The sequence below is a fragment of the Juglans microcarpa x Juglans regia genome, chromosome 6D (genome assembly GCF_004785595.1).
Source record: "Juglans microcarpa x Juglans regia isolate MS1-56 chromosome 6D, Jm3101_v1.0, whole genome shotgun sequence".
Taxonomy (NCBI): Eukaryota; Viridiplantae; Streptophyta; class Magnoliopsida; order Fagales; family Juglandaceae; genus Juglans; species Juglans microcarpa x Juglans regia.
Window position 1 is genome coordinate 12,458,091 of NC_054604.1, and position 144,179 is coordinate 12,602,269.

The following is a 144,179-nucleotide window of genomic DNA, read 5'->3' on the forward strand; positions in this document are numbered from 1 at the left end:
AAAAAATTTCCACTAACACAAAACTACAGAATGAAATTCAGCACATTTTGCTGCATTTAAGCAAACGTCTATTAGAGAAAGAGAGAGAGAAAAAAAAAAAAAAAACCAAGTTTTTTCTATTGATCAAGTTAGACTCTTACCCATGCAGGAGGTGATGTAACAAAATATGCTTCCAAAATCAAACCTATGGCTTGGACAGGAGTCCGAAATTTTTTTTTTGGATTACTTAGAGAATATAAACACTAGAGTAGAGAGTCAAAGACTTACAAAATGAGGGTTTGGAGTGTTTATTTCTCTTCAATAGAAGTTTGGATCTCGAATAGAAATGAACATGAAGAGGAAGAAGAAAAAAGAAGATGAAGCAGCAACTGAAAGTGAAGGGCATTGTCCTGTGTTTGGGAAGGAAGAGAAAAGATATTGTGATTCGTAAATCTAGAGCAAAACTAGAAATTGGGAAAAGTTGAAAGCCTCGTGGTGGGAAGTTGGGAGCTGATGTAAATAGTGTTAAAGTCATGTGATACATATTGGGAAGTGAAGTCTTAGACTAAGCACTAATATTAGGCCTACATAAAGAATGCCTAGTATAAATAATTATTGATCATGATTTTACATAACAAAGTTACTAATTATGTTAAATATGGTCAATAATCAAAACAAAATTTGATAAGAGAGTGTTGTAATCAAATGAGAGTTGCATACTCTTTATATAACATTTGACTCAAGAATTCTTTTGTGAACTTAATGCATTATTATACTGAACACTATTCTTTTGTAACCTAGTTATATATAAAGTAACAAAGTATATAATTTATGCAAAGTATCTAAAATAATACATATAACACGTAAAAATATATACAATTAAAGTATAAATGTAAGTATATATATAGACATATTACGAGTATTACGAGTCCAAAATGAGCTGAGCCGAGTTTATACAAGTTCTGCTCACGAGTTCAAATTGAGTCGAGATTATACGAGTTTGACTCGTTTAATATTTGAACGAATATTAATGGTCACAAACAACTCATTTATTAAATGAACCAAGTTTGAACAGATTATATACGAGCCAAGCACAAATTGTTCACAAGCAGCTCTGTTCATTTGTAGCCCTAGATATGCATAGTAGATGATAAACTTGAGATGTATGCATGATATGCATAAAGCTGTATTTGCCTTTCATCAAGATTCCTTAACATCTTTCAAGAAAATTTGATGCACATTTTCTTGTAGAGAACATTTGTTTTTTCAAAACATATTTCTTATTATTAGAGCCATGATGACATACACAATGTATCATCCTAGTTCCCCATTTGCATTGTGAATACCTGCCAGTGATTGTAACACAACTTAGATTGAGACTACGTCATCAGAGCTGTGCATATATATTTTTCAATGCATTGATATTATACATTTCATCATCATATCATTTTCACCCACAAGCATTAGATGCCATACACAACTTCACTCCAGGATTCTTTATAAAGAATCCATTCGATGCCCATTGACTGCTCATTGTCAACTTAGGGGTTAGCACTCAATTTTTACTCAGTCCAAAGTGGATAGAGAAGCTCAACTAGGATATTCCCCATCCTAGCATTAGGTCGTGATAAAACATTTTCATGCTATACTTCAAGACAAAATAATTCATAACGTGTGTTTATTTTGTAATATGCAATGTCCTTCATGCTTAAAAAGACATATTTGCATGTACCATGCTAAAAAAATATTTTTTCATGCTTTGTGCGAAAGTAACATAACACATGTCATTTATGCAAATAGCTAAATGCTTAATGATGTATCAGATGACATTTCATTTTTAGAATGACATTTATAACATGAATGTGGTGTTTATACAAGAATTATAGATAAATTATCTATCAGTAAGTTAGAAGCTAACTTACAAGCTTCCTGAGTTCTAAAAGTCTTTTGGTTGAAGCAAAACACGTACTAGAGTTAGAAATCATGAATTTAATAAACTAAAATCAATATTTACAAAATTGCTCCTTAGATTTCAAAATTTCTATTTGGGCCCTAAAATTAAACTATTTGCATTATGGTGCCAAATTCCACCAAATTGCACAAGCAATATAATCCATATTCTTATTCCATATAGCTTAATTTACACTATATGCGATTTTAAGTCTATAATCTCCATGAACTCTTTACAACCAATCATTGAATATTAACTTATTAACATGCTAATAACTTATATATAAGCCATATGGAATCATATCAACATCCATGTGATAATCAAAACATCATCAAATCACCAAAACCGAGTACTTAGCATGATGTATCTAACTTCTCTTTTAACATATAAACTCTTATAGCTCTAAAGCATCATGCATTCTAACTCTTAACATTATGATAATAGACTTCTAGATAATTATAACATATGCCTTGGGAAACTTAATTATGATATCACAAAATAACCTCCAAACAAGTCAAAACCAAAACATTCTAGATGATCAACCCAAGATATAGATTTATAAACCTTTCATGACATGTTGTTTTCCTCAAATAGAAACCTTAAATTAATTAAATAAGACATTAGCTAAGTTACAATATTATATCAAGATATGTCATGGCTAAAGTTTCACATCAAAACAATTTATGCATGAAGAACTCTAAATTTGAATTGAAACATGCTTCCCAAATATTAAACTCATATAACTCAATCCAAATCTCATTCTCATACCATAAATCAAATCCTACCATGTGACTCTAACTTCCAATAAAGAGAGATGGTAGAGTTACTCACCAATGCGTGGCTTATGGAGCTTTCAAGACCAAACTCTCTCCAAAGACTTCACTCTCACCTCTCGGTTGCACTTTCCTCACACTATGGATGTTTTTGCTCTCAAGCAAGCTAAGAAATGCTTGAGAATAGAGTGGGAAGGAGTGAGGGAAGGGAATGCTATTTTTAGAGTTTGAGTAAGGAAGCAAGAGGTGTAAGTGGGTGAAGTGTTGCACGGTTTTGTTGAAGTGAATTGAAGGTGATTGGTGTTGGCTTTCGGTGGAGTGCATGCTTGTGTTTCTAGATCTACATAGTAAAATCCATGACACTATTGACTCATGGACAAGGATCAAAGGAAGGTAATAAATACAGGAGGTAAGTGGTTTTAGAAGTTGGGACAAAAAACAAATGATTTCCCGAGAGAAACTAAGTGTAGGCCGACAGTTTTGGTCTCCAAACTTGATTTTGTTCTTGTCCTATCCTCGTGGCAAGTTCTTGGTCCCTACCATATACTGTTTGAGTGGATTTTCCAGAGGAGTATAGAGGCATTAATGTTTGACACTTGGTGTTTGTTGTGCAACAGAAGAAAGTGGGTTGAATGGGGAAGGGTTCAACCGAGAGTTTTGCACATGGTTTTCTTCCAAAGTGTCCATCGGTTTTGATTATTACTACGGTTAGTTCTTAGGGTATCATGAGTGTGATTTGATGAGACATTTCAAGACCTAAATGTGGTGCTATATGCGTGTGAAGAGGGTTAGGTTTTTTAGAAAAACCCGGGTGCAATTCAGCTAAAACAAGTTCCATTTCCAAGGTTAAATAGTTCGGTTTTTGGAGTGATTATGGGAGTTGTTCTTGGCTTCATCTTAGGCTTGAATTTTTGAGATCTATGCAGAATGATAGTGGGTTAATCAATTACAGAAAATTAATTGATGTGATGGTTGAAAGAACAAGGTTTTGTTGGCTTGTTCTTGTAGTGCATCGGTTTGCACCTAGTGCATCAAATTGGTGGGCTTTCTTGGCATTGACATGCCTTCACGATTCATGACATGAGTTGTGATATATCTACTATTCTAGAGTGTGGAAGATTGATCCAATACAAGTGAAGAAGACAAAATTTTCAGAAAAAATTATGGAGAGAAAAGCTAGAAGAAATCGGCATGCATGGTGTCAAAGTTACTATTCTATGGCATGACGAAGGGTTTTGGGAATGTAAGCTTGAAGTCATGATGGAGGGCTGACCATGGTAAAATAAAATAACCCTAGGGGCGTGTGGGAGGTTTGCAAGAGAAGGAAAACTATTTGCTAGGTGGTGGTATTTTACTATTTGCATAGTGATGAGAATCCTAGGCTTATTCTCCAAGTGGTGCAATCCCATTGGGCACTAAATTTCTATTTTTGCTAGACCTTAATGTGGGCCTCAAAATGGGCCTTCCCTTGGGCCTCATGTTCAATTTTTGTTGGGCATTTCCTTGGACCTCAATAGCTTACTAAGTTGGGCCTTAGTCTTGGGCCTCACTTTGGACCTTGTCTTGAACCTTTGTTTGGCCTTAATCTTTTCAAGTTTGGACCCTCACTTTAATCAGCTCTTGGGTCTTCTTCAAATCCATCTGACTTCCATGGCCTGCTATGAACCAAATACCAATCCCGTTAAGGTTGCAAGTCTTCTTCATGCCACCAGTCATCCTATTATTGGCCTCTTGGAAACCTATTTTCATAAATAAATCATTGCTCTAGAAATCTCTAAAAATCCTAATTAAAGCAATGGTGGAAGTCATTTTGCCAAATTATGATCCAAAAGCTCTCTTTTCCCTAAAGGCCATAACTTCCACTTAGCCAAAGTCATGGGTTATTATTGTCAACTTCTCAATATGTGGCAATTTTACTACGTAGTCTTGAGTGTGGTGTTACAATATTTACAAATATCTTTACTTCACATTTTTTGAGATTCGAATGCATTTTTTTCTGTGAAATCTTTGTGTGAGTATCTATATCTCTATGTGAGTAAGTGTATGGTGCACCGATCATCATGGGATGGGACAAAGAATTCTCCAAACCATTCTTGCGAGGTGTAGCCATCAGCTTCATGCAGGTAGAGAGAGTCCCCACGAATGATTGGGGTGGGGCGGTATCGCTTCGGCCACACCTTATAGTCGGGATGAAGAATACTCTGACGTTACATGTGTTGGTGTCTTCGAGTTGGTTGGCCAGGTAGATATTTTCCCGATGCAACATATATATCTCTAGGTGAGAGCCAACCTACATTGAGGTACAGGTGAGTTGACTCGCACCATGTTGGTTGAGTGGGAGAGATTCTCGGATTTCGAATGGTGGAGTGGCTCATCCCCTATTGGCCCATCAAGCAACGTATGTCTATGTGACGAATATCTATATTATGACTGTAAGCTATTGTGTGGCTGGTGTTATGAGTTTTACGTGCTTGAGAAGAGGGTGATTCCTGTCCTCTATGACATGCATAAATATGTATGTAGGTATTTAACGTTGCGACAGAAGATAATTCCTTAAAGGGTGGTTCCTCGGCACGCTTATATAAATATCTTTTACTAGGAGTGTGATTCCTCGCCATGCACTATTACATGCATTTGCCCTTCTTTTTACTACATTAAAATATTCATTGCATATTCATGAGCATTGTTTCCCATTAGCGGTCTTATCATAGCTACATAACTTGTCTACGGTTTCGACATTGGAACCATCGACTTTGATGCATAGGTAGACCCAAGGGTAATACCTAAGGAGGCAGAGCCAACCCAGCTCGAACAATAGGTGAGTAGGCCCGATTCTTGTTATAGGATTGGTCGGTGGTGGAAGCTAAATTTGTAACTGCTAGGTAGGCGACCTTATGTGTTCGGTGAGCCTTGTTTGGGAGATGTGTTAGAAAAGCTGGTTAAGTGTTTAAGTAGTTAATGAATGAAGTGACATTGTGGATATTGTGAGAATGAACTTGTGGTTTCTTTTAGATTTCTTGTACTATATCGTTTAGCCTTCAGTCTAAACCATTATTTTTCCTATGTGAACTGCTTTACTTTTCCTTATACGTGCACATTCTAGCGAATGTTGCATGCCTATCCCAACTTAAACCTTGGTTGTTACCTTGAGGTTGGCACCCTTGGCACCTCGGATCTCGCCAAGTCTTTTACGAGGAATGAAGATTCAAAATGTTGGACTAATTGGGGGATTGGTGCTCGAATGAAGTGAGAATTGTGCATGACATGGGATTGTTGAAAAATATTAGGAATGGTTGGGGGCTTTTTTAGTCATGTTAGATTTGTGGTGGGTGAGGAATCCAAGCTCAAATTTTGTATGACATTTGGAGTGGTGACATGGCCCTCTAGACTGCATTTTGTTCCCTTTTCCGATTGCTTTAAACCAAGAGGTTTTGGTGGTGGATCTTTTTGATATCCCTAGTGGCTCCTCATAGTGGAATGTCTATTTTATTAGACTTCCCCGTGATTTCGAATTGGGTAATATTTCTTCATTTTCTAGCTTGTCGTATGCCACAAGCAATGGTAGTGGTGTGGTGGATGGTATGACTCGGACTCACACTGGGAGCAAGAAGTTCACGATTTGATTGTTGTACAAGGTTATGCCTTGTTATATCCCCAATCCTTTTCCTTGGAAATTGGAGGTGTAAGGTGCTTCCCAAGGGGCTTTCTTTGGTTGGACGTTTTCACATAGGGAGATTTTGATTGTGGACAACTTGAGAAAGTGTGGACTGATGTTATATTGGTGCTATGACATCAAGCCAGAATAGAAGATTATTCTAACGACTAATTAAAACGGAAGTTAGAGATTGAGATTGAGAAAAATCGCAAACAAAAAGAAACTCTAAGATTAGGGTTTTACTATAAAATAAATCAATGATATTCTTCTAAAGCCCACAAGCTGGGCTTAAATAGGTAACAAAAATGGTAAAATTGTAATTAAGGCCACATAATAGACTACGAAATAAGACAACTATGGTTAAAATCTACCATAAAATCGTTACTAAAGATAAACATTGCCATAAAAGAAAATTGACCAAAAATGGAAGAATTAACAAAAAGTGAGGATTTGGAAGGAAAATGGCTGATTTTGGGGTCGACAAGGGGTCCACCGGGCAAAACATGGTGACCACAACATGCGCGCTGAAGAAAGCTTTCCGGATTGGGGTCATATGCACGATTCTGACACCTATAGCCAAAGTTATAGTTACAATATTGATGTTGCCACTTCTCCTTGCCCAACCGAGAAATAAGTCTTCTCGCCCAACCGAGAAATAAATCGTTACTTGCCCTAATCCCACCCAAATCTTCTGCTTCTCTCCCAAATCCTAGTAATACTCATCTCTTCCCGCCAGTTTTGTACTGGTCTACCTTCTCGAAGTAGTCTAGTGCTTTTAACGTCAAATCTATCAACTGAGCCTCATCGAACTCGGATCCCCTGCATCATGGTACTTGTGCAAGTAAAGTGGTGAATCTGTAAATAATTTATATCTCATTGTAAGGTGGTGAGGGTCTTATGGGATGAAGATTTTAATGGGCCAGGGTTAGTATTGCTTGGGTGGTGTCTTGGAGGGAGAGGTCTTTAGGGTAATTCTCAAATTGCTGCCTTTTGGAAAATGACTTCCTCTATGCCTTATATGGTGCATCTCTTTGAAGACCGGAAATGATCTTCAGAAGAACTTAGATGTTTCATTCTTCATCACTTGTTTTTATGGGTCTCCGTATTGTCTTTAATAGGGCTAGATTTTGTGATTTTCTTGTATTCATATCTAGCTTATAATTTATAATTAAGTACTCTCCTTTGTATACTTTTTATATACTTGGGTTTTGTTTATTTATACTGGATTCAAAATAAAAAGAAAACCAGTGGTTTACGTTGGATTAGCTCAGATCAAATAGGGAAGCCAAAAGTGTTAGTGGACTTGGATTAGCTCAGTGTCAGCTAGCTAGACAATGTTGGATATTATTACAGCACCCTGATTCTCTCTCTCTTTAGCTCACTATCTGGCAAAAGCTGGCTTTGAGTCTATCTAGGCTTAGTGTGCATATAAAAGAGTACCCTTTTTATGTATGTTATTCAATCCATTGCGGGAGATTAGATGTACTGTTGTTAATACGAAAGTGAATTTGCATACCCTGAAATTCCAAAACTAAAACTTCCCATCCAAATGCGACAGTTTCCTCATTACCTAAACAAGTAGGTTTTGAAAACTTTGAAATAAAAGCCCAACAACCTATTGAATCCCAAATTAATTATATTAGTAGATACTATATATTTTACTTAAATAAAATAGAGTGGGAAATAGTTTTAGTAGGCTTTAGTTGGTTGGGCTTTTTATTAATTGAGCTAGCAACAGAAGTAAACAAGCTTTGAGCCCGAAAGTAATATGTTATTGAAAAGATGAATGGAACATGTCAAGACTCTTGTATTGGCAAATCAAGGTAAATCCGTTGGTCAGCCCGTGGATGCTAGGAAGTTTTAAGGGTGGTTTTGATAGTGTTTTCTCAAGTTCTTAATTTATCTATTCTCTTGAAGATAAGATATATTTGTTTAACCTTTTGCGCCAATGAATTTCTTATCTAGATTGGATTCAACTAGATCTTCTGCTAGTATACCTATAGAACCAGATTATATTAATCAAGAAAATTATAATTATAATATACCAAATATAGAAAGAAATTTACAAGATTGGAAAATACCTCATGTTCGGTAAGACCAAATTTATAAATAGTCTACTTTTTCTTCTAAATTATCATTTCTTATAAATTATTTAATTAAAACTGTGAAAAAGAGTTTAAATAATGATTATGAATCAATACATTTATTAACCAAAGAAGCTATTAAACAACATATTGAGCAAAAATATTCTTTTATGCATATTGGATTAGTTCAAATGGTTGTTAAGCCACTTACAAGAAATGTATTAAAGGCTTCTATACCACTTTGCCTAAGAGATGGACGACATTATACATTTCATAACTCATTACTTAGTATGGTAGAATTAAGTCTGTACCAAGGTTCAATTTACTTTAATTGTTATCCTAATTATTCTCTTTCCTTATATGATACTAATATTCTACATGCTTTATTATTAAATATTAAAACTAGTGGGTTATCATATGATGAAAGGATCACACCCTTTAACTGTAGTTTATCGAATTCATTATAAACTTATGAAAACTACATTAGAACCACATGCTTTAATTACTAGCCCTAAAGGTTACACATTATTATTACAATCTAGTACACCAAATTCTAGGATACAAATTCCTAAGCAGATTATTTGAAATCAGATTACTCTTTCTAATGAATGGAAATTAGATAATACAACCCATTTATCTAAAATAGAAAATAATGCTATTAATGATTTAGAATATATAGATAAAAAAAAACCGGATAGATCAGTCCAAATATCTTTCCAACCTTTTAGAAGATCATTCTCATTATTCTATACCTACACCTTCTAGTTATCAGACACCTAGATCTGTTTTTCCTCTAGTTTTCCAAAATAAATTCAAAAATCTGGATACCCAAATTAGGAGAGTTATTCCTGAAAATTTTATAGATACACCTGTTTATACTATTAATACTAGCATACCATCAACCTCACATACACTTGAGCATAATAGAGAATCATTTTTCTCAACATATTCACAAATAGTTAGAGATTGTGCACAAATATGCACTTTTAACAAATAAGATTTTAAAATTAATAAAGATTATGTCAAACAAGATTATATGAAAAAAGAAAATAATCATAAAAGGTATTATTCTTCTCCACTTCCTCAAAGATACAAAGAGATTATATCCAAAAAAAAATATTATGAATATCTAGAAGAAGTACAGATTATATCAACTATAAATAAAACTAATAATTAATAGATTGAATAGGATAATGATCAAATAGTTTATGATGAGTAACTCCTTTCGAAACAATTAAATATAGTCAAAGAGGTACCCAGATATTAGCCTCACAATTAAAAGAACATAATTATGTAATAGATACAGAAAAACACTTATAATATTATTCAATAAAACAAGTATACTAGTTTATATTTACAAACCACGAGTAAACAATTAGAAATGACTAAAAATCAAATTTCTCCCATTAACTCTAATATAAAGGAAGCAAGGAAACACCCTTATTCATACCTCATGAAATTCCAACCCATCCAAAAACTAATTTTTCCAAAAAAAAAAAAACCGACTTATTAGAACAAATCTCCAAAAAATTAGAAAAATTGAATATTACTAATACTGCATCTACTTTTGAAAAGCAACCTCATATTAATGTATTAAGTAAAACAGATACTCCCATTGAATTATCTAATTTAGACATAAGTAATATTGAAGATCAATTTAAAAATTTAGATCTCCATATAATTTAAAATTTTAGATCTCCATATTAATAAGATTCGAGGAGATCATGTTAATGAATATTCTGTTAGAAATTCTAAATATCATGTTTTTATTATTTAAAATTGGTATCCTAGGCCAACTCTGCCTGATTTTTAATTTAAAGAAAGAGAACATATAGTATGATCTACTTTCTCACCATATGTACTGTATGAATGGAACATCGATAAATTATCTGAATATGAAATATTAAATCATTTTCAAGAAATGATTATGATAGCTCATTAAAGAAGCTATCACTCATATTGGCTTAATAAAATTCTGGCTAAATTTTAACCAGAGATGGCATATTGATTCTTTTACATAATTTAGTTGCTGCATTAAATTATATAAAAGTTTAATTAAATTATTAAAGTAATATTTTTTTATATTTTTTATTTTACATATCCAACGTTCATAATTTTTTAAACCAACCAATTATATTTGTTATTCCATGCAACGATCATTTTCATCCAACTGGCAGTTTTTATAGTCATTTTCATCATACCGTCAAGAACATGGGTAGAATAGTTTCAAATTCATAAAACATGTCAAGATAAATAAAAATAAACAGGCACACAAAACTTTATATGTTAGGGATAAAGTTGACTGGATGAAGCCCATTGATAAGCTATCATTAATAATAAGGGAAAGAGATAAAATAAGAAAAAGATAAGTTAAAAAATGTTGGCTAGGATATAAAAAGGTAAAAGCAACACAAGGCAAGTAGGACACAGCTACTTCAAAGAATGAAATATACGTCTATCAAAGAAAGAGATATCTACAAATCTACGGACTCTCTACGACTTTTCTAGGCACAACTTCCACTATGCACAATGACTCAAAATGATGTTCCCTCAAGGGAGGCATCATTTTCAACCTCTCGAAACCTAAATTCCTCCAATCTATTGAGAGATACGTGAGCCTATGAGAGATTGTAAAATGGCCTATTATAGTGAATTTCGCCCTTAAATAACCCATGAACATACAGTTTACACCGAACCACATAAATATCTGTCTCTTTCTATTTATCTTTTATTTGCTTATTTTCTATTTAATTTTATGGATGAACGCCAAGAATACCGTATTGATGCCTGAATCACAATCGTGGATTGGGAATGATTCTTCCTACCTTTCCAACCTATTGTACAAATTTATGTATTAACAGTTTGCATCGTCTGTAGGATTGACTTATTCTCTACACCGAAAGTAGAAGAATGATGATTTCCTGACTCATGAAATCGTCTCCGAAGAAGCAGATATGGTCTACTCACCCTTGTTATTTTCTTTTATTTACTTTCTTAATACTGCATGTAGTGGGGAAAAGAAAAGAGAATCTAGGGGGTGGACCACGTGCAGGAAGAATTGTGCACATGCAACATGCATTGTGTAGGTGCAGCTTGCACCTTGTACTGTGCACGTGCAGCATGCATGGCACATCCCATGCACAGGGTATGCAGGGTCACACCGCCGACGCAGTGTGAAGCCGACTACCCAGCAGGGCACTGCGCATGCCGTCCCTTGCCACAACAAGGCACCGCGCACAGTGCAGGCGGAGGGTGCACGCTGCTGTGCATCTAGAGGATCCCCAAGCCTAGTGCTCGTAAGGCGGTATGATTGTCACAAGCCACCACCTAAACCACTAGCGCTTTTGGTCACCAGCCCCCACCTAAACCGCCAACGCTTTCTGTCACCAGCTTGGTGGTCCTAGACCGAAGTCACCTCCCACTCCCAACGGTGTAGAACTAAGGAAGGCACTTCACCCGTGGCAACAAGGAAAAATGCCAGCAAGTGCAAGAGCTGCCGCGAGAGATGACCAATGACGGGCCGGCTCTGCCACCGGTGATGGAGCCATAGAAGACAACAGGTAGAAAACCAGGCACACCCCAATGGCATCGCAAGGTGTCCAACACACTCAGCTTTGGTCTGCAAGCGTTTTCCGTGGCCATCATCATGGCATTCTAGGCCGCACAAAGAGCTCAAAACTATCCCTGCGCATGCACTGTGCAAGTAGCAACACGACACTAGATGTAAACATAAAGACTCCTCCACACCACCAACAACCCGTGAGCATGCCAGCAGTATAGGAGCATAGTTCACCAGCATGGAGCTCAAAAATCGCATGCGGTGTTGTCTGCCACCACCTTAACCTTCGACACTTTATGTCGTTGTCACGGTCATCCTCACTTCCACAAGCCTAGGTTACCGTAGAGTTCCTCGCTCCCGCCACCTTTGCTCGCCCAACGTGTAGCACCTCATGGCAGGCAACAACTCACCAGCGTCTGGCCACCCTTCAATCCCACCGGGTTTGCTCGCCATCCCTCAGCCTTGTTGGGTTTGCTCACCCACAAGATTATTTCCTCCCATGACAAGTTGATCACATGGTAAGTTGTCTGTTGCACACGTTGCATGGCACCCAAGTCACACACACAAACGCAATACGAAGTTGGTGGGCAATAACTCGCTAACCCACCAGAAAACAGTCACAGGCACGATGCCCACTACAAGGCGCAAGCGCCACCAGACTTGACCGATAGCTGTGGGCCCTGTTCCCACTAGTCCTATCTCAGAGTGAATTTTGCTCGGCGATATAGTTCAATAGTTGAAAAAAGAAAGAGGAGAGATTTGAGCTACCTAACTCATAATTGTACAAGCCTATGAGAGAGTGAATGAACAAAAATCATTCGGAAACAAACAATCTACATTGCTACAAAAATGCTCGAGGACGGACAACTCCCTTGTCCAAAAATCATTCGCAAATGAACAATCTCCATCGCTACAAAAATGCTTAAAGACGGAAGACTTCCCCCATGCAAAAATCATTCGATAACAATCTCAGTCAAGGAAGAGTTGAAAGCAATAGCTTATTTAGCCCGAGTTTGCTTTTTTCAAAACCATTATTTGAATTTTATTTTCATTAACGTATTTGGTTTTTGGTGGTTTTCTTCACAAGATTCCTCAAGATTCTGAAAGAATCCCAACGAATGAGTGAGCGGGAACACGCTTTACACATTGGTATCGCCAAGCAAAAAGTTTGGAAGCCATCCACATAGCTTGGAGCTTTAGTTGTAGGGTTGCTCAAACACCCTTTGGGCACTTCATCTTCATCAAAACAGAGGCACATGCTGAGCAACAACACTCTCCCCCAGCTGCAAAAGTATTGCCCTCGACCCTCACTTAGCCGCAATTGGAATCAAAAGCTCACCAGACGTTATGCGACTTGGCTTAGGTTTTCAAGTCTTAAACTTGTGATTTAAATTACACTAACATATTTGGTTTTTGGTGAAAACCTCTCAAGGTGATCGAGTATGTCTCTCGCCACAGCAAAGTGGTCAGGCTCTAACTCCCACCATAACAAAGCGGTCGAGTACCATTCTGGCCAAATCAAAACAGTTGAGCATCTCTCCCAATAGGTTTAAACACACTCGAGCAATCAGTCTAGCCTCCCTTAATGCAGTCAAGCACCTTTGAAAACGTGTCGACAGGCTTGGCAACTGTCTAAGATAGACCCAAGGGGTTGATAGGCTTCTTAACCATTCAGTGCAGGTTACAACAAACAAACTCTAACCTCAACACCAAAATTGAAATGTCAATAGAAAATCACCTCAAAGGACGAAAAATCTACTACTGCCAACAAAAGAAAAAATGGTTAGGGAAATACGCACTCTTTGTTAAAGATGAATAGTCACCTGCAATCATCAGTACACTCATTTATTAGGTAAACGTTCTTACAAATAAACTTTCTAGAGGCCTATCCTCAAAGGCCCTTAATACAAATTTCACGGATTCTCCTCAAGGACCACTCACGGGGATCTCCATTACATCACACAACAATTGAAAACTAGGGACAAGTTCCCAAAATATTTCTACAAATTTTCAGACTATCTTTATCACGGCTTAACTTGAAGATTCTCAATGCCTTCTTATTGAGTAAATCAACTTTAAGAATCGAAGGCATTTGTTAGGAATAAAATTGACTGGATCCAACCCATTAAAACCTATCACTAATTAAAAGAGGAGATAAAACAAAGAAAAAAGGCAAGAATGAGATAAGACGAAAAGGATTGACTAAGATACAAAAAGGTGAAAGCGACATAAGGTATGTAGCACACAACTACTCCAAAGAAGGAAATAGACCTCTATAAAAGGAAGAAATCTCTACAAATCTATGGACTCTCTACGACTTCTCTACGCATGGTCTCCACCATGCACAGTGACTCAATATGGCCTTCTCTAAAGGGAGGCATCATTTTCATTTTCTCGAAACTCTAAATTCATTCATTGTATTGAGAGATAAGTAAGGCTATAAGAGATTATAAAATTTCCTATTGGACGTAAGATTTATGCTGAACCATGTGAATTTGTGTCTCTCTCTATTTAACTTTTATTTACTTATTTACTATTTATTTTATAGATGAATGCCAATAGCATTATATCAACGCCCGAATCACCATCGTGGGCCAGGGATGATTCTTTCTACCTTTTCTACCTGTTGTGCGAATTTAAGCATTAACATCGTTACTACCAATAGTTGTGTAGACATTTTAGAACATGACAATTCTCATGCTGTGTATAGTTGTGTAGACATTTTAGAACATGACAATTCTCATGCTGTGTATTCTTACATACATATGTGGATCCTCTTTGAGCTTGGAGTTGGTTATCTTCAACAACATTAATTGGATGTGTAGCTATTCTAAGGTTGGAGAAGAAGTGATTTTCGTGCATTTGAGAATCCATCCTTTAAAAATATGAAGGATAAAAAAAACATGTTAGCTAAAATAAATGTATGCTTTTACATGCGAATCTAGGCAACAAGCATAGGCTAAAAACTGGGCAACAACATTATAAACATTTTGCAAAAACTAGACAGCAAAGCATATTAGACAAATGGGCAGCAAACATAGCGTCAACATGTGTTCTAAAAACCACTAAAAACCTCAGCAAACTATGAGCAAAAAGATCAAAAAGTGGCAGACAAATTGCAACAAACTATATGTTAAAACTTCAACAAACATAGGGAGAAAAAATTGAGTCTAATGAAAAATTGGGCAAGAAAGAAACATGCCGCTCAGTTTGCTCATAAGTATGTTGCACTGCCTTTTCTATGGAAGCATTAAGAAAATGAAATGATAATGTTGCCCAGATCCGAGGTAGACACATTAAGGAAGCATACTCAGTCATTCCTAAGCAAACCAATCAAACCCTAGGTAAAACTCTCTGTAAACTACAAGCTCTGATTTACACTAAACCAAGATAAAGTGGATTGGCCTAAAAATCACACAAAAAATGGAGTGACAATGAAGTTAGACAGGCATGATGATACCTATTTAAGAAATTATTCAAGCCAAGTGTGGTAATTTATCAATTGATATATGTCCATTTACATCATGTACAAGAACATAACATCACACTGTTAACACCATGTGACCTTAGTAGTATTGGTTTCCTTGAATTTCTCCTAAGCACTCACTAGAGACAAGAACCACGTAGAGACATAAGTCCTCAATTTTTAGAGCCCACTCGACCACCTTTCGTGTGTGATAGCTAGTCGCCTTCATCAAATAGCTCGGGTTCCAAAGTGATCCCTATAGTATGCATGTGGAGAAAATAGTATGAATTAGTATCTAAAGACAATAATTAAATAGGTATGGTGCAAAAATAAGGACACTGAAGAACATATGTTTTTGAACTGGGTGTCCCCAAAAAGGGTCTACTCAGGGAGAAGTAGGTAAATCCCATGGTTGGAACTCCCAACCCAAGCCAGAGATAAAGAAACACCTAGAGTTCCATTTCTTGTTTGGCAATATTTGTTTGGTACTATCATCAATCTACTTTTGTCTTTCGATTGAAAACTCCATAGACCATTTGGCTGGGGCATCGATATGTAAAAGTAGATTATATATTCACAAAAGATAAGGTTTCAACTACTTAATTGCCTTCAGTGACATTGGCCAGAACACACAACAAGACATCAACATCCGCCAATAATTACTATGAAGTTGGGTAGGGCACAAATGGAGAGGCTGAAGCACCTCTCAGACTGGCTCTAGAAAGGGAAGGCATAAACTTATCTTGAACATGACCTCATAATGGCAAACTTCATCTTTGCCCATCAGCTACAATCTCGCCTACGTCTGGGCGAGGTAAATAAAGACGAACAAATTTTGGAATAGTGTATCTATTATTTCCTCCTCAAGACAATTCAGGTCAAGTTCAGTCATGGAAGACCTCTATGAAACAGTGCTATTAGTAAGGATGAGTTTGGCACTAACCCTTGCGTGCAAAGAAGAAACTATCTTAGGTAACTGCTGAGCGGATATAAAAATTAGATTTTTGAGAGGATATAAAATTTTTATACTTGCATCTACCCAAATACGTTAGTTACTTGCTTACTTCCCGGATAAACGAATACCGAGTTAATTTTGAAAAGGAAAATGTTAAATTTGCAATTAATCTTCAATTAGTTTATTCCTATACGTAAAATGAAGGGTAGTTAATTAAAATTGAAATTATCTATCAATGAAGAGTCACAATTACATTAGTTGATTTAAAATGAATTGTAAACTAATTATAAAATAGTTGTAGGTGTATCATTACCCTTTTGAAAAATATGATTTGTATTTATAATTTTTATATACATGACAATATATGCTAACATGTCAGTTACTGATTTACTGAAAATTATTAAATTTAAAACTAAAATAATAAAATGAGTTTTATACATAAAATAAAATACTAGTACTCTTTTATTTTTTATCTTCTAGGATTAGTGAGAGAAATTCTTCCTGAGAGGAAAATAAAAACAAACCGTAGGGCAGAGAAAGGTAGCTACTATTTCATTCCCACATCCCTTCTCGCATTTTTGTAATGAACCCAATTAAGTGGACAGAGCTTGATGGGCCCCTAGCTAAGTTGTTGCAATTTTTTTTTTTATTTAAATTGCTAAGTTGTTGCAATTTTTTTTTTTTTATTTAAATTGCTAAGCTGTTGACTCATGGCCTTAGTTATTGTTGTTTGTAAAAATAGGACCATGGCCTTATTTGGTGGCTGGGGTAGGGATGTCTTCCAGTATAGAGATGGGAGGTGGTAGTTTGTAATTGGGGGACCTCGAACTCACCCTTACATATATGAATTTCATTTTACTCTATTACTTCTTGGTCTTTGATTATTATCATCTTTCCCATTTCTCTATTATGTTATACCAGTAGTTTCCAACGTGAGGAGAGTGAGATTCATAACAAGTGGTATGTAGAGCCGAAGATCCATGGAGGACGGAACACTTTTTGAGCAGCAACAAGAGATCTTACAGCGGCAGGTAGACTCTCATGAGAAGAGTCTTCAGGAGATTAGGAATCGCTTAAATCAGCTGATAGAGATGGCGTGGACCTTAATGGCCAATCAGAGCAAATTTCATAATCGAAATATCGTTATAGAATAATCAGTGAGTGAGCAATCATTGGCAAAAATGACTTCCACCTCTTCCTACACCTCACTCTTATTCAAATCAAGACAAGGCAATAAGCATGATTCTCAATAGAGGGAGGAAGAGAAAAATACTATCGATACCATCTATACCATCGACCATGTGAAGGCTAAGGTCCAACACAAAAAAGGCATCTCACTTGACCTACAGCGTCTCATCTTCAATGGAAGGCAGCTCAAGGATGGTCGTTCACTAGCCAAGGTGCAGCAGCACATGGAGGAAGATCCTTCTCATTCTTTGCTCAAGGCTGATTCAAAACTCGCTCTCACTCTCAGTGCTTAACTCAAGCTCAACGGCAATGGCTCCACATTTCTCGTTTCTGCCTATGTGAACCCAGCTGTGGCAAAGGGTGAGGGTCCAGTGAATGGTATCGACTTGGGGACAACATACTCATGTGTGGATGTTTGGCAACATGATTGCTAAGAGATTGAACCTGATATTACTATGGCAGCACTTCTTATGGATGAAAAGCTTACCTCCACATTTGGTTTGATGAAGATTGATGAAGTAGGCCACATGGTTGAGTTTGTTGAGAATTTTAAGGATAAGAAATTTTTTGCTCCTCAATTACTTGATGTTTTACCCTTAAAGTTGTTTTTAAGCCCTTTGATAGAGGAAGAGAATGAAACCCTGTGGGAATGAATTGTAATGATCGGGACGCCATTGAGCTTCTGAAAGAACCCCATAAATTTTCTGTAGCAAATAATGTAGTACATCATGTCACTAAGAGGGAGAGTAATTACTTGGTTTGTGTGGTTGAGAAGGATGTGTTGGAAAATAATTTGGAGTGTGGAGTGAAGAGTGGGTTTGATGTGAGAATTTGGATGGGTCTGAAAATTTTATTGAAAGCTAATTGTTCGAATGTGATTTTGATGATGCCTACTTTTGGCTGTGATCCCGTTGATGTTACTTATTCTGCTCTGATAGATGCTTATGGACTGGCAATGCATGCAGCTCCTATGTACGTTGTCGAGACATGAATAAACAGGCCAATTGTACTCATTGAAGCTAATGATGTCCTAAGTCGAATTAGTCTTTTTTGTGAGGTAGCTAGGGCACCTCTGTTTGGTATCCCTCACTCTAAGTTTGATTCATTGACTTGCTTGAAGTTTGTGGCTGGTTTGACGTTATGTTCATTGCTTGTTGTGATTTTTCTAACATGGTTAACCAACTAGGAGATGAAGGAGAAGGGGATGGGGTTAAATGTAATTTTCTACAATACACTTTTGGCCATGTGTGCTTATCTTAGATATGAGGTTGAAGTTGTCAAGAAACTAGGTGAGCAGCTTAAAGCTAGTGACCAATACTTTCCTCCACTTTTTATAGTCGATGAGATTGGGAAGCCTGTTGGCCTTATTGTGGATGGGGATGCAGTGGTTACATTCAACTTCCGAGTGGACCGTATGGTTATGTTTGCCTCGAATATGAAAATTTTGACAAATTTGATCGGTTTCGATTCCCTAAGATATGTTCTGTTGGAATGCTTCAGTATGATGGCTCGTTGAAGCTTCCAAATCATTACCTTGTTTCACCTTAAGAGATTGAGAGAACATCTGGTGAATATTTAGTGAAAAATCATATCTGTAGATTTGCTTGCAGTGAGACCCTCGAAGTTGGTCATGTAACTTTCTACTGGAATGGAAACTGCTCTAGATATTTTAACCCAACACTGTAGGAATATGTGGAAATACCAAGTGATTCCAGAATTACATTCAATGTCTAGCCAAAGATGAAGGCAGTGGAAATTACCGAAAAAGTGAGAGATGCTATACTTAGCCATAAATTTGACCAGGTGCATGTCAATCTACCAAGTGGTGACAGGGTGGGCCCCGAACTCACTCTTATGTATATGAATTTCAATTTACTTTATTACTTCTTGGTCTTTTATTATTATCATATTTCTCATTTCTCTATTCTCTATTATACCATGAGTTTCTAGCCTGAGGAGAATGAGATTCATAACAATTTTTAAGTCAAGAGCTCGGTCCTTCGTTAATACATAAGCCTTTTTTAGTTCAAGGAAAAAAACACGTTCCTTGAATCTTTTTATGCATTCGAAAACGAAATCCATTTCCAATTCCATTGAACCAGTTCCAACTATCTTTCGTTTGATTTTTAATCATATACATTGCAACATTTTGTTTCAAAGCTTTAAATCTGGGAGCTATGTCGTTGTCTATTTCTTTGTTTGTACTCTGTTTGTTTGTACTCTGTTTGTTTGTCAATAAAAAGTTAAAAGGACAAGAAACTAAAATTTTTTATTCTTTAGATTCTCAACTGTTTGAGACCTGAAAAAGAAAGCAAGATCTTGACTAAAACTGAGTCTGGTGCAATTGGTTTGTTTTGCTAAGGATTTAGGATCTAACAATTTTTTTTTCTTCTTTTCTTGTTTGCCAAACAGAAAATTGGGGCTTTATCTTTCGGTTAATAGCACACATGGTGTCTAAAGATTTGTACTTATCATGTTCACTTTTTCCTCTCTTCCAGTGGCCATCACAATGACTTTTATTTTTTAGAAAATCAATTTTTAAACCAATTTGGATTCAATTCATTTTGTAATAGGTAAAACTAGGTACCCATCTGACATATAATCAAACTAATTCGAATGGATATCCAGACTATATTATAAATTCGAATGTGAATTTGGATATAACTAGATACACAATTCCGCATCCAGATGCACAACCTTGATAATTTGTGGAGTTGCAAATAAGATGAAACCAATGATATGGGAGGAAAATAGAGAATTTTCAAGGAGGAGAGGAGACAAAATGCAGAAATGGAGTAGGGCGGGAAAACGACTGGGCGTGCATGTGGGCATGGTTGGTTGTAAATGAGTGCAACACTAGGGGTGGCAATATGTGATACGACATGTGAATCCAACATGAACAAGACATGGAATTATCGAGTTTGGATTTGATGTTAACGTGTTCAGATCAAAAGGGGTTGATCCATTAAAACACGATTTATAAACGGGTCAGTAACAGGTCAACCCGCTTAACCCGAAATCAACCCGTTTTGACCCATTCAGATTTTATTTCAAAATTACAATTTTGTTATTATTGAGTTGTAAGTTTGGCAATTCTCAATCTGCTTTTTTTTCTATTATTGGGATTATAATTTTAGAGCTATGCTCATATTTGTTATTATAGAGTTTGTAATATTGGTTTTATTATAAGCTAAAATTTGAAAAATATTGATATTTTTTATTAGTAGGTAGTCTTATTTTTCTATTAAGATATTGTGGTTACTAATAAATATAGATTTTAACTTTTATGTGAAATTATGTTAATAATGTCAAATGGGTTATGTGTGTTAGTTCAACCAATTTACATGAAACAAGTTTAAATGAGTTGTGTCTTGATGATTTATTTCTAATTAATTATTAAATAGGTCAAAATGGGTCATCTAAATAGGTTGAGATAGGGTTTGAAAGTTTGACACGGTTAGCTTAACGAGTTAGGTTCGGATTGATCTATATAGTCGAATGTTCATGACTTGACACGGCACGAACATGACCTGAAAATACGATTTGCCACCCCTATGCAGCAACATGATTGGGTTTCCAAATTTGTAGGAAAATGACATAGAAAATGACATGCATTAAACATTTTTTACAAATTTTTATACAATTATATTTTAAATTATGGCCATTTTTGTGTAGTAACTTATATAAATAACATCACTTTACATTAATACATTCATTTAAAACGTGATTGTATAAATGATTGTACATATATCATTACTCAAATTTGTACAACTCTCATCTTTTGATCACTCCAAAATACAATAAAATGTACCAAGCCTAATGGTAAATATTAAAATAAAAATTACATTCAATATTTAAAAATCTAATAATTTTAGACACTGAAAAACACACAAATTTTTTATAACTTTAAGATGCAGCATCTAAAAAATAATAGACTGGATGTTACCTAACCATGAGAATTGCACATATAGTTTACATGGTCAAAGTTGTACAAACCTTTCCATCCTAATGAAATTCTTATACTGTTCAAACAAGCGACAATGTTGTGCCTCACGAAGTTGACCCATAATCGAATATCTACTATGCCCAAGCAAGTACTATATTTAAAAATATTGTATAATTTTGAAAAAAGAGTTCACTTTTTTCTCCCAGACCACACTAGTATAAGAGAGTTCTTCTACTTGTAAACCGGTGTGTACATCCTTCATGTTGTTGACATGACAAGACTTGATTTGTAAGATAGTTAGATTTTAAATTTCTCTTGCAAATCAACTATTGACATGTCAATGGCATGGAGTCATAGAGAATATGCTTTACATACTGGCTTCCAAATAGATTTTTTCATCATAATATTTCAACGTTTACCAATTCGACGGAGGAGATATGGAAAGGATTTAGATATTCACTAGAAGTACGTTTATTCCGAGAAAGTAGTCAACCTATAGAAACCTTCAACATTCTCGTATGAATATTCTTGTATTGCATTGTCTCTTCAGCTAGATCTACAATATTTTCATCTCTTTTAGCCATTGCAGCTATCTTAGGCATGGTTAAGGTAGCTTGAGCTCAAGACCAAAATGGTAACAATGTTATTGTTGGGTATGAATAGATATGTCGCTGTTGAGAAAAGATTAGATGGTTGGCAAAAGTGAAGTTACAAAACCATCGAGTCTTGGCTACTATATTTTGGAATTGAATTTAGCACCGTTTTCACTTTCCTTTCCGTTGGTTCTTTGCAAAGCCATTCATTGTCATCTTCCGATATTTCCTTGGAAATAAGATTACTCAAATCAAGAAGTACTCTTGTCGATTGCTCATTGAGAAAATTTTGAAAATACGTCACCACACCTTCATGAATCTCCTCAGGTGACGCCAAAATCGTACCATCTTCCAACACCATAGATTCAATCTTAGATGAATTCCATTTTTTATTAATAACCGCATGAAAGAACTTGAAATTTTGATCACCATCTGCCAACCATCTCTTTTTCGCAAGTTAAGAAATATGGATTTCCTCCCCTCTTTCCCAATAATCAAGCTCACATTTCATGTCAAGAAGTTTCGTCTCAACCTCTTGAAGATAACCCCATTGTAACTGCTCCTCCAAGACTATCATTCGACTCTCCAACTCCTTGATAGTAAGTTCCACTCAGCCAAAAACCTCCAAATTCCACCGTTTTAAAGCAACTTTTGCCTTTTTAATCTCCACAACCAATTTAAACATGCCCATGGCATAAACTGGGTCCATCCACACCTGTCTCATAAACGGAAGAAAATTTTCATGCCACATGTTTTGATACTTGAAAGGTGGTGGCCCATATCCTGTCGAAGTCTTTGAGAAATGAAGTAGCATCGATTTGTGATAAGATGTCTTCCTCTCCAAATATTCTAAACTAGCATTTTGAAAAGAATTTATGAACACATTCACAAGAGCTCGATCTATCTTTGCCCATTACACCAAGACATACACCCACCATGGAATTTTAAATCAACAACACCACAATTGTTCAAGCAAGCAATAAAAGTAGCAAAGGTCTAGCATGCCCACCAATCCTCTCCCCATACTCCCTTATAGCGTCAAAATACCCCACAAGTAGCCAAGGTTGTAAACCCACTTGTAAAGTCCAAAGCGCCCTACGTTCATAGAGAGAACGTTTTGCATATACAATGGTAATAAGCACTTTTATTCCATTTATGAGCACCCCTCCCGCAATCATTTGGTTTGACATACCCACCACTTCAAAATCATAATTTGCACTCCACAACACCCACACTTTTCCTCCCATTGCTTCGTTTAAACAATAATTAGGAAAATCTAAAAATTGAGCAAAGCGAAGCCATTTAACCAACTTTTCTTTGACGTGCCTATACCTCGCATGTTCCACACCATCATTTTGTCTATCATAGATTATGTTTTGCACGACAGGTAATAACCCAATAGGACTGCCTCACTCCACTGCTTGATGATTCTATCAAAGGAGTTCTAGGTTGAGATAATTCACTTTTTGAGTCATAGCCTTTATCGGTTGCGAAGCCATTTAATCTGCCATCATCTTCATGCGCTAATTGGAATTGCTCTAAATCCAACCTAAAATTGGGCACTACAGATTGGTTTTCCTGTTCTAGCATTTCATCTACCAACTTCAATTGGCCACTCATGTTATCCTGACACGGAAATAGCTCCTTTTCATACCACCCTGCAGCCTCAGCTTGACGTGGTTGGGTGTTTGAAACTTGACACAAAACATCTGAGACGTGTTCAATAATCTCCCCCTCCTCTGCCAAATTTTTTCCTTTCTTCCTCCCCCTCCAATAAAACATTAGGTGAAACCCCTTCCGAAATAATCCTAGGACTTTTCTCACTGGTTCCAGAGCCTAATAACGCCTCATCACCCTGCATTCCGCAATTCACCTCCATGTCATTTTTTTTAGGACTTTCACTCTTCTCTGCCCCCTCTGAAACCTAGACCTCTTATGCAACCATTTACCCTTTTGTATCCGCAACATTTAGTTGCACCAAACTCTCTACTTCTAACTCTAGTATGACTTTCTCCCTGCTTTCCTTCATCCCTCTTTCTTTCCACACCTACCTTTTTTCCTAATATTTGCCTTGTTTGTTATCCTCCACCCGCACAAGCCCTGGTCGTTTCTCACCAACCCTACAGACTACCACAGTATGTGCTTGTCTTCTGCATTTGGTGCAACAAAAACCCTATTTCTCATATTTGGCATCCTGCCAAATCTTTTTTTGTTGCAAATAGCATAATCGGAAAACTCTAGAGAGGCTCCTCCTTCAGATCTACTCCTACACATATTCGTGCACCTGTGGATTTCGTCCGATTCAAAGTAGCATCATTGGCACCCATTTACCATCCAAACCTTGAAGCCAAGATTTGAAGGCAGTCCTTACCATACAAGTGCAGCAATAAACCAGGCAAAAAAATCCATTATGGAGCCAAAGACGGTTCCCGCTTTATTGACTTTATTGTTCGTACTCTTCAACGTCTGAAAGCTAACAAATTAAGCATTTTTTATGTTATCATCTTTAGTTTCCGAGGGCATTACGATTGAAAAAATGTTTTGGATTGAGTATTAGTTTCTTTATAATAGCATGGGATATTGTTAAAGATGACCTTGTAGAAATGGCCAAGGAAGTTTTTGAGGGGAAGCCATTAACAACTTTTTTTGGTGCTACAAATTTAGTTCTAATTCCTAAGGTGGATGAGCTATTGGGATTTGGACATTCTCGGCTTATTAGCCTTTATTCGGTTGTTTATAAAATTATGTTGAAGATTATGGTTTGTCGTTTGGCACCGATTCTAGATCGAATTATTTCGAATGAGCAGGCTGCATTCATTTGGGGTAGGAGCATTTTTGAGAATATGTCTTTGGCGCAGGAACTAGTTCATGGCATTAATCGGAAGGCAAGGGGAGGAAATGTAATGGTAAAAATTGACATGGCAAAAACTCATGACCGGGTAAATTGACGTTTTCTTTTAGAGGTTTTATGGAGATTGGGGTTCTTGAAAAAATGGAGAGATCTTGTTTTTAATGCTATATCTTCTCATTCTTGTTCGGATATGTTGAATGGATGTTCTAGGGGATTTTTTAAGGCTTCTCGGGGACTTCACCAAGGTGATCTTCTATCGCCTTATTTATTTATTTTATCCCAAGAAGTGTTGTCGCGGATGCTAAATCGGGAATTTCAATTGGGACGTATCAAGCATTTTAATTCAAGTGAAGGGACCTTGATTACACACTTAATGTATGCGGATGATCTTTTGATCTTTGCTAATGGTGGGAAGATATCGATGCGGCAGCTTATGGAGGTGTTACGCCGATATGAGGTAATGTCTGGGTAGTTGATTAGTCCTAATAAATCTTCTATGTTTTTTCTTCTACTATCTCGTATGAAAAAAAGATTGGTTTGAAGAGAATTTTTGGTTTTAAGGAAGGGATATGACCTTGCACATATTTGAGGATACCGTTATACGTGGGGAAAATGAAAGTTCGGATGTTTGATCCATTGTTGGCAAAAGTTCAAAAAAAATTAGCTGGGTGGAAAAGTAACTTCTATCCTTTGGAGGTAAGATTATTCTCATTAAGCATGTATTGAATAGTTTATCGATTCATATGCTTTCAGTCTTGAACTTGTCAAAGGGAGTGCTTTCGGTGCTTAAAGGGATTTTATCTAATTTTTTATGGGGATCTAGTATGGAGAACAAGAAAAGGAAATGGATATCATGGAAAAAATATGTTTACCTATGGATGAAGGTGGACTTGGGATTCGGGATCTCGCTTGAGGTTCAAAATTCTTTGCTCATGAAGTTCGCATGGAAATTAATAAAAAGAGATACAATGTGGGCCAATTTCTTTATCTCTAAATACATGGGTAATTCGCATTTGTTATCGGTTGCTTCTTTGGGGCAAGGTTCTCGATTTTGGAAGGGTCTCATGTGACTTGTGCTGACTGTTGCATGTAAATCTTGATGGCTTGTTCGGCGTGGTAATGTGAGTTTCTGGTTTGATAACTGGATGGGAGATGAACCTTTGTCAATGGGAATTTCAGTGGTTAGGGAGGTTGATTTAAAGGTTAGTGAGGTGATATTGGACCAAAATACGAGTTATTGAGGGAGCTCGTTCCTGAAGAAGTGGTTGACCACATCAGAAAATCTGGAATTCGGTTGCAGTCAGGAAGGATTTATGTGTATGGAAGTATTCGGTTAATGGAGAGTTTACAACAAAATAAACCTGGGAGATTACTAGATAACGTGGCCCGAATTGTACCTGGAGAAAATGGTTATGGCAAGATTTGGTTCCGAAAAAGATGGCATTCCTGTGCTGGAGAGCTAAACGAAAAGCAATACCTGTTGATGATATTATTTGGCAACTTGGAATCCCATTGGTGTCAAAGTGTAGCTGTTGTGTGAATCCGCAAGTCGAGACTTTGAATCATGTTCTTTGTGAGGGAGATGGAGCTATCAAAATATGGAAATTTTTTACAGTTGCCTTTCGAATTCGGTTGTCACAGATTCAGAATTGGGAATGAATGATGTCCTTCTAGTGGTAGCGTGCAACGGGTGCTACCCAAGTAGGATGGATTTGTGGAGTACTTCCAGTGATTATTTTGTGGGCACTGTGGAGGGCTAGATGCTTAGCTCGAATGGAGGATAGCACTTTTGAGGGGGGGAATATTATTCGGGCTGTTAAAATTTCTCTTAGGGACATCACAAGTAAGCTGCGGAAATTTAAAACTATGGGACGTAACGATCCATTAGTGATGCAAGAGCTTAATTGTACGATTGTTTCAGTATGTGAGAAGTTGCCTAGCCTAATTGCGTGGACACTACCAGTGGTGGGGAGGCTTAAATTAAATGTGGATGGGGGGATCTAGCGGAAGTCCAGGAGTGTCGGGTGGGGGGGGGGGGGGGGGGGGGGGGGGGGGAGGGGGGGATATTATTCATGATACACAAGGAAGAGTTATAGCTGAGTTTGCAAATTCTTATGGCCAAGCAACAAATACAATGCGGAGTGTAGAGCTCTACTTGATGGACTTTGTTTGTGTCGTTCGTTGGGTTTGAGAAATTTTTTGGTGGAATCCGATTCAAGTGTGGGGATTGGGTGGTTAGCTTCGGGAGTTCGTAAGTATTGGTTTTTATGGGATTTTTGGGAGGAAGTAAAGGAGCTTGCAAGTACTCTTAACGTTCATTTTCGGCATATTTTTAGAGACGCAAATATGATGGCGGACTTCTTGGCAAAAGAGGGTACTAAAGGTAGAATAGCAGATTTTCGACAAGAGGTAATGCAAGATTGGCTTCGGGGTTTAGTCCGTATGGATAATTTGGATATTCCTTATATTCGGCATTGATGTATTTGTTATTTGTGTTGGAAGTTATAAATGCAGTTGTTCCTCCACCCTATTGAGGTTTGCTTAACAATAAGAGGACCAAACAAATATCTTTTTAAAGTGTTTAAATAAGTTATATAAATTTTTTTAAACGCATTTTCTGTAAAGTCCACTATTTTCAAAATATAAAAGAAAAAGAAACCTAAATCTAAACATTTCTCTATCTGAATATAATATGATTATTATCTACTGATACCGCCATTTAATTTTTAATCCTTTTTAAAAGCACACGGCCCTTTTTCGCAAAAGCCTAAAGCATTCAACAAATTAAATTTATTTATTATTATTTTTTGGTGAATAAGTACGTTTCTTCGTTATTGCTTAGCTAAGCACAGAGTTAATAGTATGCGCGCTGATTTTCATAACTAATTATATTAGTACTTTTCTTTTTCACTTTCTTTTCTCTATGATTTTTTTAATTCTTTTCAAAATTAGTATCTAAATTTTAACGAAGTTTTAAAAGAACTCTAAATGTATTTTAGCTAGCAAGTAATTCCTTGAGTTTACAAGTTTTTGCAATTAACTCATACAGTCCATCTTCTATCAAAATTCGACACATGGCATTCAAATGCCACCACGCCAACAATCTTATTTAAGATTAATACAAAATTAAAAATAGATAAAAATGAAGTATTAATTTAAAAGAAACAAGAAATCTAAAGTAATTAAGAAAAAACTTGATAAACGTAAGTATTATTTTAAAATTTAAAAAAATATTAGGAAAAAAATAAATAAAAATGAATAAAAAATATTTGAAAGAGAAAATGAAGAAAATGAATTTTAAAAATAAAAAATGAATTTTAAATCTAAAAATAACAATTTAAAACAACAAAGTCTTACAAATGCCACGCCAACAATCTTATTAAAAAACAATAAATAAATTTATACATAAATAAAAACTAAAAATTATATTGAAATAAATAAGAAAAATATATGTAAAAGCGTAAATATTATTTAAAAAAGTTAAAAATATTAGATAAAACAAACATTAAAAAAAATCATTAGTAAAAATATTTGAAAGAGAAAAAGAAGAAAATGAAACTTAAAAGTTAAAAATATAATTAATTTTAAAACTAAATAATTATTAAAAAAATAAATTAAAACAACAAAATCTCACTAATTAATTAAAAAAATAACAAAATTAAAAAATTATTAACATTAAAAAAGAATTGTTTTAATAAGTAGCATTAAAAAAGAAAATTAAAAAAAAAAAGCAAGTGGGTTGTGACCACCCCGTGTTTGGTTGTGGGGGTAGTCGGCAAGCCACCCATATGTGCCAAAGAGTGATAGTCTCCTCTTTGAAGGGTGGATTGCTGTCACTTATTGTGGCTCCAAATGCCTTAAGGTGGCCGATCTGGATACAAATAGTGATAGCAGGCCAACTCGAGAAGGGCGGCTCTCCCTTCCTCTAGGTGGCTCACAGGCCATCCATAACCACCCATGATCCAACTGACAAATTTTGAAATGTTCCATTTTTTTGAGTATCCACATCACCATTTACTTATTTAACAAACATTGATGGCTTTGATTGTGACTAGTTTTGAAACATTCCATTTTTCGGTATCTCATGTCTAGTTGACAACTTTTGGGCATAGCACATGCTAGTAAGATTGACAAATGTAGCATCACTTGTGTTGACGATGTATTTCGCACACCAACCATTGTGTCCTTACCTATCTAAGGCCCTGCTGTAATATGAAAGTAGAAAACAATATATGCCCAGAGACCTTGGAGAGGGATTGCCTCTGATGCCTAAGTTAGTCGCCTCCAAAGATATTTTCTTAGATCAGTAGAGGGAGAGAGTATGAACGTACCTTTGGGTCCTCTCTCTTTTCCTCATTTGTATCTCCCTCTAAGGTAGGAGTCTTACCTACTGCTCTTGATAGTCTGACAATGGTACCTCCCTGACGAAGCATGTCAATGCATTTAATGCAATAACCCTTCTAGGCTCTTTGACTAACTCATCCTCACATGGGAAGTCTTTCGAATAGGCTTCAGTGCATTTAATGCGACACGCCTTCTAAGGTTCTCGACAAGCCCTTCATGACAAGAATGGGCTCTTCTTGCATGCATGTTGGCATGCTTTTTATGATAGGGCTTTTGATGAGTAAAAAGGAGAGGAAGGGGCCAACCTGCGGGTAGAAGTCAATGCCCCCCCCCCCTCCCCGTTTACTCATGAGAAGCCCTATCATGAAAAACACGCCAACGGGTTGGGATTCGGTCGATTTCGAATTGGGCGTGTTTTGGATGGGAATATAATCTATTTCTTGGTTTCTCCGAATTGATAGAGATTTGTTGATCACTCATCCTTTAACATTAGGGAAGGAACTCTATCTCATGGTCAGAAATGGCCTGTTTCTCCCCCTTCGAGACAAGAACATAAGAAGCCTTGTCCTAAACGAGTGGGTACTCGCGACTTTTGGGAGGTTCATGATTGGCCGTGTTGTAGAAGATAAAATATTGCAAGGGAGAGGGGAACATGGATTCTTGTGAGAGAGATGATACTGTTTTATCTTTTGGGGGGGTAAGATTAGCACCTTGTCTTCGTTGAGTCCTAGTTGTGCCATAAAGGTTTCTTGCCAAAGGAAAGGGGAACACAAGTTTGTTGTATCCCAAGTTCTTTGTTCCTCCCTCTAACGATGATTCCCGCTCAGTCTCTAGAATATCATTCGAGAAGTTTGGGACATCATCTCCGGAGTCTAGAGATTTAGACGAATCCAAGTAAAAAGGGTGAGGAACAAGAACCGATTCATCCTGTGGGCTACCCCCTCATTGAGGGCCCTAAGGCCATACCTGACAACCTTTCTCCGGTTCTGCCTCCGGTTCCTGGGGAGGAAAAGCAAGACATTTTCCTAGAGGTCCAGACTACTCTTGCGGATGCCTCTCTGGGTCCAGGGTCCAGTTGGAGGGATACTAGTGATGTTTTCGTCCTTTCCCCTGGTTCCATGTCTCGAAAGTTCCTTTGGAGGACGTGGGAGGCCAGAAAGCAGTTGCAAACAGAGTGAATCCCATGTCGTCTCCTCACGCTGCCCCTTAGTCAAGACACCAAGGGAGAGTCATTTGTTTCCCTTCCAGCCATGCTAGTGACGAAGTTGGTCCTTCAAGAGCATTCTATTCTTCTCAAGAGAGCCCTTCTTCGTCTACCCTGTAGGTGAATGACTCCAAGACCCACTCTTTCAGCAGACCGTAGTCAGTCTCCAAGGCTTTCTTTCTGCGGTAGGTTTCCTTATTTTTATTGCGTGTTTTTCTCTACACCCTACTTAATTGCTCTTTCAATGTCACAGGGAGTTCGCTCGTTAGTAGCTTGGGTTGCTCCCCAGGTGCTCAGTTGGAGGAACAAGTTCGTTCTTCTTATTCCTTTATAGAGAGAGCTAGGCAACCCGCTAAGCTGTCGGAGGCAGAAGGAAGGAAATGGGAAGCCGTTTGTTTTGAGTTGGGCGCCCTTCTCCATCTTCGAGGGGTGAAGTTGGACAATTTCTACCAATAGTTTGTGGCTGAGAGGGAGAAGTCAAAATGGAACTCCCTTGAAGCCACTTTTTTGACAGAGGAGCGAGATTATGAGTTTGGTCTCGACGATGGTCTGGTGGAAGAGCTAAATAGGGTTAGGGTTCGTGCTGCTCGGTACGTGGAGAGAGTCGTACAAGCTGGGGTCTTTCACCATGAGCTCCAATTTCAATTTCAAGGATTTTGTAGTGAGGCGTCTCTAACGAAGACTAGACTTGAGGCCGCTACAGAATGGCTTAAAGTTCATTGTGAGGAACCATCTCGCCATGATGATGTCATGGTGGCTTTGTAAAGGGAACTCGCCAAGTCTCGGCAAGAGATTGCGAGACTATAGACTGAGTTGGCATACTCGCTGAAGGAGGTCATGCAACTTTCTCCCCAAATTATGGCAGCTCGCTATGTCCGCAATCAGGGGTGGGGAGCGGCCTTCTCTCTCAGTCGTGAAATGTTGAGGAACCATTTGCTAGACTAGCTAGAGACCTAAATACCTTACAGCTAAAGACCATGCAGCCAAGCACCAATGCTTATAAATGGCTAGACTCCATAGGTGCCAATGTGATGCCCGATGCTTTTTTGCCTCCAACTAACAATTGGGCCCTAAACTTGGGTGCTTACCCTCTTCTTTTTCACTTTTCTTTTAGTTCTTGTGTAAAGATCAGACTATGCTCATTGTGATTTTTTGAGCAAGTTTCTTTTTTATTTTCTGCCTTTGGTGGATCTTACCTATCGTTGTCGTTGCTGCCTTTGGCTGAATTCCTCTTCTTGTTTTGATTCTCCTTTGCGCTTATGACCAATTGTTGTATGCTGGGTTGCCCATATGGGTGTGTGTGTGTTGTACCGATCGCATGTGTGTTGCGAACACCCAACTTGGCTGAAGGCCTGGGAGGCTTGCTCGATCACTCATCAGGCATGGCATACTCCCATTGTAAGGGCATTTTTAGCCGTCGTCGCCTTTATGGGTGTAGGTGTTTCACTGGTTGCATGTGCGTTGTGAACACTCGACTTGGTTGAGGGCATGGGAGGCCAAATCAACCTCTCATTGGTCTTGGCATGCCCCCATCGCATGGGCATTTTCAGCAGTCATTACCTGTATGGATGTTGTTGTAGCACAGATCGCATGTGCGTTGCTAACACCTGACTTTATTAAGGATTCATGAGGCTTGTTTGAGCGTTCATCAGGCTTGACATGCCCCCATTGCATTGGCGTTTTCAGCCATCATCGCCCATATGGGTGTAGAAATCGATCGCATGCGCATTGCGAACACCCGACTTCGCTCAGGTTGCGCCACCAGCCCTTTCAATACTAAAAGAAATGTTAGGTGAGATTTTGATAATCATTTTAACATTTAGAGAGTTGTAAGATAAAATGGAACCAAAGAAAATAAGATTGAACCCCTACCAATGCTTGTGTTCTAAACAAAGCACCTTTTCAGATTCTCTGTGTTTCAATGATGTGGTAATTCCTTGCCGCTCATATCTTTGCCTTTGGCTATAATCACGTACGGTCCTATCCATCGGGGGCTGATTTTGCCTTCTCCCTGTGTTGTCCTTATTCAAGATGATGGTCTTGGGTATGCCGAACCGACATACATGACCTTCTAGAGGAACTTGATAATGACACTGGTCATAATATTTACTCCCCACTGTGCGTGGTGCAGTGATCATAGATTGCTCTTTGGAAGGGCAGTGAGGCATGATTGCATGCGACTAAAATTTCATGCACTTTTTGACAATCCCTCAACACGTGCGACTAGTAATACCCTGCCCTTAGGTCCTTCCCCGCCAGGATGTTTCTGTCGGAGTGGTTTCCACACACCCCCTTGTGCATTTTCGCCATCACATATTGTGCTTCCTTTAATGTGATACACCTTAAGAGTGATTCGAAAAAGGTCCATTTATATAGTATCTTGTCCACGAGGGTGAACCTGGCCTCTTAGCTCTTTACCTTTCTAGCCTCCCCTTCTCAGTAGGGAGTTCCTCAGTTGGGAGGTACTTCATCACACTATGAACCCACTCAGGGGTTCCTGTATTTTTATCTGATACCTTGAGCCCAATTGAGGAAGTCTTTAAAATCCTCACCGTCATGTCCTATAGTGGAAGTGCGCCATTTGTTCCTGGTGCGGCCCATGATGTATGCCTTCTAGTTCTTTTCTAGTGGCATCTACCTAATGGTGAAACGCTGGAAACGATCACGTTGTTCCCACACTAGTTGTAGGTAATTCTTAAGCCTTTCTTCTTTTGCCAAATACTCTCATTTTACCGGGTTTACCACTACCTGGGAGTCAGCATACACGTCAACTCTTTCATTCCCAATGCCTCTACTATTATGAGTCTTGCTTGTAGTGCCTTGTATTTGGCTTCATTATTTGTGTTTCGAACACAAGCTTTATCACGTCATAGAGTTCGTTACTAGCTTCGGTTATCACATGTACACCCACCTTGCCTCTTTTGCAACATGAGGAGCTATCGATGTAGACTTTCCAAGGATTCCTTGCGAGCCCTAGCTTGATTTCATCCTAGAAACCAAAAAAATATGTAACAATGTCTACCAACACTTGTCCTTTCATGGCACTTCGAGGAAGGTAATCAATGTCAAATTTGCTCAACTAGATCAACCAACTCACCAAGCAATTGGACATATCATGTCTCCGCAACAAGGGTGCTTCAGTCAAGACTACTATTGGGTGTGCCTGGAAGTAACGTCGTAGTTGACACGTTGTTACCACCAAGGCAAATGCTAGCAACTTCATGCATGTGTAAAGGACATTGGCTCCCCTCAGGGTGCAGCTCGTATAATAAACCGGTATTTGCATCCTCTTCTCTTCTCTTATTAGAGCGGTGAACACTGCATCTTGCAAAATCACCAAGTACAGGTACATGACCTCTCATGGTCCTGTCTGGCTTAGTCAAGGGGTCGGCCAGGTACCTGGCCTAGTCCATTTGAAATTAGTTGTAATAGGAGTACGAGTCCATGAATCTCAATATTTAGTGGCTCACCATGGAGTTGACTATCAAATCGATATAGGGTAAAGGGAAGCTATTTTTAGGGCATGCTTTGTTTTGGTCTGTGAAGTCTTCATGAAATTGTCATTTACCGTTGGGCTTCTTTACCTTTACAACGTTAGAGAGCTATTCCGGGTAATGAGCTTCTCAGATGAGACCCGCAGTTAAAAGTCGCTCGACTTCTTGGCCTCGAGGTTTACACAGAGACAATTTCTATTACTTTAGCATCAATGCCGGGCATATCTTCGTGGCTCCAAGCAAATACATCTATGTGTTCAACCAGGAGATGCTCCAATTGCTTTCTAATTTTGGGTATCATCAGTGTTTCGATTCATGTTGTTGCCCCTGGTCGATCTTGTTCCAAGACTATCATCTCCAAAGGTTTGCCAGCCTCTCCCTGCCTCAAGCGTTGCTCATCTTGCACCTCTACCCCATGCTCGATGAGCTAGAGTGGTGGGGGAGGAGGGTATTCCTCTGGTTGTGACATTTCTTCAGTGCAAATGGCCTTCCCTCCATCTTTGAGCTCTTGAACGTAATACTCCCTTGCTAGCACCTGCTCACCTTGGACCTCACCATTACCTGCCTCTGTAGGGAATTTCATATTCAGATGATAGGTTGAGGTGACAACCTGTAGATTGTTCAAGGTCGAGTGCCCAATGTTGCATTGTATGATGAGTTGGCCTTGACTGCCAGGAAATCCATCATGGTCGTAGCAACCCACGGTGTCGTCCCAGGATACATAAGCAATGAGATGATGCAGATGGGTTGCACCGTTTCTCCTGAGAAACCTTTTAGGGGTGTCAACGATGGGCGTAGCCTGCTCTAGTCGATCCCTATCTTTGCAAGGACATCCAAAAAATAGAACTTTGGTTGAACTCCCATTGTCTATCGAAATTTTTCGGGTGGTGTATTTGGCTATCAATAGTGATATTAACAAGTCATCATCGTGCAAGTATTGCACACCTTCACAATCTTTGTCGCCAAAAAAGATTGTGGCGGTTGCTCGAGTTCTCATTCGCTTGGAAGACTTTCCTATCACAAAGACTTCCTCGTACCTTGCTTTCTTGGCATGGGATTTTCTTCTTGAGGTGGTGGGGCCACCCCTAACGAAGCCTCCCGCTATAGTTCAAATTTCTCCGAGGGGCGCATTCCTTCTAACCAGGTTGCGACGCTCGTCCCTCCTGGCATCATTTTGTGCATTCCTTTGCCTCAAGCTATCACTTCTCTGGGGGTCTCAATCTCTTTCTCGCCATCTATTGGTCAATTTCCCTAGTGCGGGTTTGTGTTGGGCGACTAACCTCTCTAGCTTTCCATCTCCTCGCCTAGTTTCTACTCTTTGCTTAAAAGTATGGCAATCCTCTGTCCTATGTCCTTCTTTCAAGTGGTAAATGTAATATTGGTGGGTGTCTTATCGATGCATGTCTCAATCATCATTTATATGCAGTCGTATGTCTTTTCCTGCACAATCAAGCTCGAATAGGCAGTCCTCAATCTCCGATTTCTTGACACTGCATATCCTTCCTTCTTTGTTCCATATTGGCCCTTTCTTCTCTTTTCCTCCTTCCCACATCCCTTGTCCTTCTTTCTGTTCTTTGACACCCTATTTTCATATTCTACCTCAGACCTTCTAGGGGCGATAATCGCCTTTAACATGTCCTTTGCATTAACAAAGTCCTCAGTCATGTCGATGAATTCACGTAGGGTAGTTGGCCTTTTTCTCACCAGCTCTGCCATGAACAGGCTTTTAGCCCAAATTCACCCTAACAGTGCAGCAAGCATAATTTTTTTGTCTTGATTGTCTGTTGTCATTCGTTCCTTGTTGAATCTCGCCAGATATGCCTTCGCATCTTCATCCTCCTACTGCTTCACAGTGAAAAGGTATGTAACTGGTCTTCTCGTCCACCTGTTGGCCATGAATTGTGTCAAGAACTGTATGCTTAGGTCGTTAAAGTTGTTGATAGAACTTGGCGGCAAAGCCCCAAACCATCCCTAGCCACTTCTTTAAGAGTCAATGGGAAGGCTCTAGGTGTTTGATAGGGTCCTTTGACCCATCGTACGGTTTGATTGACGAGACTTTGAACTTAGGAGGAAGAGGAATATCCATGTTTGTCTCGTCATACGGCATATGAATGCTACTTAGTAGGCTATCCACGAAGGATGACATGTCTATCTTATTGTCCATCTCTTCATATTTATCCATGCAGTTGTGCAGATCATTTTGCATCTTTCGCTTTTCCTCCTCATCACTCGGGTGCGGACTACCTTCACCTTTTGATTCCTCTTTGTTATGCTTCTCACCATTCGGTGTCACATCTCGGCTAGGTCTTGCCTCTTTGTGCCTCAGAGCTATGTTTTCTCTTTGTAGGGTTTTCATTTCTGATGTCACCCTCTTAAGCCTCTCTTCCATTTCCAAAGATCTTCTCTCTATCCTCTCGCTTATCTGCTCACCCATTGCAGGGGTCACCTGGTCACTGGTCACTTAGGAGCACATTATCGCAAGCATGCAAAAGGTACATTGCAATAAGTCAACCAGAAAAGTTGAAGATCCCATAGACGATTTGTTTCACACATTAGCAATTGCGTCCTTGTGTCTTTAGGGCCCTACTGTAATCTAAAATTAGAAAACAAGATATGCCTGGAGCCTCTTACCAGGAATTGCCTCCGACACCTAAGTTAATCGCCTCTAAAGATATTTTCTTAGATTACTAGAGGGAGATAATATAAACATACTTTTGGGTCTTTTCTCTTTTTCTTATTTGTATCTTCCTTTGAGGTGGGAGTCTCACCTACTGCCCTTGACAGTGGTACCTCCTTGAGGGAGCATGTTGCTGCATTTAATATGATAACTCTTCTGAGCTTTTCGACTAACCCATACTGACATGGGCATGTATCTTGAATGGGCACTTTAGTACAATAATGCGACACGCCTTCTGAGGTTCTCAACGAACCCTTCCTCAAAAGAATGGGTTCTCCAGCATGCCTGTTGGCGTGCTTTTCATGATAGGACTTCTCGTGAGTAAAAAGAAGGGGTCATTGTCTTCTATGCATAGGTTTGCCCCCGCCCCTAAAAGATGGGCCTATGGGCCGCTTGCCTATCACACATAGATTCGAGTTCAGTGGACTTGGTAAGGTAAGATTTTGGCTTAACAACCCGGTTGTAGCAAATAAATAAATTTTATAATACTTACAAAAAAATAAATAACTTTTAGAGGGCAACTTTATTCATCCTATTAGCAGAGGCGAATCTAAGGGTCTTGTCCCTTTTAATTAATGTTTTTTTTCCTATCTCTTTTAGGGTAACTATTTGTTTTTGTATATTTTTATACCACATATATTTTCTTACTTTTGTATTAACCCAACTTGTTAATTGTATTCATGGACGAAATCCAAGGGTACAGAAAAATTGTTGGGAGTGTTTGTAGTTAAAGTTATATTACAAATCATCAATTGTTTACATTACACACTCCATATCTACAACTTTTTATAAAATGTGTATAGATATTTTTTATAGAGTATATGTATATTTTTCACAAAATATAGAGTGTGAGATAGTGAATAGTAACTAATAGAAGAAATTTTCTCGTAGTTATTAGACAAATTAATCGAACCAAACCATTACAAGCCTTATTTGTTGATCAATGTCCCTCGAGTTATTTGAACGATCTTAAATTTTTGCTCCAATTTGTCTTTCCCCCCAAAGATAAATATCTAAATCCAACACGTGAAGCACCATTTCCTTTTTTGACTATCCTATTTCTTTCTTTTTCAAAATGTTGTGTCACGTTAAAACATTAATTGATTATGATTAAACTGAGGAATAACTTAGGTTTCGTTTGTTTTCATAAAATATCTCATCTCATCTCATTTCATTCTATTTCGTCATTATAATTTTTCCAAATCTCCATACAAAATAAAATAAACAATTCAATTTTTTTTAAATCCCAAAATAAAAATAATACTAAAAAATATATTCTAACAATATTTTATTTAATTTTTTAACTTTAATATCATCTCATCTCTGAAAACAAACGAGACCTTAACTTTAAGAGAGTATCTTAATTCTTAACCATCATTTTACTAACTATGTATCCAAAATGCCAATAAAACAACATGAGTAATTATTAGATATTTCCAAAATATAGGTAGGTTATATTTTTATCTTATAATAAGATATCATGTCAATAAAAATAATTTTAATTATATGAGATAATATACATATTATACCCGAGAATATCTTTTAATTTCTTCCACAATAATATCACCAACCAGATTTCGAGAAACCGTTAAAAGATCAACCTCATCTATGATGAAGTCATGTGCTTTATAAAGTCCACGCTCAATTTTGGCTACTTCAGCATTTGTTTTTTGGTATAATTGTTTTCCTCCAACTTGCCCTTAAAGTGGGTATTTATTATTTTTCATTTTTTCATTTTTTTTTTAAATTTCTTTCAATAAACAGTGTTCAACTCAAAATGTTTTCCGATTCGCAAAACCACTTTAAATACAACTAAAAAATATTAGGGATGTTTAGAAATAAGATGAGATGAAAAATCTATAAATAATAATGAAATTTTCTGTGAACAATAGTAAAATAGTTTGAATTTATGATATTTTATAGAATTTTGAAAAATGAGATAAAAAATTAAATACAGATATTATAAAATTAAAATATTGTTATAATATTATTTTTTACTATTATATTTGTTTTTAAATTTGAAAAAATTATAATTATTAGTTTAAAAATATTCTTTTTAAGTGAAGTTTGAGAAGAAAATAAATTGAAATGAAATAAAATAAAATGAGTTCAAAAATATTGTCAAACATCCCTTAATTTGCATCTCAACTAACAAAGGGGTACTGTACCATAAGTGATAAGAATGGTAAGATTAGATAGCGTTGACCATCCTAGAAAGCAACTTGACAAGTCGACAACCATATAATAAAATACAGTGCAACTTGACAAGTTGACAACCATCTCTTACCATTAAAGTCTTAACGCTTGATTTGAATGTCGAGCCGAAATAATACGGAAAAATTTACGAATAATAATTTTATAAAATTTTAGAAAATGAGAGAAAAAATTAAATACATATATTATATATAAAGTTAAAATATTATTAGAATATAATTTTTATTTTAGAATTTAAAAGAATTGAATTATTTTTTTATTTTGTTTTAAAATTTAAAAAATTTATAATAATTAAATAATAATTAAATAAAAAAATTAAATATTTAAAGTAAAAAATATTTATATTTATTATTTTCAATATTGAGATGAAATCATTTTGCAATTCAAACAATCATAGTACTTTTGGCGATCTAAAAGTCGTCAATGATGAATGTATGAGCGTGCTGCTGCGGCTCGGGCCTCTCGATGTCGACCCCCGAATCGAATGCGTACCGTACCTTTCTGCTTCCTCTGCTAGCGCCAGCCATTTGACCTCAAGTTGCCATATCCACGTTCAAGTGCCCACACAAGTAGACGTTATATTAAATAATTTTGGAAACAGAGTACAAATTTCTGAACACCATTAGAATATTTCAAATTTACCAACTTGACAAAGGACGCCGGATTTGTATACTCAAGAAAATTATGTTTATTCAGAGAAAGTATTCAACCTGGTGGCTCTTCAAATAAGGAGAAACCTTCAATTTTCTGTAGAGAATATATATATATATTTATTTATATTCTTTTGTTTTGTGCTCTCTGCTCTTCATCTCTGCAATCTCATCTCTTCTGGGTCTATTTTTGTTGGATCTATATCGTAGAGAAAGCTGTCCAATTTCCAGAGAGTCATGGTGGGATCACCACCAGTTTTAGCTTTTGCTGCCATCTGTGCTGCTTGCATCTTTGGCATGGTTGAGGTAGCTCGAGCTCAAGACCAAAATGGTACCGATGCTGTTACAGATCCTGCTGAAGGTCTGTCGCTTTATCTTTCTATCTTCTCTTCCCTGACTGCTCTGAAGTTGTTACCTTTCCTAACTCCACGAACATACCCATGGAAAAAAATGACGAATAACTATTTTGAGATCAATCTTTAACTCCAACCTCTCACGAATTAGCTCTAGCTTTAACATGTAAAGAAAAGCTGTCTAGAGTTGCTGATTTCCATCAAATACATTGTCAATAATCTGTGTATTTTACCCTACATATATACACAAAGTAAACAAGTCGCTAAAACTAATTCAATATTTCTATGAAAATTTAGATCGATCGATCTATCTATCTTATCTATCGATCTAACTATCTATCTATGTGTGTGTGTATTATATATATATATATATATATATATATATATATATATATATATATGAGCATCACACACGGTCTTTGGAAAAAATTAGGACCTATTTTTGAAGAAAAATTATTTTTATTAGTCAATATTCATCACCACATACCCACACTCTATAAAAATCACTCATATACTATATGAAAAATACTCTCACAGTCTATGAAAAACATCCCACGTCCTATAAAAAAACTATAGAAGTGGGCGGAGTGTGAGAGTGAATAGTAGTTAATACATAATAAATACTATATTTAAAAGATAGATTATTTCTCATACATATCAGATTTACCCACTTTTCTAAAGGGAGTTTACGAACCTGCAAATTTAAAATCATACAAATCATTTCCCATATATAAAGTTCTGCAAGAGGTATTAGTTTATTGTCTTTTTCTGAGTCCCTTTCTCGATCTCTCTCGTCCAATTTCTCTAGATTGTAAGAGATCTTATTTCATGATTTTCTTAATTATTATAGATATTAATCTCTTTGATTAACTCTATTAGTATATAGGGACAATATTAAAAAACACTGTACATCAGTTTTACATTATTATTAAGATATCCTTGGGCTTGCATTTTTATCTAATTACTCCCTCACTATAAGAAATAATGATTATTTGTGATTAAAATGATTACTTGCAATGAAATTTGACTTATTTTGATAGGAAATACTTATTTTGGTCGTAAATAACTGACCATATATAAATATTTTTCTTCCTTTAATTATAGCAAGCAAATAAATTCTAGAAGACAACTCTATTTATCAATATTATAATTTTACATTTTTTTCGCCCTCTTTTTGGTTTGTAATATAAAAAATGCTAAACTTACTATAAGTTTTGCAACAAAATCTTAAAAACTTCCTACGATTGGTTGCACATTGTCAATGTTGTAAATATCGATTTCACTTACTTTTTTATTTTAAGTTTAGATTGGCGATACATTCATTTAGAAAGTTTATATAGTAAAATGTAGAGATATTTAGATCTCTGAAGGCCCGTTTGGTTACACAATACAGATGAGATGAAATAGTTTATAAAAAAAATGTATGTTTAGATAGTGAGATGAGATGAAATAAGATAGTTTTTAATTTTTAAGATTTGAAAAAGGTGTGGGTCCCACTATTGATTAGAGAGCCAAAAAGTTAATTGTTCATGCACTGTTTACATACTGTTTACTATCAATTTTTACTATTTATTATCAATTTTCATTGTTCATACACTGTTAGTTTTTACTGTTTTCACACTATTCACTATCAGTATTCACTGTTAATTATTTTTTATTTAAGTGAATATTTTTAAAATTTAAAGATGAAATATAATGTGTTTGGATAGGAAAAATTATTGTGTGGTATAGCCAAACCGGACCATATAGTTCTCAGATTTAGAATGAGAGATAAATAGATACATGAAGTGATCCCACCATATTTAGAGTTGTTCGAGTTAATTTTGAGATAATTAAATGCACAATAAATGCCAGTTGTAGGAATAATTTTTTGTATCTTTTTCTTTCTAATAAGAAAGAACTGCTACATCAGCTAACTTGTTAGGGACCCCGGTCTTGTCCCTAACACTAAGGTCCACTAGCTTGCCTTGGTGAAGATGACGACCGAGTGACCTTGCCAACTTGCTTGGCCTTCCACAATATGGTGGTGTTTGGGTGATGGAATGATGATGTATTTGGGTAGGCTAAGTGTTTAGGCTAAGACAAATCAATGTGGGTGGCTAGACTTGTTCTTGAGTGAAGTGCCGAGATGATGGAGGCTAGGGTTGAATGGATGAAATGAGGTTAGGGTTTGGGTTGGAAACAACTAGGGTTGCTGTGGACTATGAGGAAGATTGGCTTAGGATTATGGGTGTGTGATGCAATGGGAATGGCCTAAGGTATACCCTTGATGTTTGGGCTACTTGGATGGTGATTTGGGTAAGTATGGTGTAATGTAGCTAGGGTTTTATTGCGTGGCTAAGATGGATTTCGAGATTAGCAAAATGTGGCTTAGGGTTTGAGCTTAGGATGATGCTAGGGTTTGGTTGGCTTAGGAATGGATATGGTAAGTTAGAAAGATGGAAGGAATATTTGAGTGAGGAGAGAAATTTGAATTTAAATTTGAATTGGATGAAGTCAAGTCTCCTAAAAGGAAGGAATCACCCTAGGGAGCTTTGAGAGATTTTAGGAATTGGATGAGTGATTGGAGGAATGGAGTGATTCTAGGGAAGTTCCTAGAATTGGAGATTAGATTGGATTGAGTCAACTTTCTTTGAATTAAGGAAAGTTGCCAAAGAGGACTCTTGATGGATGGCTAGGTCAATGGATTAGATGATGGACTTGGCTAGGGTTTGTGTTTAGTGTTTTGGAGTTGGGGTAAGGATGTGGTCTGCTAGGGTTGGCTGAACAAGGTTAGAGAGTGATTCTAGGAAGTTGTTCCTAGAATCTAAGAACTCAATTTGGAAAGGATTTGGCTAAGAATGGTGAAGTGTTTGGGTCAACTAGGATTCCTAAATTATAGGAACACAAGTTTGGCAAGTGGAATGGGTGGCTAGGGCAAATTCAAATAAGGCAAGTGATTACCGAAATTTGAATTTGAATTTAAATTGGGAGTGTGTTTCGGCTAGGGCAAATTTGATGGAGGAAACAATTTATGGTAAGTTTGACAAACTTATAGAAATGATGACAAACTCTATGGTGGTCGAAATTTGTATATGGTTTGGATTGAATGGATGTAATGGAATGGATGACACCAATGAACAATGGATGAACACTATGAATGAATGGACTCAACAAAGAATATGAAAACTCTTTTTATGATTTAGGGATATTTTGATATGCAAGAAAATATATGAACAAGATGAAGAATATATATGGACAAGGATAGATAATGGATGAACAAGATAACACTTCAACTATTGATTCACGGATTGCACAATAATTGAAATAAACCTCATATATTGATGAATACAACTTGGATTCACGAATTGCACCAAGTTGCAAGAACAAGATAGATGGAATGAACCACACCTATTCACGAATTGCAAGGTGTGATCCTCTCTTTGGGATTCACGAATTGCACCCAAAAAGTCCAAGTGCTTTAGCACCGAAATATGATCTCAAGAACAAAAAGTCTACCCACTAGGGAATTTGCCAAAAGATGTGAATGCAAAGACTAAGGGTCCTATTTATAAGGATTATAAGTTGAAAACTCCCAATAGGTCCATTGGAAAATAAATAATTAAATAAAAAATAACATAGTTGGCATGGGCCAAGTTGACCCATGGCATGCATGAGCCCATGGGTGGGCGAGGCTGGCTGACAGGGCTCTGGGCTGGTCTGGGCGCTGGGGCGCTTGGTGCTGGGGCGCTGGGCGTGCTGGGCGCGCGCGCGCTGGGCGTGCGTGCGGGGTGTGCTGAGGCACGCGCGCGAGTTGGGCGTGCGTGTTGCGCGCGCGCTGGGGCGCTGCGCGCTAGGGGTGCGGGCGAGGCGTGCGCGCTCGGTGCGCGCGCTGGGCGTGCTGCGCGGCCGCGCGCGCTAGGTTGCGCGTGCTGTGCGCGCTGGCCATGCTGAATGGGCTAGTTTGGTCACCAACTTTCTTGGGCATCCTGGGCATGTCAAGGCAGGCCCCATGGCATGCCCGTGGGCCTGTTTTGGGACTGTCCAATCTCGTCTTGACTTGGCTAGTGGCTTGACCATGAGCCACAAGACATGGGTTCCTACCATAACTACCTCTATCGCAAATCCACGTCATTATTGGTGATTAAAATATTATTGAGATGAGATAAAATAAGAATTGAAAGTTAAATAAAATATTATTATAATATAACTTATTATTATTATTTTTATTTTGAGATTTGAAAAAATTAAATTATTTATTATATTTTATTTAAAAATTTAAGAAAATTATAATAATTAAATTAGATTAAATGAGGTGAATTAAAACTGTTTCATTATCCAAACAACCACTGAAAAGAAAAAAATCAATATAATGAAATAAAAAATCATTTAACAAACTTTAGGGAGACACGTGGCAAATAATTAGTTTTTAATGATACAACATGTTATAATAGAACATGATTGGAACGCATCCGTACTCCATGATTATGCTTATTTTTCATCTCTTAAGTATGACACCAAATGAGAAAAACCAATAACTTTTTCTACTCTCTCACAATAAATGATAAGAAAATATATAAATAAGCTATTTCATTTTCACCGAGAGAATCATAATAAATACTTGTACATAAAATTTTGTATTATTATTATTTATCTGGTTTTACAATAAGTGATGCAATTAGGCTTTCAAAAATAATAAATACTTATAAATTATTCATTTATTACAATAATGTTTGGATAGTAAGATGAGAATTTTTAATTTTAGATGAAAGTTTAAAATATTATTTTTTTAATATTATATTATTTTAAGATTTAAAAAAATTAAATTATTTATTATATTTTATATAAAAATTTTAAAAAATTATAATTATAATTATAATAATAAAATAAAATAAAATAAAAATTTCTCATCTCGCTTGCCAAACCAACATTAGCATCTCACTTGCCAAACCAACGTTAGCTCCACACACCTATTTTTGTCGGATACCCACAAATCCCTCCTCCAAACTTCTCTCTGTTCGGCTTCCAAGTGTAGAACCTAAACAATTTTTGTTTTTTATCACTCCCGCCACCACAGGCGGCTGATTGTATGGTCATCTGTGCAAGACTTTCTCACCAGGAGAATGGTAGCCTTTAGTGAGAGAAGTTTGCCTCGGCATCGATGGAGGTTTCATCTATGTACCATATTCCTTAAGCCTCCTTTTTCCCCCCCATTGATGAGAGCTTGGAATTTTTCTGCTATAAACAAGAGGTCGCGCCTTTTTTTGAAGTAATGTCAAGTTGCTTACTGCCATACCTCTAATTTTTAGTCACAAGCTAGTCCAGGATTCAGAGATAGTATGTTAGAGATCTAACTTGAAAACATTAGTAATTCGAACAGAATCTCCAGTGTCGAAGTGGCCACGACACCAAATTTAAAGTGCTTAATGCATTTTATCTAGACAAATTGGATTATTGGAGTTTTTTTTTAATACCCCCACACACGCAGACACACACTGCATTTGTGGAATTACTTTTAGGGTGAAGATTGTAATGGGCTGAGACCGTAAGAGAGATCGCAGGTTAAATATCTGCATTTGTTTTCCAAGCTCATGACATTGATTATTACTCGTGAATTTAATTGCAGCTAGAGCTCTGAATTCAATATTTCAACAATGGGGAATCTCAGCACGATCAGGTCAATGGAATATAAGTGGGGAACTCTGCAGCGGAGCTGCCATCGACACGACCAGCTTCGATGATGGAGATTACAACCCATTTATCAAATGTGATTGTTCTTACAATAGTAGCTCTACTTGTCACATTACCCAACTGTATGTCTCTCTCTCCCTCTCACCTGCTCATTTTTTTTTTTTTTTTTTTTTTTGTTAAGTAAACAATTATATTGATATGAATATGCATAGCCCAAGTACACAAGATGGTATACAACATGTCACACCTATTTAGAGAGAAGTAATAGAAACAAGAAAATCAAGAAAATCGAGGCCATGAAAATCTACAGCTGTAGCCCAAAGAAAAAGAGTGCTAACAAAAAATAATCTAAGTTCTACTAGTGAGCACTCCTTGTCTTCAAATATCCGGTCATTTTGCTCCTTCCACAGGCACCACATGATATAAATCGGGACCATTTTCCACACTGCTGTGATTTGTGGGAGATCTCGTAGATTTATCCAGTTGGCCATGAGCTCTATCACTGTGCCTGACATAACCCAAGCTAAGTCAATTTTATTAACCACTTCATTTCATAATGTTCCAGCCACCTCACAATGCAACAATAAATGATCCACAGTTTCACCATTTTTCTGACACATGCAACACCAATTTACTATAATCACCTCACTTCTTCGTAGATCATCCATTGTCAAGATCTTACCTAACATTGTTGTCCATACAAAAAATGCCGCTTTGGGAGGCGCCTTGTTTCTCCATATTTTTCTCCATGGGAATTCCGTATTCCGTGGTTGTGTAAGAGACATAGAAAGAGCGGATTGAGAATGTACCTTTACTGGTGGGAATCCACCACATCTTGTCTGCTCCTTGGATTCTTGGCCTCATAGAATATAGAAGAGCAAAAAACTTCTCAATGCTTCCAATTTCCCAATCTTGAGTGGCTCTAGTGAAATTCACGTTCCACTGGAGTAGGTCCCCAAATAACTCCATACAATTAGCCACTGATGCATCTTTCTCACTTGCGATCCTAAAGACTGCTGGAGATGAATCATTTAAGGCTTAGTCTCCACACCATAAATTAGTCAAGAATTTTATTCGAGATCCATTGCCCAATACCATTCTAGTATGTCGATTAAAGATCCCCCACCCCTTTGAATGTGTTTCCAAACTCCCATTACATAAACCCTGTGAAGCTCCCTAGTGCACCATCCCCCCCACATGCCTCAATATTTGCAATCGATCACTAACTTCCATAGGACTTCCGGTTCTGTATTATATCTCCACAACCACTTCCCAAACAATGCTCGATTGAAGATCCTCAAATTTCTAATGCCCAACCCACATGAAGAGACTGGAGAACATACCATATCCCACCTGACTAGATGATACTTGAATTCTTCTCCTATCCCACCTCAAAGAAAGCCATGATACAGCTTCTCAATATGGTTTGCCACACTTCCTAGAATTGGGAATATAGATAAAAAATACGTTAGTAGATTAGAAAGAGTACTTTTGATGAGGGTGATCCTACTGCCTTTCGAGAGATATAATCTCTTCCAACCTGGCAATTTGCGTTCAATCTTCTCCACCACTATATCCCAAATCGATATAGATCTTGCAACTACCCCCAAAGGAAGACCAAGGTAGTTCATGGGAAGCGAGGAAACCTTACATCCAAGGATGCTAGCTAGTTGCCTGATGTTACGAACATTGCCCACCGACACCAATTCTGATTTATCAAATTTCACTTTCAAGCCGGATACTGCTTCAAAACAAAGTAATAATGCCCTCAATGTTCAAACTTGGCTTTGTTCTGCCTCACAAAAAATAAGTGTATCATCTCCAAACAATAAATGAGATAGATTAATAGTGCCCCTATTAGGATCACCCATCGAGAATCCCTCAATAAAGCCACTGTTCACCAAGGCTAGAATTATTTTGCTAAGTGCTTCCATGACAAAAACGAATAGGAGTGGGGACAAATGATCTCCTTGTCTTAGGTCCTGAGAGCTATTAAAGTAACCATTTGGGCAACCATTCACCAATACTGAAATCCTCACCATAGAAATACATCATCTAATCCACGAGCACCATTTCTCCCCAAAACCGCACCTCCCAAGCACATATAGTAAGAACTCCCAGTTTACATGATCATACACCTTCTCCATATCTAACTTGCATAGGATTCCCCGCTAGCCAGACTTTAGTCTACTGTCTAGGCATTCATTAGCAATGAGGACTAAATCCAGAATTTGCCTATCTTTAACAAAAACATTTTGGGATTTTGGAATGATCCTCCCCAAAACCTCTCCTAGACGATTGGCAAGTACCTTAGAAATAATCTTATATATCTCATTCAAAAGGCTGATAGGTCGGAAATCCTTCACCTTAGAAGCCTAATCTTCTTAGGAATGAGAGCTATAAAAGTGGCATTAAGGCTCTTCTTAAATGTCCCGACTAAAAAGAATTCTTGGAACACTTATATTAAATCCGCCCTCACCACATCTCAACAAGTTTGAAAAATTCCATGGAAAAGCCGTGGGGGCTAGGTGCGTTATCTTTGACCATTCTTTTTATCATGGTGTGGACCTCTAACTTCTCAAAGGGTCACTCCAGCCACAAAACCTGTTGTGGATCTATGGACTCAAAGGTTAGTCTATCGAGTGTTGGCCGCCATCCCACCTGTTCAGAAAATAAGTGTTCATAAAATCCCACAACATGCTTCCTAATCATTGGGCCTCCGTACATTCCACTCCGTCTATTTTCAGCATGTCAATAGTCTTAGTTCTCCTATGGGAGTTGGCATCTCTATGAAAGAACTTTGTGCTGCGGTCTAGTTCTTTCAACCATAAAAGTTTTGATTTTTGACACCAAGAGATCTCCTTCAATAACACCACCCTTTCTAATTCTGCATTTAACTTAGCCTTCCTAGATGCTTCCTCCATAGATAGAACCCGCCCCTCTTGTGTCCTCTCTACCTCCTGAAGCTCCTCTAGCATAGTCTTTTTACGAACTCCTACATCACCAAAAGCTTGAATATTCCATAGCTTTAAATCATTTTTAGAGCTATCAGTTTACCTGAAAAAATGAAGTTAGGAGTGCCATTAAATAGATAAGAATCCCAGCATTGCCTAACCCTCTCCACAAAACCTTCAGTTTTCATCAACATATTTTCAAACTTAAAAAATACCGACGCCCACCTTGAATACCTCCACAATCTAGTAATAATGGAAAATGATCTGAACATAGATGAGGCAACCTCTTTTGACAAAACTTCGGATAATAAGTTTCTCACTCCGATGATACTAAAACTCTGTCCAATTTAGACTACGTATGATTATTGGACCACATATAAGTACCACCCATGAGAGGAATATCCATTAAGAAAAATTCTTCTTATCAGCCACTATTTACTACCCCACACCCCACATCATATGAAAAACACCCCACACCCTATGAAAGCATAGTGTGTGGGGTGTTTTCCATATGGTGTGGGGTAGTAAATAGTGGTTGATGCATAAAATTCTTCATCCATCAAACCCATGTCGAAAATTTTGACATCACTGGTCATATTTTGTTGTCACAGGAACATTCGCTAGGAAATCTTGTAACGTTAAAATCACCACCTATGCACCACGACAAATTCCACCAGCTATGAATTCCAACAAGTTCTTCCCATAACATTCTTCTATTGCTGTCTATATTTGGCCCGTAAATACCAGCAAAAGCCCATAAATAATTATCATCAACATTCCTAAAGGAACATGCCACAGTATACTCCCCAATAAATTCCTCCATTTTCTCCACCACTCTTCTTTCTCACATCACCAAAACATCTTGAGGCCCCGTCAGAAGTAAGATAAACCCAATCCACATAAGTATAGCTCCATAAGCTCTTGACAATTCTCCTGGAAATAAATTTCAGCTTAGTTTCTTGTAAATACATTATGTCCGCCTTCCATTCACGAATCATGTTTTTCACCCCGAATGCATTTATTTGCCTCGTTGATCCATTGGACATTCATAACAATTTTGGGCTTCATAAAACTGGAGCTGACCCCCGCCCTTTAGCTCTTTCTCTACTTGAACTTGAACTGCCCTCATAGTTTAGGGACCATGTTAGCCTCTTTAACTCCCTTTGTTTTTTAGAATCTGACTTTTTCGACAGGCCATGTCCAACTTCAATGGCTGTTAATAAAGCCATGAATTATTCCTCAAAACCCTCACATTCGATTCCAACACAGTGTTGGATCTCCTTTACTTTACGCAACACCTAATTAGATACATTATCTTGGTTTGGCATTAGGTGTTTTAGTGCTATTGGCTTCCCCCCCCCCCCCCCCAAAAAAGTCCATCTCATCTCTAAAAGTCCACTGAGTCTTCATCGGCATGGCAAGATCTTTCATAGGGCAGATAAATCTTCCATTCCCCTCATAGTGGCCATTTGCAACAACTAGCAGCTGAGAAGACCCCACATCTTCCCCCCCATCACTTTCTGCCTCTGAAAATAGCACTTGGGCTACTTACAAAGGTTGAAAAATAGTCGTCGACACTGTTACCGGCAGGAACTGGAGAGGAGGCTCAACCCCTTTGTCCGTCAGCAATGTCTATCCAAGAATGGGCTGAGTATTGACACCACTTGATGGATCATCGATGACACCTTCTTAGTCGGGATCAAGGTGTGCTCCGACGTCTCCCCCGCTGCTTCCTGCCAGTGGATGGGCCAACATCTCCTCCCACCCTCACCTGCTCAATTCCCATACCAGTTTTTCACAAAAGATGGAAAACCTTAAGTGCTTCATGTTCATGCTTAGATAATTGTATCACATCGTTCGGTTTTATCTCTAAGTGGTATTACAATTTATATAGTCGTAGATTAGCTCTAATATAAGAAGCACACATTTAATGTGTAGATTGTAGTATCAAAGTGGGTAGGGCAAGGTGATAAACATACCTTACTTCGTGACTGAAAAAAGAGTAAGAAAGTCATTTTGTTGGACGTTGAAATAGATGGGCCAGTGGCGTTTTGGCCTATTGGAACTTATCCCCTCTCATGAGAGAAAGTTCCAGGGCATACTCCCAACTCTCTTTATAAGAAGAAAAAAAAAAGTTGATAGATCGTGTCTTAGGCTTAACTTTTTTCGGACCAATATCAATGAATGTAGGGGTGTCCATCAATTCTTGTTTCTGCCCAGATCCAAGCATTACAATATGATGCATGTTGATAAGCCACGAAACATAAACCAAACCCCAAGTACGTAGCCACGGGAGGTACAACATAAAACGTTAAGAGCCATGCATCTTAGTAACTGGATCTATGCCATCATGAGAAAATTGTGGATGTGTATGATGGGTGTGGACATGCGTGCAGGCCATCAATTTGAAATATGTTTGAATGTGTTGGTAGTGTATTTGGTAGCAATAAAAGTGTTAGTAGTAACTGTATATAGAAGTCTTTACTCTTAGCGTGTGATAATTCTATCATTGCATGTGGTTTACTCCCAACCAAAGAGCTCTTATTAAATTGAGGTTATTTTCATTCACAAGCTAGCCATCTGTCAGTTTGGCTGGTGGAATGAATTTGGTCCTTCCAATTAAAGCAGAATTGTAGGTCATGATAAGAGTATTGGAATCAGAATTCCGGCTTGACCCATTTAAGTTGCATTTCTAATAGAGAATATGTATGTATGCATGGATAACAATGTTATTGTAGTATTTCTATTTAAGTTTTGCAAAGGTAAAACTAAGCCCCTATTATTGACTACTCCTTTTGGAGTATAGATCATGTGGCATGGGACTTCTATTGGCGTGTTATAAATGGTATCAGAGCCTATCCCAACTAGAAATGTGAGACTTGAGTTGTGCCACCATGACAGACTGGCCCAACGAGGATGTCGGGAATATGAGGGGAGATTGTGATACCCCATTTCGATAAGTGATAAGGTTAGTTAGTGTATGGGATCCCACATTGCTTGGGAATGAGAAGTTCTTGTTCTATAATGTTCCAATGGGGCTCCAATTGTATCATTGACTAATCCTTTTGGAGTACAGGTCATGCGACTTGGGCCTTCCATTAGGGCGTTACATGAAACCCTAGTTGGTTTAAGGTTTTGCCTGATCCCCACTATTCCTAAGTTCCCTCTCTTGTTGAAGTCGACTCTCTCATGCAATTTCATCTCATAGAACTTCCATTTAAAAATCCCAAAGCTCAATCCCACAATCTCAGCAGTCACCGTATCAACTTTTGGGATCTTCCTAGGCATATGTTATAAATGTAATGCCCAACGTGGATTTCTTCATTAATGGACAGAGAAAGCCTTATATCCCTGAGATGTAAGAGATTGCCTCTTGAAGAGAGGGGATGATCCTTTTTCAAGATCTGAACTTGAACCTGATCATATTGAGACCGTAGCCCTCCCAGAACTTATGAATACACGTCTTTTATGAACTTCTGAAAATCTGCAGCATCCTGTGCACACTTGGCCTTGTATTTTTCATAATGGTTTAATTCCTACTAGAGATTACTAAGTTTATGGAAGAAAGTTTCTACCAATCAATCACCCTGGAAAGTCGCCTAAATTTGATGCCTCATGACATAAACTCGTGACTTAGCACCAAAATCAAATCATACAGCAATAGTGAACAAGCTGATGATTATTTTATTTCTAAACTCTGAATGACTCTCTTTTAAAGGTTGAAGGGTGAAAACCAGAATTGATAAACGATAGGTCGTTTAAAAAAGCCAATCTATTGCACATAATTGAATCTTGTTTCTGCATAAGTGGATCACTGCCCTCGAAAAAATACACGAAAGAATTATAAATCATTCTGAAAATACCGTTCTTCCATTATTGGGACTGATGGAGCCGAACAAATGCAAAAAATTTATAAAGAGAAGAGTTACTTTGCTAAATCAAGATCCCCTTAGGATTTTAGGGTCTAAAATTGGAGAGAGATAGACATATGAAGTGGATTCTACAATATTTATTAAGTATTTAATAAAGAATTCACCCGGATTGTTATAAATGTTGTAGAGCCACCTTTATATGTTTATCTTTCTCTGTCTCACTTCTGTGTTGATCTATCTTTCACTTTAGATTAAAAATTTAGAGGACCTTTTTCTACTCTGCCATTGAAATGTTGTTGTAAAGAGCACCACCACGACTGAAATGTCTTTAGATTACCGAGAAAACACTGAGAGGCTTCAGCCTTCAGTAGTGCCATTAGAAACCCGAAATGAAGAGAAGAAATCAAACACTGAAGCAAGATAAAAATAAATTCGATTCTCCTTTGTGAACCCAGTGATGTGAATGAAAGCTCAATATGAGACCTCGTTAGGATCGAAGATGCTTTGATACCACATTGAATGATTGAGAATGCTATGAGGAATGGAACCCCAAAGCATGTAATTTCTGATTTTATTGCCTCTGTTATTTATATAATTGTAGCAGATTCAGAACTTAAATGAGAAAATCTTGTACTAAGAGAGAATAAACACGAACATGGAAAAACATAATTATGTGGGTAAATCAGAAAATATTCTAGTGTAGGATCAATGTACCAGTATTTATCACCAACTGCTAACAATTTGTAATCACCTGACAAGTCGTCTTAGGTAGCTATTCCTCACCTAGTGGTTTAACCAACAAACCACCTTTATAAATGGAAGAAGGATAGGGAGTATTATTTTTTGCTTGCCCTGGAATTATTTCAAACTACCATCAAGACAAATATTCATCGTGTGCCACTGAAAGTGCATTTAATGACAACGCTTGCTGGAGTTGGTCCCCCTAACCTCTATCTGCTAGTTCCATGTATTCTGACAAAGAGGTTCAAGTTCCATCAGAGATTTAAGAGGAGAAAGTTACCCGCCAATGCTTTGTTGATTATATAATGGTTTTTAGAATTGAATCCAATTTCACCTCCCTTGATGTCTCAACCAATTCTATGAGTTGTTGAGGTTGTTCCCTAACCCTGACTGGAGCAACCTCTTCCCTTGTGGAGTATAGAGGGAAGTCAAAACCCATCATTATACTAGGCTACACAGAGATCTCCTTACCATTCCGGTAGTTAGAAGTTCCCCTAATCTTTTCTAGTTTGAAGGAATCTGATTGCAGTATTTTGGTTGAAAAGATATTGGCAAATGCAAGAAGATGGGCTAGCCAGCCCATGTCTTTTTCTGTTCATCTACAATTGATAAAATCAATCTTATTACTGTATAACCATTCTGGTCATCCTATTTTATTCTACCTAAAACTGTCATCAAGCAGATTGAGGCTTCATTTGGTTTCTAAATCCATCTCAACTTATCTCAACTCATCATTACAATTTTTTCAAATTCCAATACAAAATATAATAAACAATTCAACTTCTTCAAATCCCAAAGTAATAATAGCATTAAAAAAATAATATTCTAACAATATTTTATCATCTCAACTCAACTCAACTCAACTCAGTTCAACATCTAAACACAGCCTGAAAGATTTGAGATCGTTTCTTTTGAAAGTCAGTGACTTACGTCAAGGTGGAGTGAGGGTAGCATGGGCTAGTGTATGCCTGTCCTTTGTTGAAGGTGATATGGTGATTGAAAGGTTGGAAACTTGAATGTTGTTGTAATGATCAAGCACGGACCTAGCCTGAAGCTGAATCAAGCATGTCGAGCATATAGAGGGAAGTTGATGGGATACATTTTTATGGTTTGATGACTGGCATCCAAATGTTCTAGGTGCTGAAGTTCAGTAGGGGAGCGCATAGAAGTCACTAGGTCAAATAATAACATTAAGGCTGAAATCCACCTATCAAAATAACATTAGGCTGAAGATAGTTATGAGCAAAAACTCGAATCAGCCTTCATTCCCTGAATGGGGGAATTAGTGGCAAACACTCCTGCTATGCTCCTCCCCAACAGGTGTAGACAAATAGGATAGTCTTGACAGAGGCTTCAAATGCAATTTCACGCTGAAGAGTGCCTATAATGCAAGCAGAATCCAAGGGCTAACTGCAGAATGAAATTATATAGTTCAATGGCTTCATTCCCCGGCAATCGGCATGCCATGATCCTTTGGATTGTTTTCCATGGGATGCTGAACACTCTAGAAAGCTATAAATGTTGGATATATTCAACATAGCACCTGAAAGCTATGCAACGAAGCAGAGGAAAACGTGAATCACTTCTTTTCTAACAGTTCATTCTTCGCATGAATTGGGTCACTTCTTAATGATAAATGTGAGATGCTGCCTGTCCAAACGAATGGGTTGGAGACCATCATTGGTTGTCCACCCATGTCAGAGGAAAATCTCAACTCTTTTTTACTGCGAAACTACTGTTTGCTACTTTTCTGTACACAACTTGGGAAGGCAGGAATATGAGAATCAATGTAGCTAAATCTGTAGTTTTTGATGTTTTATAGAAATTCTTCAATGCATAGAGTGTGTTTTTCCCATCAATGCATTTTTATTCTTGTTTGTATGATTTCCTGAGGCTATTGTAGAATGCTATCAATATGGAGGTGGTCATGTGCTGTGTAGAGCTCTGAAATGCAAATGTATTGTGTTGTTATCCTGAGGGATGGTTGCTGCATGATTGGTAACACTAGTTGGAAATCTGTTATTGTACACTGAACTTTGAATTTAACGCCATTGGTGGATGCATGTAGAAATTGAGATGCCTTTTTAGCATAAACATAGAAATAAAATCCTTGCAAAGGTAATCGGGTCAAGTCTCACCATTATATTTTAATATGGCTTTTGTGGAGAACCTGAGTGATATTATTTACTTATCTTCTTGAGCAGCCATAAACCTGCCACATTACATTAAGCTTTTCAATTTTTGCTCTGAAAAAACCACACTGAATGTAAGTAATTTCAATACAAGCTGAAGCATAATTCTTATAATAATCCACTTTTTGGCTCTAGACATTCTTTAAAAAGTTCAATGGAATTATGGGGACCAAAATATGGTTTATGTAATTGTACCAAACCTGAACTTCAATATATCTTGAAGATATTGAATATATCAATCTTTCCTTTCATAATTGGTTGTTCTTTTGAATCTTCTTTGCAGGAAAGTGTATGCCTTGGATGTTGTCGGCGTAATCCCAGAACAACTATGGACCTTAACTTACCTTATCAATCTGTATGGTTTCTTCTCTCCATGATTATTCACTTTACATCAATAATAGTTACCTTTATCATGTAAGCTAGGATCAAACTTAGACCTTGAAATTGTGATGCATATAATATCAACCAATTGAGATTTATCTCTACGTGATTCACTAGTTTTCCTCAATGATCCATTTCCCTTAAAGACTGTTACCCTCGACTTGGTATTAGAGCACAATTCAAATAACACATCTGGCTTATACGGTGAACAACTGCATTGTATTGATGCTGATGGCAGTAGCATGTATGCTAATGTTGGCTTGAGCTGAGGGAGCTATTTTTCTACTTGGAAACGACTTGGTGTTGCATCCTTATGGCTGTTGGTGATGGATTTAAAGAATTGTGGATGCAAGTCAATACATGAATGGTGAAGCTAGTTCATATTTTCTTTGTTTTTCCATGTATGTAGTTCGACTATGTGGTTTCACATTTTTTTGAAGTCATCGATGGTTAAAGTTGTCTTGTGGTGAGATTGGCGTTTTCCATTGACTAGGAATGGTGGCACTATAGCTAGTCCAACGACACAGCTTAGTGTTAGACAAAATGGCAGGTCATTCAGATGAAGCAATAGGGATGTCGTCCAGTACAGGCAAAAGCGACATGTTGTTCAGCCTCAATCACAAAAACGGTGTCATGCCTCCTTAAATGAGAGGTTGTTTACTGTGGTATCCAAGACAAAAGCAAACAATAATTTCTAAACTTGACATTCTTTGTAAACTTGACATGAAGAAGGCTTTTGACCATGTTAACTAGGATTTTTTGGTTTACATTCTTGATAGGTATGGTTTTGGGGAGAGATGGTACAAGTGGATGAAGCATTACATCTCTACTATTAGATTTTTGGTTTTGGTTAATGGCACCCCCACGGGTTTTTTTAATAGATCCTGGGGATTGAGGCAAGGGGACCTTTTGTCCCCTTTCCTCTTTGTTTTAGTAATGGATGTTTTGAGCAGAATGTTGAAGGCATCGGTGGATAGGGGTTTTATCTCGGGCTTTTCGGTGGGTGGCTCTTCGTATGGCAGCATTAATGTCTCTCATCTACTCTTCACTGATGACACTTTGATCCTTTGTGAGCCAAACCCTGACCAGATTCATTCGTTACAGGCACTTTTTCTATGTTTTGAAGCTGTTTCCAGCTTAAAGGTGAATTGGTCAAAGTTTGAAATGGTCCTTGTTGGTTTGATCAATAATTTAGATGATTTGGTTGACATTTTGGGTTGTAAGGTATATACTTTGCCAATGAAGTATCTTGGTCTTCCCTTGGTGGCACCGCATTAATCCAAGGCAATGTGGGACGGGGTTATTGAAAAGATTGAATGTGGATTGGCTGGTTGGAAAAGGATTTATTTGTCTAAAAGGGAAAGAATCACTCTTATCAAGAGTACTTTATCTAACCTCCCAACTTATTTCCTATCTTTATTTCCTTTGCCTACAGGAGTGGCTAGTAGAATGGAAAAGATCTTTCGTGCTTTTCTGTGGGGAGGTTTGGAGGATGAGAAAAAATTCCACTTGCTTAAGTGGTACAAGATTGTACTCCTTTATCTTATGGAGGTTTGGGGGTTAGAAAGTTGAGAACTTTTAATGCGGCACTTTTAAGGAAATGGTTTTGGCCGCACCATCAAGAAGGAAATGCCCTTTGGAGGACTGTTGTTGATGCCAAATATGGGAGTATTTGGGAGGTTGGTGCTCAAATGAAGTAAGAGGTGTGTATGGTGTGGGAGTGTGGAAATTCATTCAAAACGGATTGGGGGTTTTCTCCAGAAATTTCAGATTTGAGGTGGGTAGGGCTACCCGGATTAGATTTTGGCATGATTTATGGTGTGGAGATGATGTTCTGAAGAATGTCTTCCATTCTCTTTTCAGGATTGCCTTGGATAAAGGTGCTTTCGTGGCTTATTATATGGATAATTCTACTGATTTTATCCAGTGGTCAGTGAGGCTTATTAGAGCTGTCCAGGATTGGGAGGTGGGGAACATCACTGATTTTGACAGCTTGTTATATGCTCTAGACATAAAGTCAGGAGGGGATGATAGATTGCTTTGGATCCATCCTGGAAATAAGAATTTTTTGGTTAGATCTATGTACAAGGTCATGGCGATTCATTCTCCTACTGATTTTTCTTGGAAAAATATTTGGAGAAGCAGAGTGCCTCTCAAGGTGGCTTTTTTTTGGTTGGTTGGCTTGTCATGGGAAAATTCTTACTATTGATAAGTTGAGAAAGCACGGTATTGTTGTAATGGATTGGTGCTTTATTTGCAAAAGGTGTGGAGAATCAGCAGATCACCTTCTTCTCCATTGTGATGTGGCTAAGGCTTTGTGGGATGAGGTTTTTGTTAGCCTTGGCATTGCTTGGGTGATGCCTAAGAGGGTAGTGAATCCTTTGGCTTGTTAGAGAGGTATTCAAGCCAATCAACAAATTGCGGCTGTTTGGAAGATGGTGCATCTATGTCTTATGTGGCGTATTTGGAATGAGAGGAATGGGCGCTGTTTCGCTGTTTCGACAATAGAGAATGTTCGGTGGGAGGGATTAGAGGTTTTTGCTTTAATACGTTATTGCTTTGGGACTCGGTTATTGTATTGGATAGGACTAGTCTTAATGACTTTTATGTTGTTTTTCCAGCTTTAGTTTGTAATTAGGTGTCTTTCTCTTGTATACTTCCTGTGTACTTAGGTTATGCCCAACTATGTGGATTAATAAATTTTCTTACATATAAAAAAACATAAATCCAACTCACTAAATCAACTAATTGGATTGACTCAACTATCTAAATCAACTAATTGGATTGACTCAACTATCTTGCTCAGTCTTTGTTTGCTATGTTGTTTATTAAAAGTAGAGGTAAATGGGAAGGTTTAGGAACCAAGAGTAGATTAGCCCAATGAGAAGAAAAAAAATTCCCTAATCACATCTTGGTTGCATTCAATGCTACCAGATACTAGTCAAGGGTACTTGTTTTTAAACATTGCTTATGAGATTTTGGATATTCCTACCCAAAGTTATTCCAGAAAGGGGAATGCTATACAAGTTCATGAGTTGAAACGTCAAACTCATGGCATGGCACAGGGTGAATGGTCAGTTGCAACTATCTCAGACTTTGTGCCTTGTGACAGGAGGTTGGATCATTATCAGATTTTTTAGGCCGTGTGCGAGCAGATACTGAGAATTTCAAAGATATTTGAGTAAGGGCACATTTATGAGTTTCTTACCTGTTTGAGCTCTGTATATGATGTAAATCAAGTTAAGGTTTTGGGGGAAAGAACTTCTCTCATCTCTTTAAGAGGTGTTTGCTTATGTTCAGAATGAGGAGAGTCACCGAGGAGTCATTCTTCATTCTCCCTCAAAGTAACAATATGCATTATTGCACATCTGAAGGTCCTAGAAAAGGATTTTCTAGATTTGTGAAGGAAGAAAGGCTATTGATGCTCCACGGGATGATAAGGATATGTTTTTGTGATCATTCTAATTGATCAATGCATGCACAAGAAAGCTGTTTGAGGCATCATGGCCATCCTACTAGAGGTAGAGGTTGTTTTGGCGGTGCCACTCAACCTAAGGCAACTGTACTCACGTTGAGTCTTGGCACTAGAATTCTCAAAAAGGAGCAGGTAGAAAAACTCTCTCTCAACTAGAGCCATCAACCAATGCGTCCTTTTTTTTTGCTCGTTCAGGTAATTTGGCTTTGTTATTGAATGTAAACCTCACTAAAAATCTCGTTCATTATGATGATCCTTTGATATGGGAGCATCTGACCTTATGACTGGTTTATTATGTTTATTCTTTTCATACCATCTCTGTTCAGGCAAGGAAAAAGCTAGATGGTTGATGGTTGATGGCTCCTTTTGCATCTGTATCTGGCAGTTCATTTTCTGTCACCCGTATTTCTCTTCACTATTAACTTTCTTTGAATCTCAAGCTGACTTTCTTCTTACTCAGACATCTCTTCAATTGGAGAGCAATAGTGAAGAGAAGACATCTATGAACCCTAAGCATTATCTCTGTCTTCTTTCCTAGAACAGGATGACTATTCTTTCTCCCTGCACCCTGTCACCCTTCGTCTCCTCATTTAGTTAATCAACGTCGTCTTTTTAATTTTGCTTCTTACCAAAATCTTTCACCATCGTATTCCACTTTTGTCTCCAAGTTGTCTTCTACATTTATTCCTGAAAGTTTATGAAAGGCCTAGGGGGTCCAAGGTGGAGGGAAGCAATGTAGGAAGAGATTAAAGCACTTCACAAAAATAACACATGGGACCTTCTTGAATTACCTAAAGGGAAAAAAAGCAGTAGGATGTAAGTGGCTGGTCAGAGTGAAGGAATTGAGTGTTTACTCCAGACACCACAAGATTACAACCATTCTCTGCTCCCTGTAACGTAGGGATGAACCACGAATTTTAATACAGATATAAGAAAATAAATTTTATTATTTGAACCTGATACTTGTTCAATGAATAAAAGCTATTAACCTCATGATCAAATAAAAAAATGTCCAAAGCTAATGTAATTAAAATCTGTAAAAAGAAAAGTTAAACTCAAATTAACAAGTGCATAATTCAAGAAAATTCATATATTAGCAAAATTTATTATTTATATTCACGTATAGAACTTTGCAAGATTCTAATTTTTCTTGTTTTTATTCTATTTTTTAATTTATAACAAAGAAAAAATATAGAAAAAAGATATTATAAATTTTCTTTTTAATATATATTTTTTTCCAAAACCCCTTGGTGGGGTGGGGGTAGGGCCCCCCTAGTCGATTGGATTCATCCTTGCTATTGTGCATCATCTTCTGATTCAGATAATCCTAGTGCTACTTGTAAGCTAGATCCATGTTGGGTCTTTGATAATGTAAATCTTCCCATTTCACGATATAAGAAGTTGGATCTTGTACTCAATTTCCTCTTTTTCACTTTATTACATGCCAAAAGCTTTCACCATCCTATCAGTATCCACTTTTATCTCCAAATTGTCTTCTATATTTATCCCCCAATGCTTATAAAATGCCCTAGGGGATCCAAGGTGGAGGGAAACAGAACAGGAAGCGATGAAAGCTCTTCGCAAAATTAACACACAGAACCTTGTGAATTTCCTAAAGGAAAAAATGGTAGGATGTAAATGGGTATTCATGGTAAAGCATAAGGCTGATGGATGTGTGGAGAGAAGGCTAAATTGGTGTCGAAAGGTTTTAGCAGTTTGATGTGAAGAATTTCCTTTGTTGGGATCTAGAGGAAGAAGTATAAAGGAGCTTCCGCTGGTCCTCAATTATCGTCAGCCATGTGTAAGCTAAATAAGGTCCTATATGGGCCAAACAGTCTCTTAAGGCATGGTTTGAGCAAGCAATATAATGATGTGGTCGTAAACAAGGTTAGGCTGATCGTACACTGTTCGTGTGGGCTACCAACCATATGGGCAAGGTTACTGCTATGACTGTTTGTGTGTGACATAGTGTTGACAAGGAATGATGATGAGGTTTTTCAAAGGCTAAATAAAGATCTGGCTAGTGATTTTGAGATAAAAGACTTGGAAGTCTGAAGTATTTTCTGTGTATTCAGATGGCAAGATTGAATTCGAGACGTGGTATTTTTGGCTCCCAGAGAAATTGTCTCTGATCTACTCAAGAAAACAGGGATGCTCCATTTTAAGGCAGTTGACAACCCTGTAGAACAAAATAAAAGGTTATAAGAAGTTGATGGGAATATAATGGATGATGGCAGATACCAAAGATTGGTTGGAAGGTAATTCAGCTATATCATACTCGTCCAGACATTGCCTAGACGGTGAGTGCGGTGAGTCAGTTTATGCGCTTGGCGAAGGACCTCGTATGGAAGTGGTCACTATATGAAATCTTCACTTGGTAAAAGTTTGTTATTCTCACTTAGTCACAAAAAATGATCAATTGAAGACAGAATCATATCCATATGTAGATTGGACTGGATCATTTACAGATTGGAGATTACCTCAGGTTATTTTATATTTGTGGAAGATTATTTGGTATCTAATGTAAAGACAGAAGAACAACTTGAAGAAATCTTAACAACTTGAGTATCTAGTGTCAAAATAAGTCAGAATTCTGTTTGAATGGCCGAATCAATTGGCCTTGTGATCTCGGTTTATTATATAAACTGTACAAGAGTTCTATACATGGAAAGAAATAAGTATATGCTAATTCTATCCCTATACAATTTGTCAAATATTATGTTAATTGTACATAATAGTAAATCAAGAAAATAAACAAAGAAACAAATATGGACTGACAGCCCCCCTAAAATTGATGCGGCTTGATCAACAAGCATCAATTTGCTACTTAGGAAGCAATGTCGATGACGAGTGAGAGCCTTGGTGAAGATATGAACAATTTGTAGTTCAATGGAAATATGGGGAAGAGTGATAACACGAGCTTCAAAGGTTTCAAGGATAGAGTGATAGTCGACTTCAATATGCTTTGTGCGCTCATGATAGACAAGATTGGCCGTGATCTGAATAGCATTTGTATTATCAGTGTGTAAAGGTGTAGGATCGGTCTCAAAGAAGTTTAACTCAGCAAGCAAACCTCGAAGCCAAATAATTTCTGAACAAGCAAGAGATATTGCCTGGTACTCAGATTCTGTAGATGACTTAGAAACTCTGTCTTGCTTCTTACTCTTCCGGGAGATCAATGCATCACCTAAGAACACGCACCAACTAGTGATGTAGCGACGTGTATCAACACAACCAGCCCAATCAGCATCGCTATAAGCAGCAAGACGAGGAGAATTGCCTGCAGGAAAGAATAAGCCACGTGTAGAAGTGCTCTGAACACAGCGGATGATTCTACGGACAGCAACCAAATGAAGATGACGAGGGGTTAGAAGAAACTGGCTAACTTGCTGTACAACAAAAGAAATGTCTAGTCTAGTAATGGTGAGATAGACAAGGCTACCTACCAACTTTCGGTATAAACTGGGATCATCAAGTAAGTCACCCTCCTATTTGCGAAACTTGACGTTTAATTCCATGGGAGTATCGATAGAAGTAGCCTCATGTAGTCCAGCGGTAGCCACCAAGTCACTAGCATACTTATGTTGATTGAGTGAAATACTAGTAGGACTACGATTCACCTCAAGATCAAGAAAATATGTGAGAGACCCAAGATCTTTCATATGAAAAGATTCTGAGAGATGAGTCTTGAGCTGGACAAGTAAACCAAAATCGGAACCAATGATCACAATATCATTAACATAAACCAAAAGAACATAATACCCATGTCTGATTTCCGAAGAAACAATGAAGTGTCGTACTTGCTCTGCTTAAATGAAAATTGTAGTAAAGTGGTCCGAAATTTATCGAACCAGGCCTTCGGAGTTTGTTTGAGACCATAAAGAGAGTGACGAAGTTTACACACATGTGAGGTTGGAGAGGGAAACCATCCCAGGGGTGGCTTCATATAAATACATTCTTTAAGATCCTCGTAAAGAAAAACATTATTGACATCCATTTGATGTAGTGGCCAATCATTAGAAGCAACAAGAGGTACAATCGTACGAACAGTGGTCATCTTAGCCACAAGAGCAAAGGTCTCTTCATAATTGACACTATATTCCTGATTATTCCCAAGTGCAACAAGTAGAGCTTTATAACGATCCAAACTCCCATCAGATCGAATCTTGACGGAGTAAACCCATTTGCAACCTAGGGGAACTATGGTGGAAGGACAAGGCGCAATGTCCCAGGTGCGATTGGCCTCTAGAGCGGCAATTTCTTCTTGCATAGCTTGTCGCCAACAATCATGCTTGACAGCATGTGAGTAGCATGTGGGAATATTAGAATTGGATAATGCAGTAGTAAGAGTTGAAATAGAGTGGCCAGAAGAAAACTCATACCTATCTAGAGGTACAGACACTCGAGGAGAGTGACGTACCAAGGGCTTTGGAGGTGCTGCAATTGACTGGTTTTGGAGCATGGTAGGATCAGATATCGGTTGAACCATTGGAAGAGACTGTGGGCGGGAGCGTCTCGTATACACAATACCTAGTTTAAAGCGAGAGCTGACTTGATAAAAATCTAAGAACTGCTGTTTAAAGGAGGGGAGGACCATAGCAGAAGAAGAGGGCATAGAGGACACAGGAAATAAATGTTGATTGAAAAAAAATAACATTCCTAGAAATGCGTGTACGATGTAAAGTAGGATCATAGCAAACAAATCCCTTTTGACACATTATATCCCAAGAATGCACATCTAACAGATTGAGCAAATAATTTATGTCGCTCATGAGGAGGTAAATGGACAAAACATACACAACTAAAGATACGAAGATTATCATAACTAGATTGTTTAGCAAACAAGCGGAAATAGGGAGACTCCATGTGTAAGACTTGGGAAGGTAAACGATTAATCAAGTGAGTAGCAATTTTCAGAGCCTCGACCCAGAACATGGATGGAACAGAGGATTCTAACAAGAGAGTACGTATCACATCAAGAAGATGACGATTTTTGCATTCGGCTACTCCATTCTGTTAGGGAGTAGTGGGACATGAACGTTGATGAATAATACATTTAGAAGCTAAGAATGCCTGAAACTTAGTAGACAAATATTCACCACTAGAATATGTGCGTAATGTCTTAATAGTCGCAGAAAATTGATTGTCAATATCGCTAAAAACTCGATGAAAGTATGAAAAACCTTGGATTTAGAGCGAAGAAAATAAACCCAAGTGAATCTACCATGATCATCAATGAAAGTCACATAGTATTTAAATTTTTCATGTGAACTAACCGGGGAAGGTCCCCAAACATCACTATGGATAAGATTAAAGCAATAAGAAGCTCTACTAGCATACAAAGGAAATAGAAGAGTTTTGTTTTTACCAAGTTTACAAGAATCCCACTGAAGAGATAAAGAATAACGTTATTTATTACCAAGAAAACAGAGTGCAATACATGAGATAAGATCTGAGGATTGGGATGGCCTAAACGACGATGCCACACCATACCTCAAATCAAGAACATTATTATAAGCAAAAACTTAATAGAAGAAACTGGAGAAAGTGCTGGAACAGGTAAAAATAGTAGAAAAAAGTGCCCCACTTTAGCTCCCTTCGCGATCGGCTCCCCCGTTACCTGGTCCTACACAACACAACCTTCACCAAAAAATTAGCAGCACAATTGTTATCAACTAATTGACCAACAGAAATAAGATTCGTGGAAAGTTGAGGGGCAAGAATTGCCATTGGCATCTCCAACAGTAGCTATTGGTAAAGAATTGCCATTGGCAGTCTAAATGGCAGATTGACCAGCATAGGGCCGAACATGACACAGCAGTGGGAGTATTCGTCATGTGATTAGAAGCCCCGAGTCTACGTACCAAAGTTTAGTAGAACTTTTACCTTGAAACCCCATTACAGATAATGCCGAAATTGGCATCTGTTGCACCATTTCTGGTGTGCAGTAATTTGTTGCAGGAGGTACAAGATCAAAGGAAGCACCTGAGGAAGAGCCATGTGCTATAGAAGTTGTTGCGGAAGGAATAATAACAGAAGTCTGAAATGCTTGGGCTTGACGATTCTGGGGGCGGATATGACATTCTTTGATAATGTGACCCTTCTTCTTGCAATAAGAACAATATTTTTTATGACAATTGGCAGCAATATGCCCATATTCCTTGCAACAGAAACACTACAAATTTTAGAATTCATAGGTGATCCTCGTCCTTGGGCAGCATAAGCACAGTTGACGTCTTGGAACTGCCATGAGATTGCTCCAGAGTAGCTTGAGTACTAAGACGTTCTTCGCGAAGTAACTCACCAAAACAAATATCAAGAGAAGGAACAAGAGATCTATTCAGTAGAGAGGAGTGAACAAATTCAAATTCCGGGCGTAGTTTCTTAAGAAATTGATCACGCCGACTAGTCTCATGAAGAGTCTGAATAGTCGAAAAAGCGTCAACAACATCCGCTGTAACCAAATCAGTATATTCATGCCAAAGAGTAAAAAATACCGAGTAGTAGTCTTGGATGGAAATACTATCATGTTGAAATATGGCAATCGCATGTTCTAACTGAAAGTGGCGAGCATCATTAGCTTGATGATAAACCTTTTTCAAGTAATTCCACATGGATTGAGCAGAGCGATAAGCCCGCAAGTTGGTAACAATATGTGGCTCCACCCAACAAAGAAGCCAAGACATAATCCGAGCATCAAGTACAACCCATGAAGGAGAAGCCCCAAGATCTTTGGATTTGTCAGTAGTGGATTTTGGGGCAACATCCGTGCCATCAATATGACCCCAAAGATCCTTTCCCTTGAGGAAAAGTTCAAACTGAAATGCCCAAGTAGAGTAGTTTGTGCCTATAAACTTGACACACACAGGTGCAGAGTTCATCACAAATAAATAAATTCCGACACAAAGCAAATCAAAGATAAACCGAGAGATACCCACGTAGAAGTGCAAAATAGCCAAAAATTACCAGACAAAAAAATGCCGAAATTACCAAGAGAAAGAAAAATGACTAGAAAGGACAAGTTGCGTCTGCGATAAATCGAAGGCACAAAGTGTTGAGATGCCCTCCAGAAGGATGCGCTGCCGAGATGGAAATAGAAGCTGCCGAAAAACTATGCAAACCAGGAACAAACGTGTCGAGAAGCCCACCGAAAAACTCAAACCTAGAACAGACGGTGCCGATAACACCAACCCAAAAACAATAGACCGAAAAACAAGAGAGCTTTCACACGAAACAGCAAGTAGATCACGTTGGGTCACCGAGAATAATCTAGAAGACGCCGACACACGAAACTGAGAAGAGAAAAAAATTCACACGGGCGACCACCAAACCGAGAGAATAAAAATTCAAGCGGCTCTTGATACCATTTCAAAATAAGTCAGAATTCTGTTTGAATGGCTGAATCAATTGGCCTTGTGATCTCGGTTTATTATATAAACTGTACAAGAGTTCTATACATGGAAAGAAATAAGTATATGCTAATTCTATCCCTATACAATCTGTTAAATATTATGCTGATTGTACAGAAGAGTAAATCAAGGAAATAAATAAAGAAACAAATATGGAAACAAATATGGACAGCAAAGCTGTGCATTGACATCTAGTAGTGTCTTTCACACAGCTTCATGCAAGTTGAGCAAGTGAGATATCTTTGCCTCAGCTTGAGCGGGGAGTGTTGACATATTTGATATTTTCTATTATTAAGGGCACATGTGTATTTATAATGTCTTTTATTTTTTTATGAGTATGTATTTATAATGTCTTGGGACAATAATAAACAATAGGCTACGATTTTTGGGTTCTTTTTTCTGACAACCATATTTCTATTCCTCTTACACTTTCTATCATTAGATTTTGTTGTTAATCAGCTAAATATACTAATATTCCTCCATATATGACAGGGATTTGCGCCAAAATTATTTGACAGGTAACCTGTCTGCATCCATTGGCAATCTAACTCGCATGCAATACCTGTAAGCCCCATCCCAATTTTTATCAAAACCCTGTTACATAGTGCATCTAATATGGGTTAACCTTTTGCCTTTTCTCCTCTTCAATAAATTAGGAGTCTTGGCATTAATGCATTATCAGGGGAGCTTCCAAAGGAGCTTGGGAATCTTTCTGATTTATTATCATTGTAAGTTATCATAATTTTTCATTTTGTACACCAAAGGAGCTGTCCTTTCTTCTCAATGCCTTTATTTTTAGAAAGTAATAGGTTTGACAAAGGGTACACACAAAAATGGAAATTTTGTACTAATCCATATTCAAGTTTATGTCTGTTCTGTTGCTTTCTGCATCTTCTATACCTGATCTTGATGATGTTAGTCTTGGGAATCAAGTCTTTGGCTTATTATTTATCTACTGTTTTACTTGTGAAATTTGCAGCGGTTTTGGGTCGAATAACTTCTCTGGTTCTTTGCCATCTGAGCTTGGGAATTTAGTGAAATTACAGCAAATGTAAGTACAAATCCAACTTTCCATCTTCAGTATAAGTTCTGCAAAACATTTGATTGCATCTTATAGCTGCACCAATGACTTTAGAAATGGTTCTGATAAAGCTTCTGCAAGTATCCATACTGTGTGGCTCCAGATTATAAGAACTCTCTGACAATAAATCTTATGACAGTGATATTTCATGATATTGCATATGCAAGACTGTATGCGCAAAAAGTAAAAATGATGTTTCTTATTCACATTCTTGAGTAAATTAGTAGTGTCAGTAAGGATGTAGAGATGACACAACTATTGAAGAGAGTTGATACCTGCAATTGCATTTATTTGATATTTAATTCTAGGAGCCGACCATGAGTGATTTTGATATTTTTTCTCTTAAAGAGTGCACAACTTGAAGGGGATCTAATGATGACTTGACAACTGTCTTTCCATAGTTGAATTCCTTAACCGTTATAATGAAATTTCACAATCTGAGGATTGTATATCAAATATCAGTAGATTCACTCAAGTTGTTTACTCTGACAGCTACTTTGATAGCTCTGGAGTTAGTGGTGAGATTCCCTCCACATTTGCTAAATTACAGAACCTCCACACAGTGTAAGAACTTGCTGACTACTACTTTTCCTACTTCAAATCTTACTAGAATACATATACATGATAAATAAAACAAAATCTACTAAAATTGTTTGAGGAAATACATTTTTGTTCACAGTTGGGCATCAGACAATGAACTCACCGGCAGCATACCTGATTTCATAGCTTCTTGGTCAAAGCTTACTTCCTTGTAAGACAATCTTCTTAGCCCTTTCGTTTCTGTTCTGATCATTCATGATCAATGAGGCTCAAGGTTTTGTTATGCTACAAAGTCAATATGAAACACTGTTGTTATGAGTTTATGATTGATAAAACTCAATGTTTGCTTTGTATATTCTGCATACACGATACATCTGTGCACAATTTATGATTAGCTACAACCAAATGCTTTTGTAGGAGGCTTCAAGGTAACTCTTTCAAAGGTCCAATACCCTCAACGTTTTCCAATTTGACTTCTCTTAAAGAGATGTGAGTGTCTATATCTCTTATGTACTTTTTTTTCTACCTGGCACTTTGCAGACATGTAAGCTAATAATCTTGTTTGATATAGGTTAATAAGTGATCTGTCTAATGGGAGTTCTTCACTAGCATTTATAAAGGATATGAAGTCTCTAACTCTCTTGTAAGGCAACACCAAAGCTTGTTATTTGGAATTTCCTATCAATTAATTTATTTATTTGTTTTCTTTCTTTGTTTTGCTTTTCTAGAATATGGTATAACAATATAGTTACAAATGTTGCAGAGTGCTGAGGAATAATAACATTTCCGATTCAATTCCATCCAATATAGGAGAATACCAAAATTTGACACAGCTGTAAGTAATATACATTGATTGGCAATTCTTAAGGCACGTGTGTTGCTGGTAATCTGTTAGGTTGCATTTAAATTTGATCCAAAGTAATGGAAGCAGGAACCTCTCCATTATTTATTAGGTTGGACAAGCCCAACCTGTTAAAAAGCTAAATACTCATCCAATTTTGATATAATTGTCATGTTATTTTTCACAGTTTGTTGCTCATTCGTTCTTGTTGGGATGGTGTGTCAGGCTTAAATTTTGTTGGCTAATGTTTCTTAAAGATCGTGTGTTAATTACTTGTAGATAGCTTTTTATGTCCCACAACTGGGTGATAATTACTTTGTTTATGACTGCTCACGATAAATTATGTTACTTCTTTTAGGGATTTGAGCTTCAACAACATAGCAGGGCAGATTCCAGATTCGCTTTTCAATCTGAGTTCGCTTGCTTACTTGTAATATACTACATTTGCTTAACTGCATATTATACATTCATACTCTTGGTATTAAAGCATGTACTATTGATTTCATTATCAGGTTTCTTGGAAATAATCAGTTAAATGGCACCCTGCCAGCACAAAAGAGAGCGTCTCTTCTTAACATGTAAGTACCTAAGACATTATTTGCATTTCACAACATTATTTTCATTACGATTGAAATGGTTCCCTTTTGGTTGATAAAAATGTATGAGGTTTTTCTGAACCATCTGATGTGTGTGTGTGTGTGTATTTATATATATATATATATCTATGTATAGGAACAATTTATATTTTATTCATTGTTGAGAGGTAGTACAGACTCCTATTCCTATTAACATATGCTCTCTTAGGTCGGCATTTTGAATAGCCATGGGTAGCCACTACTTATATAGTCAGCTATAACAATCAGAATGGAGAAGAGACACGTACAAAGGGTGATCATAAATCTAAGTTTTTGATCTCCATGTAGTAATCTAATTATTACTCTGGATGATTAAATATTTTCTCTTTGCTTTTTGGCATTTCAGTATGTCCAAAAGCAATTTAAGAAAAGAGTGAACTCTGATGACCACTAGATTGATTTGCATGGTCATATCCTAACGACAAATATAAATATGGATTTGAGGCTGCAGACTCATTTCAACTAAAACCTTGAAACTCAGTGGGCTTTTCCCTTTTTAGAACTGCTGTCATTACTTATTTGAAATATCAAAAATTTATCTAGCATAAACAAGAGTTACAATTTGTCCCGGTGGATTTGTCCCAGCCAAATCATCTTTTAAAAAAAAATGAACTTATGAAAAAGAGTTGCAATTTAAGGAAAAATAGCAGTTGTTTTTTTTTCATTACCAACAATCAGGCAGCAAAAATTAATTTTAAAGCATTAATGTCACAAGTCTAATGACTAGTTTTCGTACTGAACATGGCATTGTTCCTAATTTAATTTTTTTTTATTAGTAAGAAGACAATTATATTAATTCGAACGAAATAGGCATTGTTACTAATTTAATGGAATGCATTTACCTAACATTCTTGTTATCTTATTCTTGCAGTGATCTGTCTTATAATAATTTAGTTGGAAGCCTTCCTTCTTGGGTCAGCCAAGAAAATTTACAACTGTATGTTTACTATTCTTGACATCAGTATGTATTTTTGGGCTTGAATGCCATTTTCCTCATGATGAAGCTGACATTGGGATCTTATGGATTGTACTAATGCAGTAATTTAGTTGCCAACAACTTCACGATTGAAAGTTCAAACAGCAGGTAGTATATCTGTTCAATATTTTCTAGTTTTATGGATTATCCTTTTTTTAGTTGAGGAGTGTAGATCATCAATAGTTCACCCTTTGTGATATTATTTTTCTTCACTAGTATTAAATTATAGATGGGAACCTATTTCGCTGCTACCTAGCAAGTGAATCACATATCACGTCCACTAATGGGGATGATTTTTTTTTTTTTTTTTTTTTTTTTTAGTGGGAGCAGACCATGGGTAAGTTAAAGAAAATGGTCAATTGAGTGGAGGCCAAAAAGCTGGCCTATTAAGTATATTTAAGATAGCAAATCTGTCGATCACTTAATCTCTGATCATCTCTTGCTATCACTTTTATATTTCAGAGCAACCCATGCTTAAGATTGTTATGATTGTTTTCTGTTGTTTCTTCCTCTTTGCCAGTGTTATATATATATATATATATATATATATATTTTTTTTATAAGTAAGAAGTTTTATTAATCCACGTAAAAAGGCAATGCCCAAGTATACAGGAAGTATACAAGAAAAAGCCTAGTTACAAACTACACACTACGGAAAGTAGCATAAAAGTCATTAAAATTCCCTCCATTCAATACAATAGAAGAAGCCCAAAGCAACAAAGTGTGATAGAAAAAGGCCCTAAAACTATCCGGAGTGCGTTCCCTATTTTCAAAACATCGACCATTTCTTTCAATCCGTATGCACCACATTAAACGTAGAGGCACCATCTTCCGAACAGCTGCAATGTGGCGGTGGCCCCTAATCCCTCTCCAACATGACAATAATTCCTAGACCCTCTTGGGCATAACCCTTGCAATACCAAGCCTAGTGAAGATGTCGTCCCATAAAGCCTTGACTACTTTGCAGCGGAGAAGTAGATGGTCTGCTGATTCGCTGTTGTGTTTGCACATAAAGCACCAATTGGTTAAGTAGAGGTCTCACTTTCTTAGTTTATCAATAGTCAATATCTTTCCATGGGATGCCAACCAGCCGAAAAGGACAACTTTAAAGGGTGCATTGCTCCTCCAAATGCTCTTCCAAGGAAAGGCATTGGTGGGATGAACGGTCAAAAACTTGTAATAAGAGCGGACTGAAAATTTCTTGTTCCTGGTGTGTGTCCATATTAGTCCGTCTTCCCTACCTGCTTGTACTTTCAACGCATATAAAACATTTTAGAAATCAACAATGTTGTTCACCTCCCAGTCCTGTACAGCTCTAGAAAAACTCACGGACCAATGAAGAGAATTAGCGGAAATGCTCATATTATTAGCCACAGAAGCATCCTTGTCTAACGCAATCCTCTTTGCCAGTGTTATATTCATGTGTTATAGTGTTACATTATTTATATTTCAATGCAAATAAATGAGGAATACTCAAACATTTGCACATATATCTACATATTGTTAAAAACTTAGATCTGTTGAGGAGACTCGGTCATCGGCACCAACACCTCTGTAGTCATCAGTTACCAAAATATGTAATTTAAAGAATTCATTTTAGAATTAGAATGCCGATCCTAGCTGTGCGTAATCTGTGCTCTCTTGATAGAGGACATTGAGTACAAATCTAGAGTAATTAGCATATGTGATACCTAGGAGAGCAAATGGGACTATCAAAAGCAGTTGAGTACATCGAAAAGGGACATTTTGACTAGCATAAACTGAAAGAAGGTTAAAAAAGAAAGAAAGAAAGAGACAAGTTATGTACAAAATTACTTCTGGTTTGGCTTGTTAGGATAGGAATATTGGTTTCTTAAAGGACTAGTGGGGAGGATGGGTGTTTTGAAGAAGTTACTAGTTGATGTGAAGGTGTTTGACTTTGTGTCAGAGGGTGTTGATGCTATTCGCATCATGCAAAGGAGCCGAAAGGTGGTGCAGGAGATTTTTGCTGGCACAGCCATGGTGGCTTGGCTAGCAATCACGGTGGATGCGTGCACTTTGTTGGTGGGAGGTAAAGAATTCTTCAAGAAATTCCATGAACGGAGTAGATCATATTTAGCTCAATGATGCATCAATTTTGACGGGCCTTATATGGTGATGGTGGAATAGGGTGGTGGAGGTATCTGCTTCATTGCCATCCTGGAAAGATTGGAAGAAAATCATGAACACTAGTTCAATTGAGCACAATGGTAGAACCAAAGCAATAGGGGCTGCACAAAAAGATTTCTAAGTTCTTCCAAAGACCACTCCCTGTCTTCAAAGCACCTATCATTTCTTTCCATCCAGATACACACTACATAATTCACAATGAATCATCCTCCAAACCACAGCAACCTGAGAACAACCATGAAGACCATTCTAGCAAGCTAAAGAGATCCACCACCCTCAAAGGCCCCAAGCAATTCTGGATCTACTGAAAATCTCATCCCATAACGCCCTTGCCACCTCACAATGCAATAGCAGATGATCCTCAGATTCACCATTCTTCTTACACATGTAGCACCAATCCATGACAATAAGATCATGCTTCCTCAAATTGTCAATAGTCAATATTTTCAGAAGAGAGACGGTCCAAATGAAGAAAACAACTTTGGAAGGCACCCTACACTTCCAAAGAAAAGAAATAAGACGCTGAGATGACAAGACCTTGTAGAAAGATCAAACAGAAAACTTTTTGCTCCCATCGGACCTCCAAAGCATTCTATCCCATTCATTACTACCAAAACTTGTGGTATATAAGACCTTCAGAGTTTATTGGATGAAGAAATTTGGTTCCGCCATGTTTATACGAGGTGGAAATGGGGAAGCTACGGTCGTACAAGGAAGTTTGGAGGTGTTGAGATGCTTTGTGATGTCCAGCTTCCGTAATAGGGGCGTGCAACAGGAGGACTTTTGTGGAGGAAGAAGTGACCATTGGGACTAGTAAGATGCATCTCTTGTGATCCACTTCGTGTTGCAGTTGTGTGGTCTCTAGAATCCCTTGTCATAAAAAAATCATCTCCTAGTAAAAACACGTGGACGTTTTTAACGTTGACTAGTCTATGAAAAGGGTAAAAATAAGGCCACAAGCATGATTGACCCAATTACTCTTAATGGGCATGATAAATTCTTGGGCCAAGCTATCGTTAACAAACCCAAACCCATTGATAAGGGAAAGGTAAAAATAAGATTGGGGCAGGCTTTAGATAGATAACCCACCAGGTATGATGGGTTAAGGGGAGTGTTAGGCGATTGGTATTTGAAGTCGGTTCTTCTTCCTATGGTTTTCAGGCAATCACGTCAGTGAGTGTTTCAGCTTTAGATTTGTGTAGCACATGGTTACCTCTACGCCGTCGCGGGTATCCAACAGTGGTGCAGGAAATACAAAGGGATTGAAGAGGGTCTATGCGTTGGGCTCTTCTTCAGGTCCTAACCATAAAAACTCACTGGTAATCGCTATGTTCTTGCTCTAAACCACACAGAGCAGTATGCTGGCCAGTATTGGTGCTCTGAATCACTGGTCGTCATTAGTATCATCATCAATAGAGGTGTCTTTGGCAGGAGTTTCCTCCTTTTATCTTAGGACCATTGTACAAGGTTCGTTGATGAAGATGAGGTGATTAAACATGACTTTGTACAACTTGTGGGAGGTGATGGGATGGCAAATGAAATTGAAGATGGGGTTTTGGTTCTCTCCATTGTGCAGTAGAGTCTGGAGGAAGGGTCACAGTGCATTAAGGGAGGGCTATTTGAGCTGTTGGAGCTGCCAATGGTGTCTTGTGATGAAGTATTCATTGGGCATGATACACTAGTTGGATCCTACTTTGGAGGAGCCTGTACCTATAATTTCTCTGCAATCGGGCAATGATATTGTAGTCTCGTCTTTGGATTGAGTAAATAAGAAAGTTAAAGGAGATGCAAGAAAGTGCACTGTGTAGGGATTTCTTGTGTTGGATTTGGGAATCAATTCATGGCATGACTCTCGGCCATTAAGGCAGGACATCTCCATATAACAAAAGGCAAGTTCAGAAAGAAACAGTGAGCTAAAGCCACTGACCAGATCTCTCACTTATGATGTGAAGGAAGGGAATTCAAGTCGAGGCAAATCGAAAGGGAGGGCAACATCAACTGTATTATGAAGCCTTAGATTCTATCCTCAAATGTCCAGGGCCTGAACGAGGCCCATATATTCCTCCGGATTAGAAAACTACTTTGCCTTTGAAAGGTTGATATTGTATGCTTGTAGAAAACGAAAATGGAAGTTATTTCCAGAAATATGGTTTGGATTTTTGGGGTTGTCCATAAATAGATTGGTCATATATTACCTCCAATGGGGCTTCGGATGGAGTTTTAGTGATGTGGGACAAAAGATGGTAGAGAAAGTCGAGGAGTGCATTGGGGAATATATGATGGCTTGCACCTTTAAAATTGTGGGAGATGTTTTCATGTGGGCTTTTGCCAATATTTAGTAGACATTTTGTGGCGCCCCCAGGCCTCGCTTGAGATTGGACGGTGACTGAAACACCGGGACATGCAACACAAGGCTACATACTCCTCGTACATGACAGATAAGATGCAATGCACTTATGTATACTAGCAGTATTCAATAAATCGCAGTAGAATAAGTCATTTAAAAGTTGTACCAGAATAAACTAATATCCCAACTTCTTCATTCATAGCTTTACATCACACTTCTTAGCAATGGAGTATCAAGCTCCTTGTTTACACTTTAACATAATAAGTATTGTCTAAAAAGGCCTTAACAAAGAAATCATTAAAGCATTTTTCTAATTTCAGCTATCTCCAAGTAGGTCATGACTAGATATGTTCTTTCTCCGAGTTGAGCACCTCCTTGGCCTTGATCATCATCATGACTCACTACTCCTGGTCCTGTCACAACTTCTAACATTCTAGGTGGGGAATGGTTTTGGAAACTACCACAATGAGATTTCTCGGAAAACACGCAACATACAATAGTTAACACAAATATACAAGAGGTATATCATGAAATATGTGCATGGACATGTACTTGACATATGACTTGACCAGAACTTGACTTATGCACTTGACCATTTTCAAAAGACTTGTAACAGAGACTTTAACATTTTCAGAAAACTTCTTTGACTTTCTTTTTCATGTTGATCTTAATTAGAACTTGTCATATCAGAACATGTCACAAGATTTTCATTGAGTGATCCCTTATCATATCACGAGATTTTCATCAAGTGATCCTTAACATATCACGAGATTTTCATCAAGTGATCCATAATATATGAGCTCTTATTCTTGTTCAGAGGGTGGACACAACACGGTTCACCTTTGCACCACGTGTTCCTGCTAGTTACCGCACCATCGACGGTCCATACACCGTGATGAATACGTCATAAACAAATATTTCATAATAACTCGGCCTTACTTCGTCGGGTTACATGCCTTATGCACTCACTAGCGTTTGGCGCTTCCTCGCACCGGCATTCTTTAAAAAGAATCCATTCGAGACTCGTCGACAGTTCTTTGTCGACGCAGGGGTTACCACTCCATTCTTAAGCACTCCAGAGTAGACAAAGAAGTTCCACTAGGACAATCTCCCGTCCTAGCAATTGGGGTCGTGATAAAACTTTTAAACTCTTTTATTTGAAAACACTTTTTGGAAACACTTTTCCCCAAATGCATGTGACGTGAGACTTAAGACATACATACTTACACTTGACATATGACATATGAAATGCTGAGCATGAAATAACAAAGCATAACATCTTCAATTCATGGCATGATAACATAGATCACATGAATCATCAAAACACATACTTGGAACTATGAAAATGTGCTTTGGCCGAAACATGCGAGTACAAAAACATGAACAATCATCACTTAAACATGCTTCAAACTTCAAACATATTGCTTAGAAATCAAAGCATAATGAAACAAGACATAAAATCATGGTATTTGGCCAAAATCCAAAACTTCCAAGGCATGGCATAGCCGACTCATCAAACATCACAAATTAACAACAAAGTTTTCCTTAGAACTAAAACATGCTAAGGACATTCTTGCCATTTTCATCTTAAAACCGAATCATACCATTCATGTAATATTCATTTTCAAGGATCATATAAGCATATTCAACAAGCAACAAGAAATAGCAAACAAAGCAAACATAACTATGAAAGGATTTACACAAATATATACAAGTATTAACCAGGAGTAAATTGAGTGTATACTTACAAACCTTTCCTTGCTTACAAAGAGTATATTGAAAATCTTGAAGAGGAAGCTCGGTTTGCACTGTTCTAACCAACAACTCGGTTTTCACCATTGTAGTATGTTAGGCTCTTGATTCGAATGTGGTGTAGCTAGAGCTTTGGATGTGTAAATGAATGGAGAGGAAAATAAGAGAATAGGGTGAGAATTTCATGTAAAGCCTCAAATCAGAAGATGAAGGGGTGTTTTTATACTAAAAATAGCCCAAACTCTCTTTCTTCTTGCTTCAGCTTTATTGGACCTTAGATTTTTTGGCTATTGCATGTTGTACAAGTGGCATATGGAGGGTCTGCATGTTGGACAAGTGGCGTAGTTGATGCATGTGGGACAAGTGGTGCCTTTTTTTATGCATGTAGGACAAGTGGTGTCTTTTCTGATGCATGTAGGACAAATGACGCATTTTCTGATGCATGTAGGACAAATGGTGTCCTTTCTGATGCATTTAAGACTAATGGTGCCTTTTCTGATGCATGTAGGACAAGTGGCGCCGTTTCTGATGCATGTGGGACAAGTGGCGTGGCTCCTTGGAAATTCGAATTATCCCTCATCCTTGCTTTTCCTAGGAAAACTAAGAATATCCTTGCATGGACACCATCTGTCAAAGCCCTTCCTTTGTCTCTCCTTGGGAAATCCAAAAGATCCTCTACATGAGTGACATTGTCATTTGATAAATCCTAACCCTAGGCTTAAACCTTGTTGACTTGTGCATGCTTACCAAGTGGCAAAAGGCATGTAGGATGTGGGTGCGTGTTCCCCATGTGTCATTCTCTTTCCCCATGCACCTCTTCCTTTTCCCATGTGTCTTTACCTTTCTCCATGCATGTCACTTACTCTTCCCTAAGCAAGAAGCTTCTTCTTCCTATGCATGTTCCCTAGGTGACTCTCCTACTTCCTTATGCTTCTTAGCAACTCAAAACATGACATGTGGCAATGTGGTGGCCAAAATCCTAGGGGTACAAGGGTAATGTTCGTGCATTGTCTCTTCCACTCCCTTCTAGAACCTTTTCCTCTATTTATGCATGAATGACAAATAGCAAAACGTCAAAAAACGATTTGGGTGGGCGTGTGGCTTAGGGATCCGAAAGTCTCTTAGTGTTCCAATGTAAATCCTTTAGAAAATCTCACATTTGTCTTCCCTATGCAAAATCTTCTTGGAACTCTTCACTAAGAACAAGTGGCGTGAGGTGGAGGTGCTTGGGTAGCCTATTGGGGTTACTGACACCATGTCGCCTCATTTTCTCATCCATTTTAACATCCAAGTTCACTGTATCTAGATGTGAGGTGTGCATGTGAGACATGTGGCATGTGCGTAGGTGCATGGGCGTGTGCCCTAGGTGTGTGCCAAGCCCTACATCCTCCTCCATCTCTTTAGCTTCTTCTAGAAACCTTCAAGCATGTTTGCCAAGTGGCACCAATCTGTTAACCTAGGTGCTTCTTCCCTAGATTCCACTTTCTATGCAATCTATCTTGGAACTTCAAACTCACGCCAAGTGGCATGGTGTAGGCATATGGGTGGGTTGGCCGAAGAGCTCAAATCTTCCCAAGAAGATCTTCCTTCTACCAATGTCTTAGATATTGTGTGATTCTCATTGTGGGTGGCAAAATGCACAAATCCCCTTTGCCCTTGCCGTCCACCTCAAGTGTGCCCTTCACAAGATTCTTCTAGAATCCTCATAGGCGTGTAGATCCTTCTCTTCCCAAGCAAGATTTTGCCCTTTCCCAAAACAAAACTCTTTACCTTTCATTTGCATGCATGACACTTGGCCAACTCTTCTAGAAACCGAAACCTCCCTTGCTTATTCAACTTTTTCTTCTAGAAAACCAATGCATGCTTGACAAGTGTCATCCTTGCATTTTCTCAAAGTTCCAAATGAGAAGTGTTTTTCCTAAAATGACCAAAAACTCCTTCTTGAAGCCAAATGGTGCCATCTCTTTGCCTAGAGGATAAACTTGAGCCTTTCAAAGCCAAAGTCCATAATGGGCCGAGTTTCCTATTGGCCTTTTCTTCTATTTTTCTCTTGTGGGCTTTTTAACTTAGAACTCCAAGATCCAATCCAACAAAAATAGAAAATGGCCTAAAGAATTCTTCCAACACTTAGCCAATAACCCAAATAAATAAATAAATAGATAAATAATACTCACAAGAATTACGAATGGAATCTTAGCGAAAATCTGGGGTGTCACACATTTGGGTAGTAGTAGATGTTTTCTTTGGGAAGAGATTGCCGGTTTGTGCAGTTGGTGGGAAGTGCCTTGGTGTATTGGAGGTAACTTCTATGTTATCCGGTTCCTACACAAGAGATCAGGAGATGATTGTCTTGGTGGATGTTTGGATGTAAAGAGGTTGAGAAGTTTTTTGTGAATGGTGAAGAAATGGAAATGAGATGAAGTTGTATAGCTTTTATGTTTTTTAATTGAAGATTTGAAAAGGTTTTTAAGTGAAATTTTTTTGAGAATTTTCTATGTTTGGGAAAGAATTTGAGAAAAAACTTGAACTATAGATGAAAAAGTTCTTACTATAGATGGAAAACTCCTCTTGCCAAACATGGCCTTAGCCCTATAGTGGTGGAGTTCTCTAATTTTATAGGTCAATGGGACCTTATGGATATCCCCCTTGTGGATGGATCTTACACGTGGTCTAACAATCAGGCTTGGTCTAAATTGGATAGATTCGACCTTGTTTGGCAACCAAGTTGTTTTCAGAATATTTCAACATTTTTCATAACTTCAACACAAAAGACTTTTATATTTCAAAATTTCAACCTTTCTTCTAATCATTATTCAAACACAAAAATCAATACAACTTTTACAAACTCCATATCAAAAAATAACCTTAAAAAATTATATTCAAACAACTTTTTAACTTTATCTATCCACTTTCAAAAACTCCAATACAATACTTATTTTAAAAAATATTCAAACTTTATTCAAAATCTTTTCTCTCCTTTCCCAAAACCTAATCTCAAACAAATTCCCAAAATTCTCAAATACTTCCAAACTCTTTTGGTAACCAAACATGTTTTCTTGGGACTGGCATTATGGCTTAAGGACCTGCTGGGGGAGAGAGGAACAACACCATTGAGATGCTCAACATCAATGGGTTGGTTTCTCTGGACCAGTTCTAGATTAAAAACCATATTGCCTAGTTCTACAAACATTTACTCGTTGAATAGGTTGCTTGGAGGCCAAACCTCAATGGGTTATTATTGAGCCACCCAGAGCTACATGGTTGGAGAGGCCACCTGAAGAAAATGAGATTCATGATATGGTAAAACATATGGCAAGAGACAAAGCATAGTCCTGGATGAATTCACCATGGCTCTTTTCCAATCCTATTGGGACGTGTTGAAGGATAATGTTATGAAGGTATTTCAGGAATTTCACTCAGTTGGAAAGTTTGAGAAAAGTTTCAATGCCATCTTTATTGCTCTCATTCCCAATATGGCTTTCGAAATCAAGGATTATTGGCTTATTAGCCTAGTTAATGGGGTGTAAAAGATCATTCCCAAAGTCCTTGCTAATCGCATGAGTGAGCTCTTGGGGAAGACTGTATCAAAATAGCATAATGGATTTGTAAGAAGCAGACAAATCTTGGATTTGGTACTCATTGTTAATGAATGCAATATAATCTAGTGAACTAGCTATATCATACAACTTGGTTATGGAGAAGGCCTATGATCAAGTTAACTAGGAGTTCTTACATTACTTGCTTTTGAGATGCAGATTTGGAGTGTGATGTTGTTCTTGGATTATGTATGGTGTCTACATGGTTTGGTTCTCTTTTATGGTTAAATGGAACTCTAGTTAGCTTTTTCAACAGTTCATGCGGGCCGAATGTGGGTGAGCCTTTTTCTACTCTTTTGTTTGGTTTTGTTATGGAAGCTTTTAGCAGGATGCTGCCAGATGTGGTTGGGGGTGGCTTTATTTGCAGTTTCTCGTTTGAGGATATCAATCAAGGAACTCTCAGCATCTCCCATTTATTGTTTGCAAACCTGATTCTCTATGATGTGGATCGTAATCAAACTTGGTCCTTAAGGGTTTGAGCTGTCTCTGGCTTAAAAGTGAATCCATTGAAGTTTAAATTCGTCCTGCTTCAAAACGTATACAATGTAGGACGCCTGGCTAGGACTTTGGGTTGCAAGATGTCATCCTTGCCAATGAAGTACCTTGGCCTTCCCTTGGGAGCCAACTTCAAGGCCAAGTCTATATGGATTGATGTGATTCAGAAAATTGAGCTCAAGTTGACAAGTTGGAAGAGGTTGTATTTGTCAAAAGGAGGTAGGAACACCTTAATCAAGAGCACTCATTCTAGTTTGCCTACTTACTCTCTATCCTTGTTCCCACTGTTGGCTAGTATAGTGAATCATATTGTGAAGTTACTAGATGATTAGATGATTAGTGCAAACTAGGAGAAGAATTTAAGGTGTGCTCTCGAGGTGGTTTGGGGATCCAAAATTTGAAGGTGTTCAATCAAGCTCTTCTTAGGAAATGGTTGCGGCAGTATATCCATGAGAGGGAGCCATTTGTGGAAAATGGTGATTGATGCTAAATATGACAGTGCTTGGCACTATGCTTGTTGGAGGCTCAAGGAGCCTATAGGGTGGGGTTGTGGGAGACCATTGGAAAGGGTGAGGATAGCTCCTGGGTCAGACTTTGGCATGGTATTTGGTGTAGTGATAGGGCCCTCAAGGACACCTTTTCTACTGTTTATAGGCTGGCATGAGACCAAGAGGCATCGGTGGCTGGGGTATTGGAGATCTTGGGTGATTCTATTTAGTGGATTGTTAATTTCCTCAGGGGAAGCACATGGTTAGGAGGTAGGTAGCATCTTTGATTTCTTCCTTGTCAGACGTTTCCCATTGTATACGTTTTGTGTACTTGGGCAGTCTTTCAATATTACTAAAAATCTTACCTGGAAAAAAAAAAATTAAGTATGCCCGAATCGTGTACAATTCTCTTCATGAAGTTTTCTGTACTGTTGAGTATCAATTCTGTAATTCATATGTCTTACAATTACCATGACTTCTAACTCATCTAGAAAACCCTCTTTTATCGCCCCCCCGCGGGGGGGGGGGGGGGGGGGGGGGCGTGTATAATCATGGGTTAGTACTTGAAAACTTAATTTGAATGAGAATATATGCATCAATCATATATAGCTGCTTGAAAAACTGATGTTTCATGTTCTGCTTTTAGTGCTTTGCCTTCAGGTCTGAACTGTCTCCAACGAAGCTTTCCTTGCAATCGAGGCCTTGGAAGATGTAAGTACAATAAAAAAACTTGCCTTTGATTACAAAATTTGAATCCTGTAGTGAGTATTGAGGGAAGACAAGGAGAAGCTTCTACCCTAGGAATCGTGTTTCTAAGCAGGATACAATAAGCTTCAAACGATTACCAAACGTTGGTATGGATAGAGTAAAACCAGGAAGCATTTATAATCTTTAATAGTCACGGAATGCACAACATGGTTATGAACATATCAGGAGTTGTATTACGGAACCTCATAAATTAATTACCCTTCTCAAAGTTTTATTTTTCCTCTAGGAATTAGCTTTTTCTGAGCTTAATTAACCATTAATAAGGGTTTCTTCAATATGGATTTCAGACTCTGACTTTGGAATCAAGTGTGGGGGTCCTCAGATTACATCTTCTAGTGGGATCACCTATGAGGGGGATAATGCAACACTTGGTCCAGCAACATATTATGTGACTGACTCAAATAGGTGGGCAGTTAGCAATGTTGGATATTTTACTGGGACCAATAATCCTCAGTATACAAGGAGTTCGTCATCTCAATTCACAGGCACATTAGACTCAGAGCTGTTCCAGACAACTCGAGTCTCTGCTTCATCATTAAGATACTATGGCTTGGGGCTGCAGAATGGGAACTATACTGTGAGTCTCCAGTTTGCTGAAATAGAAATTCAAAACCCTCCAACATGGAGAAGTCTCGGAAAGCGTGTCTTTGATATTTATATCCAGGTCTGTATCACATTTTTATTAGTTTTTTAATTTATGTCTTCTTTTGTGAAGATAATATAATATCCATAACGTATTTAATCTTCAAAGTAGGAGCTTTTCTCCTATTATGTCACATCATCCATTGCTGCATTAAATGATCATGAATTTTTTCATTTAAGTTTGGAATAATTTGAAAGGCCATGTCAATAAATATTAGACAAGTTGGAAATTTAAAAGTTTGGAAAACTTCGTATTCTTTCTTTTATAATGCTTCATCTTCTTTTCAATTAAGAATGCCACAATCAGACAACACTATAATCAACTTATAAACAAAATTAGAAAATTTGATGCATGGTGCACGGCTAATTATTGAAGGAAAAGAAATGCAATGAGAAGAGAGGTGGGAATCCCCAACAACCTTCCCAACTCAACTATAAATTGCTAACTAGGATTAGAGAAAATTTTGAAATGGACCTTAGGATCCAATTCAATTGCCTCTAGGGCCCAAGCCCAAGGGGAGCCACCTAGGATGGTTGTTTTTACAGTAGTCCCAGAAATAAGCCGCATGGAAAAGTGACTGCAGCATGTGTGTGTGTGTGTTATTCTCCAACAAAGGATGAAACACCATAGTTGACTGCTTGAGGCCATTGAAGTGGAGCTCCATGCCGTCCAGTGGCATCGGTGTTTAGCATTGGATGTCCAGTAGATATTGGGGGATGTACAGATAAGCAGATCTACCATGGGTGAGGGCAATGCGTGATTTAAACATTCCAGGGGAGAGGCAGGTTGAACTTGGTGGAGGTAGACTAGAGGCCATGGAAGGTGGTGGTGGGGTGTGTGGGTTGCGGTGACATTTGTATAATGATTGATAGCCAAAAGCAAAGAAAAGAAAAAAAAAAAAAAAAAAAAAAGAGAGAGTTGGGGAATGGGAGGCAGAGATCAAGGGGAAGGTGGGAGGAAGGTTCCACACCAGGTGATTTTGGGGGGTTGGGGGGGGGGGGGGGGGGGGGGGGGGGGGGAGACAGGAGGGGGGAAGACTTGGGGCTCTTGTGAGAGAGATGTACATATGGCATGTATAGTCTGTAACATTAGAATGTTTGCTTTCAAATTGTTGTTCTCAATAGTCAATACTTGCAAAGTCTTTTTTCTACCTTGGTATATAATTTTTTTTTATCGGTAAACAAAATTTTATTGATCAAAAAGGAGGCAACGCCTGTGCATGCTAGTTTAGAGATACAAGGAATTCATGAAAAGACATGCCATGGAAATTAATTACAATCGACCGATGAAGCAAGGTATTGAAAAACAAATTTCTAAGCTCTTCCATCGATCGCTCTTGATCTTCAAAGCTTCTTGCATTCCTCTCCCTCCAAATGCACCACCATAGACATATAGGTATCATTTTCCATACGGATGCAATTTGAGGTTGCCCCGAATACCTCTCCACGAGGCAAGAAAGTCACATACCCTTTCCGACATCACCCAAACTAAACCCAATCGAGCAAAAACTTCATTCCACAAGATCCTAGCAATCTCACAATGTAGTAAGAGATGGTCAGTGGACTCGCCCCTCTTCTTGTACATATAACACCAGTTCATAACTATGATTCCACGTTTCCTCAGGTTGTCTATAGTAAGAATCTTCCCCAAAGAAGCTGTCCAAACAAAAAAAGCTGCCTTTAGAGGTGCCTTTGTCCTCCATATGCTCTTCCATGGGAAGGAACGGGCTGAGGTGTGCATGGTCAAAGAATGGTAGAAAGAACGTGCTGTGAAAACTCCCTTCTTAGAAGGGCGCCAATAAATCTTGTCTTCGCCTTCCCCCAACACACGAGTGGAGTACACCTGGTCAAAAAACACCGAAAATTCATCCATTTCCCAGTCTTGTGCATCTCTAAGGAAAGTGATGTTCCATTGTGGAAGACCATTGGAGATGAGAACTAAATCCGCTATTGATACCTCTTTTCTTCTTGCTAAGCCATAAACTTGAGGAAAAACTTCCTTGAGTGCCTGATCACCACACCATAAATCATGCCAAAATTTTACCTTCACTCCATTTCCAACTTTGAAACAAGTATGTGCTGCATAGGTATCCCAACCTCTTCGAATATGTTTCCATAGCCCAACTCCATGAGGCCCACTCACCTCATTGGAACACCAACCTCCCCATGATTCTCCATGCCTCAAAGCAATGACGGTTCGCCACATGGCCTCCCGTTCATTGTGAAATCTCCATAACCACTTGCCTAGCAAAGCGTTATTGAAAGATTTCAAATTCTGAATACCCAAGCCTCCTTCTTTGATGGGAGAACAAATTGTGGCCCATTTCACCAAGTGGAATTTAAACTCATCCTTTATTGCTCCCCAAAGGAAAGCACGTTGAAGTTTCTCCATACGATGAGCCACTTTGGCAGGGAGCGGGAATAATGAGAGAAAGTACGTTGGTAAGTTGGAGAGAGTGCTCTTGATGAGAGTCACCCGACCCCTTTTGGATAGGTACATCCGCTTCCAACCGGCTAATTTCCTTTCCAATTTTTCTAGCACATCATCCCATATGGATTTTGACTTAAAAGCCGCACCCAACGGAAGACCAAGATATTTCATGGGCAGCTGAGATATCTTGCAATCCAAGATGGACGCCAAACTCTCCACATTGGGTACAAGCCCCACTGGCACTACCTCAGATTTGGCCAAATTCACCTTCAACCCTGACACGGCCTCGAAGCATAATAAAAAAGTCCTCAACGCTCGGATTTGCTCTTGTTTGGCATCACAAAAGATTAGAGTATCATCAGCAAACAAGAGATGTGAGATGTTTATCGAACCTGAGGTTGCCCTCACCAACTGAGAATCCTGATAAGAAACCACCCGCCACTGCCCCTGCAATCATCTTACTAAAAGCTTCCATCACAAAAACAAAGAGGAGTGGAGAATGGGGATCCCCCTGTCGCAATCCTCAGGAACTTTTGAAAAAGCCTTTTGATGTCCCATTCACCAATACAGAAAAATAGGTCGTAGAAATACAATATTGGATCCAAGTACGCCATTTAATGCCAAAGCCACATCTCTCAAGTGTATAAAGTAAGAATCTCCAATTGACGTGATCATAAGCTTTCTCCATATCCAAGTTGCAAAGAAGTCACGGCTCTCCCGACTTAATACGACTATCTAGGCATTCATTGGCAATAAGTACTGAGTCTAGAATTTGTCTACCTTTAACAAAGGCATTTTGAGGCTTTGAGATCAAACTTTCCATTACTTTGCTCAGCCTGTTTGCCAATACTTTGGATAAGATTTTATATAACCCACCCACCAGGCTAATTGGATGGAAATCTTTCACCTCTACTACACTGGCCTTTTTAGGGATGAGTGCTAAAAAGGTTGCATTGAGGCTTTTCTCGAACTGCCCACTTCCATGAAATTCACGGAAAAACCCCATGATATCTTCTTTGAGTACATCCCAACAAGATTGAAAAAAGGCCATGGTAAAACCATCAGGACCTGGGGCTTTGTCACCCGCCATACCTTTAACTACCAATCTAACCTCTACCTCCTCAAACGGCCTTTCAAGTTGTTCCAACGCTTGCGGATCAAGAACATCAAAAGCCAGTCCATCAAGTCTTGGCCTCCACGAAAATTGTTCCGAAAACAACTTATCATAGTAATTGACAATGTAATCTGAGATCTCGGTTTGGTTGGATGAGGCCGCTCCGTCTATCATCAGAGTTTCTATGGCATTGTTCCGCCTATGTGAATTGGCCACCTGGTGGAAAAACTTGGTGCATCTATCCCCTTCCTTCAACCATAAAGCACGTGATTTTTGTTGCCAAGATATTTCTTCCAAAAGAGAGATCCGTTCAATGTCCGCAATTACTTGAGTTTTGCACGCCCGTTCGGTTTCAAGTAGTACTCGCTCCTCTTCCACACCCTCCAAGCCCTTAAGCTCCTCCAAGAGAACAATTTTTTGGCTTTCCACATTGCCAAACTCTTGTGCATTCTACTCATTTAAATCCTTTTTCAAAGAATTTAATTTACAGGCCAGAATATAACTAGGATTGCCATGAAACTGATAAGATGACCACCATTGACGTATTCTGTCCAGGAAACCCTCAGACTTCAACCACATGTTCTCAAATTTGAATTATCTTGGACCTCTTCTAATGCCTCCGCAGTTCAAAAGGATGGGAAAGTGGTCCAAACATAGCCTGGGTAATCTCTTCTGAATAAGGTCTGGGTAATGAGCCTCCCAATCTGGTGAGATTATAAATCTGTCTAGCCTAGACCAAGATGGAAGATCTCGGTTGCTAGACCGAGTGAAAGAGCCACCTGCAAGAGGAAGATCCTGTAAATTTTGCTCAGAGATGAAGGTAGAGAAGTCTACCATAGATGGATTGAAACCCGAACCACCCAATCTCTCACTCGGAAAACGAGTGACGTTGAAATCACTACCGATACACCAAGGTAGGTGCCATACGCTGCCAATACCAGCCAACTCATCCCATAATAAACTTCTGGACCGATCAAGATTAGGCCCGTAAACTCCAGCGAACGCCCATTGAAACCCATCCATGACATTCTTGAACGAGCATGCCGCCACGTAATCTCCCAGAAAATCCTCCATTTTCTCCACCACCCTCCTGTCCCACATTACTGATATACCCCCAGATGCTCCAATGGACGGTAAATAATGCCATCCCACTTGACTACAACCCCACAAACTTCTAATGATACGCAGAGAAATAACCGCAAGTTTCGTTTCTTGTAAACATACAATGTCCACCTACCATTTACGAAGCTGATTTCTAACTATAAGACGTTTGTCTTTCTCATTCAGCCCCCTTACGTTCCAAGAAATAATCTTTGGTTTCATCAAACCACATCTTTTGCCCTTCCCCTCACTCTTCCCCGGTTAGAGCTCTTTCCATTTACTCCATCATTTACTGTCCAGTCAAGTCTATGGAGTTTTGTTGCTCGCTTCTTGGCTGATGCAAGCTCCCTAGGTGATCCCAAACTGTTCTTCCCAGTTTCCATAGCTGCTAAGAGGGCAATGAGCTGGTCCTCAAAACCATCACATAAAATCCCCATGCTGAATTGCATCTCCTTTGCCTTGTTCAGGACCCAACTTGAAGCCTGAGAATTACTGTTCTTAAACGGATGCAGGGATATCAGAGGGAGAGGGTCTTCCCAGCAACACTCATCTTCACACGCCAAGGAAGCTGTGTCTGCTGTCCCTGCACTACCAAAATCCATGTCCAATCTCAAAAGGCCAGTCATTTTAGCCGTCGGCGTAATCTGTGGCTCTTCGGCGTCATTTTCTGCTTTGAGAACCGTAACAGGTTCCCTAGTGCTTGACGGCAGCGCCACTGTCACTCCCCTCTCGTCCGAGAGACCAGCCACCAAGTTCGCCTGCCCCCGTCGACCAAGTCTGTGGTGGTCCCCCTTCACCATCGAAAGGAACCAGTGCCAACACGCATCCCGTTGTTTCCGTTACAACCTCACCACCCCTCACCTCAGTACAGTCCATTTCCGACCTAAAGAGAGTGATCATTTTAGCTATTGGCGTGGTCTGTGAATATTCCATAGTTGTTGGACCAGGTTCGACGATATTTTCTGCTTCGAGTACCATAATAGAGACCTTAGAGCTTGATGGCAGCGCTGCCGTCACTCCCCCATCGTCCAGGAGACTAGCCACCAGTTCGCCTGCTCCCGTCGACCAAGTCTGTGGTGGTCCCGTCCGGTGGTCGTCCGTCGCTAGTAGAGACGCGCCGGATGATGACCCTACCTCGTACGTGGATGGGCCTGAGAGCTTGGCCCTCCATCTCCATGTCTGCTTCTCGGGCCCACCTTCTCCAGGCCTGCCTTTTCTAGGCCTACTTCTTGGGCCTGTATGCTGGCCAGCCCACTCCTTATCTGGTCTACCAACTCTTCCTGTTACCTTCTACAGGCCCAACATCTGCACTTGTATTCTCACAGCCTTAGGGGCTCCACTTACTATTCCAGACCCCGGGTCCATACCCAAGTCCAACTCAATGCTATCAATTAATCTTGTGAGCCTCTCCCTCTCAGCTATCAATTCCTCCTTTATTTTAAGTAGGGAAACCTTCTCAGCTACTTTCCCCTTGATCAGAGGACCTCCATCCCTTCTTGTGTAAACATCTCTGTCATGCCATTCCATTCTACCCTTCTCCTTCAAAATTCCTTCCTTGCCCTTCAATTCAAAATCTGGACTAGTAGCAGTTCCTCTCATGGCTGGACCAACACCAACTACAGCCTCAGCATAGGTCTTGAAAGAGGTGTTGTTCTGTACAGGAAGGTGATTGGGGACCTCCCTCCCATACTTCTCCCCTACATTTTTCACCCCACCACCACTCATCTCCCTGATCTCCAACGCTAGCCTTCTCCATCCTTGACTTCCAACATCTTCTGGGACAATGATGATGCTTCTTCTGCCACAACCTCTATATTCCACAAAGGCCATGTGTCTATCGAAGGCATTGGAGGATCTCTGAGCAATATAAGCACTGCTTCCATAACTGAAAGTTTTTATGTAACCCTTCTTGGCATCTGCTTGGCCACAGCCTTCAAGAGACTGCACAACCCATCTCGCAGTGGTGAAACTGGTTACCAACTCTTTAGTCACCTTCCTTCCCCTCTCAATGATACGTAGAGCTTTGCTTCCTACATGCACTAACTCAAATAACTTCAATTCTATAAAGACTGCCTTTCTAGCCATCCTTAACTATAAAAACTAATACTCCAAAATCATGTGAATCTCAATCAAAATCCATGGGAACCTTCTTCAATGTCAATACTTAGGAGAAAAATGTATGGAGAGAAAAAAACTCGAAGGGTGAACAAAATCACCAAAGTTGTAGGTATAAGAAATAGTTGTTAGAGATTTATTACGGCAAATTTGATTTTGAAACAACCTGATACAGTGTGAATTTTCTCTGTATAGCTGTTGTTCCTGGTATATAATTATTTTCTTTTGATAAGCATAACTGTGTAGGATGACAACAATCAAACATTATGACATGAGATTATGATGGCCTCAAAAAGTTTTATAGTGAGCATCTCATGAGTTTGTATATTGGAGTTATAAAGAGAAAAGAATGCGTTCGTACAAATTTATTGGCTGTGTAATTCATCATTCCAGAATTTACCTTGAATATCAAAGATGTTGACCACTGTAGGTTCTCTATTTCCCCCTCCACAAAATGTCTCTAACTGTTGAATTATTTTTTTCCCCAAACTTGGGTTATGGGACAGCAATTGCTTCTGTAAGTTTTTCACAATATTTATGCAAAATAATTTCCGAAAACCAAATGTAATTTTTAACTCCCCGAATCCTCTGTAATTAGGGTGAGCATCTTGGACGAAACTGTTGATGTTGGTCCTATTTATTTTTTTCATAAAACAATAACCTCCTTTATTTTATCTTTGTTTGTGCTTTGTCTTAAATTTTTTACTTTGCCTATTCCAGGGGAATCGTTCTTTTAAGGATTTTGACATACGCAAGGAGGCTGGTGGGTCTAACCAACCTGTCCGGAAGGAATTCACGGTTCAGGTATCAGAAAACTACCTCGAAATCCATCTGTTTTGGGCTGGGAAAGGGACTTGCTGCATACCTGCTCAAGGTACTTATGGACCTTCAATTTCTGCCATCAGTGCCACCCCAGGTAATGTAGAATTTTTTATGAATGTCAAAAGATTAGGTCCTGCTTTTCTCCTTGTGCTGGTAGCATGTTATTGACTACCTTGTTTTTGTATAGATTTTGAACCCACTGTTAGTAATGAACCTCCAAGCAGCAAGAAGTATAGGACTGGTCTGATCGTGGGTATTGTTGTTGGTGCTGGAGTTTTAAGCTTTCTCTCTGTTTTTGTGGTTTTCTATTTTGTTAAAAGAAGAAAACAGCTTCCACTCAATGATGATGAAGGTAAGCCAGAAGCCAGAATATGATTTGTGATAGCTGTCAAATTTCATAGAGTCAGTCATGTGTATTAAAAAACTGCAACTTTTGCCTACGTGTGACTATATATTTATGATTGAGATGGTCTCTGCATGCTGGATAGAGTGTCAAGCACAAAACGTGGTGTGTCATGAAACATTTATGTACAAACAACAGTTACATCAAAGCATTTTTGCCAGAACATTTTTTGTGTTTTTTTCTCGGTAACACAAACACACAGATGCACTTACAAATCACCTAGAGGTAGGCCTAAACATAAGTTATATTGTGGCAATGAAGCTTTGGCGTATAGTCAACTTCCCATATATTCTTACTACCATATCTTCCCCCCATCTTCAGTCCAACAACATTCTGGATAAAGCTTATTGCTTGCTGATGCTTAAGAATAGGAGACTCTTGATTTAACATGAAAAAGTTTTGTTGTATTTTTCACTTGCAAACCACTCATGCTAATTAATTATTGGACAATGGCTTCGAAGTCACAGCTTGTTTATGTTGACATTGCAGTGCTCTTAGGAATAGATGCCAGACCTTTCACTTTCAGTTATGCTGAACTAAAGACAGCTACAGAAGATTTTAATCCTGCTAATAAGCTTGGAGAGGGAGGATTTGGACCTGTCTATAAGGTAAGCCCTTCTCTAATCAAGGACACAAAGTGTCTGAGCCTATGTCAGTGTCTTAGAGTTTGCTATCTGATACAAGTCTAGAGCTACTATACATCTATTTGATTTTCCAAGCAGTAACGACAGCTTGCAACATTACCCTTTTTCTCTTTATTTCTTTGTTAGTCCTTATATTTTTCCTTTTCTTCTATTTATTAGTGTGAAACTGCACGCACTCCATACCTTGATATGTTGTGCTTGTGATTGGTGCGATTCTGAAAATTGCAAATTGTTCTAGCAATAAAGTGATACAAAAATAATTGAAGATGCATCACATCACATTTAGAAGGCTTTATCTATTTCTAGGGTCTAGGAGCATCGGATAATGAGTTTTTTTGTTTCTTCTATAAATTTTATGGTATGTTACCTGGTCTATGTAAGGGGATCCAGAAATGATCTTTTTGGTATTTTATAGTGTTCTGTAAGTATCGTGTGTATCATTGGAGGATAAAACACTCGGGAGAAGAAAGTTCTGGTGTTTAAATATTGGAGCTATGCAACAAATGAAAGCATTTGAGCTCTTAGAAGAACAATTCTGGGGTAGTCTTCTTATCCACTTTATGTTCAATTTTCTTATAACAAAAATTTAAAAAAAAAAATCCGGGGTAGTCTTGCCATCCCTGCCCGATGGTTTTCCATTGAATGGTATATGATTCATAAATTGAGAACAATTGGACTGGACATACAATTTCATGGTGAAAATAATCACAATGCACCTAAGTTTCTGATTTTTATCCTTATAAATTATGTCTAAGTAGATACCATGTGACTTTATAGTGTCAATGAGCCGTCAATAAGCCACTAGGTGTAGATTTCATCTATTTAAGCCATTGTCTCCAATCGGCCAGACTACAATTTTCTGTTGAAACTAATAGATTAAAATCATCTGCAGGTGGGTAATATTTCTCCTTTAACGTTTTCTTTTAAAACTTTTGTGCTGAGTAGGGAGCACTTAGTGATGGCAGAGTAATTGCCGTGAAACAACTGTCCGTAGCATCACCTCAAGGAAAGAACCAGTTCATAGCAGAAATTGCTACTATATCTGCTGTGCAACACCGTAACCTTGTGAAACTCTACGGATGTTGCATTGAGGGAGATAAACGGCTCCTTGTTTATGAGTTTCTGGAGAATAGAAGTCTTGATCAGGCATTATTTGGTATGTGAATGCATCTTTGCTCTTTGTGTATAAACACACATGATCTGTGTATATGTGCCAGGTATCTTATGTAGATTGAGTTTATATGCTTACATGGGGCAGGAAAGAGAAGTTTGAATCTCAATTGGTCAACACGCCAAGATATATGCTTGGGCGTTGCAAGAGGTTTAGCATATCTACACGAGGAGTCACGGCTTCGAATTGTACACAGAGATGTGAAGGCCAGTAATATCCTGCTTGACTCTGAGCTCATCCCCAAAATATCAGACTTTGGCTTGGCCAAGCTTTATGACGATAAAAAGACCCACATAAGCACGCGTGTTGCAGGGACTATGTATGATTCTGAAAGCTTTAGCTAGTCACATTACTCATCTTTCTGAACTGTATGATCCTTTATTCGTTGTAGTACTAAATTGGATCATTTTTTTCATTGTAGTGGGTATCTTGCCCCAGAGTATGCCATGCGTGGACACCTTACAGAGAAAGCTGATGTGTTTGCCTTTGGTGTTGTTGCTCTGGAGGTTGTTAGCGGAAGGTCAAATTCTGACTCAAGCTTGGAAGAAGAAAAGATGTATCTACTTGAATGGGTATGAACAACTTCACCTGCTCCATATGCACAATTGTTATCTTTCTTTAATGAGATGAATTTCACTCCTTTGAAAAATTCCAGTATTATTTATCTGTCTCTCGGTATGGGTTTGGGGTTCATGACAGTCATGACCATCCACAAATCTATAATATTTTGCTTCTGCCAAAAATTGAAGATTAGATTATATCAAGAGAAGATTTGGGAGGTCCCATTGAAGCAGAATAATTTTTAACTGCTTGTATGGAGCATCTGAACATGAGTCCCTTAATAGGAAATGAAATGAGTCTTCTCAGCCAAAACTCCCCTATTAAGACACTTCTTGTGTGACCACTAGGTAATGGCATCTTTCAGATTCATTTTCATAACTCAAGATAAGATGCAAGTTATATTTTGCTTTCCCTTTTTATATTTATTTTTTGTATTCGATGGTACAGATTTTCAAAGTTTACACCAACTTTCTTTGATAGAATATGGAAGTGTCAAAACGGGGTCATCAATTATGCATACATCATTGTACATATTATGAAGATATGGATTGAGTTTTAGAATCACAAAATGAGCCTGTGAAGAGTTACAGAAAACAATTGGATTTAAGTAGATCTTCTGCAAAACATAATCGGTTTCATCAAAACAACTAGAATTCCCACTACCACCACCTTTATTATATATTCTGAATCCAGATAACATATCTTTCTCAGGCTTGGCACCTACATGAAAACAACTGTGAAGTTGATGTTGTGGACTCTACATTATTAGAATACAATGAAGAAGAAGTAAAACGCTTGATAGGAATATCCCTTTTGTGCACTCAAGCATCCCCGGCGTTACGGCCAACAATGTCACGTGTGGTGGCAATGCTTTCAGGAGATGCTGAGGTGAGCTCTGTAACTTCAAGGCCTGGATATTTGACCGATTGGAAATTTGATGACATTACCAGCTCAATGAGTGACGTTGCAACTAAAGGAAATGATGCAAGCTATTTCAACTCATCAGCAAGTACAAGTATGGTAGGTGATGCAGAGAATTCACCTGTAAAAGTTACTAAACCCAAGCTCCATGACACTATTAACGATGGTAGGTGAAACCGGTCTTTATTCATATTCTTGTTCCTCTTATGCCTCTGGGTGAATTTACACCGCTGTGTATTCTTCAATTCCCTGGCATGATATGTAATTATCTGTATGTAAATCTACTTTATTGTAAAACAATTTTTCATTCTCACTTTTTCTTCGAGGTTTGGCACCTTTCTTACATGTTAGGACAGAGGTATGGTATTATTTAAGAACAATAATAAAACATAGAGATTTACTTTTAAGTTTTTCACTTGAGGAATTTACTTTATTACAAGTTAGTTTTAAATTTGTTTCTATCATCTTCAACAAAAATATATGACAAACTAGAGCATTATTTGCTGAAAACTACTTAAGTAGGACGTGAGCTCCCATCTGATTTATTTCTTGAAGTGAAATATTGTAAGTGATCTGATTCTTCACACCAGGTTTTTCTTGTAAACTTTCACACTAGGGTTGAAAGTCTAGGTTTTCTGGAATGGAATGGGGTTCTATTTAATGTCTCAAGGGTTCTTGTAGTTTGTATGGAGAGGTTCTGAAAGAAATGGAATGAACGGAACAGTTCAATTCATAAATGGAAGGAGAGAATAAGTGGAATGGAATGGGGTTCTATTCTATATCTGAAGTGGGTGGAACGATTAACTGTTGTGAAATTTCGTTTTCATCCCTCAAATAAAGTTACACGTAAAAGGGAGAGGAAAAAATGACCAAGTTATAAGGTAAATGCCATAGCCCACCTGGGTAGAAGTTGAATACTCATATAGGTTTGGTTGTATGATTGAGAGCCTCGGGAGTGGAAAGTTACATGATAGTGAGATCACTTGGAATTAAGTTTTAGCGACTTTGAAAGAGATCTAGGCATTCGAATTGCTTACAAGGAGTGTTTTGGTCATTTTACTTATTAATCTAATCACTTTTAGAAATATAATAATTAAAATAATATCCCATATTTTATACTAAATGAAGACTCTCCAAAACTTGAAAATGTTTGGAGGGACCAAGACATGACAGTATCTGAGCTCACCCTAGAAGAACTCGAGGAGATGGAACATTATTCTGCTCCAAGCACTCTTTACTGAAGAAACTGTCCAATAAATACAAAAAATACCATTGTCCAGCATTAACTTTCATTCTCTTAATGATAGTTTAAACTGGACCTACCATACCTCAGGACAATTCTTAGTCAAATCAGCATATGCAGCCTTAAAAAATTCTCATCAAACCATACCTGTCCAACACAAATCTCTTAGATGGAAAAAGCTTTGGAAGCTCAAAACTCAAGATAGGCTCAAACTCTTCCTATAGAAAGTGAGTCACAACATTCTTCCCACCAGGTCTAATCTTAAAAGAGTCATCCGAATGGAAACAAAGCAAACACCGTCTACACTTTGCAATGCAGAGGAGGAAGATCTGCCTCACCTTTTCTTAAGCTGTGCCTTCTCAAGAATCCTACGTAAACCATCGACAGCTAGATTGACATTATTATCTATCCAACGACTGGTCTAGGCATTCCTGAGGAAGAACAACAAAACCAACTGTTTGCTGTCTTAGCAATGGATAATATATGGTTCCTGAGAAACAAAGTGATTCACAATTCACCTTGCCCCTCTCCAATGACATTTGTAGCCACAGTCCGAAGAAGCTATGCTGAACACAGAAATGCTTGATCAGAAAAAAAAAAATAAAAACAGATTGAAGAAGAGCTACACCATCAAACTCCACGGGACTTTCATGAGATATATTTTGATGTAGCAGTCAGGAAAGAAGGGAACATAATTGCAGCACTAGGAAAAACAAATGCAGGAGATATTTTGTTTGTCAGAACTGATCTTATTCCCCATACCAATTCCAATATAGGAGAAGCAGCAGCAGCATTGATGGGTATAAAAGAAGCCATGCAAAGAAAGTGGAGAAAAATTGCCATCAAAGGTGACTCACAGCAGGTGGTAAAGGCAGTGACCTCTTTTAATCCTAACACGGACTAGACCATGCAAGTTACCATCAATGACATTAAGCACAACCTAGAGACCTTTGAAAACTGGTCTATGGTAAAAATTCTTTGGACAAAGAACCGATGTGCGCACAATGTGGCGCAATGGGCAGCTTCTACGCAGACCGTTGGAAACATCCACCTAATCCTAATCCTAATCCCACCAAGTTTGCTTAGCTTCCCCAATGGAAAAGATCCACCTATGGAATATATTTAGATTATGATGACTGCTGAATATTTGTAATGTAGTTTTAATATCACCTTGCTTACAAAAAAAAAAAATTAAAGACTCCAGTATCCTAATATGAGATAACTGTTAATTCAATCTATAAACAAATAGGGTAGCATTTATAATCATATTTGAATCCTAGCAGAGAGGTCAGAGGACCAAACGATGATTTGAGAAGGTTCTTTTAACTTTTCTGGCATGGGTAGAGTTTAGACACAAGTACCTACAATAGGAATGCTAGAGGCTGCAATAGAAACTGCAAGCCCAAGTACTTATAAACTATCCCAAAAGAAAAAAAAGAAAAAAAGAATCCTCAAAATCCAAGAGTAGTTCTTAACTACTCAAAAACTAATGCAAAACCGAAGATTATGATTATCTAGGTTAGAAAATCAATTTTGAAGTGTTTGGAAGTGTGTATTACCTGCAAAACTAATCATTTATGCGGCTTTGCCCATATCCTAGCTTCTGCTCATTGTGTGACCGTTAACTAATGGTATGTTATTTTAAGTAACCCTTTTAGTTCTCTCATGTTATCGTTTGGCAATTTATAGATGCACAATCTTCACTAAATTTCAATGTGGTTCACATTCCTCTAAACTTTGGGTACTTATTCCGAATCTCTTTAAAAGCACACATTTGCTTGAAAGTGTTTACTCATGTGAGATGTAGTTATGAACCTAAATTAAAGTTGTTTCAGAGTCAATGGCACCATTTGTTGGCCTCTTTCTTTGTTGTGCCACTTTTATGCCATTTAATCTGTGAGTGCTTACAAAATGTGCCTTTAATGAATCTCTTGGGTGATTCAAGTTAGATTTACCAATTAATGGCAAGTGATACAACATGTTAGTATAGTTTCTGATACCAATAATCACCTCCTTCGTTGACTAAGCTAGTATGCATGATAGAAGAGGATTATATTAGGAGTAACCCCAGTTTAGAATGATTCTGATGCTTAAATTTAGAGACCCTGAATGGAAGAAACTTTGTGAGCAAAGACAATGAAACGGGGGTTCAAGAAGATTTTGACCTTGTTTATAGGGCTATTTATAGTCGAGGATTCTTCACTGGTTAAGGTGTCCTCATGCACATTGGTGCCTATGCTGGTAGCATTAAACGTTTCTTTCGTTCTCCCCCCGTTTGGAGTTTTTTGCGTGGGAAATATAGCAGCTTAATTTGTCTCATTAACCACTTGTACTACGCACAACCTTAATCTTAAAGGTTCTTTTATCATTTGTCGGGTATTCCCATCCGGTTCCTTATAATATTTCCTAAAATTTAGCTAGAAATCACACTTCCTATAATTTTCTCTTAAGTTTTACTTATCTTTAAAAAACCTCATACATCTCACCCCTATCATTCTCTATTTTATTAAAATAATATTTTCCTATTCTTTCTTTATCAGTATTTTTTCACTTCCATTTATATTCTTAACTACTAACTCTTTTGTCTTTTTCAAATATTACATTCTACTAATTTTGTAAACACTTATATGATTTTTTCTTCTCGGGTACAATAATAGTTTTCACACTATTTTGGTATCACAAATAATATTTTTTTTGAATATGAGCATTTTCCAATGCGATAGTATTTTTTAATATGGTTTTGCCCGTATATATAACTGTAATATTTGATTTGCATTTGTCTAATGGTAACATTTTTTGTTCTTTTATATAATGGTAATATTTTGTTCCCCTTTCTCCAACGGTAACACATCTTCTCTGTGTGACGACAATAACATTTTTTGTCATTTCTCCAAAGATAACATTTTTTATCCTTTCGCCAAAGGTAACTTTTTTTGTCATTTTTCCAACGGTAATATTTTTTGTCTACCTTCTAACGGTAACATTATTTGTCATATATGTAACGGTAAATTTTTTCTATACAAATAAGTTTTTTTGCTCCATTCACATTCTCAGGAACCCAAGTATGATTTCATCTTAAAGATAAATTTGTCATTCCGGCCTCATCTTCCACTCTCTTCATTAAATGGCTCGTTCATTCTTTCACAAATTGCTGCTTAACTTATCCTCTGAATATGAGTTGGATGTTGTTCTTAATGACGATGACAGATCAACATCGAGGTATCGTGGCAATCGCAAACTTCATAAGTATATTCGATGTGATCATATTCAAGGGCACGAACGGCTATTTCGCGACTATTTTGTAGAAGCACCAGTATATCCCTCAAATCTATTTCAAAAGAGATTTTGTATGAGTCGTCTGATATTTCTTCGTATTCAACATAAAGTAGAGGCTTACGAGCCCTACTTCATCTAAAGAAGAGATAATGTTGGAAGACTAGGTTTATCTTCTATGCAAAAGATAACCGTTGCACTTAGAAAGTTCGCGTATGGAGCCACTGTTGATTTTATGGATGAATACATACGGATTAGAGAAAGCACCGCAATAAAGAGCCTAAAAAAATTTGTGAAGATAATCGTAAATACTTTTTCTAATAAATATTTGCGGTCTCTAAATGCCAATGATATTGCTAGATTGCTCACGATTAGTGAACAACGTGGATTCTCAAGAATGTTGGGAAGCATTGATTGCATGCATTGAAAGTGGAAAAATTGTCCTGCTATCTGGAAAGGTATGTAATCCGGCCACAATCGTGAACCAACTATTATTTTAGAAGTGGTTGTTTCATATGATCTTTGGATATGAGATGCATTTCTTGGTATAACCAATTCACATAACGATATCAATGTGTTAGAGAGATCATTTATTTTCATGAAACTTGCCCAAGGGCATGCTCCTCCAGTAAATTACTCAATCAATGTCAATGACTACACTATGGGGTACTACCTTACCGATTGTATTTATCTAAAGTGGTCAACATTTGTGAAGACATTTCATCTCCACAAGGGAATAAGAAGAAAAATTTTGCAGCAGCACAAAAATCAGCAATAAATGATGTAAAGCGTGCATTTTGGGTCATTCAACAACGATTTGCAATTATTTGTGAACCTTCACGAATGTTCAAGATGAAGGAGCTAACATATAATGAAAGCATGTGTTATTCTACATAACATAATCATCGAAGACGAGCATGATGATAATCAGAGTCCGAACATCGAGTATGATCAAGTTAATGTTGATATTCCGGAACTGTCGCGCAATCCTACAACCGAACTTACGAACTTCATTCAGTGTCATCATAAAATTAGAGACATCTCGTCAAATCATTAGCTCCAAGCATATCTAATTGAACATCAATGACAATTTTATTCCCAACAATAGACTAGCAGCAATCCATTATATTTTATCTTCTGATTAGTAGTGACTATATATTCATGCTTCTTTAATTTCCATTCCCTTAAACATGTTTTCTTAAGAACATGCAAATTATTGCTATAATATGTTCATTATTTGTAATATTTTAAGTAGTTGTAATGCCAAACTTATCAATAGATTCTATCCATGCACAAATTCATTGTCAACATCTTTAAGCTTCTAGAATAAATACCACCAAAGGTACAAAGTATAACATACATACATCCAAGTGTTTAACAATAATAGCCAACCTCAACCTTAAACTCACTGATTAATGTTTTCAAAATTATACAAATTCTACTTTGCCTCAATAACAAACAAATTACATAAGGAAACAAAGTCAGTTTTGTTTAGCATTGCATCTCGCCATGATTTTCCTTTGACGTTGCTGGAAATATATCCGTTGTAGTCTAGACAATTAGGTACTCACATTGATCAGCATGATTTTCTTCTCTCTCCAACCGCTCTCTCTCCACTCTCTCGTCCACTTCCCTCCGCGCGAATTCCAGTTTCTCAGCTTCTAACCTCAGTCTCTCGTTCTCTTGTCGAATTTTATTTCCCTCTCTTTCTTGATCATATTGCATCTTCTCGGCCGTGAGCCAAAAAAACTCTTTTCTCTTTAGTGCGTGACTCTTCCAAAAGAATATACTTTAACTTGCTCAGCTCAACAATCTCATCTGCGCCTCGATATCACAAACTTAATCTACACCAGCAACTTAGCTTTGGACTGTCCTTTGTGTAATGCTGAATCCATTTAGGTTGGTCCTTCAACAGGTGCCAACTATGCTTGAATTGAAAGAAGGTTTTCTCCAGTAGTTGGTACATGATCTTTACTTTGTCAAACTTGCAATTAAAGAATAAAATGGCAAAATTAATGACCAACCATATAAAGAAAACATAACTCATAAAAAAGCAAATGCCAAAAGCATATAAAAGTGAATGGTTATTCCTTATCTTGCTTGGTCATGCCACTTTGATTTAACCTTTTGACTTGGGCCAATTTAGCACATAATTTATTGATCGCCTTATGAATGGCCGATCACTGATGTATTAAAAACCCAACACTCCACTCAATTGTACTTTCTTTGTACTCATTGAAGTATTGACTAATTTTTTTTTTAAAGTTGGGCATGTTTTTGGTCTGTTCCCTGGATGACATCCATGTTGAGACAAGTAACTTGTCTTCTTCGAGGGTGAAAGTCGCACCCCTGGCTGATTTTCTTACTGAGAGAGGCTCTACTTGGGGGGTGGATAGTCATCAAAAGTCACAGGAGACTGTTGACTTTGACCACTGTAAGTGTGGTCAATTTGAGGGTCCTGACTAGGGAGGTTGGAGAAGTACATATGTTCATGGTCTTGTAAATCCATCTCTAAAAAATTGTAGACACACAACAGTTGGTAGACATGTTAGACACTTAAGAACAATAGTGACGTGATTTTGCAAGTCGACTCAAGAGCTGAATGGTAAAATATAGAAAATTGGCACCCTCGAATTGCCACAACAATCGGTTGCCACTACTTAATGGCCATCCAAATTACGATGTCGTGGAGGTATGTGCCAAATTTCCTGTGTCCTCACGAGGTTTTGTCATCATCACAGCCGATGGGGTTAGAGAAGGAAAATCCAATGACAAGAATGCTCTAATCTAAGGAAACAAATAAAATAATTCATTCACATCGGTAATTCACGACGTGTCTGCCAAGCTTCTTCAATTTCCAAAATCCAAAAAGCAGGAAATCAACATGCAAATATCACAAGGCTTTGTCAAAACAGAAATGAGATAAGCAATATATGGATTAAAATAGTGACAAAATTCAATACTAAGCAGCATGCAAAATGAATAAGAACATAAAAACAAAAGTGAGAAAGTAAGAAAGTTATGATCAAAACAAAAATGAGAAAGTCAGAAAGTAATGATCATAATAGAAAGTAATGCTAAATGGTTGTGTCGAATAAATGAACATCATATGAATAAATCCTAGTCACTTAAGAAACAGATAGTGATAGATAGTAAAGAAACTGAATCAATGCTAAATGAATAAGAGCATTCAAATCCACTTCCATAACGAATATGTGTTCCATGGAGCTTAGAATGGTTTTTTTAGCATGCGTAAGACAAGAGCCCAACCTCGAATAGATGCAAAACATTAAACCCCGATTGCCTCTTCTGAAAACTATCGCAAAATACTTGCTAGTCATCCGGGTTTGGATTACCTTGCCAAATCGATGGAGCCCCATTAATAACACTTGTGAATTAACCTCCTCCCATGGAGTAATTAGAACCATCATCATAACCTTACACTAGACATGCAGCCCAGGAAAATAGGCCTAAATTAACACCAAAAGCTGCAAAGGACAAAGGTAGAACTAAAATTAAGTGATTCATATAAAAACTTACTTAAGACATATCCTATAAAATTAACCTATACAAATATAAAATGATGAATACATTTGCAGCCAAGCCAATATATATGACGATTGTGGACAACCACTCAATGCCTATCATCATCTATTTACATTACCATCAAAAGAATCCACAAAAGGCTTATCCGTATAGTCTCATAAATGAGAGGCGAATAGATTAATTAGAGACAGCTCTGCAAGACCACATGCTGCTTAGAGTCAGGACTTAATAATCCAACAAGACTTAGCTCCATGGAATTGCATGCATTTGGGTGGATGGTGTTGTTGAATGAGTGTTGTCTATCTCCCTGGTAACACTAAATGCAAACTAAATAGGCACTAAATTTTTCATGCTTTGTTGGCTTATAGAACTGGAATCATTCACAATAGCAGTTCAGAAAAGGAAAAGTACCATTGGCTAGAAAGTATGGGTAATCCTGGACGATAAAATGTTGTTATTCATCCTTAGTCACATAAGTCAATATGTATAGACTAAGTAGCATGATTCACCAATGATGACATTTAAAATATGTCCATGTCTTTCTGTTGGTATGACTAAAGATGATACAATCAAGAATGAAAAAAAAACATTATTAATTTTAGATAAATTACAAGCACTTTCCCCTACAAAATCTCAATACAACATTTGTGGTTATAGACAAAATAAAAGAATGAAAGAAACAAAATAGAAGATTGAAAGAAAGTGAGGGAACTACATAAAAACTGCAGTGGCTCAAAATTGGTATCTCTAACTAAAGGAAACAAAAAAAAATTGTAGTGGCTCAAATTTTTTTTATACATGATCGCTAGTACTACAAGGATCCAACTCATAACATGGTATCTCCAACTACCAAAGTATCGATGTCCCGAAATATTTCAAGTGAAAATGAAAGCATGAAAAATAATGAAATCAAAAATAATGAATGCAAAGATAGTGAAATCAAATTAAAACCATAGAGCAGTAGAATCACAAATACAAATGCAAAATCACAGCCCGCAAAATCACTTTCTACAAATGCAAAATCACAGACCCAAATGGAAACTAAACAGATCGTCAGAGACCAACACTATAAATTATAGCCCCAATTTTGTAGAATATAGAGGTTCAACTTGGTGCTATAGGCTTGACTTGCAGAATAAGAAAATTCAACTAAATCACAAGCCAAGACAAGGTGTAAATCAGACCCAAGAAAATAGAGTAAAGCACGGCATCAACATCGAGTTAAATCGTAAAGTTAAATCATAGAATAAAGCACGACATCAGATGAATGTAAAAGGCTATGGAATCTGAAAACAATGAAGTAATATGGGTGTATGCTAGGAAGAAGATGAATTAACATAGAGCATCTCGTTGAGAGAGAGAGTGTGTGTGTGTGTGTGTGAGCCTTACCAGAAACTACGACCGAAGGGGCTGCTGGATGGGGAGGCGATTAATGGTCGGTAGCAAGGAGGTTGAGGAAGATAGACATTGTGTAGGATGATAAACCGAAAGGGAGGATTGGGGATGTACATATGGGGAGCCACTGTAGCATCCCCAAAACCAAGCGCTAAAATGGGGAGTCGGATGGTGCATGCATTTGGAAAAAATCTCAAATGTAAACCCTAAAATTTAGGGAAAATGAAGCTTCAATGAACAGGATAGGAATGCTCTTACTTATCATAAATGTTCTTTTCATCTTTATGTATAGAGAAGGAGAGGGAGAGAGAGAGAAAGAGAGAGAGAGAACATTTGCCTATCTTTATTGTCATTGTTGCTGGCAAGTTATCCATTTTATTTCCAGGTTTGTGTGCCCCATTTATCCATCATAACTTATTCTACAGAATAATACTTCTTAGTCATCTATAACTTACCATTTAGATGGTTCTCTTGACTTGCACCACCTTGTGATGACATGTGATTTATTAAAAAAAACTTAAAAACCTAAACACAAAAGGGTAGAGTGAACCTAGAGTTTCAGTCTTTTTTTTTTTTCTTTTTTTTTGTATTTTCGGATGCTCTTTTAGTTTGAATATAATTTTTTGTGTTTTTTTAATAAATCACGCAGCACTACGTGATGCTGCCACGTCAAGAGAACCATCTGACTAGTAAGTTTTAGTAACCTAGTAATAGTACACTATTAACTAATATATCTTACGAGACATATTAGTTAATTGCATATGTAACATTTTATATGTCAATGGTATATTACAAAGATATACTCAAGTATTTTAATTAAGTCTAGGAAATTAAAGTGTATATAATTATCATTGTCCATATCCTATCTTAAAACTCTTAACACTTAATATTTTATATCATCTAAACATAAATAATTAGATTAAAAGAAAATTACATAATTAATTATATAACTAGTTAAAACTCATTATAAAATAATAATAAAATAATATATAAAAAGTTATTTAAAAAATTTATATATTTTACTTGGTCAGTTTAATCAAGACTAGGGTGAAAAAATCTTACCCTAGCACCTGATTGAAACTTGAGATTTTATATGCTTACAGACCGAGATTGACTTGTCTCCTAATTGGTATGGCCCAATTCAACAGAAACTGGCCCGTCCGGTTGATTTTTTCAGTCTAGACCAAAAATCTTACTTCCCTAATAGTACTACCAATTCTTGCACTTTTATGTGGTCTCCAAAGCATCCTGACGTACTTAGTTTTTTACCCAAGAAATATACCATTTTTACCTCCAGATCTTTCAAACCTATATATATATATATATATATATATATATATATTGCTACTTTTACGTTCCACACCCAACCTAAACTATAAATCCATCCAACATTTAGAAGTTGTGTGAGCTACATGAGGGCAACTATATTCTGCCATTACGTTCCACGTCCAACATTTTGCTTCTAAATCCATTGAGTTTCATGCATTTCTTGGTTTATCTCCTTGTGTTGATTGGTAATTGGAGTCCTTTTTTGTGTTCCCTCTTTTCCCAAGTTGAAATCTTTGATAAAAGTCATGAAAGAAATTTTATAACTCAATATGGGGGATTTTTGAATCTAATGTTTTAGATGGACATTGTTGAGATTAAATGGTTTCATCTTTTGAATGGTAGTATTTTCGAAATCTATCTAAAAATAAGGAAAAGCTAAAAATGGTGAAACTTAGTTTAGGTCTTCGGGATGAAAAAGTTGGGTATGATTTTTGGGTTGACTACACCTACATACAATCCCCATTGGGGCCTGCGTGCGCACGAAATGGATCTTTTTGTAATTTCTCCTACAATTTTGGTTAAATGTCATATAGATCTTGACAGAACTTTCTCTAGTGTCTCTCTTATCCAATGCAGTCGGCCACTCTTCAAGCTTTGTCCTCCACCACCGGCTTCCTCGTGTATCACTCAGCAAGCAACAAGTGAAGTATTTCTTCTCGGCTCTCTTTAATTCGACGTCCGCAACAATCGACATCATCTTCTCCTCCACCACCGTTGACTACCAACCACGTAAAACCTTTGAACCTTCATTTTTTTGTTAATTTTTTTTCATTTCTTTTATTTGAGAAATTTATATATTAGGATATAATGAAACATTATTCAGTAAATATATACAGGCATTGTGATTTTATATGGACACAAAAGTGGTTGAGTGAAGCGTGAATCCAATCCAAGTGCGGTGAACCTTCATTTTTCTTTTTTTTTTTCCTTTTTTTTTGGTATTTCTTTTGGTTCGGCAGATTTATATATATATATGATATAATGAAATATTATTCGGTAAATTTATATGGCCATTGTGATTTTGTACAGACACAGAAGTTGTTGGGTGAAGCGTGAATCCAAGTGGTTTATTCCCATGACATGATCTACAATCTCATTTCAATACTTATTCATATGCAATTAGATAGATACTTATGCATATACAATTAATTTCTTCTCCTCTTTATTATTACAAAGAGACTATGTGTGGAAGAACTAAAACTAACAAATTTTTTTTTGTGATGAACAGGATGGAAGGAAATAGTAGAAGTAATCAAACAAACAAGGTGGGTGCAAACAAACAAGGTGGCTGCACCCACCTTATCTACTAGGCGATCATTATTTTCTTCTGAAAGCAGTACTTATCTAAATACCCCAAATGTGAGAGAGAAACATGTAGATGAAGAGGTATTAGAGCCAACGCAGGGGAATGCTAATGAGGATGTATTAGAGTTAATGTCGAGGAATGATGAGAAGGTTTTAGAGCCGATGCCGAGCTCTAATGCTGATGGAGGAGGTTTTAGAGTCAATGTCGAGCTCTAATGCTAATGAGGAGATGTTAGAGTCAATGCCAGGGAATGATGATAAGGAGGTTTCAGAGCCAACGACTGGGATTTTTTTTAAAACTAAGTAAGAACTCATTGAGTACTATAAGAAATATGGAAAATAGGTTGGGTTTGGCATAATGACCCAACGAACTAAAAGGGATCGGGATAGGAGTGTTAGATATGTAACACTTGGTTGTGTGCATGGTGGAAAGGCATAATGCAATCTTGGTTGGTGGGGTGTTGAGCATAAATACTATTAAGAATGCACACAACCATGACCTAAGTCCAAGAAATGCAAGATTCTTTAGATGTAATCGAGCTATTGATGATTCTATTAAGAGGTAGCTAAACATTAATGACGAGGTAGACATAAGTATGGTTAAAAGTTTTGGCACATTGGTTGTCGAGGTTGGTGTATTCAAGAAACTTCCATTTATAGAGAAAAATGCTCGAAATTATATTGACAAAACTCGACACCTTAGACTAGGCAAATGAGGTGCTGATGCACTTCGTGGGTATTTTGAGAGAATGCGGTATAAGAATGAGAGTTTTTACTCGTTGATGGATTTGTATGATGGTGGAAGATTAAAAAAATATATATTTTTTGGGCTAATGCACACAACAAAGTAGTATATTGGTATTTTGGAGACGTTATGACATTTGATACAATATACCTAACAAATCAATACGACATGTCATTCACCCCTTTTGTCAGTATTAACCATCATGGACAATCCATACTGTTGAGAGTAGGTTTGATATCAAGTAAAAATACTGAAACCTTTGCCTAGTTATTTGAAAATTGGTTGAGATGCATGGATGAGAAAGCTCCAAAAGTTATCATCATTGATCATGATAGAGCCATGAAAAATGCTATTGAAATAGTTTTTCAAACACCTAGCACGGATATTATTTGTGGCATATAATGCGAAAACTATCTAAGAAGTTTCACATCCCCAATAAAACTATGGTTTGAAGACTGCATTGCATAAATGAGTTTATGATTATCAAACTCCCAATGAGTTTGAGAACTCTTGGGAGGTGTTTCTTGATACTTACAATTTATACGAGCATGTATGGCTTCAAAGTCTGTATAGTGAGTGAATGTATTGGATTCATGTATATCTAAAAGATACGTTTTGGGCTAGGATGAGCACAACTTAGAGAAGGGAAATCATGAATGTATTTTTTGATGGTTTAGTGCATTCGAGGACCACATTGAAAGAGTTCGTTGATCAATTTGACAATGTACTGAGGAAGAAAGTAAAGATTGAGATTGTAGCAGATTTTCACTCATTCAACTACACAATTCCATATATAACCCATTTACCTGTAGAGAAACAATTTCAAGAATTGTATACTAACTCTAATTTTAAGGAAGTACAGTCCCAAATCTTGTGAATTATCAATTCTCATTGTATTCTCATCAAGACAGAATGGGCGATTTTGACATATCAAATTAATGACCAGCTATGAGTCAAGGAGTGCATCAAGCGGGGTACATATCAGGCATACTTCAATGAAGATGAGTGTGAGGTGAAATGCATATGTGGCCTATTTTAGGTAAGAGATATTTTATGTAGGCACATTCTTGTTATTTTCTCAATGCGAGATGTCCAAGCATTGCTTTCAAAGTACATTATGGATAGATGGAAGAATGACATTAAACATAGGTATGCTCTCATTAAGAGCAATTACGATGATTTGATTGGTAAATCAGTTGTTGACAGGTACTCTATGTTGATTAACCTATGCTACAAAGTCGCTACAAATGTACCAAAATGTGATGATAATGTAGCAGATATGGCACAAAAGTTACGGGCAATGAATTTAATTTACATAAAAATGAAGCCTCAGCCCGCACTTGTAAGTGCTAGTACTGAGGTAAATGATGTTGAAATTGGAAGTTCAAAAACAGTTAGTCCTCGCTTTGTTAGAGGTAAAGGGAGGCACCCATTGAAGAAGAGGGCACCTCCAATAGAAAAGGTTATTGGGAAGCGACGTACTAAAAGTAACCAGTCTGATACCGGTGACAATAGAAAGAGAAGAAATGTATTTCATTTTTATTTCATTTGTATTTATGTGAAGCATATTTTTTAATTTGATTTCTAAGAAAATGTATGTATTCAAATATAGGTAAGGATACAAACGGAAGATGACAACTACACGAGTGGCGCTGCAGTACCAACATATGAGGTGTTACTGCCTAGCTCACAACAAAGTATTATTTCACATGTATGCAATTGTCATTTTTACGTATTTGTAGTTGTCATTTTCTCACATTAATATTTGTGATTTTTAGTAATTACACGTTTTTTTATATACCTAAAGAAAGTTGAATTCTCTAGTTGTAGTTCTGATTTTTACAAATAGATGAAGTGTTACATATGGATCCTCAACATCATGCCTCTCACGACAATTGAAATTTTGTTCCTGCTGCTACTACGGAAGATGCAAGCTTGCTCAGTTTTGGATTTCTTGAGGTCGTTGATGATTCGGAGTCTTGTTTATAGTTGCTGAGGTTTTCGAGTTTGGTTGAATTGATGTATTTGATGATATATTTTTAGATCAATGGATGAATTGTATGACATTAATGTGAAGTTATGTTTTCTAATCAAGAATTGAAGTTATGTTTTGTAATGAAAAATGTGGAGTTATTTCTGAAGTTATATTTTTGCGTGTTGTTTATTTTTTCTATTGGCAGTTTCTTATTTTGCTGCTCCTATGATGGTTCACTGTTTTTTTTTTTTTTTTTTTTTAAATGAAGATGATTCAATATTGTTTTTATTTTATAGATGTAATCCTTTGTAAATAAAACCACAAAGCAAAGAATTTATGGAAAAATATGTAATGTATTGAATGCTCGTAAGTTTGGTACAGCATATCACATAAATTGCATATTAGATAACATTGCATATTACAACAACAACTTTACAAGTGACCAGTCTAACTACAACACTTACAAGCTTAACCAAGTTGAGGCCCCTTTTAACAACATACTTGCGAAATCCCTAACACAACATTAATCTTCATTTGATTTTGATCCTAGCAAGCAACATGAGATTAAAATTGTCTCCAATACACGCAGAGTAGCATACTTGCATGACTAATTTCTTTAACTTGACTTTCAAGCTCTTCCTAATCATTAAGAAAAACCAACACTCTCTATTGGATGTCCTCCTCTCTTTTATGAATCTCTTCCTTTGTATGCTAGAGTTTTTCCTCTCTTTGTTGGAGTTCCCCCTCTCTTTGTTGGAGATCTCTTTTTCTGACAACTGGACTTTCATTGTATTCTTAAAAATCTTCCCATAAAAAGCAGTTGTAATATGGTTTTACCTATAGCAAACAACTTCAGAAATCATTGTAGGAAATTGAGACATATATTTCAACAATATAGAAAATTAAAAGTAACACCAAGAAGAGTCGTTAGTAATAACCTTCTTATTGTACTTTGGAGAAACAAAAAAGGTCGTCTTGGATTTCTTGAGGTGTTCGCAAATTTGAAATTTGCTATCAACTAGCATAAACATTTTAGAGCATTTTTCAAACAACAATCAACCAAAGAATATAATAAATGTGATTGCGATGAAGACATTGTAATTCGGCAACACAAACACCCTTCAAACAAATAATGGTAAGCATTATTGTAACAGACATATTTGGTCTTATACAAATATACATCACTCTTAATGCATGTGAGATATATATGTTGTGACTAGAAAGCCATCTAAGGAATTTGGGCACAAGATGTTATAGAGCTATATAAGGAATCTTTCTTCAAACAAAACAACAAATCAAAACCAACAACACGACTGCTAGCAGCTACTAGAAGCAAAACCAACCCCAAGCACGACGGCTAGCAACTATCAATATATAGCTACGAAATATTAACAAAAAATAGCTGCGTCATTCCCTCTCAACTACGGCTATCAACATCCAACATAACATAACAATGTAAAAAAATAGAGTATAAAACAACAAAACATAGTATAAAATCAAGAACACAAAGAAATATGCAATAACTACCCCAAGCAAAACTAGCTCCAAGCATGACACCTATCAACTATTAACATATAGCTCTGAAATATTAATAACATATAGCTACAACCTTCCCTTTCAGCTACGGCTATCAACATTCCAAAAACATAACACAACAATGTAAAAACATAGAATATAAATCAACGAAATATAGTATAAAATCTAAGAGCAAAATCAAGAATACAAAAAATATACAGTAACTACCCAAAGCAAAATGAACCCCAAGCATGGCAGGTAGCAGCTATCAACATTTAGCTCTGAAATATTAACAACATATAGCTACAACCTTCCCTCTTGGCTACGGCTATCAACATCCCAAAAACATAACACGACAGTGTAAAAAAAAGAGTATAAATCAACAAAACATAGTATAAAATCCAAGAGCTAAACCAATAATACAAAGAAATATTTAGTAACTAACCCAAGCATGGTAGCTAGCAGCTATCAACATATAGCTCTGAAATATTAACAACATATAGCTACAACCTTCCCTCTCGGCTACAACTATCAACATCCCAAAACCATAACACGGCAATGTAAAAAAACAGAGTATAAATCAACAAAACATCGTATAAAATCCAAGAGCTAAATCAAGAATACAAAGAAATTTTCAATAACTACCCTAAGCAAAAACCAACCCAAGCATGGCATTGTAAAAACAAAATGAAGTAAACAAACTAAAAACCTTTAGGAACACGATTAAGGCTAAGACCGAAGGGGACGAGAAGAAGGGGTTTCAAATTTGAGAGATTTCGAAATGGGTGTATTAGGCATGAGCAAGAAGGGCTCAGGAGGAAAGAATGGTCGAAGCTCAATCGGTAGGGAGGGAGAAGGGTTTCAGAAACTCAAAAGGGGTAATGAGTATCATAAACTCAAAAGGGAGAAGGGTTTCAGAAACACGATTTGGTCAAAACTCAATCAATAGGGAAGGGAGAATGGGTTTCAAATGGAGGGGGAAGGGTTTCAAATGGAGGGGGAAGGGTTTCTAAGGGGGGTGGAGGGTTTTAGAGGGAGTGAAAAAAAATCATTTAGGAGAAGGAATTCAGGCATTGAAACGATTCGTTTAATTTAGGATGAAACGATTCTTTCATTTCATGCGCACGCAGTCCCTATTCGGGGACTGTATCCAGAATTATGTTTTTGGGTTAGTTGCATTTTTTAAGGCTTGAAGATGAGGGTTATAGAGAGAACACAAACCATGGGTAGTAGACACGAGTCACTACTACGTTACTATATTTTGTAGACCACGTATTTTGTTAGTATATACATCATTTTCCACAATCATATTTACCACGCCAATGTTAGGTAGTATTACACGGGTGATGTAATAATGAGTAGCGTTAGTCTTATTGGCAAGACAAGCGTAATAACATATTAACATGTACAGCTCAATTGCAACTCAAGTATCAGAATCCATATGCATCTTTATTGAACTTTCCTCTAGAGCAAAGCATCTCTCAATATCATTGAGGGTATAAATAATCACAATATAACCGTTGGCAGGCGGCAGCTTTGAAATGCCATCATTCGCTGGGGACAAATGTGAAATTTCACACGCAGTAGCCGTTACAAACGGTGGCACGTTCCGTTATTTATTCACCGACTAGGGGTATTCCGGGAAACTTGCACTTTTCCTTTTCTATTTTGACCGTTGGGAGGAAATTCAAAAGGCATAAAAATCGCGGACGTTTCAAAATCCTTTCTCCCACTGTTTATCTTCTCTCAAAGCTCCGTCTCTGCACAAATTTCATGGCTGATCCAAGTACAAGCCCACCAATAATAATGGAGTCGAAGCCCTTGCACCCTCTTCACCAAATCGCCGAAACACCGACCCACAAGCTTCTTCTGAAGCAATGGCTCAAGGAAGAGGAACTAATCCTCGGAAGAATCGCCCTCAAAGAAACCCAGATCGACTCTGTCCGAAGCGAAATCACCATGCTGTACATCTTCTTCTTCGTCTTCCACTCCACAGCTTTGGTTCTCCTCTTCAACGCCTCCTCTAGAGACCCAGTTGCCAACAAGTTAGCCTGCCACAGGTCATGGATCCCTTCACTCTGTTCTATTCTGTTTTCGCTCGGAATCATTTGGGCCGTGAGGTACAAGACCGACGTAGAGGTCCACCTGGAGAAGCTACTGGAGAGGGAGAAGGAAGATGGGAAGCTATTGGCAAAGTGTGTGGAAGAACTGAAGAAGAAGGGGGTCGAATTCGACTTGCTGAAGGAGGTGGACGCCCTTCGGAGGGCCAAAAGTCTGCGCGTCGAGACCAAGGCGGTCAGGAAGTGGTCGGCGAGGGACTTTGTCACCCTGTTCTTCTTCGCCATGTCTTGCCTTGTTCTTGCAATCACGAGGGTTATTTTGTGTGATTAAGCTTTTTGCTTAATTGGGAGGGGATTAGTTTGGATATTTTTTGTTTATGGTGGGGAAGGTGGAAAAATGGTGAGTGCAGAATACTCTGTTCCGCTCTTGCAGTTAAGAGGAAAATTACATGGCAAAGTTATGAAATCAATATTTCCTTTCGTTTTACACTGATTGCAACTATTATTATAATTTGATCTGAAATGAATCGCCTTTAATATCAGTTTTCAACTTCCGGATGAACATGATATGAATTTTGTTTCTTCATGATCAAAATATAATGATTGTCAACCAGAATTTGATATCCTATGTCAGATCTACGGACTCTAGGAAGATTTCCGATTTTTCTATGAATCACTCGCAAGAGCAAGGAACTTCGATAAGAAAAATGTTATTTTATCTACTCTATTTGTCTCTTCATTTTGACACTTCATATATTTTATTTTATTTTTTTAATTTTTTTTTACTTAATAATTAAGAAAGTGACTATTAGTCTATTGATTTTTTTTATATTTTTTTAAAATATTTTAAAATGATAAAAAAAATATGAATAAAAAAATTAAAAACAAATAAAAAGATCAATTTAATCTAATAGTTACTTAGAGCAGTGTTACTCAGATGGCAGCACCGCTCCTTCTATAAAGCTCTCAACTTTTTTTTTTTTTTTCTTTTTTGAGATCAATAAAGCTTTAGAGCACATTAGCTTTGCCAGAGTTTTGCTAAAAGAAGCCTCACATCAGGGGTGGATCAGCTATTTCTTTATCTAAACTATTAAAATAATTGTTTTTTTTTTTTTCTGTTTATTTGTTATTTCTTTAGTTTTAGTTATCTAACGGTCTTATCTTTAAAATGAGTGGCTCTCGGGGATATCTTAGTCCGAAGTTGTTCTTATATATAGCATTACAGCCACCAAATACTACTAACCAGGGGGCTGCCTCCCAAACCCTTCCTCTCTGTCTTTTCTCCTGTGTCTTTCTTTTATGTAAATACTATCCAAGTATATATAGCTCATTAGAAAGGCCACTCTCTATTGGACTACACTCGCGCGGTTAAACAATGAACAAAGAATCAATAATTGAAGGTAGATGCATTAGCTGTATCTATTGGACCACACTTACGTTTCCATCTCAGCTTATTTTATTTTATTTTATTTTATTATTATAATTTTTTTAAACTCTCACGCAAAATATAATAAATAATTCAACTTTTTCAAATTTCAAAATAAAAATTATAATAGAAAATTATATTATAATAATATTTTATTCAATCTTCAACTTTCATTTTATCTTATCTCATCTATATAACCAAACGAGACCTAAACTACTTTTTTTTAATCACCTCATGTAACACCTCGCTCCATACGGTTAATAATAAAGTCACTTTTAGAAATTTTCGGGGAAACCAGAGTGTTACTACTGAACCTTGATTTAAAAATATTTTCTTTTTTTCCGAAAGGAAACATCAGGTACAAAAATTCTGTAAATAAAATAATTCTTTATTAAAATACTAAAATCATAAAAGAGAGTGTGAGGAAATATTTATTAAAATTTCTCAAAACCCGTGCCATAAAAATCATAACTTAAAATCTATGTACATAATCTAGGCCACTATCACACCTCATTGGACTAAGTCCCGTTCTATAGCTCTATCGCCATAATTATGCTAATCTGTGGTGGTTTAAAAATATAAAAACAAACTAAAATGAATCGATGACTTAGTAAGAAACTTATCATAACGTAAGCATGCTTAACATAAGGTTTTTGGTAAAAGTTTTCTTGTCGAGAACTTAAAATCATGTTTAATCATACTGATGTTTATGCTATGCATGATTGATTTATCTAAATTAACTGGTTGATCTGATTTATCTGATTAATCTGGTTGGCTAACACACTTAATCATGTGTGTAAGGTTGTGCACTAACTTCCCTTGCTGTAGAAAAGGAAGCCGACTGTACAGTACTCTGGAGTACTACAATGGACCATGCTTGAGTCCGTAACTTTCACGCCTACCCTAAAATTGCATTAGTACCATGCATCTGAATGAATATCTGATTAACTGATATGATCTTATCTTACACTTGAACTTAAGATAGCTTACGCGTTTTATGCAAAGTGAGATGCATAGGATGCATAATATATACATAACTATAATATGCAGAATGAAACATAATGAATGACATGCTTGCAAATATCATGACATGTGTGGTACATAAAAACTGGTTTCGAAAGAATTGACTTTATAATAATATATATAACTAGCTAACATATTCTATCTTAATTTATGATCAAACAACTTATCATGTAGTGTTGCTTTCTAAAATTTTTAACACAAAATTGATCATGGTGCTGGATTAGGAGGTTTATAGTTTTCTTTTTTTCAAATAATATGCGGAAGAGAGATATTTATAGAGAAATTTGGGAGAGGGTGGCGACCAATTTGAGTTGGACTCGATCAAGATCATTTAAGAAGAGAATTTGAATTTAAAAACATGATCTAGTTGTTCATTCAATATAGAATTGGCAATGACTGAAACTGCATAGGAGACTTCAATCAGTGATGATTTTAAATTGAAATAAATTTCTAATAGCCGATCTTTAAATTCTAAAGGAGTTTAATTTGTTCAATGAATAATAAATGGGATTTAACCTAATTATTGAGTCTAATTAAACTCTTAGTCAACCTCAATAATTTATCATTCGTGAGCTTATCCAATATGGCCCATTAAATATAATTTAGGTCTAATAAAAATTATTAATATCTCGACCTTAAAATTATTGGGCTAGTTCGTTACACCTCACTAACTCCAAGGTGATTGAAGTGCCCTAAACTAGTCACATATGTTATTTTAACTAAAGTTTATATTTGTTTTTAGCTAACATCGAATTTTTAATCTAACCATTATATATTTTTTATTTATTTTTTTTCTTATAATCAGTCTTTTGTATATACCAACCACATCTAACTGGTTTTTTTTTTTAAGGACCATACGCAAAAAGGGAATAAAACCAATAACTAATTTGTACGAAAACAACCTCAAGTATGTATAGGCTTTACATTGATCTCAAATAGATTAAGCCTGGTTTGGATAGAGAGATGCTTCTATCTCATCGTATCTCATCTCATCTCAATATCCAAACAATTACAAACACAAATACTTTTCAATTTCAAATCTTCAACTTTTTCATCTAATTATTACCTAATTATTACACCTTCCCCAAACTTCCAAACAAAACACAGAAAATAATTCAACATTTTCATATCTCAAAATAAAAATAATATTAAAAACTTATATTCTAACAATATTTTAACTTTATAATATTTTTATTTAACTTTTTCTCTTCTTTCCCAAAACCTCATAAAACATTTTAACTTAAACAATTTCTAACTCATCTCATCTCAACTTACTATTCAAATCAAGCATAAAAGTCAAAAATATGAAGTATTACAACTAAAATATCTGTTATACATAGAATGGATTTGCTACTCATCATCTCGCACACTACACACCACACTTCTTTTTATTTTTTTATTTTATTCTTGCTAAATTAATTAAGTTTTTCTACTCATTATCCATATACCACATAATTGCTAAGAGAAAAAATAAAAATAAAAATAAAAAATCATATGTGGTGTGTAGTGTAGGAATACTTAGTAGAATTTTTCTACATAGAAATGTATCTTCTATATATAAAAACTATTGGTTACATGTTTTAACAATATGACAGGGATTATGTAGGGGAGTAGATCACAAAAACAAGGTCAGTAGATGGTGGAGAAGATCATGGCAACACAATTGGTCAGCTTGTCTCATCATCCCTCCTCAAGTGCAAGACGATACTGGATGGACAAAGAGCTTGCTAAAGTTTGGAACAAAATTTAGAGCAAATAGCAATTTGGTGAAGATACCAGCTACTTGGTTGTTGCCATAAATATGTGCTAGATGAATGACTCCACAAACTACCTATTCGTGCATAAAGTGAACGTTAATCTCTCTATACTTAGTCCAATGATGCAAGGCCAAGTTTCAGGCCATGTTGATGGAACTAAGATTGTCACATTATAGTGTGGGCGAAGGAAGAGGATAACCAAGGTTGGTAAGAAGATGCTTAAACCACATAATTTCAACAATAGTTGTTGCAAAGGTGTGATACTTTACTTCTTCTTTAAGAAGCTTCAAATACAAAAGATTTCATAAATAAATAAAGTCAATCTTTATTAAAATACTTAAAATATAAAAGAGAGTCTTCGGAAGCACTTATTAAAATTAATCATGTCTCATGTGCTTATCAAGAATAACTTATTAAATTGAAATCATGAAACTGAGCATGTCATAAATTGTCTAAGCCTCTACCTCGTCTCCCTGGGCCAAGTCTCGTCCTACAGTTCCATCCTCATAAAAATCATCACCTAGGGTGGTTAAAATATAAAAGCATACAAAAATGAGTCAAATACTCAATAAACAACACATCATATTATAAACATAAGGTTTCGTTGAAAACGTACATACTTATAGTTACATAAATAACATGAACATGAACATGAATTTGATCTGTGCATGAAATGCCTTAACTTGTCTTTCATTTGTCATTGGCTAGTATCCACTGTTGCCCCCCGTGAGTTAGGTTAATAAATCTTAATAGATTCTAATTCAGCTCGTGATCGTGAGTTGTGGAATCCATACATAAAGAAGACACACTGAGTACGCTGCCAGCGTCTACATCCTAGTAATGCAATATGCCCCTTAAACATATGGTACCGCTTCATATTATAACATAGGCCACTAGGTATCTTAACAATCATATTTCATCAAAATCATACATGCATACTTTATTATCATATTTTGTCTTATCATATCATAACATAGTCATAGATTTCAAATGAAATAATATCTTATCATATCATAGATTTCAAATGAAATCGTAATCCTTCATAAAATGATGTGATTCATATTTTCTCACATAAAATCATAACTTTTCATAAATATTTTGATGCATAACTCTTCATATAAAATCATGTTTTCTTCAAATATTTTTATGCATACCTCTTCACATAAAATTATGGCTTGTCATAAATATTTTGATCATAACTCTCACATAAAATCATGGTTTTTTTTTTTTTTTTTTTTTTTTTTTTTTTTTTTTTTTTTTTTTTTTTATGCATGTACCATGCAACTAACTTGAAACTTATGCATAAAGTCATGGCATTTATAAATCTATCATGGAAGTCAAAAATCATTTTTTTTCATGACTTGTGTATGTAAAAAAGGGCTTCCAATGGAGGACGTACATGCATAATATTTTTATAAAAGACGTGTTGTTTACCATACATACGTGAAAATGTATGATCATACTACTTACCTCGTAGTAATCCAATATTTACGGGACGAAGGTGATTAACTATAAAATAGGAAAGTAATTTAATAACTAAATAAACACTTCGAATTCAATCCCGAAATACTTAAATAGTCTATATTTCGATAACCTAAAATTCTTGTAATCCTAAAATATCATCATTTCCCAAGTATTTGATATCCACTTAATTTCTCTAAACAAGTACACGGTTAAATCCTAAAATATTTTCAAGCCTAAACAACATAACTCAACTTTTACTAATTAACGATAATAAGGATAAAGCTAAAGCAAATCAAGATATAGATCAACTCTAGTTTATAAAAATATGTTATTCATATTTATCTTGTGTAGTTATCTCAATCTCATTGTACTTATCTAATGTAATCGATATAGTTTATAAATACAATAATGTCTCCCACAAATATGTTATGGGAGATTTCCCCAACCTCGTGTAAAACTTATCTATTATCTTGGTATCAGAGTGCTACTTTGGCTTGAAGATGTTATGCTGAGAACGAGTTTGCATGGAGTGTTGGTGAGGCAACAGAGCAGCAACTTCTAGAGCAAAGGTAGAGATCGAGATAGTATCCATAGGGGCAGGTGAGGCAAGGTGATCCTAAGAAGTATGAGTCTCAGAAGAACTAAGGGTTGAAGACAAAGTAGTCGAAAGAAGTGAAGTAGGTGTGATAAGAGTGGAAGGAAGTACAACGTGACTACAGAGAGGAGTGGAAGGAGAGGAGCACATTCTTTTGAAGGGAAAACAAGTCTCATAAAAAACAACGTGATGAGAGATGAACACATGCTCAGTTTGAGGATCAAGACATTTGAATCCCTTATAAAGATTACTAGCACCCAAAAAAACACAAAGTTTAGATTTGAAATGAAATTTGTGTTGGTTGAAGGGTAGAAGGAAGGGTTAGCAAGCGCACCCAAAGACACAGAGAGAATAGTCTGGAGGTTGATCATATTTTTTTTCAAAAGGTGTAAGAGACCCAAGAGATGAGATAGGCAAACGATTGAAAATATATGTAGCCATGAGGAAAGCATGACCCCAATAGTTAAGTGGAACTGAGGTATGGACCAGAAGGGACAAGCCAGATTCAACCACAATATGATGTCTCCTTTCAACAGAACCATTCTGTTAAAAGGTGTGGGGACAGGTAAGTCTATGTTGAATCCCTTGAGAGATGAAATAAGTATGTAGGGAACAAAATTCATCTCCCTAATCAATTTGAATGTCAACAATTTTGTGATTAAATTGTCGCTCAACAAGTTTTTGAAAGGCAAGAAAAGTAAAGAATACATCAAATTTTTTTGTGAGAGGATATAACCAAAGATGCTTACTAAAATTATCACAAAAATAATTATTGCCATTAGAAGACATTACAGGAGAAGGACCCCAAAGATCAGAACATATGAGTTCTAAAGGAAAATGAGATACAGTGGATGACGGACTGAATGGAAGATGATGACTCTTTCCTTGTTGACATGCAGTGCAAACACCATTGACTTTATTTGATGAAACAGGTAGAGAATGCTTAGATATAACAGACAAAATTGTGTGATAGGAGGCATGACCAAGGCTATGATGGCAAATATCAATGGGAACACACTGGCAAAAGTGAGTTTGAGGAGATTTGATGGAAATGTTGGAGCGAGGAAATGGATACAAGCCGTCTCTAGTCCTACTGCTTAGCAGAGGTGTCCCCGTGGCCTCGTCCTTCACAGCAAAAAATTTGGCATGAAATTCAATAAACACTTTGTTATCAGAAGTAAACTGAATGATTGAAATAAGATTCTTTTTTATAGTGGGGACATGAAGTAGGTGCAGTAAACTGAATGTAGTAGAAGAAGTAGCGAATTTCGAAGAACCAATGTGACTAGTTGGCAAACTAGTACCATCTCCAACTTGGATATAATCAGCCCAATATAAGGTTCAACATGCAAGTTAAGATTCTGAAGACCATTGGTGAGATGATGAGTGGAGTCACTGTCAGGGTACCAATTCATGTCATTCGTAGGTTAAGAAGAAGCAGTATACATAGACATTTGATTGGTGGAGCCTTGAAAGGAGATATCAAAGCAATGAAAGCATTTGACAGCATTGTGACCAACTTTTCCATAGAGCTAACAAGAAGGACGTGAGTCACCATTGGAAGCATCACTGCCTCAACCATGGCCACGGCCATGATAAGAGCTCTGAGAACGCTATTGATAACGATTGCCACCAAGACGTAAAGAATTCTCATTGCAAGTAGTCACATTAATAGAACTGACAACAACATCAATAGATGTTGAATGAGCAGCCAGACGAAGCTGAAAACTGAGCATGTTACTGTAGATATCCTCCACATATAGAGGATTAATTCGAGTGGTGATGGAAGCAACCAACAGATCATAACTGGAATCCAAACTAACAAGAAGATAGGAGATGATATCAATCTCGTGAAGCAGGTGACCAACAGCAGCAAGAACATCATAGAGGGATTTAACCCACTGAAAATAATTTGCAACAAAGGAACTGCCTTTCTTTAGGCTAGATAACTGATGTCGTATAGTGAGAATATGGGCTTGAGAAGTAGAGGAAAACATCCTCTCAAGAGCAGACCAGACTTTTTGACAAGTGGAGCAACTAACGACCTGAGCGACTAATGACCTGAGCGAGAACATCTTCAGACAGAGAAGACATCAACATGCTAAGAATGGCATGATCTTGTTGAAACCAAAGATCCTATGCAGGGTTGGGGATTGGGGTGGGTGTAGTTGCAGTTGGGATAACAGATGTTATCAATCGTGGAGGACACATGACAGTTCCATCCACATAGCTATGAAGTTGTTGTCCTGGCAAATAGGGTGCAATTTGTGCTTTCCAAAGCAAATAGTTATATTTATGCAGTTTGATGGTGACAATAGAATGGAGATTGACATGAGAAAAATTGGAAATATGGAGGAGGTGTCATGGGAAAAGGCATGAGGATAAGTGTTACTGGAAGAAGACATGGTGAGGATAGACATAGGTCTTTATGATGGCTTTGGATACCAAGATAAAAGATAAGTTTTACACAAGGTTGAGGAAATCTCCAATAACATATTTGAACAGTTCTCTACCCACTTCCAAAGGCCTTACTTACTATTGCTTCCTGCCCAGAGGAACCTACCTGTTTCACCCAAGCTCACAAACATCTAGAGTGGCGACGTGCCATGGATGCTGAATTCATACGATGTAGGTCTTATGAATGTTATTGGCTGTCATTGGATTTATAAACTAAAACATCGAGTAGATGGTTCTCTTGAGCGCTATAAAGCACAGCTAGTGGTTAAGGGGTATCACCGACAACCTGGTCATGATTTTGAGGACACATTTCGTCTTGTTGTTAAACCTAGGACAATCCAGGTTGTACTCAGCTATGCTATCTCTCAGAGTTGGAGTCTTCGTCAAATTGATGTACAAAATGCGTTCTTACATGGTTTCTATATGCAGTAGCCGCAAGGATACATTCATCCACAGTTTCCTTGACATGTTTGTAAGTTACAAAAAGCCTTGTATAGCCTCAAACAAGCACCTTGTGCCTAGTACTCTCGGCTTAGTGACAAACTTCTGGCTCTGTTCTTGGTATCATTAAACAGAGGACAACATGTGCTGGTTGAGCTCTCGTGCATGGGCTGAAAGACAACTACACTGTCTTGTGTGGTGGTGTCTTGGTGCTCTTCCATTGGTTACATACGTGGTTCTACATGGTTCGAGGGATTTCATATTATGGAGGCAGTCTTTATGGGAGAAACCGTGAGGGTTGCGTGTTTCGGTGGTGTGGGGCCATTCCAAACTGAGTTGGGCAGCATTGGGCTTGATGGAGGTTGTAGAGGCGGTACCATTGACATGCTAGGAGTCTTTAGAGGTTGGCGTGTTGTTGTGTGATCATGTGTGTGCATAACCGGCTCTATTGGACTTGCTAATTCGTGCGGTAGGGGTTTAGGGGGTGTGGTTGTTGCAGTGACTAGTAGTCGAGAGAAATTATAGGGCTACTGATGAACCCAAAATGATAAAAGGGGCTGGGTAGCTTGATGAAGGTAAACAGAGAGTTAAAACCTTAGAGCTTGAAGAAGAAGATGAAAGTACAATGCATGGGGCTCTATTTATACTGTGTGGGTCATGGGTTTTGTTTGGGTTGACCCATGAATTTTTAGGACTTTTTCTTGGTCTTTATTTGGGCTCATGGGTTGGATTATAATTTCATAGGCTAAGTCACTTAACAATTCTAACATGTCAATCTTAAATTCTAAAATGGACCTAAGTCATCCAATAAATATCGTTGGACTTAACAAATTATTCTTGAGCCTAATACCAATTAAATAGGGCTCACTTGGTCCATAAATATGAGATGGGCTATAATCAAATTATTGGGTCCAATAAAAATCATTAATCCACCATAATAAATTTTGGGCCCGTGGCATATGCAAAATTATCCAATAAATCTCAATTGGGCTTTCCAAAAATATTAACTTATTAATACCATCCAAAATCATTCACTCAAACTTAACGAGCTTTAAACTAAACTTTTGGGCCTAATTATAATTGTTAGCAAACCTCAATAAACTATAGTCTGTGGGCTTATCCAAAATAGCCCATTAAACTTAATTTAGGCACATTAAAATTATCCTTATATTGACCTTAGACATATTAGATTGGGTTGTTACACATGTAAATTGCAAAGCCTAATGTGGAGCGGCAATCATCCCACAAACTTGCCCAGTTGGCATCATAATACTCATAAAGTGAAGTTATAGGAGTTTTTACAAAATGAAAGCCAAAGCTGAGAGTACCTTTTAACATAGTTATTGAGCCCAATTAAAACTCGTAATTAATCTCAATAATTTATCGTTTGTGGGCTTATCCAATATGACCCATTAACTATAATTTAGATTTAGGCCCAATAAAAATTATTAATATCTCGACTTTAGGATTATTAGGCCGAGTCGTTACACAGGTCATCCACATACACCTCTATATTGCACCCAATTTGTTTCTTAAACATCGAGTTCACTAGCCAATGGTACATTGCCTCTACATTCTTAAGGTCAAATGGCATAACTCGATAATAGTAGAGTCCCTTGCTCGCGATGAAAAGATGTTTTCTACTAGTCTTTCTTGTAGATCTTGATCTAGTTGTACCCCAAGTAGGCATAAATGAAACTTAGCATCTTTTTCCCGTCGTTGAATCCACTATCAGATCTACCATCAGTAAAAGAAAACTATCATTAGGGCAGGCCTTGTTTATGTTTGTGAAGTTTACGCACATGCGCCACTTCCCATTTCCTTTCTTCACCAGCACCACGCTTGACATCCATTCGGGATAATAAGACTCCCTTATGAACCATCCACATACACCTTCATATTGCACCTAATTTGTTTCTTAGACATGGAGCTCACCAGCCAATGGTACGTCACCTCTACATTCTTAAGGCTAAATGACATAACTCGGTAATAGCATAGTCCCTTGCCCGTGATGAAAAGATGTCTTCTACTGGTCTTTCTCGTAGAGCTTGATTAGTTGTACCCCAAGTAGGAATCAATGAAACATAGCATCTTTTTTCCCGCCATTGAATCCACTATCAGATTTACCCTCGGTAAGAGAAAACTATTCTTGGGGCAGGCCTTGTTTATGTCTATGACGTCCATGCACTCGTGCCACTTCTCATTTGCTTTCTTCACAAACACCACATTCGACATCCATTAAGGATAGGAAAACTCCTTTATGAACCCAACTTCAAGTAGGCATTCTACTTCTCCGACTATTGCTACACACTTCTTGGCTCTGAAACTTCTTCACAGGGTATATAGAGAGGTGATGCTCCATTACCTCTCAGTCTATCCTGGGCATGTCTTCATGGCTCCAAGCAAAGATGTCTTTATGCTCAACTAGAAGTTGTGTCAATTGTTCCCTAAGGTCCATGCTCATACATGTTTCTGTCCTCGCAATAGCTCCTGGCCACTTAGGTGCAAGACAATTAGCTTTAGAGGCTCACCTACTTCACCCTATTTTAGCTTGTTCTCATCCTGAATCTCGATCATCCAATCGATGAGCATGGGTGGCTGTGGAACATGACTTCATGTTCGCCCCTCCGGTGTCAGCGGTGTAAACTTCTCCTCCTTCACTCTTCAAATGTTGAACATAGAATTATTGTGCTAGCATTTGCTCACATCGAACTTTCTCTACTCCTACTTTGGTAAGGAACTACATTTCAAATGGTAGGTTGACGTGACCACCTCCATTTTATTCAACGTTGGGTATTTGATAATGGCATTATATAAAAAGATGCTTCTTACTACCAAAAGTTTGTCATGCCGGTGGTGGTGCAAGGCCTGGCCCCCATGGCAATCGGTAAAGTAATGTCGCCTACAGGTTGTATTGTCTTGCCTACAAAACCCTTCAATAGTGTTGGTGTTGGTCGCAACCTATTGTCCTTAATGCTCGTCCTCTTGAAGGTGTCCCAGTACAAGATGTTCACTGAACTCCCATTATCAATTAAGATCCTAAAAGTTGTGTAGTTAGCGACGAGTAGTGTGACTACCAAAGTAATATCATGACGGTATAAGACACACTCGCAATTGGCACAATCGACGTATACAAAGGATATGTCGCTAGCTTCAGGGTTGCTTAACCGTGAAGACTTCTTTGTACCTCGTCCGTTGGGTGTGTGCTTTACTTGTGGTAGAATAGGCTCCCCCGCAGGCAAAGCCACCCTCTATAGTTCTAATTTTTCTAGGGGCTTTTGCTTCCCGAGTGGACTACGGCACCGGGTGCGCCCTCTCCTTTCATTCTTATCTCTCCTCAGGGTCACACTTCTCCTCTAGGCTCTTGGCAACCTTTCTCTTTGTGGTCTTATCTCTCCTTTAGGCTCTTGGTGTTAGGTGATGAAGCGCTCCAACTCCTCGTTTCTTTGCATCTCTTCTATTTGGTTCTTGAGGATATAGTGTTATGTTGAACCCAAAGTTTCAAGGTTCATATAATTACATATCTACATATGGAATTTGATGATAACAAATGAATTCAAGTATAAAAGAATCTCAAACTCAAGTTGCCTACACAATGAAGCCAAGCACATCAATAAACCAAGCATGAGCAAGAAAGGGATTAAGCTCGCAAATGAAACTCTTAGAGTAATTTTGTACATCTCCTGATAAAATTTGAAATTAGATTAATGCTCAAAATTAATCTTTTTTCATAAAGTATCAAATTGCATTTTTCACATGTGCATGATATATTTAAAAATTAAAAGTTTGAAATTTGAATTTTTGAAAGATGATTGTTTGTCATCTTTCACATGTGCATGACATAATTAAAACTTTGAATTTTGAAAATTTGAAAGATGATTGATTGTTGTCATCTTTCACATGTGCATGTTTTGTTTGAAACTTGTTAAAAGTGAATGATGTTGTCTTTGACAATTACAAAAAGTAAAATTTTGATTTGAAAATTTTTTAAAAGTGAATGATGTTGTCTTTGACAATTGTGAAAAGTAAAACTTTGATTAAATTTTAAAAAGTGAATGAGGTTATCTCTGACAATTGTGAAAAGTAAAACTTTGATTTGAATATTTTGAAAATTGAATAATGTCGTCTTTGACAATTTCAAGAAAGTAAAACTTTAATTTGAAAATTTTGAAAAGTGAATGATGTTGTCTTTGACATGTGAATCTTTTTAAATTTGAAAATGAAATCTCATATGCCTATAAATAGCTCATTTCAGCTCTTCAAATTTAGAACAATATATATAACAACAAGAGCATACAACATTCATTCAAAACTTTCAATCTCTCTTCTCTAACCATTGAGCCTTAACCCTTGTTCATTTTGAGAGATGTATAATTTGCGTTGTATTGTTTTTATTTCACTCATTGATGAGTGTTTTTTAATGACCTACCCACTATCAGCTCTTGTATTAGTAAAAGGGTGTGTATAAACCTTGTACGTGTAGAAAGTGTTCTACACAGGGAATAGATGTTGAATCACCACGTGTAAGGTAATTGCAAGTATAAAGGATGTTCTACATGGATTCTTTGTTGCGATACTGCTCAACAGTACAATAGGTTTCTATCTCCATATGAAGGAGATTGGATAGTGAATTTGGAAATTCTCTAGGGGTAGCTTGAGGCGAGGACGTAGGCAATGTGACTGAACCTCGTTAAAATATTGAGTTTGCTTCCTCTTACCCTTGCTCTTTTTACTTACTGTAGCTTCGTAGTTTGTTCATATTTCATATTGTGTATTTAATTTATAATTGTGAATTTTTAAATACAATCAAATTCACCTCCCCTTTTGTGCTAGTCATCTGAGCAACATGTTCCTTAGTGTTGTGGCTTCATATTCACAATAGCCACATGCGAAGCAGAGAAACAATCTTGCGTGATCCCAGTGAGTGAGGGATATCTTCAATGATTAAGTCAGTTAGAGAAGTAAGAATATATAAATGAATTAGTATCCATTATAGTGTATTCATGAAAGCATATTTATTGGGTCTAGGATGCACAATATGGAGAGACCGTTAAGCTTGAGCACGACATGAAATATGGTGGTATCCATTTGAGAGGATTGTCTTTGCTGCACCTTTTTTGTTGGCTTGAATATTGTGATGTCATCGGCCCCCGTTTGTGATTTGGTAGAAGGCTGCAACATCGGGATGTGCACCACACAGGTTATACGCCTCACGTTTTGTGGAACATTGTGTGCTCGTATGCTCAGCACACTTGTGTTAAAAATAATCACAGTAGAAAGACTTGAGATATGTCATAATTAAAATATCAGTACCAAAGAAACAGATTTTAGAGCATCAAATTTAACATCATAACTATCCAAAAGTAAGGGTGTAAAAAAAAATTAGAAAATTGGTTGAATTGGTTCGGTTCAATACCGATTCTTAAGAATCAAAATTGGTCTGAAATCGGTTTGGTGTCAGTTTTTATATTTAAAAAATTGGTTTGAACCGAACTGGATCGGTATTTTTTATATTATATATAAAATACTTTCTATATTAAGTTAGACACTAACATACATAATTAAGTATAAAAATGAGTTAGACACTACTAATAATAACATGAAATTAGATACTATAATATAAGTCTAGTATAGAAATCAGTTAGACACAACTTACTAGTATAGAAACAAGTCTAGTATAATAAGTTAATCTCACTAATTATACTATACTAAGTTAATCTCACTAATAAGTTAGACATTATGAGGATACCTGTAAAAAAAAAATCCTTTGAGGAGAACAATCATTAGAAGAATCGGCTCTCAAATCTCAACTTATGTAGTGCAACATGTGTAAACAGTAAATCAAAAAAACTAAACCAAATCAGACCAAACCAAAACCGAAAAATCTGAAAGTTTGATTTTGTTGAGGAACCAATCCATATTGGTTCTTAAATTTTTCAAAACCAGTCTATACTACTTGTTGATGTCGTGTTTCACAGCCTGGACAAAGTATTCAAGAAGTAACTCCCTTCTCAACTTAGAGAGGGGGCATTTATACCTGGTCGAGGGGATCCCAGAGGTGATAGTGACTGGTATGCTGCTCCATACCAGGATCGGGTGTCCCTGCCAACTTCCTGCTTCCCTGCAGACTTGCCAGACCTAACCATGGTTATCGTTGACACCCAGGGGGCATGCTGTTGCGTGCCAACCCCTGGGACACATTGAATGCAACGTGGCCCTTACCATGGCGTGTCCGCTCCCGTTCTATTAAATATGGCGTGGTTCTGGTTAGGCACGTTTGTCCTCTTGCGCCTTCCGGACAGCAGCGTCAGGGATAGGGGATGTCTCTGACGGTCGACCAGTTATGGTGTCAGGCTGTCCTGTCCACCTCCTGTCCTTTTGTCAATATACCCTGCCCGGTGCTCCTCCTCCTGGGCCTCCCAGGCCAACCTGGCCCAATCTAGGCCTTATACGTGGGTCTGGGCCCTGGCCTTATCCCGAGCTTGGCTCCTAGGGATTTCTCCCCACACTACTCTTTAACTGCATTGGGTCTTCTTGCTCGTAATCTACCTCGTTCCCTACATCTACATCAAAACTTACAGATTCAAGGAGCAAAATCTTAGTGGGACTTTGTGCCATAAGTGAGATTTCGAGAAAATCTTACTGATCAGTTATATCTCATGAAAAACTTAAAAGGTACATAATTGACAATGAATATAACAAGTATGGACTTAGTAATAAAACACATGTTGAGGCGAGAGCACATGCCTATTTTTTTTTTTTTTTTTGAAAATAGAGCACACACGTAATTGAAATATAAATAGAGTTACAAAAGACTTGTTGAGGATCCAATGCTCAAAACGTTACACAAGAAGATTTCCTCCCCTTGCTTCATGTCGGCTTCTCGCAGTTGCTGCTTTGGTCACGTCACGACCTTTCATCGGTCTTAGCACACACTTTTACCCAACAAATCCTGTTGTAGAGAAATGTTATTCAACATCTTAATAACTATAACTCCTTCATCATTCATTGATGGTTATCAAATGATTGGAAAACTATTATTAATATTTTATTATTTATCTACTAATAAATTAATATCACACATCAACAGATCATGAAATGATTATAGTTAAAATGATGATTAATAGTATTTTTCTTAAATTATACACATCTGAATGGTATAATATTTTAGAATTACATTGTATAACCACTTTTATTTAAACTGCATTTATATTATGAGTAATTAATATCATTTTAAATATCTTATTTATCATAATCCAGATGAATGAAGCAAGGTGACTAAATATGATAAAAACATAATAGTAGAGATGCTAAAAGATCTTATTATATAAAGTATAAACTTCAATATTAGAATTTAAATAAAAAAATGTGAGTTAATTGATATTTATTACATTTAGGATATATAACCGTCAAGACAATTTATAAAATTCTTATAACAAAAAATTATAATAAACTTAATATTTTTGCAAACAAAAAGTTATGCCCTATCGCCTTACAACACTAACATCCGATACCTTAGAGCACTGGCCAATGACAGTACATCTCTAAAGTTTGGCTAAATATCAATAAAATGATCTGTATTGGAGTAGTCAAATGAGGAAGCTCTACATATGAGTTACAGTACCACAAAAGTTTCCTTCATATTTGGAGATACACTATTTGATATGAACCCGTAGGAATTAAATCCAGGTTCCCATCATTATTCATCTTAAAAAGAATTAGTATATTCTAAAAATATACATCAACTGCACATTGGGACATTGCTCATTTTCTTGCTACTCAGTTGGGCCTTTCACATTGGGATGCTGGATAAAATATTGAGTTATTAAATTATTAATTAACATATAGTTAGTGTAATTACAAAATATAAAAAAAAATATTATATTATTATTTTGGCTAATCCAATGTGGGGTTATATCTTGAATAGTTTTTTTATAACAATAATTATATTAATCAGCAAAAAACATTACAAACTTTATTTATTAAACCAAACAACAGAACTAATAAACTCACGAAAAATCTTTCCCACACATTTATATCATCAATGTTCCAAGCAAGCTTTGCCAATTTGTATGCTCCCTCATTGCCCAAACGTCCCACATGCAGAATATTGCAGTGGTTAAAAACTCTCATCAATTTTTGAATCTCCTTAATCACATTACCAACCATAGACATAGAGGAGGAATCATTTCTATGAATAGTATGAACCATAACAAGAGAATCTATTTCAATAATCAGATTTGGAATGCCCCTATGTAGATAGAATTGTAGACCTCTTAGGATAGCCACCAACTGAGGATCATTCACTGCAAACTCTTTCTTACTAGCTGCCAACACAACTTCACCCATGTCATCCTTAAGCAAAACTCCCACCCCTGCTCTTTGTTGATCAAAGAAGATGGCCCCATCAATATTTAGTCTTAAAGATCCTCGTGGAGGAGAAACCCAAGTACCCTTACTCTTCTGTCCAACACCCCTTACTTGCTTCAAATCATACCATAAAGCTAAAGCATTGTGTATTTTTGCAGCATGGTTTAGGTCAATATCCTCAAACATTTTCTTATTGCACCTATACCAAAAACCCCATGCAATGAGAGAAAACTTTTTCAATTGATCTTGACTTCCTCTAGCTTTGACTTGTCTAGCCAACTCAGCAAAATCCACAAAATTATCCTCATTTTGCAAACAAAGGCCTTGATCATCCCAACTCTATCTAAGTCTGTGGCATTTAAAAACAGCATGCAACACATCTTTTGCGCTATCCTTACAAAAAACACAAGTATCTTCCAGCAACATTTTTCTTTTCTTTACGTTTAATTTTGTTGGGAGACCATTTTTGCAGGCTCTCCAAGTAAAAACTTTCACCTTGCTTGGAATTTGTAAACTCCACAGCCCTTTCCACACCTACTTCTGGTCTGTAACATTTGATGATTCTAGTCTGCCTCTAATCACTCTAACCACAGAACTAAAGAGCTTATAAGCACTTTTCACAGTAAAAACTCCATTCTGTTCAATCTCCCATACTAACTTATCTGCATTCTCCCTTGAGCTCAATAGAATTTTGAAAATCTCTGTTGCTACTAGGGATGGAAAACCCTGATTCACTTTTTCAACATCCCACCAGAGTGTATCCTTATCAGTAAGATCTTCTACTTTTTAGTTAGCATTTAGCAACAACTCAAGAACACATTGTTGGAGTTGTCTATGATTTGGAACCCAGTAATTTGTCCAAAGTTTAATATTAGATCCATTACCCACCCTCCATTGATAGCCATGCTTTAAACTGTGCTTTGCTTTTACCCCTCCAAGCATATGATGGCGTGGAACCCAACTTTGAATCCAAAAAATCAGTGTTAGGAAAATATCTTGCTTTATAGATCTTATGCAAAAGGGTAGACTTCTCATACATAATTCTCCACCCTTGTTTTGCAAGAAGAGCCACATTAAAAACTTTGAGATTTTTAAACCTCAGACCTCCATCTTTCCTGGGTCCACACATCTTCCTCCAACTAACCCAATGGATCTTATTTTCTTCATTCTTTTGTCCTCACCAAAACTTTTCCATCATGCTCTCCAACTCCTTACAAAAACATCTGGTAGTTTAAAGCAGCTCATCGTATAAGTTGGTATAGACGTAGCTACAGTCTTATTAGGATCTTCTTTTCTCCTGTGAAAGCAACTTTTCTTTCCAGCATTTCAATTTCTACCAAACTTTGTGTTTTACATTTGAGAAAACTTGATGTTTGGCATGCCCCACTACTAGAGGCAACCCCAGATATTTGTCATATTTCTGAAAGTGCTGAACTCCCCACAAAGACAGCAGATCCTCATGTGGTGAAGTTGAAAAATTTCTGCTAAAAATCACATTTGTTTTTTCTCTATTCACTTGTTGACCAGATGTCTGCTCATAACACTTGTAACATATATTGAATCTTCAAATTTTCCTGCATGTTAGCCTTGCAAAACAATACACAATCATAAGCAAATAGTAGATGATTGATTTTGGGTGCACCTCTGCAAATCTGAACGTCTTTTATCTAGATCTCAACTACAGCTCTTTGTAGTAAGCAAATAAATCCCTCAGTCCATAACAAGAACAAATATGGAGATAAATGATCTCCTTGTCTAAGACTTCTAAAAGGAAAAAATGGTCCTTTAGGCTCACCATTAATGAGAACAGAAAAAGAAACCGTCTACACACAAAACATAATCAACTCAACCCATTTTCTATCAAAACCCATAGTAAGCATAGCATGTTCAACAAAAAACCAATCAACTCTATCATATGTTTTATTCATATCAAGTTTAAGGGACATAAAACCATCTCTCCCAACCATCTTCCTTCTTAAAAACTGTATAAGTTCATAAACCACAATCACATTATCAATAATAAGACATATACTTTTAGCTAAATTCTGGAGATGGATTTGATGAAATCAATGCCAATACTCTTATAATTAATTGGACCTTAGTTAAATTATAGGAAAAAAATATAAAAAGGGAGGAAAAAAGAGCTACATCCGGTTCCCTATAGTAACTTTTGATTTTAGGTACACATCCTAAATCATTACTTTGATTTTTTTATTCTAAATTTAATAGTACATTTAGATATATTTATTATTCCTACTATTTTTTCAAAATTAGAAAAAATATCATAAAAATAAATTCTTTTTTATTTTTGTTAATGTGAGGATGATTATATTTTTATATCTTTCAATAATATTAAATAAAATCATTTATACTAAACATTGAACTAATTTTTATTAACAAACACACATTTCCACAATGTTATATATGATTTCAATTTCCTACTCATTTTTAAAATTTAGCCGTTACAAAATATATGGTTGGCAAATGTGAATTTCGACAAAAAATTATATTTTTCTTAAAAACATAATAATTTTGAAAATATTTATCGTATTCGAAAAAAAAATTAAATTTTTGTTTAAAATATTCACTAAAGAGTAATAATTCAAAAAGAAGAAAAAAGATAAAAGAGTGAGTAGTAAATATTATAAAAAGAATTAAGAAAAAAATAATAAGTAAAGAATAAATAAAAATCACTTTAATAAAATAAAAAAAGAATAAAGCGTGATATGTCGAAAGTTTTGAAAAGATGAATAAAATTTAAAAATAAAATCTAGCTAAAATTTAAAAAATATTTTACTCATCCGGACGCGGACGGAAGGTTGGGAAGAAGTTTCTCTCGGAAAAAACTTGAATTTTGAATGTGACCCACCGACGACTATACACGGTCATATGGGACCCACTTGCCAAGTAATAGGTTTGTTGATGAATTATTATTGGTTCTGAAAATCAATTGTTGGCCAAGTTCATACTCAATCCCTCTCTCTGAAACCCTTTCTCTCTGAAACCCTAGAATCGGAGAAATCGAAATTTGAATCCAGGTTGTTCAGATCGTCGTCCGACCGACCATGGGAAACACTGAGAAGCTCTTGAATCAGATCATGGAACTTAAATTCACTGCCAAATCTCTCCAACGCCAAGCCAGGAAATGCGAGAAGGAGGAGAAATCCGAGAAGCTCAAAATCAAGAAGGCCATGGAGAAAGGCAACGTCGACGGCGCCAGGATCTACGCTGAGAACGCCATCCGGAAGCGCACTGAGCAGATGAATTATCTCCGCCTTTCCTCTCGCCTTGACGCCGTCGTTGCTCGCCTCGACACCCAGGCCAAGATGACCACCATCAACAAGTCCATGGGAAACATCGTCAAATCTCTCGAGTCTACCCTCGCCACTGGCAACCTTCAGAAGATGTCCGAGACCATGGATCAGTTCGAGAAGCAGTTTGTCAACATGGAGGTCCAGGCCGAGTTCATGGAGAGCGCCATGGCCGGCTCTACCTCCCTCTCGACGCCGGAGGGAGAGGTCAACAGCCTGATGCAGCAGGTCGCCGACGATTATGGCCTCGAGGTCTCCGTTGGTCTGCCTCAGCCGGCCGCGCACGCTGTTCCGGCCAAGGAGGCCGAGAAGGTCGACGAGGACGACCTCTCCAGGCGCCTCGCCGAGCTCAAGGCTAGAGGTTAATCAATCAGACAACGATGAGGTTGTTTATGACTTCTTATTATGAGAATGTGATGTGTATGATGCATAATACTTTTTATATTTTATATTCTGTAAATTTGACTGAAATATGTCTTGGATTATTTTTATTGCAGACTATATTGTTATTTATCTGGGCGTTTGATACTTTTCACCTGGTTTTTTTGATGTGGTAGGAACTAGTATGTTTAAATTTGATTGAAGAGTAACCTTTTCATTTTGGTAGCGCATGAACTATTATCTTTGATTGTTTCATACCCTTGTTAATTCATGAGTTTTAATATATGAATTAGGAATTGGTTTTCAGGGTGTAAAATGATCTAACCCTTAGGGGTTGGCTCAAGTGGCAAAGGCCGTGGTCTAGGTGATATGCTCCCTCCAGGTCTAAGGGTCAAATCCTCTTAAGTGCAAACAATTTCTAGGGGCCATTGGACTGGAGGAACTTTCCCTTGAATTGCCCGAGGTGCACTTGCTGAAAACTCCTTACTGAGGGCTTGTGCCATCCTCGGGAGTAGTTAGGACTTTGTTCTTGGACACCTGGTGCCAATAAAAAAAGAAAAACAAGGGTGTAAAATGATCTTTTTGACTTGTGTGCTTAGTGCACTTTGATTTTATTATGGTTCTGATTCGTTTAGTATGTTTAATGATTTACTTTATGAGATTGCAAGCAGATGGGGATGTGGATGCTTACCTGTAAGATATGGATGGCCGTCAAGGGTCTTTAGTCATCTTAGTTTCTTTAGCAGTTAGTTTTCTATGTTGTTGTTGAATGTTGTGATTGTACTTTAGATGTTTTGCTGCAACAAGACTAATGAAAGAAAACTGTGGGAAACAACTTATGGACTTTCATGAAGATTATGACTGGCTACTTGAGGAAGAGGACATTGGATACATGATAAGAATATTTTTAGCGCTTAAGTAATAAAGAAGAGTTGAGTTACATCTAGGATTAGGTAGGTAATATGTAATGCTAAGCATGCCTGGCATGTTATGATCAAATTCATAGTGGTATCTTGCTCTGATGCGGTTAAGAGTTCAATGAGTATAGAAATCATAATACCTTAAGTTTACTGGATATTCGACAAGAGAACTAATTTCCAACAAAACATTGAATGATCTGTGTATATGGATGGGTTTTCAGAAATTAATGTTGAGGTTGATTTGAGGCTTAGAACCAAGCTTCTGGAGAGCACTCATGTGAAGCTCTCAAAAAGTTCTGTCACATATCTAATGTAGTTGCTGACTTGAAGCAGCAGAAGTTTGCACATGGCAGTGAAATGAAACATTTAGTTTTTTTTTTTTTTTTTTTTTTTTAGGTGGAAAGTTAGGATGCTTATAGTTGTTGAAGCTGTTTAACTTGGTTTGCCTTCTATTATGAATAACTATTCAGATTGGGTTCGGAAGCTCTACATAGGTTTTTACAGTTAGGATATTGTGGATGGCTTGAGAAATTTTTGTTGCTTGCTTTGATGGACTTGTTTGACTAAAATATCACATCTAGTAAAATAAGAGCTTCCTAGATGAATATTTTGCATGTCAAGGATAGGGAGCGGGAACAGCATTGGGCCGTGTGTAAGTTAATATCATATTCTTTGTTAGTACTATCAAGTAGGATCATTGGTGGCCATTGTGGTTCTAGCGTTTTTCAACATGGTTATGGATGGTGGCTTCTTTTGATTTTTATGCTTTGGAAGACATTTTATTTAATTAATTTTATACAAACTGACGTTGTTTTATGTAGTTTGTCAGATTGTAAAGTTATTTTTATTTTAAAGTAGATCTAACGGATCACATGAAATCACGTTAGTTTGTGGGATTACTTTTGTGTAATCTATTTGTGGCTATAATAGTTCTCTTTTGTAAATAGGGTGCTTTATGTTTGTCAGAGGTCAATATTTTGCATAGTATGATTGTGCAAGTCTTGTCTAGATTGAAAAGATGCAAGAGAAGGATCTTGCAAATGTGACCTTATAATGCACATATCAACAACATTTGCCATGAACAAAATTGTTGAAGCTATTTCTGTAGAAAGAGAATTTACAAGCCAAGAAATTATCATATCAGTGCATCATATCCAGGCAGTAAAACAAGGATCATCTTCTGTAGGTCTGGGCAGGCTTCCATTCACTGTGATTCACAAAGCCTATTTTATTTTTAGCACTAATCGCCATTTTACATGGACCTCTTCCATGTATGAGAATTATCTTCTTGTATGTAATTGCCTAACGAGCACTGATCCTGGGTTTTCGCCCAATTCTTGAAAGAAAACCTAATCTTGAAAAGTGAATTTCATAAATCTAAATTTCTGGGCGAGAATATTGAAAGAAAATTGCAGAAATCTATAATCTTTTAGCACTTCTGATGCAATATCAAAGTCTATACCTAGTTTAATTTAAGACCGAAGAAAAATAGTGGTGTTAGTAAGAATCTTTAGATGTTTAAAAGTTTGATGGTTGCTCATTGACTCGGTGATATTATTTCTCGGGTGGAGAGATAATATGTTAAAATGTGCCATGGAGGCATAGGATGATAGGTGTGAAAGTTTGAGAAATTGAAAGTGCCTCGCTAATGAGATCCTTCTTTTTTATTTAGCAATCAACTAGAAAATGCAATATGAATATTTTCTATTTTAAAGTTCCTATATATGCACACTAGGGACATGAAATAAGAATTATTGTCTCATCATATAAAAAAATATTTGTTTAACCAGAAGGAAAATATAGCTTTCAAGTAAAATGTTTTCTCAATCGCAATTGTATGAGTTATATGATAAGAGAAATTATTTCACAAATTTATGAATTGTTAAGAATGGAATTATAAGTGAATTATGATGCAAAACAATTGTTACATCACATTTAGATTGATGTAATATCCCGTTGTATCATAATTCTAACATGTCGTCTTTTGATCAAGTTCATTCTCCTTTTAGTAAGGCTTAGTGATTGCATGATTATTTTTGTGCAAACGTGAATCTAATTAAAATGAAAATATGGAGGGTTTAAAATGGAATATTGTTTGTTGAGTAAAAAAAAAACTACTTATATTTTCAATGAGGGTGGTGTATTATGGATTTTATTGACACTTATTTTTTGAAAAGAATATTTTATTTCACATTACCTTCATATTAATATTTTCAAATTTTTTTTATAAAAGATCACTGAAAATAGTGGAAGAAATTCACCAATTAGTGGGAGCATACCTTTTAATGAGGGTGTACCACTAGTGATAGTGACTCCCAAAACACACTAGAACATAAAAATCCTCATAAATAGAGTGGTAGCTATATATCACTATTCTCTCGTTATTTAGAGATTAAAAGAAAATATTTGTAATTTGTGCTCTGCTAAAGGTATTGAATTCACATGTATGAGTCTCAGCATATAATTTTAAATTCACTTCACTTATATGATCCAATCTGAGGTTGTTGATCTAATTGACAAAGGAAAAGTAGAGTTGATAGAGGTACAAGTCCATCTCTTGGTACTAATTGAGTTGCCTATTGAAAACAATTGATCTCACATTTGATGAAACTTTTTTGGAAGGAGTTAAGTAATTAATTCTTGAAGGAGAATAAATGGTTAGCTTTCGTAATGTTTAGACAAGAAGTACTCTAAGCGCATGATTGTTGCTTGTACTGTTTTGTACAGAAATAAAATAAATGCTGCTAGTACTATTTTCATGCGACCTAAATCAACTATCTATTCAAAGATACCCAATGCACCTAGTTGTTATTATTGACGACCTATTGAATAAAATGGGATCTTTTGGACATTGTTGACAATCCTAGAAAAGTGTACTCTTAAGAGAGATGACGATCTGGTTGTCTTAAATTATTAATTGTCGCCTAATGAGTGGCTTTCTATATTATGAGGTAGTGGACATGAGTTTATGAAAAGTAACTCAGACTTCATTCTTGTAAGACTATTTACAAAAAAACCAGTTTTTACGAGTTCATATACAAATTTTATTGACAATTAATGAGATGATGAATACTAAAGAAACTATTCTTTCCTATACTATTTGGTGTTTTTATTATGATTTGATCATGTGAGTTAGAGGTTGAGACTTCGTTAGAGGGTAAATATGGCTTATTTGATTAAGTGAGTTTGTGATGTGATTTGAACAAGTTATTAAAAGTAATGGTTAGACTATTATAATTGTCCTTGGACTCAAATGCCCTAATCGCTTTACCCTTAATAAACTCAAGGGTGGTTATCTCACATGTTGTTGAGTACAAGAGACACATACAAACCCCTGAAGTCGCAAATTAAATTTGTTGAATGATATTTGTGGTCACCTTGTAAATTGTTAAAAGTTGCAGTTGTACTTGCTGACTAGAATTTAAGGCTTATATCATGAGTTTGACCCTAACTGAGATTCAAGATGAATCATTGACTTTATGAATGTGCAAAGGCTTTTTATATATAAAAGCATAATCTCTTAGTAGGCACATGTTTTTTGGAAGGTTAACACACATGAGATTGCGCATAGAGGGAAATAGTTCTAAAACACCATTATTTGTAGTTGACAATGTACTACACTTGAGAGTTGCACATGATAGTGATATGTTTTATGATCATGTGACACGACTGGGAGCATTTAGTGAGCACACGCAATCACCATGAATTTTGGAATTGTGGTGAAAAAGATATGTTGACAGGCTTACATCGGCTCAGGCACACAAGCAATCACCTCTGGCATTTATGTGACCAACCACTCATTTTCCTCTCGATTGGTCATGAACCTCACATATACGTTTTAAAGGTCGAATATTTATTTTTAAATTTAGCAGATGCTTTTTAAATGGATCCAAGTGTTTTAAAATCTTCTAAATATTTTTATGGGTCCAAAACTTATGTTAGTGGGGATATTTTAGTGTTATTGAACCAAACCTGATTTTTAAAGTAAGCCTCTTTAATTTTTGGAGCCATGAAAATAATAAAGTTTTAGAAAATTATTTTATTTAAGTTATTTTATTTCGTTAAAAGTATTATTTAATATTCATTTTTTTATTTTATGTTAAAAACTTTACTTATTTAAATGATTTTATTTCTCTTAAGAAATATTTGTAAAAACTCATCATTTTATTTTATGATGCAAAATATTATTTTGGGATTTAGAAAACAAAGTTGGATTTGAAATTTAGTCCAATTCCATTTTATCTTGTTCGCTCTCTTTTTTCTTTTATTCCCTATGTTTTAATTCAGCCCTTAGAGATAGCTCAGCCCAGCCCACAACAAGGCCCAAGGTCTTAAGGAGAATAACACAGCCCATCCAAAGAGGAGACCCAAAACTATGTCATTTTGGAAAAATCCTAATTTTCCCCTCCTCTTCCACTTTTCCACTTTCTTCCCCCTCCCCCCCAAGCTGAGACTGCACAACTTACCTCCCAACCAGGCCATGCTGCCGCTATTGACAACACCATCTCCACCGTTGCACGTTGCCGGCCAACTACCCTTCTCTCCCTTGACTTCACCCTCACCCTGTAGCTCTCTCCCTACTCCCTCGGCTTCTCTCCTCATGTTGCACCACCCTAACCAGTAAGCTCCTCTCCCTCTAACGACCTCCCTCCCTTTCCCTCTTGGTATCTCTCTCTATTTCACTATTTCTCTCTCAGTAGCCTTTATGCTGCCATGCACCACCACTATGATCTCCCAGCACCACCACAAGCCTTTGTGATTTCTTCCTCGCGACCGCCTCCCCTTCTTAGATTTTCTCTCTCTCTCACTATTTGTCTCCCTCTCTATTTATCTCATTTTAGGCAGCCATCCATAGCCGATTGTGGCATTGCCAACCATAGCCGGTTGCAGCACTGCCAACCATTGTCTGCGACGCCAATCCATGGCAACCAAATGCCCAACTTCAATGCCTCAGTCTTCCTCTCCATTTCTCTCTCTCTCTCTCTCTCTCTTCCCTCCTTGATGGGTACCAACATGGACCTAGTTTTAAAGTTGTAGCCGTCCAACACAAGCTCTTTTTAAACAATATTGAATTTTCATTGTGAGTTGAGTTTACTCATCTTATTCTTGATTGAATTTTTGAATTTATCAAAAGTAAATCACAACCTTGGTGGCTTTGCTCCTTGTAATCTGGGTTCTTGAGACATGTTCTTCAACGGGTCTAGATTTTAATATAATCTAGGTTTTTTAAACGAATTCTCAACAGGTCTAGATTCTTCATCTATTGACTTGATTTTTACTTTCTTGGGTGAGTTTTCAAATTGATTGTGAGCTCAAGGGATTCCATTCTCACGGGTTCATATCACTCTTCCCTCAATCGGCCTCCAGAACACACACACACACCTTCCTCTCTCCACCATCCATGGCAGCCTACCCACGACAGTAGCCCTCATGGCACCATCAGCAAGGGATGAGCCTCCACCATACTTGCACCACGCTAGCCACGGAAACTACCCCTCTAGTCCATGACAACACACACACATCCATTCAACTCTAACTTAGCCACCATGAGCATCATATCCATTCACCAAACACCATCGTGAGCCACTAAGGGGATAATGTTGTGCACCAAACAGCCCACCGAGAACCACCACACAGCATGCCTCGATTTAAGGTATATTTTCTATCCCTTTACATTTAGAATTGTTGTGTTTGTGAAGCTGCAGTTGTGTTGTAGTTTGTAGTATGGTGGTATGATATACAATGATGGAATATTGTGTTCTGAAGTTGAAATGGAATGTTATGAAATGTGCTCTGTGTTGTGAGTTTTAGATTTTGAATGGTGTAAGTAGAATGGTTGTGTAGTATGAAGTGATGGGGATTAAATGTGAAGTTTGTGATGTAGTTGTGATTTGTGAGGTGATGGAATTATTGTGAACTATGCTCTGTGTTGTGAACTGTAGATAGTGAATAGAGTAGTTTGTGATATGGCGGTATGTTGTGAAGTGATAAGATTACTGTGTAGTTAGAATGTGGTTGTGAATTGTGTGAATTAGTGGGGGGTGATGGTATAGTTGTGAAGTGGTCGGATGCCAGTGAAGTGATGGGATCACTGTGCAGTTTGGAAAGTGGTTGTGAACTATGTGAAGTGATGGGATGTGGTGTAGTTGTGATGTGGTTGTATGTCGTGTGAAGTGTTGAAATAAACTATGTAGTTTGGACATGCTATGTGAAGGGATTTGTTGGTTGGGATTGTGTTAGCTTGTAGGAAGCTTGTAAAAATAAGTGGATGTTTAAGGTAGATTGTATGTTGAACTTAGGTGATAACAAGGCAAGGTATATGTGTAATTTGAGTTGGATGTTAGTGTCGGTGTGTATGGAGCTTGTATACACAAGTGGGAGTTTTAGTGAGCTATATGTTGATCTTAGATGATAAAATGGATAAGGTACATGTGTGAATGGTTGGATGCATGTATTGGATAGATCTACAATATGTAATGGATAGCCTGTCTTAAGTATAAGTTTATAATGTTTAAGCCTCAAGGTTGGCTTAAAGTTGTGTATTATGCATGAATAAATGGAGAAATGAAGTTGATAGGATTGTGCCTTAACCTTTAAAGTGAACCATGGAGATTCACTTTAAGGTATAAGGACATGAAGTTGAATGTCAAGTGTTGGAAGTGTGACTTGAATGGGTCTAAGTGAAGGAAGTATAAGTTAAGAGTAGTTTTATGCATTTCTAATTTTAAGTTGCATATGCACTTAAAAAGGCAATGATGTTAAGGTTATGTATACATGTAGGTTGCCATCTGACACGCATATGAATGTATTGCATGAAATGAAAATAACATGGAATCCAGGTAAGTATTATGTTCATACTCTTATAGAATTTTCTAAATGATATGAAAATGAAACTTTTATGAGAAATGTTCTTTTTATACAATGAAGGAAAATGAAATGGTGTTTATGAGTATGCTAAGTAATAACGTTTTAAGGTATATGTATGTAATGGCCTTTCTTGACAGTCCGTTTTTATGCACCTCAAGAATATTTGTATGCATGTGAAATAGATGTGGTATGTAGTAACTATTGTCTTTATGTTCTTTGAAATGAAATGTTGCAGCTTATGTTTGATGCTAAGAAATGAAGTCTAAATGATGCGATGAAATGAAGTTTAAATGATGTTACGAAATATGTTTAAATGATGTCGTGAAAGAATGTTTAATGGATGCTATGAAATGATGTTTATAAAATGAAATTGACTAATAAATGAAAAGACTGAAAATGAAAGGACTGAAAGGAAAAAAAAGAAAATGAATGTTTTAATGTATGAAACTACGTAACAACCATGACTGAATGAATAATGGTACCCATGGACTGGACATATTGCAATGCTGGGTAAGTAGCATTGGTAGTGCACCCAGTGCTACCCCTTGATTGAAACAAATTCTCAACCTGTGGCCATGAACGGAAGCCGGATCCAAAAGTTCACTAACCCCAAAATATAAGGCGTAACAATGTATACAAGCCAGATAAAAAGTGATAAGAGTAATTGAATGTATGGAACGATTTAGTTTCTTTATGAAGGAATGTACAATGTGTGGAAAATGTTTTATGAGAAATGAAAACATATGTTAGTATATTTTTACAGTATGAAATAATGTTTATTGAGTATTCAACTTATTTTATTTTTATGTATGTCCATCTCCCTTCCAGGAACAAAATGAGGACGGAGTGTCAGGACAGACATGGCCCAAGAGAAGGGTGATAGAAGCCTAGGCATGTTAATGTAATGTATGAAATAATATTTTTTTTGTAAAAGGACTTTCTGATTAATTTAATGATTTTCGCTATAAACTCTCTTTTAATATACAAAGTAGATTTTAATTTTAAATATAGAATCTTTTATATGCTGGGAAGGAAAAAAAAGATTTTAAAAGGTTCAATAATTCCCGTCTCATTTTCTAAAATTATTTTTTAAAGTCCCACCACAAGGACGAGCGTTACAGCTTAGGTAGTGAACAAATATGAGACATTGTGTTCCTTGATGCTTATGTAGCATATAGAGATGGTTGACACAAAATATATATATATATAAATATATATATATATTATATATCACCTTAGTTATGCTAAGATGAGATCTTTGTTATTTGTTAAGACCGTACATGGATAGCCCACAATCTGTGTAACATGTGGTTTAGCTAGATGCGATATCCTCTTTGGCATTTTGGATAGCGAGCAAATGGAGGAACTCGGGTTAGGCATTGAGATAGCGACTAGACTAGGATTTGTAGGATGTATTGAAATTAGACATAGCACTTTTGGAAATAGAACTCCACGGTATCATGTATTTCATACTACATATACTTTTACAACCAACAATAAAGGTGAATGAATGAGATCATTACTTCCTCATCGTGTGAGTCCTATAGATCATGATTGATGACCTTAATTTATTTATGTTTTTTTTTAAAAGCTTTTGACGATGTCAAGAGGTTGAGATTTTAGTGTCTGCTACTTTGGCATGTTGTCTGACCATGAATAATTCGATCTAAAAAGATATTGCTAGAAAAGCGACTAGACTAAAACTAAATGATATGAGGGTGAAGGAAAACTATTTGGTAGCACATCAATATTGTGTTTATACTGACTGCTGACAAGTTATGTTACTTCTTTGAAGTAGTGATACAGCTGTGGGTACATCCTGTTTTATGGAAATTAAGTATTGCTCTGAGTCATTCAAACTCGAGAGGGATTAGTGATGTTTTGTCTGATTTGACCAAATGAGTCAGGGTATAATGAGACACTTTTAGAAATATTGTTATGATGGTCGTACAACCTATTTGTCAGTATGATCAAGATTGAGAACATATTAAAAGATACAGACTTGGGATTTTGCCTACTATGTGCTAGTAGGAGATGTAGTAAAGGGGCGCCCATAGTGGACACCCTTTCCCCTTCTCTTGACTAGGGGTTATGAAATAGCTTAATAGCCACTTCATGAGTCTTGATGGTTGGCCTTTAATAGCCAGCCAAGGGTTACACTTGGGCTATTTATATAGCCCATCTCCCCTTTGGATAAGGCATTTGTAGCACAAAAAGTAAAAATTTCTCTCTCAAGTGTGGTTTTCTTTTGTCCTAGGATTTAGGCTATGGAATATGTGAGTAGTACTATGATCTTGTCACATAGCATACTCCACTATCGACGATGATGATTTTGGATGAACAATTACAATGAAAAATCTGCAGAACAATTGCACTAGACCCAAAATTTACTACTCGAGATAACATCGCTTCTACTGTGTATTCTGATATAATATTTCTAACAATTTTATTTTATTTTAGAAATCTATCGTTATTTTATTTTATTTTAGAAATCTCTTGCTAGCCTGGAAGTTGGAGTATGATAGAAAGAGAAAATCTGTTATTATTTTATTTTAAAAT

At 37.1% G+C, this 144,179-nt stretch overlaps 3 protein-coding genes and 2 long non-coding RNA genes across 8 annotated transcripts; 4 read left to right on the top strand and 1 right to left on the bottom strand.

The window, feature by feature from the left end:
• Positions 1–39,622: 39,622 nt before the first annotated feature.
• Positions 39,623–94,629, top strand: LOC121234305 (probable LRR receptor-like serine/threonine-protein kinase At1g56140). 4 transcript variants are annotated; one of them, XM_041130199.1, is made up of 24 exons: positions 39,623–39,944; positions 45,542–45,728; positions 55,649–55,720; positions 67,123–67,194; positions 67,287–67,358; positions 67,610–67,681; positions 68,204–68,275; positions 68,391–68,462; positions 68,669–68,740; positions 68,823–68,894; positions 69,015–69,086; positions 69,451–69,522; positions 69,605–69,670; positions 70,599–70,664; positions 70,767–70,811; positions 82,176–82,240; positions 82,585–82,961; positions 90,421–90,616; positions 90,710–90,874; positions 91,415–91,533; positions 92,515–92,725; positions 92,828–93,059; positions 93,162–93,312; positions 94,013–94,629. In XM_041130199.1, exons 1-24 carry the CDS (start codon positions 39,821–39,823, stop codon positions 94,394–94,396), a joined length of 3,108 nt encoding a protein of 1,035 aa, XP_040986133.1. In that variant the 5' UTR covers positions 39,623–39,820; the 3' UTR covers positions 94,397–94,629. The 4 variants fall into 4 exon arrangements, with proteins under 4 accessions (XP_040986133.1, XP_040986135.1, XP_040986134.1 ...); XM_041130201.1 differs by lacking the exon at positions 39,623–39,944 and adding an exon at positions 44,880–45,184 and having other exon boundaries at positions 67,123–67,148; XM_041130200.1 differs by lacking the exon at positions 39,623–39,944 and adding an exon at positions 44,880–45,166 and having other exon boundaries at positions 67,123–67,148.
• Positions 64,647–66,364, bottom strand: LOC121234307. Its single transcript, XR_005934364.1, has 3 exons — positions 65,745–66,364; positions 65,108–65,324; positions 64,647–64,847 (listed from the first exon to the last, which is right to left on the bottom strand). It is a non-coding gene; the product is annotated as an uncharacterized LOC121234307 (long non-coding RNA).
• Positions 94,630–110,732: 16,103 nt separating the features above from the next.
• Positions 110,733–111,156, top strand: LOC121233968. Its single transcript, XR_005934273.1, has 2 exons — positions 110,733–110,806; positions 111,007–111,156. It is a non-coding gene; the product is annotated as an uncharacterized LOC121233968 (long non-coding RNA).
• A 1,079-nt stretch (positions 111,157–112,235) lies between these two features.
• Positions 112,236–113,095, top strand: LOC121233939. Its single transcript, XM_041129712.1, has one exon. The coding sequence runs from the start codon at positions 112,322–112,324 to the stop codon at positions 112,937–112,939; it is 618 nt and encodes a 205-aa protein (XP_040985646.1). The 5' UTR covers positions 112,236–112,321; the 3' UTR covers positions 112,940–113,095.
• Positions 113,096–133,058: 19,963 nt separating this feature from the next.
• LOC121234528 (ESCRT-related protein CHMP1B) lies at positions 133,059–133,965 on the top strand. Its single transcript, XM_041130491.1, has one exon. It carries the CDS (start codon positions 133,207–133,209, stop codon positions 133,816–133,818), a length of 612 nt encoding a protein of 203 aa, XP_040986425.1. The 5' UTR covers positions 133,059–133,206; the 3' UTR covers positions 133,819–133,965.
• Positions 133,966–144,179: the final 10,214 nt, after the last annotated feature.

Excerpts from the sequence above, each read along its gene's own strand:
- LOC121234528 (XM_041130491.1), top strand. The coding sequence starts at position 133,207 with ATGGGAAACACTGAGAAGCTCTTGAATCAGATCATGGAACTTAAATTC.
- LOC121233939 (XM_041129712.1), top strand. The coding sequence starts at position 112,322 with ATGGCTGATCCAAGTACAAGCCCACCAATAATAATGGAGTCGAAGCCC.
- LOC121234305 (XM_041130199.1), top strand. The coding sequence starts at position 39,821 with ATGGTGGGATCACCACCAGTTTTAGCTTTTGCTGCCATCTGTGCTGCT. Across the intron at positions 68,463-68,668 it reads TGGTCAAAGCTTACTTCCTT|GAGGCTTCAAGGTAACTCTT; the intron begins GTAAGACAATCT and ends ATGCTTTTGTAG. Across the intron at positions 92,726-92,827 it reads TCTTGATCAGGCATTATTTG|GAAAGAGAAGTTTGAATCTC; the intron begins GTATGTGAATGC and ends TACATGGGGCAG.